The 144,179-nt window shown below is 41.9% G+C and overlaps 4 protein-coding genes across 8 annotated transcripts in view; 2 read left to right on the top strand and 2 right to left on the bottom strand.

Annotated features, from left to right (window-relative positions):
* Nucleotides 1–38,073, top strand: part of VMP1 (vacuole membrane protein 1) — a 120,818-nt gene extending 82,745 nt beyond the window's left edge. For all 3 annotated transcript variants that reach the window (XM_060756783.2, XM_060756784.2, XM_060756785.2), the window contains exons 9-12: nucleotides 2,093–2,209; nucleotides 5,134–5,195; nucleotides 31,482–31,581; nucleotides 37,045–38,073. In XM_060756783.2, the coding sequence (XP_060612766.1) occupies nucleotides 2,093–2,209; nucleotides 5,134–5,195; nucleotides 31,482–31,581; nucleotides 37,045–37,188 (423 nt within the window). In that variant the 3' untranslated portion in view covers nucleotides 37,189–38,073. The remainder of the gene's footprint in view (nucleotides 1–2,092; nucleotides 2,210–5,133; nucleotides 5,196–31,481; nucleotides 31,582–37,044) is intronic.
* Nucleotides 38,074–50,514: 12,441 nt separating this feature from the next.
* Nucleotides 50,515–64,629, bottom strand: TUBD1 (tubulin delta 1). Of its 3 annotated transcripts, none has more exons than XM_060756789.2 (9): nucleotides 64,524–64,629; nucleotides 61,822–62,012; nucleotides 61,569–61,716; nucleotides 58,768–58,984; nucleotides 56,470–56,704; nucleotides 54,817–54,981; nucleotides 53,742–53,882; nucleotides 52,427–52,613; nucleotides 50,515–50,773 (listed from the first exon to the last, which is right to left on the bottom strand). In XM_060756789.2, the coding sequence occupies exons 2-9, from the start codon at nucleotides 61,991–61,993 to the stop codon at nucleotides 50,671–50,673; spliced, it is 1,368 nt and encodes a 455-aa protein (XP_060612772.2). In that variant the 5' UTR covers nucleotides 61,994–62,012; nucleotides 64,524–64,629; the 3' UTR covers nucleotides 50,515–50,670. The 3 variants fall into 3 exon arrangements, with proteins under 3 accessions (XP_060612772.2, XP_067328249.1, XP_067328250.1); XM_067472148.1 differs by having other exon boundaries at nucleotides 64,560–64,583; XM_067472149.1 differs by lacking the exon at nucleotides 64,524–64,629 and adding an exon at nucleotides 64,479–64,501.
* Nucleotides 64,630–64,906: 277 nt separating this feature from the next.
* On the top strand, nucleotides 64,907–97,769 carry RPS6KB1 (ribosomal protein S6 kinase B1). The gene is made up of 15 exons (XM_060756790.2): nucleotides 64,907–65,094; nucleotides 72,002–72,051; nucleotides 74,337–74,454; nucleotides 74,892–74,960; nucleotides 76,297–76,444; nucleotides 77,851–77,908; nucleotides 78,649–78,749; nucleotides 79,834–79,924; nucleotides 81,997–82,087; nucleotides 82,570–82,677; nucleotides 84,783–84,845; nucleotides 86,625–86,702; nucleotides 86,838–86,945; nucleotides 89,595–89,707; nucleotides 92,712–97,769. The coding sequence occupies exons 1-15, from the start codon at nucleotides 65,023–65,025 to the stop codon at nucleotides 92,947–92,949; spliced, it is 1,506 nt and encodes a 501-aa protein (XP_060612773.2). The 5' UTR covers nucleotides 64,907–65,022; the 3' UTR covers nucleotides 92,950–97,769.
* A 5,806-nt stretch (nucleotides 97,770–103,575) lies between these two features.
* Nucleotides 103,576–131,996, bottom strand: RNFT1 (ring finger protein, transmembrane 1). Its single transcript, XM_060756792.2, has 9 exons — nucleotides 131,847–131,996; nucleotides 124,429–124,862; nucleotides 120,440–120,516; nucleotides 116,846–116,946; nucleotides 115,156–115,309; nucleotides 109,784–109,942; nucleotides 109,567–109,632; nucleotides 107,256–107,357; nucleotides 103,576–104,503 (listed from the first exon to the last, which is right to left on the bottom strand). The coding sequence occupies exons 1-9, from the start codon at nucleotides 131,870–131,872 to the stop codon at nucleotides 104,369–104,371; spliced, it is 1,254 nt and encodes a 417-aa protein (XP_060612775.2). The 5' UTR covers nucleotides 131,873–131,996; the 3' UTR covers nucleotides 103,576–104,368.
* Nucleotides 131,997–144,179: the final 12,183 nt, after the last annotated feature.

The raw sequence follows: 144,179 nt of genomic DNA, 5'->3' as shown, positions 1-144,179 counted from the left end.
TCTGGCCATAGGGAAGTGCTCCACCAGACCCTGGCCCAGGAACTGGATCAACATCCCCATTCCCATCATGAACATCAACACAAACATCATCCCCATTCCCATCATAAATATCAACATGAAGATCAGACCCAGGCTAATATAGGGTTAGTCAAAATGAATAGGCCAATTCGGGTACAATTAATTTTCTTATTGGCCTATTCATTTTGACTAACCCTGTATAACAGTGTCATAAGTTGCTGACAGGTCTGTGAAGACATCTCATGCAATCTGCAGCCTTTCAAAGCCATCTTCTATGTGCTGAGTCAGGTTCAGCCCTTGCGATGTGCAGCTTTTGCCTTTCCTGAAGCCAGCTAGCAGTGGGATCAGACATGGGTCTATTTTTTCCCTAATTCTATGCAAAATAAGTCTCTCCAGAACTCTGTAAAGATGGCACAACAAGGCGATTGCTCTATAGACAGTTCCACCTTGTCTCCTACATTGTGCTAATAATATAATATAATATAATATAATATAATATAATATAATATAATATAATATAATATAATGTATATACATATAGTATTGTTAATATTATAATGTAATACAATATAATAAGATAATATATATATAAAATATGTGTTTTGTGTGTGTATATTTGTGTATATGTGTGTGTATATATTTGTGTATATGTGTATGTTTGCTTATATATATATATATGTTTGTGTGTATATGTATGTATATATTTGTGTATATGTGTAAATGCATATTGTGTATATGTGTGCTTGCCTATATGCATATTTGTGTGTATATATGTATGTGTATATGTATATGTGCATATGTATAAGTATATATGTGTATGTATATGTATGTGTGTATATGTGTATATTTGTGTGTGTTTGTGCATATATATATGTGTGTATGTGTATGAATGTGTGCATGTGCATATGTATATGAGTGTATGCGTATATGTATATATGGTGTATTTTTGGGGGGTTTTAAGTCTGTTCTGCTGGGGTTTTGTGTGTGTGTGCGCATGTGTGTGTGCGCATGTGTGCATGTGTTTATGGGTGATGGACACTCGTTGGACTGTTAGGTGTATTATGTGTGTATATGTGTATATTTGTGTGTGTTTGTGCATATATATATGTGTGTATGTGTATGAATGTGTGCATGTGCATATGTATATGAGTGTATGCGTATATGTATATATGGTGTATTTTTGGGGGGTTTTAAGTCTGTTCTGCTGGGGTTTTGTGTGTGTGTGCGCATGTGTGTGTGCGCATGTGTGCATGTGTTTATGGGTGATGGACACTCGTTGGACTGTTAGGTGTATTATGTGTGTATATGTATATGTGTATATTTGTATATTTGTGTATTATGTGTGTATATGTATATGTGTATATTTGTATATTTGTGTGTGTTTGTGCATATATATACGTGTGTATGTGTATGAATGTGTGCATGTGCATATGTATGTGTATGTGTATATGTATATATGGTGTATTTTGGGGGTTTTAAAGTCTGTTCCGCTGGGGTTTTGTGTGTGTGTGTGTTTGTGTGTGTGCATGTGTTTATGGGTGATGGACACTCGTTGGACTGTTAGGTGTATTGTGTCCAAATTTCGTGTCAATTCGTCCAGTAGCTTTTGAGTTATGTTAATCCCACAAACGAACATTACATTTTTATTTATATCGATTGTGCTATGGTAATAATATATTGTATTTACATATTACTTGTAAGCCGCTCAGAGTCCTCTTTGGGGTGAGAAGGGCGGCATATAAAGGCCACAAATAAATAAGCATAAATAAATAAATAGCTTTTGGGGTCATTATGGTAGGCTGTTAGGAATTATGAGAGTTGAAGTCTAAGACACCTATGCCTGGTCTACACTGTCATATAATCCAGTTCAAAACACATCGTCTGGATTTTCTACGGCAGTGTAGATGTTGCCTCTGGAAAAAGCAGGTCACAGGAGCAACATCCCTCCCTCTTCCACTTCTGCCTACCAAACTGATCATTATGATTTTTCTTGTTTTATCATCCACTGCCTCAAAACAAACCGGCGTCTCATCCTCCTCCTCCTCCTCCTCTTCTTTTCCGTTTTCCTCCCCAGATTCCCAACCCTCTCTTCGACTTGGCCGGGATCACATGCGGACACTTCCTCGTCCCGTTTTGGACCTTCTTTGGTGCCACTTTGATCGGGAAAGCAATAATCAAGATGCATATCCAGGTAATTTGTCCTTGGCTCTCTCGTGCTTGCCTTCCCACACGTTTTGCGGTCGCACCACAGATTCACTTCAACAATGCTTTTCTCCTCCATGGATTTGGGACATATTCAGCACAGGAAGTTGGATAGCCATTCTAACCCGCCGGGCATGACCTTTGCATCAAAGCTACCTGTCGGGTGGCATTAGTCAGGTTAATGTTTGGCACTGATTGGAACGTATCCGTGACGTCACCCCCTGACCTGTCATTCTCCACTTCCCTTACCTCCTGGGGGTAGTGTAATGGCTCACAAACACAACATACACAGAGCAGGAAATTCCTGACTTCAATATTGACATTACGATGAAGTCACCGAAGGGTCACGAGGGTTACCCTTTCTTTGCCACCATATTCATGGCTGGAATATTTGTAAAGGAAGTACTTTGGGCAATGGCTTGATTGACCCAGAGCTTGTAAGACTGAAGCCCTGCTACTTCTTTTATTTTCAGAGTGAATAATAATAATAATAATAATAATAATAATACACTTAGTTTACATTCCTCTCTGTCTCCCCAAGAGGACTCAGAGCAGATTACAACACACACAATTAGGCAAACATTCAATGCCTTTTAATACAGTGAAATAACAAAGACACACAAAGACACCGAACAAAGGTAAAGGCTTCTCCTTTCAACTCCGGCCATGAGGAAGTGCTTTTGTTCCATTTCCAAACCGAGGAGCCTGTCGTCCATAGACACCTCCTGTTCTGGCATGGTTGCATAGGTACCGCTTCGGCGGGAAGGTAATAAAGGTGCCCATGCAGCCATACCGGAACTACTCACATTACATGTTTTGAACTGCTAGGTTGGCAGGAGCTAGGGGTAACAGCAGGACCTCATCCCGACCCATGGCTTCAAACTGCCAATCTTCAGCAGCACAAAGGTTTAACTCAGGCATGGGCAAATTGTCTAACTTGAGGGTCACGTGCTAGCACTTCTTGGTAAGAGAATGGCTGCCTGGTGATGGATGGAAGGAAGAAAGGGAAGGAGGAAGAAAAGAGAGAATGAAGGAAGGAGAAAGAGGGAGGTAAGGAAAGGAGAGGGGTAAAGAGGAAGGTAGGAGAGAAGGAAGGAAAGAAAAAGGAAAGGAAGGACAAAAGAGTAGAAGGGAAGGGTGGAAAGAAGGAAGAAGAGAAGGATGGAAGGAAGGAAGGGAAGGAGGAAGAAAAGAGAGAATAAAGGAAGGACAAAAGGGAGGTAAGGAAGGGAGGGTGGTAAAGAGAGAAGGAAGGAAGGACAAAGGGGTGGAAAGGAATGGAGGGAGGGAGGAAGGAAGGAAGGAAGGAAGGAAGGAAGGAAGGAAGGACGGAAGGACGGACGAAAGGGTGGAAGGTAAGGATGGAAGGAGAAAAAGCAAGGTAAGGAAGGGAGGGAGGTAAAGAGGAAGATTATAGAGAAGGAAGGAAAGACAAAAAGGTGGAAGGGAAGGATGGAAAGAAGGAAGGAAGGAGGAAGGAAGGAAGGAAGGAGGGAAGGAAGGAAGGGAAGGAGGAAGGAAAGAGAGAAGGAAGGAAGGACAAAAGGGTGGAAAGGAATGGAGGGAGAAAAGAAGGAAGGAAGGAAGGAAGGAAGGAAGGAGGGAAGGGCAAAAGGGTGGAAAAGAAGGAAGGAGGGAGGGAGGAAGAAGAAAATGAAGGGAAGGAGGGAGGGAGGAAGAGAAGGATGGAAGGAAGAAAAGGAAGGAAGAAGGAAAGAGAGAAGGAAGGAAGGACAAAAGGGTGGAAAGGAACAAAGGGAGGAAAGAGGGAAGGAAGGCCGAAAGGGTGGAAAGAAAGGAAAGAAGGAATCAAGGAAGGAAGGAGAAAGAGGGAGGTAAGGAAGGGAGGAGGTAAAGAGGAAGGTAAGAGAGAAGGAAGGAAAGACAAAAGGGAAGGAAGGACCAAAGAATGGAAGGGAAGGGTGGAAAGAAGGAAGGGAAGGAGGAAAGAAGGGAAGGGAAGGAAGGGAAGGAGGGAAGAAGAGAAGGATGGAAGGAAGAAAAGGAAGGAGGAAAGAAAGAGAGAAGGAAGGAAGGACAAAAGGGTGGAAAGGAATGGAGAGAGGAAAGAGAGAAGGAAGGAAGGAAGGAAGGAAGGAAGGAAGGAAGGAAGGAAGGAAGGAAGGAAGGAAGGAAGGAAGGCAAGGAAGGATGGCAAGGAAGGAAGGGGTGAGAGGGAAGGAGGGAGGAAAGACGAAAGGAAGGAAAGATGAAAGGGTGGAAGGTAAGGATGGAAGGAGAAAGAGGGAGGAAGGGAGGGAGGGAGGTAAAGAGGAAGGCAAGAGAGAAGAAAATACAAAAGGGAAGGAAGAACAAAAGGGTGCAAGGGAAGAGTGAAGAAGGAAGGAAAAACAAAAGGGAAGGAAGGACAAAAGAGTGGAAGGGAAGGATGGAAAGAAGGAAGGGAAGGATGGAAGTCAGAAAGGGAAGAAGGTAGGGCGAAAGGGTGGAAAGGGAAGGAAAGGAAGGAAGGAAGGAAGGAAGGAAGGAGAAAGAGGGAGGTAAGGAAGGGGGCAGGTAAAGAGGAAGGTAAGAGAGAAGGAAGGAAAGACAAAAGGGAAGGAAGGACCAAAGAGTGGAAGGGTGGAAAGTAGGAAGGGAAGGAGGAAGGAAGAAGAGAAGGAAGGGAAGGATGGAAGGAAGAAAGGGAAGGAGGAAGGAAAGAGAGATGGAAGGAAGGAAGGAAGGAAGGAGGAAGAGCTATTCTGATGAGTAGGGATATGGTGTTAGCTGAACGTTGTCATTTCCAGCAGTGGTCCCTTTTTAGGACAATGCCTGGAAGAACTCTCAAAGCCAACCCAAGAACAGAAGGGGTGTGATTTATTGCCTTGGATCGGAAGCTGAAATCCTGCATTGTTTTGGCTTCCCCTTCAATCGACTAATGCTTTCTTGTTTTTCTTGTTGTCCTTCCAGAAACTTTTTGTGATTATTACATTCAGCAAACACATAGTGGAACAGATGGTCTCCTTAATTGGGTGAGTAACTGGATAGCTTCGCCTTTGGTTTGGCCCTGAAGTTCTAATGTTGCTTCTGATCTGGCTGAGGCTCCTCTGCCCATGTCCAGAGAGCTTTGCCACTAAAAAAAGGAAAGAAAGCTGAGGCTCAACTGGATTTTTACGGGCATGCTTGGCCTTTTGCTCCTTTTTCAATACAAAACTGCTTTTAGTTCATTTCCAAGGCATTTCACACCTTTTTAATCATACATATGATTGTATTTATTGTGTCAGAAGTGAATTGAAGGTACATTTATCATGTATTTAAAACCAGAAACAAAGTTAAAAACTTAGTCTTATATTCAATTTCCTTTGACTTCTTGGACTTCTCTGGTGTGGCTGTAAGAAGGTCCTCCCTTGTGCATGTGACAACAGGGCTCAGGTTGCATTGTCATAGGTGGTCTGTGGTTTGCTGTTCTCCGCACTCGCATGTCGTGGCCCCATTTCTTGTGCGTGAGCCTGTTGAGCGCCTTCCAAGTTTTCTATATGGCCAGAATCTCTCATTCGGTCTCAGCTGCTGATTGAGGTTCTGAGTTTGAGCCTGCCACTTTTGGACTCTTGCTTGCTGAGGTGTTCCTGCGAGCGTCTCTGTAGATCTTAGGAAGCTATTTCTCGATTTAAGGTGTTGGTGTGCTGACTCTAATATTGTTGTTGTTGTTGTTATTATTTTAATGACACAAAAACACAATATATCACAGCAAATGAGATCTGTATGCTGGATTTCGTATCACAGAATCACAAGTCAAACACTTCCCAAGTGTCCAGGACTGTGTGATGTATTTTTGAATTATTATTATTATTATTATTATTATTATTATTATTTTAATGACACAAAAACACAGTATGCCACAGCAAACAAGATCTATATGCTGGATTTCGTATCACAAAATCACAAGTCAAACACTTCCCAAGCGTCTAGGACTGTGTGATGTATTTTTGAATTATTATTATTATTATTATTATTATTATTTTAATGACACAACAACACAATATGTCACAGCAAACGAGATCTATATGCTGGATTTCGTATCACAAAATCACAAGTGAAACACTTCCTAAGCGTCTAGGACTGTGTGATGTATTTTTAAATTATTATTATTATTATTATTATTATTTTAATGACACAAAAACACAGTATGTCACAGCAAATGAGATCTATATGCTGGATTTCGTATCACAAAATCACAAGTGAAACACTTCCTAAGTGTCTAGGACTGTGTGATGTATTTTTGAATTATTATTATTATTATTACTATTTTAATGACACAAAAACACAATATGTCACAGCAAATGAGATCTGTATGCTGGATTTTGTATCACAAAATCACAAACACTTCCCAAGCGTCTAGGACTGTGTGATGTATTTTTGAATTATTATTATTATTATTGTTGTTACTCTGCTGGCTGTTGTATTGGATCACACGTCAGACACTTCCCAAGTGTCTAGGACTATGTGATGTATCGGCAAATAATGTGTGCAGATCTGAGTAGGGTGGCCTTTTGTAGCTGACTGGTGGTAGTTTTGTCAGCGCCAATTGTGTTTAAGTGCAGGCCAAGGTCTTTAGGCGCTGCACCCAGTGTGCCGATCTCCACTGGGACCAACTTTACTGGCAGAGTCTTTGCATCATCATCATCATCATCATCATCATCATCATTATTATTATTATTATTTATACTCCATTTTATACCCCAAAGACGACTCTAAATACTATATCCACTGAACTTTATGTTAGCCTAACAACCAACTCTTGAAACCAATCCAACCCTTTCTAGATAGGACTGTGTGATGAATTATTATTATTATTATTATTACATTTATTATTTTACTCTCTTTATTTTTATTGGAAGGATAAGTAAGCAAATTGACCTTGAAGAAGATTAGAATAATGGTTTAATCAGAGTTGGGTAGTCTTATCTTAAATTACAGTTTTATGTACCATTCAAAAACATTTAACCTAGTGATGCCTCAATTTATGTATTGTTATCTTTTTATTTTGAGCTACTACATTTCCCACCCTCAGCTTATACTCGAGTCAATCCATTTTTCCAGTTTTTTTGTGGGTAAAATTAGATGCCTCGGCTTATATTCGGGTCAGCTTATACTCGAGTATATATGGTAATAATAATAATAATAATAATAATAATAATAATAATAATAGACACATAGCTGCTTTGAGTCCCCTCTGGGAGAGATAAAGCGGAATGCAAATAAACATAATAATAATATTAACTGTTGATTACAAAATATATGCAAGTATCCTAGCAGAAAGACTAAAAATGTTTTTAAAAATATGGATTAAAGAAGAACAAGCGGGATTCCTCCCACAACGCCAAATCAAAGATAATGTCAGAACTATTGTAAATATCATTTAATATTACGAAAAGAACAACGACAAAGAGTGCGCCCTGTTATCACTAGACGCCGAAAAGGCATTTGACAAAGTAAATTGGGAGTTCTTCTTAGCCTTAATGCAGGAAATGGACATGGGATACCACTTTATTAATTCGATAAGAGCAATTTACAGTACACAAGAAGCCGCAATATGTATTAACGGACAAACAACAGAAAATTAAATATACAGAAAGGAAAACTGCAAGGTTGCCCACTGTTATTGTTATTCATAATGACATTGGAAATATTTTTAAATAATAATAATAACAACAACAACAATTTATTAGTAACCCTTTAGCTGTTCAACAGTTGGCTGCTGCTTTTCTCAATCTTAGTTAAATGTTTGGACCAGAGCTTGCAAAAAATACCTTGGAGGACTACAGCTCCCAAATCTGGGAATTTCTGGGAATTGTCATCCAAAGAGTAGCCTCTGAGCTCTATTTTAGACTCCAGTCCAAATGACAGCTCTAATACATCCTCCTCCTATGGAGGCCATTCATTGCATGGTTTTGAATGTGTTCGAAAATCCCCAGCACGAAAGGGTTACCGAGATATCAAGGATCGTGGTGCCAAAAAGTATTTTTCCCAAACGGAGAGCGAAAGAGAGCGACGTTCCCCTCCCCACAAATGAGTTAGGAAGTGATTCAGACTTGTTTTAAAACTCAGAATTTATTGACTCGTACGAGCAGGAAATCGAGCAAGGCTGCAGATAACAAGCATGGAATTATTGTTCCTTTCAAATGTCTCGGGGTTCTGGATGTGCTGTCCCTCTTTCAAGGGAGACAATAGCATCGCATACACATACATTACTGTATATTTTGGGTGACTGAATGTTTACTTGTAAATGTGTAGAATGGGAAGCAGCTGAAACGACCCTCTCGAGAAACTATTTTAATGATGGACTTTAAACAATATGGTATACCACTGAGTATTTTTAGAGACTTGACATCGTAGTTAGGTTTCAGTATTTTGTCTGAATGTGGCTTGAATTTGGTTTATCTGGGGGCAAGGGCAATATAACCAGGTTAAGGACCATCAACTAAAACTGAGTGGAGATGGAACTGTGGAACTCACCATCACATGATGGAGTGACAGCTGTCAATCAACATTATACAATTATTATTATTATTATTATTATTATTATTATTATTATTTATTGTGTCAGAAGCGAATTGAGAATACATTTATAATGTATAGAAAAACCACAAAGTTAAAAACTTGGCATTATATTCAATTTCCTTTGACTACTTGGAGTGCCTCTGATGTTGCTGTGAGAAGGTCTTCCATTGTGCATGTGCCAGGGCTGAGGTTCCCTTGTAGTAAGTAGCTTGTGGTTTGCTCTTTTCCACACTTGCATTTCGTGGACTCCACTTTGTGGCCCCATTTCCTTAGGTTGGCTCTGCATCTCATGGTGCCAGAGTGCAACCTGTTCAGTGTCTTCCAGGTCACCCACTTCTCTGTGTGCCCAGAATTTAGTTTCTTATCTAGTCTCAGCCACTGATTGAGGTTCTGGGTTTTAGCCTGCCACTTTTGGACTCTTGCTTGCTGAGGTCTCTGTAGATATTAGGAAGCTATTTCTTGATTTAGGGCGGTGACATGCTGGCTGATATCTGAAGAGAGGATGGGCCGGAGATGTCACTACCTTAGTCCTTTCATTGCTGATGTCAGGTGGTGTGATACCGGCCAAACAATATAATTTCTCCAATAGTGTGGGGCATAGACATCCTGTGATAATGTGGCCTGTCTCATTAAGAGCCACGTCCACTATCTTAATGTGGTGAAATGCATTCCACACTGGGCATGCGTACTCGGCAGCAGAGTAGCAAAGCAAAATGGCAGATGTCTTCACTGTGTCTGGTTGTGATCCCCAGGTTGTGCCAGTCAGATGTTACTTCTAGCACCCACTTTTTGCTTGATATTCAAGCAGTGCTTCTTGTAAGTCAGAGCACGGTCCAGAGTGACTCCCAGGTATTTGGGTGTGCTGCAATGCTCCAGTGGGATGCCTTCCCAGGTCATCCTCAGAGCTTGAGATGCTTTTATACTCTTGAGATGAAAAGTCTGTGTTTTAGATGGATTAGGAATCAGCTGGTGTTCCCTGTAATAGGCAGTAAGAGCACCTAAAGCTTCAGAGAGCTTCTATTCAACTATTTCCAAGCTCCCTGCTTGAGCGGTGATGGCATGATCATCAGCATAGATGAAACTGTCCATTCCGGCAGTGGCTGGTCATTTGTGTAAATGTTAAACATTGATGGAGCAAGCACGCTCCCCTGAGGCAGGCCGTTCTTCTCTTTCCGCCATCTTCTTCTTTGGCTCTGGAACTCAACAAAAAAGCTCCTGTTTGGTAGCAGATTTCCTATGAAGCAGCAAGCACGCTCCCCTGAGGCAGGCCGTTCTGTTTCTGCCATCTACACTGTTGAATTGATGCAGTTTCGCTCAACGGCTCAATGTTGTGGGATTTTGGGAGTTGTAGTTTATTTATATTTATTTATTATTTATTTCAGATATTTGTATCCCACCCTTCTCAACTCCCGAGGTGGGTGTGGGGACTCAGGGCAGCTCTAATATGTCAGAGAAGGCAAAAAAGTGTAAAACTACAACTTGAGCAACTAAAGTGGCATCGAACTGCATGTATTAGACAGCGTGTAGTTGCATCCCTGCAAGCCTCTTGTAAGACGCACTCGTATGAACCTAGCACAAATCACAGACAGATGGTCGGAGGGTTGTCTTTCATTGTATAGCTCGATGGGATTAATACCCATGATTTATACTTTTGGTATTTTTCCGACGAGGGGGAAAAATTTGCCTTGAGGACACTTTTGGGGATCGGAATGTCTGGAAATAATTGCTCTCCAAGTATGTAAACTCGACATGGGCAGCGCTATACAACGGAGTCGGGAAGCGTCTGGAGTAACCTTCTGGAATGCCTCGGGGTTTTTTATAACTTCCGGAGCCTCAAAACAAACCTTTGTTATTGCATTTTTTGAAAAATGTCAATTAATGCACACTAATTAATGCCTGTTTTTGAGGCTAGTCGCATTTTCAGCTTGTCATTAGTCATTGGCTTTAGAGGCGAAAAGTGCCCACCCTCTTATCTTTGCAAAACCTTTATTAAATAGTTGATGTCAGTCCTGAAGTATGTTCTCCGACGATGGGAAGACTTTCGGAATGTCCTGATACCGTCTAACTTGTGCGTTTCCCCCGCTTTTCCTCTCCAAATGCGGTCTCTGACATTACTTCATCCATCTCTCTCCAGAGTCGTATATGAAACCATGTGCGCTCAAAATACAGGGTTAGTCAAAATGAATAGGCCAATTCGGGTACAATTAATTTTCTTATTGGCCTATTCATTTTGACTAACCCTGTATATTAGTCACTAACCAATGCAAATAGTTAATTTTAACTGAAGTCAGCTCCCTGTTTGACTTTATCTCAGGTTTAACTCTTAGCTGTTCACTCCCTAATCTTAAATTCAGTGTCTTTTTAAATAATAATAATAATAATAATCTATATAAATAATAATGTAATGTTCGTTTGTGGGATTAGCATAACTCAAAAACCACTGGATGAATTGACACCAAATTTGGACACAAGACACCTATCAGGCCAACGAGTGACCATCACTCATAAAAACACTGGAAAACATAGCAGAAGGGACTTTAAAAGCCAAAAAAAACCCCAAAAATTACAACTCATGTGCAAAACCACATATATATATACACAAACACACATATATACACACATATATGAATATACACACACAAAACACATACACAGAAAGGGAGAAGGAAGGAAGGAAGGAAGGAAGGAAGGAAGGAAGGAAGGAAGGAAAGAAGGAGAGAAGGAAGGAAAGAAAGGGTAGAAAACGAAGGAAGGAGAGAAGATGGGAGAGATAGAGGGAAAGAAGGAGGGAAGGAGAGGAAGAAGGGAAGAAGGAAGGGTAGAGAAGGAAGGAAGAAGAGAAGGTGGGAGAAGAGGGAGAGAAAGGGGGAAAGAAGGAAAGAAAGAAAGAGAAGGAAGGAAGGAGAGAAAGAAGGAGGGAAGGAAAGAAAGAAAGGTAGCGAAGGAAGGAAGGAGAGAAGCAAATAAAAAAGTGAAAGAGGGAAAGAAGGAGAGAAGGAACAAAAGAGGGAAGGAAGGAAGGAGACAAGGAAGGATGGAATCAAAGAGCAAAGGAAGCGAGAAAAGAAACAGGTAGAGAAGGAAGGAAGAAGAAGAGAAAGAAAAAGAGGGAAGGAAGGAAAGAGGAAGGGAGGGAAGGAAGGAGTGAAAAAAAGGAGGAGAAAGAGGAAGGTTTGCCACAGCAACGCGTGGTGGGTACATACACAGAAAGGGAGAAGGAAGGAAGGAAGGAAAGAAAGGGTAGAAAAGGAAGGAAGGAGAGAAGGTGGGAGAGATAGAGGGAAAGAAGGAGGGAAGGAGAGGAAGAAGGAAAGAAGGGTAGAGAAGGAAGAAAGAAGAGAAGGTGGGAGAAGAGGGAGAGAAAGGGGGAAAGAAGGAGAGAAAGAAGGAAAGAAAGAAAGAGAAGGAAGGAAGGAGAGAAAGAAGGAGGGAAGGAGAGAAGGAAAGAAAGAAAGGTAGCGAAGGAAGGAAGGAGAGAAGCAAATAAAAAAGTGAAAGAGGGAAAGAAGGAGAGAAGGAACAAAAGAGGGAAGGAAGGAAGGAGACAAGGAAGGATGGAATCAAAGAGCAAAGGAAGCGAGAAAAGAAACAGGTAGAGAAGGAAGAAAGAAGAAGAGAAAGAAAAAGAGGGAAGGAAGGAAAGCGGAAGGGAGGGAAGGAAGGAGTGAAAAAAAGAAGGAGGAGAAAGAGGAAGGTTTGCCACAGCAACGCGTGGTGGGTACAGCTAGTAGTAGTAGTAATGATAATAATAAGAGTAACAATAATAATGATGATGATGATGCCATCAAAGCCAGAATTGAAAGGTCGACGACAGATCCCAAATGTAGACTCTGCAAGGAAGCAGATGAAACAATCGATCCCATCCTCAGCTGCTGCAAGAAGATTGCGAACAGACTACAAGCAGAGGCTCAACACCCTTGCTCAGATGATTCATTGGAACTTGTGCCTGCGACAAAGAACTGGTGGAATCACAAGCCCGAAAAAGTTACGGAAAATGAACTTCTCTGGGACTTCCGAATTCAGACAGACAGAGTTTTGGAGCACAACACTCCCAACCTCACAATGGTGGTAAATAACAAAATATGGATTGTCGATGTCGCAATCCCAGGTGACGGCAGGATTACAGAGAAACAACTGGAAAAGCTGACACGATATGAGGATTTAAAGATTGAACTGCAAGAACTCTGGCACAAACCAGTCAAGGTGGTCCCAGTGGTGATCGGCACACTGGGTGCAGTGCCTAAAGACCTTGGCCTGCACTTAAACACAATTGGCAATGACAAGATTACCATCTGCCAGTTGCAGAAGGCCACCCTACTGGGATCTGCACACATTATTTGCTGATACATCCCACAGTCCTAGACACTTGGGAAGGGTGCCACGTTTGGTTCATTATTATTATTATTTGAACCACAACAAGATGAGTCCACAACAGACACTCTGCTTGGTGTTGTTTTGGATCACACGTCGGACACTTCCCTAGTGTCTAGGACTACGTGATGTATCTGTGAATAATGCGTGCATATCCCAGTAAGGTGGCCTTTTGCACCTGGCAGATGGTGATTTTGTCATTAAGTGCAGGCCAAGGTCTTTAGGCACTGCACCCAATGTGTCGATCACCACTGGGACCACCTTGACTGGCTTGTGCCAGAGTCTTTGCAATTTATTATTATTATTACTATTATTATTATTATTATTATTATTATTATTATTATTATTCCTTACCCGCCTCTCCTCATGGCTAAAAACACACCATCATCCTAAAATACACATATTAAAATGCTTTTCTACAAAATACCTATATGAAGATACACAAATGGAAATATAGTGAACATAAGACACAAATCACCTTAACACACACAATAAAGTGACTCTGACAAAAGGCACCGAGAGCCTTAAAACTAGACCGAATTGGAAGGAGGGATTGAAAAGAAGGCGAAGATGTCAAGGAAATCCTAGAATTGTAGGTCTTTCGATCCTTTCAAAACGCGGTTAATTGTGGGGTTGGGAAAAGAGGAAAAAGGCATTCGAGGAGTACCCGGGAATTAGCCGACGAGTGTTTGAAAGCCTTGTGGTTTTGCAAGCAGGCCTCTTTGAACCCTGGAAGAATTAGGGTTGAGCCGTAGAGATAACAGGCCAAATCCGGCACATCAAGGGCCACACTCTGCGGTCGAACACATCCTTTGCATAGGAAAATTCAAACCTTGGTATCTTTTATTAAACACTAGCCGTCCCCTGCCACACATTGCCGTGGCCCAGTCTGTGTATATGTGTTTTCTGTGTGTATATATTAGTGTATGTGTATATATCGGTGGTTTTGCACACGCATTGTAATGTATTTTTTGGCTTTTTACATCCCTTCTGCTGTGTTTTTCAGTGTTTTTCTGAGTGATGGTCACTCGTTGGCCTGAGAGGTGTCTTGTGTCCAAATTTGATGTCAATTCATGCAGTGGTTTTTGAGTTATGTTAATCCCACAAACGAACATTACATTCTTACTTATATAGACAAGCCGTCCCCTGCCACACATTGCTGTTTTGTGTGTGTATGTGTGTATATATATTTTGGCCCAGTGGTTTTTGAGTTGTGTTAATCCCACAAACGAACATTACATTCTTATTTATATAGACAAGCCGTCCCCTGCCACACATTGCTGCGGCCCAGTCTGTGTATAGGTGTTTTGTGTGTGTATGTGTGTATATATATATTTGTGTATGTGTGTATATGTGTTTGTGTGTGTGTGTGTGGTTTTGCACATGAGTTGTAATATATTCTTTGATTTTTTTTGGCTTTTTAAGTCTCCTCTACTGTGTTTTTTGGTGTTTTTATGAGTGACAGTCACTCATTGGCCTGAGAGGTGTCTTGTGTCCAAATTTGGTGTCAATTCGCCCAGTGGTTTTTGAGTTGTGTTAATCCAACAAACATTACATTCTTATTTATATAGACTAGCCGTCCCCTTCCACACATTGCTGTGGCCCAGTCTGTGTATATGTGTTTTGTGTATGTGCATATATATATGTGTGTGTGTGTGTGTATGTGTGTATATTTGTTTTTGGGTATATGTGTATGTGTGTGTGTGGTTTTGCACATGCGTTGTAATGTAATTTTTGTTTTTTGGCTTTTCAAGTCTCTTCTGCTGTGTTTTTCAGTGTTTTTCTGAGTGATGGTCACTCATTGGCCTGATAGGTGTATTGTGTCCAAATTTGGTGTCAATGCGTCCAGTGGTTTTAGTGTTATGTCACGAAAACTATTTATTATTATAGATAGATAGATAGATAGATAGATAATATATTATATATTATTCTTATTTATATAGACTAGCCGTCCCCTGCCACACGTTGTTGTGGCCCAGTCTGTGTATATGTGTTTTGTGTGTGTATATATGTGTATATATATTTGTGTATATGTGTATACATATATTTGCGTATATATACAATATGTAGTTTTGCGCATCTGTTGTAATTTTTGGTTTTTGGCTTTATAAGTCTCTTCTGCCGAGTTTTTCCGTGTTTTTCTGAGTGATGGTCACTCGTTGGCTTGATAGGTGTCCTGTGTCCAAATTTCGTGTCAATTAGTCCAGTGGTTTTTGAGTTATGTGAATCCCACAAATGGACATTACATTTTTATTTACTGCATATACTCAAGTATAAGCCTAATTTTTCAGCCCTTTTTTTAGGCTGAAAAAGTCTCCCTCGGCTTATACTCGAGTCAAGGTTATTTATTATTTTACGCTGTTGTTGTTGTTGTTGTTGTTGTTGTTGTTACATTTATTATTTTACACGATTATTACCGCTATTATTACATTTCCATTTATTATTATTATTATTATTATTATTATTATTATTATTATTACATTTATTATTTTACTCTTATTATTGGAAGGATACGTAAGCATATATGTGTGTGTGTATATATATGCATGTAGGTGTATATGTATGTGTATGTATATGTGTATATTTGTGTGTGCTTGCGTATATATATGTGTGTGTGTCTGTATGTATGTGTGCATGTGTATATGTATATTTCTGTGTTTATATGTGTATATGTATATTGTGCATATGTGTGTCCTTGGGCATATGCATATATGTGTGTGTGTGTATGTATGTGTATATGTATATGCATGTAGGTGTATATGTATGTGTATGTATATGTGTATATTTGTGTGTGCTTGCGTATATATATGTGTGTGTGTCTGTATGTATGTGTGCATGTGTATATGTATATTTCTGTGTTTATATGTGTATATGTATATGTGTGTCCTTGGGCATATGCATATATGTGTGTGTCCTTGGGTGTATATGTATGTATACATATATGTGTGTATATGTATGTATGTGTATATGTATATGCATGTAGGTGTATATGTATGTATAAGCACATTCACAATGAAGAAGGTCTGAATAATGGTTTAATCAGAATTGGGCAATCTTATCGTAAATTACAGTTTTATGTAAATATTCAAAAACATTTAACCTACTAATGCTTCAAGTGATGTAACTATATTGGTATTTATTTGTATTTTGAAATTTGGTATTTATTTGTATTGGTATTTATTTGTATTTTGAAATTTACCAGTAGCTGCTGCATTTCCCACCCTTGGCTTATAGTCGAGTCAATCCGTTTTCCCATATCTTTGTGGAAAAATTCGGTGCCTCAGCTTATATTCGGGTTGGCTTATACTCAAGAATATACGGTATATAGATTTACTAGAAAAGTGGGGGGACAAGGGTAGAAAAAAGGAAAAAATGGGGATAATAGATGAGTTATTGGTGAGTTGCAGCTTGACAAATGTCTAGTATTTATTTATTTATTAGCTTGGGTCCCTGGTGGTGCTTCCGAACAGTCTTCAAGGGCAGCCCCACGTAGAGTGCGTTGCAGTAGTCTATCCTAGATGTAACGAGAGCGTGGACTAGTCTGACTTCCCATATCAAGAGCGATGGAGGCATTACTTTTCGACCCACTCTGGTATTGTTTAACTAATTTTCTCGGCTCCTCGTGCTCCAAAAGTGGCAAACTTGGGGGGATAACTTCTGGTTTTGGATGGTGAGACGAAGCCATGCGTCTTCTGGATTGCGTCCAGCGTTGTCGACTGCAGCCGTAATCTTCTCAGAGTCCGTCTGGGAGATTCTGGATCCATTCTGAATCAGCATATGCTTTATGTCTTGCCCTGGCGTTGGTTGGGTGTTGGTTTCCCCCTCGTTCTTTTAAATGCTTTGAGAATCTTTTTATCACTACAGGAAATGGCAGCTCATTAAAATATATATACTGACCGTTAAAGCTGTTTGAATCACCGTCTGGAGGGGGAAGGAAACACTTTCGGAGCTCAGAAAGCAGGAGTGGGCTTGGTGTGTGCCTAGGTGTGCATTTGCACATGACTTTTTGTAAAATCCAAATTATTTCCATTGCTTTCGGAGCTCCGAAAGCCCAAGTTACATGCAATATAGTATATATGATCATTATGTTATTATATTGTATTATTATGAGTATTATATTGTTTTACAATATTATGCTCAATGTTATACGTACATACAAACTTGGCACACTGAGGCCCAATGGCCCACTTTACAACCTGGTGCAGTTCAGGGCAGGATGGGCCACAAATGATGGGATTTGCAATACCTTCACTCACTTGCTGAACCCACTGTAACCCTCATCCAATGACCAATAAAGACCAAACTTGGCACATAGAGCCCCCATGACCCACTCTACATTCTGCTGCAGTTCTAAGGGGGATGGACCATGGATGATGGGATTTGCAGTACCTTCACTCACTTGCTGAAACCACTGCAACCCTCATCCAATGACCAATAAAGACCAAACTTGGCACATAGAGCCCCCATGACCCACTCTACATCCTGATACAGTTCTAAGGGGGATGGACAATAGATGATGGGACTTGCAGTACCTTCACTCACTTGCTGAAACCATTGCGATCCTCATCCAATGACCAATAAAGACCAAACTTGGCACACAGAGCCCCCATGGCCCACTCTACATCCTGCTGCAGTTTGAAGGAGGATGTACCATGGATGATGGGACTTGCAGTACCTTCACTCACTTACTGAAACCACTGCGACCCTCATCCAATGACCGATAAAGACCAAACTTGGCACATAGAGCCCCCATGACCTGCTGCAGTTTGAATGTAGGTGTATATGTATGTGTATGTATATGTGTATATTTGTGTGTGCTTGAATATATATATGTGTGTCTGTATGTATGTGTGCTTGTGTATATGTATATATGGTTTATTTTGGGGGGTTTTAAAGTCCGTTCTGCTGTTTTTTGTGTGTGTGTTTTAGGGGTGATGGACACTCATTGACGTGATTGGTGTCTTGTGTCCAAAGGATCCTCAAAGAGACATTGTTGGAGGGTTTGGCTCCACGGGGCTGTTTTTCGTCTGGATGCGTTTTACAGAGTCTGATCCGGAGTCATAAAAACACCCCTGGGCAGTCGCCGGAATAGCATTGCAGCCTTTTAACACCCTGGAAACTTTGGGCCGCATTCGGATTGGTTTCCTGTGAGGCTGGTAAGCCATGGAACATCTGGAAGCAGATGTCATGGCAGATGTGAGGGAGGTGCCCACAACTATGCCACGGTCTCCCTGTTATGCGCCTGTGGTGCCCAGGTATGCTCAGCAGGACACGCGTGAAGAGTCCCAGAAGCAAGAGAAGACCACTCCTTGAATCCTTTGTCTGATGCCATTGAGGTTCCCAACCTTTGGGCCTTCGAGTGTTTTGGACTTCGACTCCCACCATTCCTAAAACAACTTGAAAGCACTGCAAGAGCCCCTGACCTCACAACCATAGATGCAGGCAAAACGTCAGGAGAGAATGCTTCTGGAACGTGGCCATACAGCCTGGAAAACACACAACTTATTAATATTATAACATTATTATTAATAATATATATATATAGTACAGTATATTATATAATTCCAATAGTATAATATACTGGTAGCGTATTATATATATTGTGGTATGATAATAGAGTACAGTATACTATATAATAATATAATTGTATATTATATGGTTATTAATATTATAACATTATTATTAATCATGTTGTAATATAATATATTATATATATATATAGTATATTATATAATACCAATAGTATAATATACTGGTAGTGTATTATATATATTATGGTATAATAATATACCAGCCCCTGATTTATTGCCAAAATCTCAATTTTCGCCTTTCTCCTTAGCACAGCGCAATATTAGTATTTTATATTACTACATTATACTATACCATTATACTGCAATATTATTAGTAATATTACATGTAATGTATAATATACAATTATTATATTGTATATTATTATATTGTACTATATTATTACAACACCACAATATATATAATACACTACCAATATATTACATTATTGGTATTATATAATATACTGTACTATATATATATATATATATATATATATTATTACAACATTATTAATTCATTTGTACTTACGTTATTACTGCAATAATAATAATGACGAAAATATTATTATTGTCATCATTATCCTCATCACCATCAGTTTTAGATGACATTTCTATTAAATATGCATTTTAAAGGATCCAGATTTGAAGTCTCCCCACTGACTGTTTTCTCAAAATACACATTTTCAAATCCTGATGCCTTCTTTTCCCCAAATTCTGTGTTGATGAAGGGATGGCACTTCAGCTTGTTAGTTTTTTGGTGCCATTTTGAATGACATGAATGAGAAATAATTGTCTAAGACACAGACCACAAATACAAATATTAATGCCAGGGATGGGTGCTTATTAAACTAACCGAGCCAAGGAAACAAAAGCACGAGGGTGAGTCAAAAAGTTTTGCCTCCTGTGTCATAAAAATGTTCTGGAGGAACCTAGAACAGCAGAAGTTGCTCCAGATCATACCCTGAACTGTCCTCGGCGCAAAACTACAATTCAACGTAGTCACCATCCTTTTGGACACATTTGTGCCATTGTTGAACCCAGGCATCCAAACCATTTGGGAAAAATTCTGGCTTTTGATTTTGCTGTTTGATTCAAGTCATTGAATCTGAAACTTTCAAACTTCTTGGGCAAAACCACATATATACACAAATACATTGAGAAATATATATACACATATATGCCGACACAAAACACATACACAGAAAGGGGAAAGGAGGGAGAGAAAGAAGGAGAGAAGGTAAGAAAGTAAGGTAGAGAAGGAAGGGAGGAGAGAACGAAATAAAAAAGTGAAAGAGGGAAGGAAGGAGAGAACGAAATAAAAAAGTGAAAGAGGGAAGGAAGGAGAGAACGAACGAAAGAGAAAGGGAAGGAGGGAAGGAAGGAAAGAGACAAGGAAGGATGGAACCAAAGAGCAAAGGAAGCGAGAAAAGAAACAGATAGAGAAGGAAGAAAGAAGAAGGGAAAGAAAAAGAGGGGAGGAAGGAGAGAAGGAACGAAAGAGAAAGGGAAGGAGGGCAGGAAGGAAAGAGACAAGGAAGGATGGAACCAAAGAGCAAAGGAAGAAAAGAAACAGATAGAGAAGGAAGGAATGAAAAAGAAGGGAAAGAAAAAGAGGGAAGGAGGGAGAGAAAGAAAGAAGGAGAGAAGGAAATAAAAAGTGAAAGAGGGAAGGAAGGAGAGAAGGAACGAAAGAGAAAGGGGAGGGAAGGAAGGGAAGCGACAAGGAAGGATGGAACCAAAGAGCAAAGGAAGAAAAGAAACAGATAGAAAAGAAAGAAAAAAGAAGGGAAAGGGGAAAAGAGGGAGAGAAAGAAGGAGAGAAGAAAAGAAAGAAAGGCAGAGAAGGAAGGAAGGAGAGAAGGAAATAAAAAAGTGAAAGAGGGAAAGAAGGAGAGAAAGAACTAAAGAGAAAGGGAAGGAAAGAGACAAGGAAGGAAGGATGGAACCAAAGAGCAAAGGAAGTGAGAAAAGAAACAGATAGAGAAGGAAGAAAGAAGAAGGGAAAGAAAAAGAGGGAAGGAAGGAGAGAAAGAAAGAGGGAGACAAAGAGGGAGGGAAGGTTGGCCACAGCAACGCGTGGCGCGTGCTGCTAGTATTATAATATATCTATTATATATTACAATATAATGCAATATAATATGATATTATTATATTATATTAATAGATATTGGTCAAAGGACATTTAATCAACTACCAAGCTTGCAAACTTTGTCTTTTGTCTGTTTGTTGTTTTGTTTTGTTAAAAATGTAATACAAATGTCTGGTTGCTCCTGACACGATAAATAAATAGATATAATATTATAATGTAATGCAATATAATACTAATAATAATAATACACTGTTATAATTATATATATTATATTACATGTAATATTACCAATAATATTACAATATAATTGTATAGTACAATACAGTAATATTTAATACTGATGCTAATAAAATAGTATATTGTATGTATATATATCTTGTAAGCCGCTCTGAGTCCTCTTCGGGATGAGAAGGGTGGCATATAAATGTCATAGATAGATAGATAGATAGATAGATAGATAGATAGATAGATAGATAGATAGTCAAGTGGCTGGGAAAGAAAGAAAAGTTAGAGCGATGGAGGCATTACTTTTTGACCCACCCAAATATTAAAATGCGGGCTGTTTGCACTTTGTATTAAAAACATCTGCAAGAGCAAATGAAGGAAAGAGGTAGAGAAGAAAGGAGAGAAAGAGGAAAGGAATAGGGATGGAAAGAAATGGGTAGAGAAAGAAGGAAGGAGAGAAGAAAAGAAAAAAAGAAAAGGAAGGAAAGAGGGAGCAAAGGAAGAAGAGAAAGAAAGAGAAAGAGGGAGGGAAGGAAAGGCAAAAGGAAGGATGGAAGCAAAAAGCTAAGGAAGGAAGGAAAGAGGCAGAGCATAAAGAAAGGGAAGGGGAAGGAAAAGAAAAGGAAGGAAGGAAGGAAGGAAAGAGGTAGAGAAGGAAGAAAGAGAAAGAGGAAAAGGAGAGGGATGGAAAGAAATGGGTAGAGAAAGATGGAAGGAGAGAAGGAAAGGAAAAAAGGAAAGGAAGGAAAGAGGGAGCAAAGGAAGAAGAGAAAGAAAGAGAAAGAGGGAGGGAAGGAAAGGCAAAAGGAAGGATGGAAGCAAAAAGCTAAGGAAGGAAGGAAAGAGGCAGAGCATAAAGAAAGGGAAGGGGAAGGAAAAGAAAAGGAAGGAAGGAAGGAAGGAAGGAAAGAGGTAGAGAAGGAAGAAAGAGGAAAAGGAGAGGGATGGAAAGAAATGGGTAGAGAAAGATGGAAGGAAAGGAAAAAAGGAAAGGAAGGAAAGAGGGAGCGAAGGAAGAAGAGAAAGAAAGAGGGAGGGAAGGAAAGACAAAAGGAAGGATGGAAGCAAAAAAGCTAAGGAAGGAAGGAAAGAGGCAGAGAATGAAGAAAGAGAAAGGGAAGGAAAAGAAAAGGAAGGAAGGAAGGAAGGAAAGAGGTAGAGAAGGAAGAAAGAGGAAAAGGAGAGGGATGGAAAGAAATGGGTAGAGAAAGATGGAAGGAGAGAAGGAAAGAAAAAAGGAAAGGAAGGAAAGAAGGAATGAAGGAAGAAGAGAAAGAAAGAGAAAGAAGAAGGGAAGGGAAGACAAAAGGAAGGATAGAAGCAAAAAGCTAAGGAAGGAAGGAAAGAGGCATGAAGAAAGAGAAAGGGAAGGAAAAGAAAAGGAAGGAAGGAAAGTGGTAGAGAAGGAAGAAAGGAGAGAAAGAGGAAAAGGAGAGGGATGGAAAGAAATGGGTAGAGAAAGATGGACGGAGAGAAGGAAAGAAAAAAAGGAAAGGAAGGAAAGGAAGGAAAGAGGGAGCGAAGGAGGAAGAGGGAAAAAAAGAGGGAGAGAAGGAAAGACAAAAGGAAGGATGGGAAGCAAAAAGCAAAGGAAGGAAGGAAAGAGGCAAAGAAGAAGAAAGAGAAAGGGGAGGAAAAGAAAAGGAGGAAGGAAAGGAAGGAAGGAAGGAGAGAAGGAAAGAAGAAAAGGGAAGGAGGAAAAGAAGGGGAGAAAGGGGGAGGAAAGGTTGGCCACAGCAACACGTAGTGGGTACAGCTAGTATATACTGTATATACTCGAGTATAAACTGACCCGAATATAAGCCGAGGCACCTAATTTTACCACAAAAAACTGAGAAAACGGATTGACTCGAGTATAAGCCGAGGGTGGGAAATGCAGCCGCTATGGTTAAATTGCAAAATAACAATAGATACCAATTAAATTACATTAATTGAGGAATCAGTAGGTTATATAGTTTTGAATATTTGCAAAAATGGTAATTTAAGATAAGACTGTCCAACTCTGATTAAATGATTATTTACCTTCTTCAATGTAAATGTGCTTACGTATCCTTCCAATAATAATAAGAAAGAGAGTAAAATAATAAAGGTAATAACAACAATAATAAAAAGAGTAAAAGAATGAATGTAGAAATAACAATTATGCAGTAAAATAACACATGTATAATAATAGAGTAAAATGATAAATGTAATAATAATAAATAGACTAAAATAATAAATGAAATAAAAATAATAATAATAACCTTGACTCAAGTATAAGCCGAGGGGGACTTTTTCAGCCTAAAAAAAGGGCTGAAAACTAGTATATATAGTAAATAAATAAATGTACTGTTTGTTTGTGGGATTAACAGAACTCAAAAACCACTGGATGAATTGACACCAAATTTGGACACAAGACACCTCTCAGGCCAATGAGTGACCATCAAAACAAAAATTACATTACAGCGCAAAAAAAGCCAAAAAACGAAAATTATATTACAACGCATGTGCAAAACCACATATATACATATATACGCAAACACACATATATATAAACATAGGTAAAGGTAAAGGTTTTCCCCTGACTTTAACTCCAGGGGTTGGTGCTCATTTCCATATGTGTATATACACATATACACAAATATATACACACACAAAACACATATACACAGACTAGTGGGCCACAGCAATGCGTGGCGAGGGGTGGCTAGTAAAATATAAAAATGTACAACCTGGAATAGGTTGTGATTCGGCACCGTTTTCGCTTACGGGAAGAATCCCATAAAGGAAGGGAGAAAACGAGCCGTTGGTGGCCCCCGACAACGAGCCCTTCCCAACCTTGAACGTGGTGAACTTTGTTCTGGTGGCAAACAAGATTCAGATCATCATGAATCATATTGCCAGTCATCACCGTCTCCGTATTTCGAATCAACGGCTTGATTCATCACCAGGAGTTTACCTTTGGAGAGCTCTCTTCCCCGTCGGCCTTCTGTGTCATTTGAAATCACCCGAAAGCGAGTCCACAGTTTTTCTGAAACCGGTGACTCGCTTTGCCGGGCGAGTCATTTTGGAGAATTGCTCTGAAGTGATGCATATTCCTCTCGAAAGGCGACGGACTTTCCTAAATGGTCATAACTCTCATCCGAGTCCCATTCCCAATCTATGTATTGTGGAAGGCTTTCATGGCTGGAATCACTGGGTTGTTGCAGGTTTTTCGGACTATATGGCCATATTCTAGTAGCATTCTCTCCTGACGTTTCGCCTGCATCTATGGCAAGCATCCTCAGAGGTTATGAAGATGCTGGCCATAGATGCAGGCGAAAGGTCAGGAGAGAATGCTTCTAGAACATGGCCATATAGCCCAAAAAAACTACAACAACCTCAAAAAAAATTCTTTCTTAGCAGGTCAAATTTCCCAATTGCAAAAGTTTAAATTATGCTCTCCTCTGGGTCTTTAATTTTATATTTACACTATATTTTACAACTATATTATATATATTACTAGCCGTCACCTGCCACACTTTGCTGTGGCCCAGTGTGTGTATATATGTTTTGTGTGTGTATATATGTGTGTACTAGCAATAATACTGCAGTATAGTAGTATAGTACAATATAATAGTAGTAGTACTAGTAATAATAGTAATAATAATAATAATAATAATAATAATAGTAATGTGCTATGCTAATAATATAATATACTAGCCATCTCCTGCCACACATTGCTGTGGCCGTCTGTGTATATGTGTTTTGTGTATGTATATATGTGTTTTAGCAATAATACTGCAGTATAGTGGTATAGTACAATATAGTAATAGTAATAATAATAATAATAATAATAATGTGCTATGCTAATAATATAATATACTAGCCATCCCCTGCCATGCGTTGCTGTGGCCCAGTCTGTGTATATGTGTCTTGTGTGTATATATATGTGTGTGTTTTAGCAATAATACTGCAGTATAGTGGTATAGTACAATATAGTAGTAGTAGTAGTAGTAGTAGTAATGTGCTATGCTACTGATATAATATACTAGCCATCTCCTGCCACGCGTTGCTGGGCCCAGTCTGTGTATATGTGTTTTGTGAATATGTGTGTGTGTTTTAGCAATAATGCTGCAGTATAGTGGTATAGTACAATATAATAATAATAATAATAATAATAATAATAATAATAATAATGTGCTATGCTAATAATATAATATACTAGCCATCCCCTGCCATGCATTGCTATGGCCCAGTCTGTGTATATGTGTTTTGTGTGTGTATATATGTGTATTAGCAATAATACTGCAGTATAGTGGTATAGTACAATATAGTAATAGTAATAGTAATAATAATAATAATAATAATAATGTGCTATGCTAATATACTAATATAATAGTAGGTTATATTATAATAGTATTATAATAGTAATATACTAGCCATCTCCTGCCAATGTGTTGCTGTGGCCCAGTCTGTGTATATGTGTTTTGTGTGTGTATTTTTGTGTTTTAGCAATAATACTGCAGTATAGTGGTATAGTACAATATTATAGTAGTAGTAGTAGTAGTAATAATAATAATAATAATGTGCTATGCTAATAATATCATGCGTTGCTGTGGCCCAGTCTGTGTATATGTGTTTTGTGTGTGTATATATGTGTATTAGCAACAATGCTGCAGTATAGTGATATAGTACAATATAGTAGTAGTAGTAGTAGTAGTAATGTGCTATGCTAATAATATAATATACTAGCCATCTCCTGCCATGCTTTGCTGTGTCCAGTTTGTGTATATGTGTTTTGTGTGTGTATATATGTGTATTAGCAATAATACTGCAGTATAGTGGTATAGTACAATATAATAATAATAATAATAATAATAATAATAATGTGCTATGCTAATAATATAATATACTAGCCATCCCCTGCCACGCATTGCTGTGGCCCAGTCTGTGTATATGTGTTTTGTGTGTATATATTTGTGTATATGTGTATATATGTGGTTTTGTGCATGTGTTGCAATGTATTTTTGTTGTTTTTTGGCTTTTTAAATCTCTTCTGCTGTGTTTTTCAATGTTTTTATGAGTGATGGACACTCGTTGGCCTGAGAGGTGTCTTGTATCCAAATTTGGTGTCAATTCGTCCAGTAGTTTTTGAGTTAAATTAATCCCACAAACGAACATTACATGTTTATTTATATAGATATTTTCATGGAGGATTTAGGGTCCGGTTTGTGGCTGGTCATTTCGGTTTCGTGCTCATTCTTTTGAGTTTCGAGAAGTATTTCTATTTGTGTATAAAGAGGTGCTCTAAATGGATCCGTGGCTCCATTCTGGATTTATGAGGGAGATAGGGAGCGCTTGCAATGCGAATGCTATCAGATATTTACATTTTTAGGTCCTTTATTTTAACCTCCCAAGGAAAACAACATTCCCCAACTTTGGAAAACAGCCTGTCAGCCATATTGTGTCTCAGGACAGCACTCCATGCCGTGATTATTATATTATTTAGGCCATATTTTTAATCATTCATTAAACGGGGTTGTTATGCATTTTCCAAGTTGTCTGACAAGGTTCCAGAAGCATTCTCTCCTGACGTTTTGCATGCATCTGTGGCAGGCATCCTCAAAGGTTGTGAAGTCTGTTGGAAACTAGGAAAATGGGGTTTATATATCTGTGGAGGGTGGCAAAAGAACTCTTGTCTGTTGGAGACAAGTGTGACTATTGCAAATGACCACCTTGATTAGCGTTTAATGGCCTAGGAGTTTCAAAGTGTGGCTTCTTACTTCCTGGGGAAATTCTATGTTGGAAGGTGATTAGTTGGCCTTGATTGTTTCTTGTCTGGAATTCCCCTTGTTCTTTATTTATTGTTATGATTTTAGAGTTTTTTTTAATAGTGCTAGCCAGATTTTGTTCATTTTCCACAAGCATGTGAACAATTTCGACAGAAAGGAAGAAAGCATGAAAATGAACCCAATCTGGCTAGCACTATTAAAAAAACTCTAAAATCATAACAATAAATAAAGAACAAGGGGAATTCCAGACAAGAAACAATCAAGGCCAACTAATCACCTTCCAACATAGAGCTCTTGTCTGTTGGAGGCAAGTGTGAATGATGCCATTGACCAGCTTGATTAGCATAGAATGGCTTTGCAGCTTCAAAGTCGATCTGGGAAGGTCTCTGCATAGAGGTAGCCTGGCCTTTGTTGCCTGGAGGCACCCTCTGTGGAATAATTTGTGTGTATTAGGTCTTGGTGGTCCCATGGATTGAGTGCATTGTGCCTCTACAACGGCACCTTTCTCTTTCCCCGTGGAAAATTTATTTATTTCCTTATTGCTCCAGAGTTCAAGGTGTGCAACGACAGCCTCTCCCCCTTACTTCCTGCCAAGTTACTGGTCTTAAAGCCCAAAACCTTTTAGAACAATGTTTCTCAACTTGGGGGTGGGTTGCGAGGGGGTGTCAGAGGGGTCGCCAAAGACCATCCGCAAACACAGTATTTTCTGTTGGTCATGAGGCATCTGTGTGGGAAGTTTGGCCCAATGCTGTCATTGGTGAGGTTCAGAATGCTCTTTGATTGCAGGTGAACTATAAATCCCACCAACTACAACTCCCAAATGTCAAGGCCTATTTTCCCCAAACTCCACCAGTGTTCTCATTTGGCCATATCGAGTATTTGTGCCAAGTTTGGTCCAGATCCGTTATTGTTTGAGTCCACAATATTCTCTGGATGTAGGTGAACTACAAATCCCAGACTCAAGATCAATCCCCATGAAACCCTTCCAGTATTTTCTGTTGGTCATGGGAATTCTGTGTGCCAAGTTTGGTTCAATTCCATCATTGGTGGAGATCGGAATGCTCTTTGATTGTAGGTGAACTATAAATCCCACCAACTACAACTCCCAAATGACAAGGTCTGTTTTCCCCAAACTCCACCAGTGTTCACATATGGCCATATTGAGCATTTGTGCCAAGTTTGGGCCAGATCCGTTATTGTTTGAGTCCACAATATTCTCTGGATGTAGGTGAACTACAAATCCCAGACTCAAGATCAATCCCCATGAAACCCTTCCAGTATTTTCTGTTGGTCATGGGAATTCTGTGTGCCAAGTTTGGTTCAATTTCATCATTGGTGGAGTTCCGAATGCGCTTTGGTTGTAGGTGAACTATAAATCCCAGCAACTACAACTCTCAAATGTCAAGGTCTATTTACCCTAAACTCCACCAGTGTTCATATTTAGCCATATTGAGCATTTGTGCCCAAGTTTGGTCCAGATTTATTATTGTTTGAGTCCACAGTGCTCTCCGGATGTAGATGAACTACAACTCCAAAAACCCAAAGTCAATCCCAACCAAACCCTTCCAGTATTTTTTTATTAGTCGTGGGAGTTCTGTGTACCAAGTTTGGCTAAATTCCATCATTGGTGGAGTTCAGAATGCTCTTTCATTGTGGGTGAACTATAAATCCCAGCAACTACAACTCCCAAATATCAAGGTCTATTTTTCCCAGACTCCACCAGTGTTCATATTTGGCCATATTGAGTATCTGTGCCAAGTTTGGTTCAATTCCACCATTGGTAGCATTCAGAATGCTCTTTGATTGTAAGTGAACTATAAATCCCAGCAACTACAACTCCCAAATGTCAAGGTCTATTTTCCGCAGACTCCAGCAGTATTCATATTTGGCTATATTGAGTATCTGTGCCAAGTTTGGTTCAATTCCATCATTGGTGGAATTCAGACTGCACATTGATGAACTATAAATCCCAGGAACTACAACTCCCAAATGGCAAAATGAATCCCTAACCCTAACCCCAAACCCCACCAGTATTCAGATTTGGGCATATCGGGTATTTGTGCCAAATGAATGAAAATACACCCTGCATATCAGATATTTACATGACGATTCAGAACAGTTACAAAGTAGCAACGAAAATAATATTGGGTTGTTGTAGGGGTTTTTTCGGGCTATATGGCCATGTTCTAGAGGCATTCTCTCCTGACGTTTCGCCTGCATCTTTGGCAAGCATCCTCAGAGTAGTGAGGTCTGTTGGAACTAGGAAAACTGGGTTTATATATCTGTGGGGCAAAGAACTCTTTGTCTAATGTATTGTCGAAGGCTTTCATGGCTGGAATCACTAGGTTCTTGTGGGTTTTTTCGGGCTATATGGCCATGTTCTAGAGGCATTCTCTCCTGACGTTTCACCTGCATCTTTGGCAAGCATCCTCAGAGTAGTGAGGTCTGTTGGAACTAGGAAAAAAGGGTTTATATATCTGTGGGGCAAAGAACTCTTTGTCTAATGTATTGTCGAAGGCTTTCATGGCTGGAATCACTAGGTTCTTGTGGGTTTTTTTGGGCTATATGGCCATGTTCTAGAGGCATTCTCTCCTGACGTTTCGCCTGCATCTTTGGCAAGCATCCTCAGAGGTAGTGAGGTCTGTTGGAACTAGGAAAATTGGGTTTATATATCTGTGGGGCAAAGAACTCTTTGTCTAATGTATTGTCGAAGGCTTTCATGGCTGGAATCATTAGGTTCTTGTGGGTTTTTTCGGGCTATATGGCCATGTTCTAGAGGCATTCTCTCCTGACGTTTCGCCTGCATCTTTGGCAAGCATCCTCAGAGGTAGTGAGGTCTGTTGGAACCAGGAAAACTGGGTTTATGTATCTTTGGGTGCGAAATGAATGAAAATACACCCTGCATATCAAATATTTACATGACAATTCGGAACAGTTACAAAGTAGCAACGGAAATAATATTGGGTTGTTGTAGGTTGTTTTTCGGGCTATATGGCCATGTTCTAGAGGCATTCTCTCCTGACGTTTCGCCTGCATCTTTGGCAAGCATCCTCAGAGGTAGTGAGGTCTGTTGGAACTAGGAAAATTGGGTTTATATATCTGTGGGGCAAAGAACTCTTTGTCTAATGTATTGTCGAAGGCTTTCATGGCTGGAATCATTAGGTTCTTGTGGGTTTTTTCGGGCTATATGGCCATGTTCTAGAGGCATTCTCTCCTGACGTTTCGCCTGCATCTTTGGCAAGCATCCTCAGAGGTAGTGAGGTCTGTTGGAACTAGGAAAATTGGGTTTATATATCTGTGGGGCAAAGAACTCTTTGTCTAATGTATTGTCGAAGGCTTTCATGGCTGGAATCATTAGGTTCTTGTGGGTTTTTTCGGGCTATATGGCCATGTTCTAGAGGCATTCTCTCCTGACGTTTCGCCTGCATCTTTGGCAAGCATCCTCAGAGGTAGTGAGGTCTGTTGGAACCAGGAAAACTGGGTTTATGTATCTTTGGGTGCGAAATGAATGAAAATACACCCTGCATATCAAATATTTACATGACAATTCGGAACAGTTACAAAGTAGCAACGGAAATAATATTGGGTTGTTGTAGGTTGTTTTTCGGGCTATATGGCCATGTTCTAGAGGCATTCTCTCCTGACGTTTCGCCTGCATCTTTGGCAAGCATCCTCAGAGGTAGTGAGGTCTGTTGGAACTAGGAAAATTGGGTTTATATATCGGTGGGGCAAAGAACTCTGTCTGTTGGAGCTAGGTGTGAATGTTTCAACTGACCATGTTGATTAGCATGGCAGTGCCTGGGGCAATCTTTTGTTGAGAGGTGATTAGATGTGCCTGATTGTTTAATATTTATGGTTGGGGGTCACCACAACATCAGGAACTGCATTAAGGGGTCTCGGCATTCAGAATCAGTGTTTGAGAAGCATCCTTGTGCTTTTCTCCCCCTTCTTTCCTTGCTTGCTCCTTTCCCCAATGGCTTCGCTTGGGCTGGGAGGTGCCTTCCTGGAGCTGGGCAAGGTGGGGATGGAGGGAAGGGGGAAAGGAAGGAAGGAAGGATGACGCGGGAAATGCCCTAATAAGGACTTGCTTGGGGATGGAGGGCCGGCCCCTTTTCTGGAATCGCATTGGGGGAAGTCACAGGAGGGGCCGGGCCCGGGGCGGGGAGATGGTGTTTAAAAACTGGGCCGAATGACACCAGCTTAAGTCATTTCCTCAATGCTGGTTTCCAACCAGTCCTTCCAGGAACCCTGGGGTGAGAAATGACTGGGACTTCTCAGAAGTCTTGAGCTCACTCACTTAAGCCTTAAAGCTGGCAGGAAAAGCAGCAGCACAGCCAGTATATATTGTCTCTCCATCCTCTTGCGATTGATCAAGCAAAAGCATTTCATCTTTTCCTTCTTCAGCTTTTCCTTTTTATTATTTTTTTCCATTTTTGCATTTTTTTTCCATTTTTGCATTTTTTTGCATTTTTGTATTTTTTTGCATTTTTGCATTTTTTCCCCCCGTTTTTGCATTTTTTCCCCGTTTTAGCATTTTTTCCGTTTTTCATTTTCCCCCCTCCGTTTTCCCATTTTTCGCCTCCCTTTTTTTGCATCACATTTCTGAGCACAGAGTTGGAATTTTGGTGGTAAGGTGTTGTCTTTTTCTTCCTTCTCTCTCTCTCTCTCTCTGTCTGTCTCTTTCCTCGAACTATGTTGTTTCCTCCTCCCTTTCCCGCACCCCGTCCCACGCTTTTGGGTCGCTCCCAGCGCCATCCCGACGGTCGGACCCTCCCTCCAGAAGCCCTTCCAAGAATACCTGGAAGCCCAACGGATGAAACTCCACCATCGGACGGAAGGCGCGCCCCAGGTAAGACGTTTCCGCATTTTTCCGCATGTCCTTAGTGTCACTCTTGTATTCATCTTCAGAATAGAAATCATGTCTTCCAAACCTGTCAAGGATATTTTCGAACTCTTTCATGTCCGGGATCACTGGGTTGTTGATGCCTGCCGTAGATGTGGGAGAAATGTCAGGAGAGAATGCTTCTGGGACATGCCAGACAGCCTGGAACACTCACAACAACCCTTGTATTTGTCTACAGAACAAAAATCAGGTCTTCCAAAACTGTCATTGTTGAATTTTTTCATGTCTGGGATCACTGGGTTGTTGATGCCTGCCGTAGATATGGGAGAAATGTCAGGAGAGAATGCTACTGGGACATGCCAGACAGCCTGGAACACTCACAACAACCCTGTCAAGGACTCAGAACCTCTGAGAATACCTGCCATAGATTTTCTCCAGGCAGCAAGCAGCCAGGCTTTGAAGCTGTAAGGCTATTCAATGCTAATCAAGGTGGCCAATTGCAAAATTCATATTTGCCTCCTACAGACAAAAGTTGTTTCTCCCACCCTGGCTATTCCACTTGCCTAGTTTCCAACAGACCTCACAACCTCTGAGAATGCCTGCCATAGATTTTCTCCAGGCAGCAAGCAGCCAGGCTTTGAAGCTGCAAGACTATTCAGTGCTAATCAAGGTGGCCAATTGCAAAATTCACATTTGCCTCCAAGAGACAAAGAGTTATTTCTCCCACTCTAGGCATTCCACAGATAGGTAAACCCCACTTGCCTGGTTTCCAACAGGCCTCACAACCTCTGAGGATTCCTACCATAGATGTAGGCAAAACGTCAGGAGAGAATGCTTCTAGAACATGGCCATATAGCCCGAAAAACCTACAACAACCCAGTGATTCCAGCTATGGAAGACTTCGACAATACCTGTCGAGATATCTTTGATGTTAAACGGGTTTATTGTGTGCTGGGCGAGGAATGTGGCGGGCGGCGCATGGCTGGAATGCCGGCCATGCGCTTCCCTTTGGCTCAGTGCTCACGGAGCATTTCCTGTTTCCTCCTGCCTACGAGCCGCCCAAATGAATTAAGGCGGGAGAGATAAGGTTGGGAAGGATTTGAATTGGAACTGATTTGTGGTTGCTTTTTTCCCCCCTGACAATTTGCATCCAGCATGGGCAAACTTTGTCCCTCCAGGCGTTTTGGACTCCAACTCCCACAATTCCTAACAACAGGGAACAGTTTGGGAATTCGAAAAGAGATAAGCGCTCAAAGGGACATTTGTCTTGTTTCAGGAAAACAAATTTAAGTATGTGTTGTCGAAGGCTTTGATGGCCATAATTGAGTAGCTGTGTTTTCTGGGCTGTTTGGCCATGTTCCAGAAGCATTCTCTCCTGACGTTATGCCTGCATCTATAGCAGGCATTCTCAGAGGTTGTGAGGTCTGTTGAAAACTAGGCAAGTGGGGTCTATCTACCTACCTAACTACCTTCCTTCCTTCCTATATATCTATCTTCCTATCTACCTACCTACCTACCTAGCTTCCTATATATCTATCTTCCTATCTTCCTATCTATCTATCTATCTATCTATCTATCTATCTATCTATCTATCTATCTATCTATCTATCTATCTATCTATCTATCTACTTACCTACCTAGCTTCCTATATATCTATCTTCCTATATATCTACCTATCTTCCTATCTATCTACCTACCTACCTACCTACCTACCTACCTTCCTATATATCTATCTTCCTATCTATCTATCTACCTATCTTCCTATCTACCTACCTACCTACCTATATATCTATCTTCCTATCTATCTATCTATCTATCTATCTATCTATCTATCTATCTATCTACCTACCTACCTACCTACCTATCTATCTATCTATCTATCTATCTATCTATCTATCTATCTATCTATCTTCCTATCTATCTATCTATCTATCTATCTATCTATCTATCTATCTATCTATCTATATCTCTGTTGAGTGATGTCCAGGGTGGGAGGAAGAACTCTTGTCAGTTGGAGGCAAGCATGAATGTTGCCATTGACCAGCTTCATTAGCACTAAATAACCTTGCAGCTGCAAAGTCCATTAGGGAGGGAGCCTGGCCTTTGTGGCCTGGAGGCAACCTCTGTGGAATGATGTCCAGGGTGGGAGGCAAGTGTGAATACTGAAAATGGCCACGTTGATTAGCATTTAATTGCCTTGTAGCTTCAAGCCTGGCTACTTCCTGCCTGGGAGGAATCCTTTGTTGGGAGGTATAAGCTGGCCCTGATTGATTCCTGTCTGGAATTCCCCTGGTTTTGGTTTTTTTTTTTTTAGTGTTGCTCTTTATTTACTGCATGTCTACAAGCTCTGTGAACAATTTCAACAGAAAAGAGGAAGCCATGGAAATATCTGGCGACCACTAAAACAAAATCCCTAAAAGCATAACAGTAAATAAAGAACAACACTCAAAAACAGGGGAATTCCAGACAGGAAACAATCAGGGCCAGCTAATCAACTCCGAACAAAGGATTCCCCCAGGCAGGAAGCAACCAGGATTTGAAGCTGCAAGGCTATTCAATGGGAATCAAGGTGGCCAGTTGCAACACTCACACTTGCCTCCAACAGACAAGAGTTCTTTCTCCCACCCTGGAAATCATTCCACAGATACGTAAACCCCATTTTCCTAGTTTCCAACAGACCTCACAACCTCTGAGGATGCCTGCCATAGATGTGGGCGAAACGTCAGGAGAGAATGCTTCTGGAACATGGCCAGACAGCTACTCGGTGATTACGGCCATGTAATGTCTTTGACAACACATACTTAAATTTTGGACACTTATCTCTTTTCATCACCTGAAGGAGAATGGCCAAACTGTTCCCTGTTGTTAGGAATTGTGGGAGTTGGAGTCCAGAATGCCTGGAGGGACGAAGTTTGCCCATTGTCAGGAAAAAAAGAGCAACCCTAAATCAATTCTAATTAAAATCCTTCCCACCCTTATCTCTCCCGCCTTAATTCATTTGGGCGGCTCGTAGGCAGGAGGAAAGGGGAAATGCTCCGTGAGCATTGAGCCAAAGGGAAGCGGGTGGCCGGCATTCCAGCCATGCGCCGCTCTCCACATTCCTTTCCCAGCCAACGCTACTCCTTGCCATTTCCCACTGCGTCATTTGCGGGTTGCACAACTCCATGCCAGCCGGAAGAGTCCCAAAGAGAGATCCCCTTTCGCAACCGCTCCTCCGCCCGCCAAAAACCGCCTTCATTTGGCTGTTGATTCGCTCTCGTTTGGCTATTGTGAGGGCTCACAACTTCTGAGGATGCCTGCCATAGATGCAGGCGAAACGTCAGGAGAGAATGCTACTGAAACAGGGCCAGACAGCTCGGAACACTCACAACCACCCAGTGATTCGGGCCGTGAAAGCCTTCGACAACACATTACCACGAGACTCTCCGATCATAGGATAAATCATCCAATATTTTCTATTGGTCACAGGAATCCTGTGTGCCAAGATTGGTTCAATTCCATTGTTGGTGGGTTCAGAATGCTCTTTGATTGTAGGTGAACTATAAATCCCTGCAACTCCAACTCCCAAATGTCAAGGTATATTTTCCCCAAACTACACCAGTGTTCACATTTGGCCATATTGAGTACTTGTCCCAAGTTTGATCCAGATCCATCCTTGTTTGAGTCCACAGTGCTATCTTTATATAGGTAAACTACAACTCCAAAACTCAAGGTCAATTCCCACCAAACCCTTCAAGTATTTTCTATTGGTCATGGGAGTTCTGCATGCCAAGATTGGCTCAATTCCATCATTGGTGGGGTTCAGAATGCTCTTTGATTAAAGGTGAACTATAAATCCCAGAAACTCCAACTCCCAAATGTCAAGGTCTATTTTCCTCAAACTCCACCAGTGTTCACATTTGGGCATATTGAGTATTCATGCCTTTTTGGTCGAGATCCATCCTTGTTTGAGTCCACAGTGTTCCCTGTATATAGGTGAACTACAACTCCCAAACTCAAGGTCAATGCCCACCAAACACTTTCAGTATTTTCTATTAGTCATGGGAGTTCTGCATGCCAAGATTGGTTCAATTCCTTCATTGGAGTTCAGAATGCTCTTTGGTTGTAGTTGAACTATAAATCCCAGCAACTACAACTCCCAAATGTCAAGGTCTATTTCCCCAAACTACACCAGTGTTCACATTTGGGCATACTGAGTATCCGTGCCAATACTCAATATGCCCAAATGGACTCAAACAATGATGGATCTGGACCAAACCTGGCACGAATACTCAATATGGCCAGATGTGAACACTGGCAGAGTTTGGGGAAAATAGACCTCGAAATTTGGGAGTTGTAGTTGCTGGGATTGATAGTTCACCTCCAATCAAAGAGCATTCTGAACCCCACCAACGATGGAATTGAACCAAACTTGATACACAGCACTCCTATAACTAGTAGAAAATACTGGAAGGGTTTTGTAGGCATTGACCTTGATTTTTGGGAGTTGTAGTTCACCTACATCCAGAGGGCAGTATGGACTCAAACAATGATGGATCTGGACCAAACCTGGCACAAATACTCAATATGGCCAAATGTGAACACTGGCGAAGTTTGGGGAAAATAGACCTCGACATTTGGGAGTTGTAGTTGCTGGGATTTCTAGTTCACCTCCAATCAAAGAGCATTCTGAACCCCACCAACGATGGAATTGAACCAAACTTGATACACAGCACTCCTATGACCAGTAGAAAATACTAGAAGGGTTTGGTAGACATTGACCTTGAGTTTTGGGAGTTGTAGTTCACCTACATCCAGAGAGCAGTATGGACTCAAACGGTGATGGATCTGGACCAAACCTGGCACGAATACTCAATATGGCCAAATGTGAACACTGGCGAAGTTTGGGGAAAATAGACCTCGACATTTGGGAGTTGTAGTTGCTGGGATTTCTAGTTCACTTCCAATCAAAGAGCATTCTGAACCCCACCAACGATGGAATTGAACCAAACTTGATACACAGCACTCCTATAACTAGTAGAAAATACTGGAAGGGTTTTGTAGGCATTGACCTTGATTTTTGGGAGTTGTAGTTCACCTACATCCAGAGAGCAGTATGGACTCAAACGGTGATGGATCTGGACCAAACCTGGCACAAATACTCAATATGGCCAAATGTAAACAATGGCGAAGTTTGGGGAAAATAGACCTCGACATTTGGGAGTTGTAGTTGCTGGGATTTCTAATTTACCCCAATCAAAGAGCATTTTGAACCCCACCAACGATAGAATTGGGCCAAACTTCTCACACAGAATCCCTATGACAAACAGAAAATACTGTGTTTTCTGGTGGTCTTTGGTGACCCCTCTGACACCCCCAAAAATGCAGAATTGTTTATCTCCGAAACCCATTGAGAAGTCCTGGGAATGGAAGAGTTGAGGAAGGAGTGCTAACCGTTCCCTTTTGGTTTCTCTCTCTTTGGTATTCTAGGGTGAAAACTGGCTGTCCTGGACTTTTGAAAAGTTGGTGATTGTCATGGTGTGTTATTTCATCCTGTCCATCATCAACTCCATGGCTCAGAGTTACGCCAAGCGCCTCCAACAGACCTCGTCTTGGGAGGAGAAAACCAAATGAGACCCCCGCGGAGGGGAGCGGAAGGGGGAGCGGAGTCGGGACGTCCCGTTTGCATTCAAAACAAAACACAACACGGCATTATTTGGGGGAAAAAATAGCGGGGAGGGGAAGGAAGGGAGGGAGGGCGGTGTGGTCTTTCCCGTTGGATTACTACGGTTAATTTTTTGAAATAGCCATTGTTCGTAAACGATTCTCATTGACTGCCGTTTGTACGTTCCAAGGTAATGTCCATGCTCTTGGTCTCAACTCCATCCAGGGTGAACACAACAGGGGTGTCAGGCTTCTGGTTTAACATCGGTGCTTTCCATTCAAGGTCCTTCCATGTATAGATAATACACACACACACATATACGAGGATTGAATGCCTTCGTAACTCCTCAACAGATGGCAGTACTGGTATGCGGCAGGTACTGGCTTGTTCAGTAGACTCTCCTCTACCGTTCCATTTTGGTGGGAAGCCTTAGCATTGAACGGTTGTGTTGTTAAAGTGAAAAGTAATCCCTCCACCTTCTTAACTACTCAACAGATGGCAGTACTGGTAGGAAGCTGGTCCTGGCTTGTTCAGTAGACTCTCCTCTACCGTTCCATTTTGGCCGGAAGCCTTAGCATTGAACAGTTGTGTTGTTAAAGTGAAAAGTACTGCCTCCACCTTCGTAACTCCTCAACAGATGGCAGTACTGTTATGCGGCAGGTACTGGCTTGTTCAGTAGACTCTCCTCTACAGTTCCATTTTGGCCGGCAGCCTTAGCATTGAATGGTTATGTTGTTAAAGTGAAAAGTAATGCCTCCATCTTTGTAACTCCTCAACAGATGGCAGTACTGGTAGGAAGCAGGGATTGGTTTGTTCAGTAGACTCTCCTCTACAGTTCCATTTTGGAGGGAAGCTTTAGCATTGAACGGTGTGTTGTTAAAGTGAAAAGTAATGCCTCCACCTTCGTAACACCTCAACAGAGGGCAGTACTGGTATGTGGCAGGTACTGGCTTGTTCAGTAGACTCTCCTCTACCGTTCTATTTTGGTGGGAAGCCTTAGCATCAAACGGTTGTGTTGTTAAAGGGTGAAGTATGGAACCCTGCACAGACAGTCCGTCAATGCGACTTAAGCAACGTGCAGTCATTGAATTCTATGCAGCAGGTACTGGCTTGTTCAGTAGCCTTTCCTCTGTAGTTCCATTTTGGAAAAAAGCCTTAGCATCAAACGGTTGTGTTGTTAAAGGGTGAAGTATGGAACCTTGCGCAGATGGTCGTTCAATGCGACTTAAGCAACATGCAGTCATTTAATTCTATGCGGCAGGTACTGGCTTGTTCAGTAGACTCTCCTCTACAGTTCCATTTTGGCAAAAAGGCCTTAGCATTGAATGGTTGTGTTGTTAAAGTGCAAATTATGGAACCCTGCACAGATAGTCAGTCAACGTCTAGTCATTGAATTCTTGACAGCAGAAGGTGATTAATCAGAGAATGCAAGCTGTTTGTGGTGTTTGTGTTGATGTGAGTACTGTGCGTCGTTGGGTAAGTTTAAAGATGTTTAGGTGACACCTTCTGCTGTCAAGAATTCAATGATTGCACGTTTCTTAAGTCGCATTGACCGACCGTCTGCACAGGGTTCCATACTTCACACTTTAACAACACAACCCTTCAATGCTAAGGCTTCCCACCAAAATGGAACTGTAGGGAAGAGTCTACTGAACAAGCCAGTACCTGCCGCATACCAGTACTGCCATCTGTTGAGGAGTTACGAAGGTGGAGGCATTACTTTTCACTTTAACAACACAACCATTCAATGCTAAGGCTTCCCGCCAAAATTGAACTGTAGAGGAGAATCTACTGAACAAGCCAGTACCTGCCGCCTACCAGTACTGCCATCTGTTGAGGAGTTACGAAGGTGGAGGCATTACTTTTCACTTTAACAACACAACCATTCAATGCTAAGGCTTCCCGCCAAAATTGAACTGTAGAGGAGAATCTACTGAACAAGCCAGTACCTGCTGCCTACCAGTACTGCCATCTGTTGAGGAGTTACGAAGGTGGAGGCATTACTTTTCATTCAATCCTCGTATGCATGTGTGTGTGTGTATTTCCAGTTAGAACAGCTTCCAAGTTTACTTCGTAAACATACGAGCCCGGTTGCCACTGGTTTAATATTCAAGAGTGGCGTGGGCCGCTTTCTCTCCATCTTAAGTCCAGCCAGGAGAGAGACGCATGGCTCCCATGTTGACATCTGAATACTTGAAAATCCTCAATTTCACCCGAAGGTGGAAAGGTACATAGATATAGATATTTTCATAATGGTTGAGAGCAGAGAGACAAGGTTTTCTCTCAACTGCTCATCCATCTCGTTTTCGATGTGTATATTTACAACGACGGTAAGCTGATAAACACATCTATATAGAGTAGAGTCTCGCTTATCCGACCTTCGCTTATCCGACATTTTGTCTTATCCGACGCTCCCCTTTTCCTCCAGCATTTCCCCTTCAATTGAAGGAACGCTCCCCAACTTTCTCTCCAATCCCAATAAGTGAAAAAGAGCAATACAGCAAGAATCCCAATAAGTGAAAAGGGAAAGACAAGGAGGAGGAAAGAAAGGAGGAAAAGAGGCAGGACCGGAAGCGGAAGCATCCTCCTTCCTTCCCTCTGTGATTTCCACGCTCGTCTTCCGCATCCGGGCACTTCCTGCTGGGCCCATCAGGTCCCGGGGCATCGCCTTGCCTTAACTCTTTAACTCTTTGATTCTAGGTGTCGGACAGGTAACCGTTGGAGTAGGACATATTTGTTGGTCCGATTTTCCGTCGACCCATTTACGTCGGATAAGTGAGACTCTACTGTATATATCATTCATATATATATAATATATATCACCTTGGATCATTCCACATCTTCTCGCTCGGGTCTTTTCAAGCAGTTCCCACTCCTCTCCTCATCTCCACCCTTCCGTCTTCTCCTTATTTCCATTTCTTCTTACTGTTTCCCCCCCTTTGCCATGTTTTCCCCCCTCTGTTGTGATTGAATGCTTTGCTGTCATCCTTCGGGAGGGTTTTCTCCTTGGATTTTTGCCGGAAACGACATGTGCCCCCCCCCCTTCCCGAAGGAGACGGAAAACTGGGGCCTGGAAATCGTTTGGGTTAGTGTTATTTATTTAACTGACAAGTCACTCTGATCTGTGGGACGCCGTTTTTTGCGGGAGGGAGGGAGGGAGGGGTCGAGGGAGGGAGGGAGGGGCTCTCGTGTTTTTTAACCCTTAACTCTTGCGATGTCGGAGCGCATCGTTGGGAAATGCACAAGGAGATGTTTTGTAAGCCGCAGGAAAGGTAACTGGAATAAACAACGTTCAAATAGATGGTTAAGATGCCTTTTTGTGAAACGTCTCTCTCGGGTTCTGCTTTCACTCCTAGAGCACAGCCAGCGTTCATTGGTAGAGTGCACACTTGGCATGAAAACAGCCATAGCGGTCATTGCCAGGTAAGGACACCTACCTGTCCAAAACCTTGGAGAGGTTTCGAAGCAGGGTAAATATGACTTGCTAATGTTTAGGTAAAGGGAAAGGTTTTCCCCTGACGTTAAGTCCAGTTGCGTCCAACTCTGGGGGGTGGTGCTCATCTCCATTTCTAAGCCGACGAGCCGGCATTGTCCATAGACACCTCCAAGGTGATGTGGCCGGCATGACTGCATGGAGCCTAATGTTTAGACTCACCATTACCTAATGTTTCTCTGAGTCTACAGATGTTTCCTCTATTATAATAATGGTTAACCCTTTCAAAAGAACTGAACTAGATTGGCATTAGAAGGTGGATTCTGTCTGGTACAGGCTCATTCTTTGGAATCTGGATGGCCATCTGTCGGGGGTGTTTTGAATGCAATTTTCCTGCTTCTTGGCAGAATGGGGTTGGACTGGATGGCCCACAAGGCCCCTTCCAACTCTGTGATTCTATGATTTAAGGCAGTTTTCAGTAGAAAGACGGAGGCAATGCTGCTTTTCCACCATATACAATAGGGTTACCTTTCACAGGTACTATGAGAGTGAGTCAAAAAGTATTGCCTCCTGGATCATAAAAACGTGACAGATGAACCTAGAACAGCAGAAGTTGCTCCAGATCCTAGCCTGAACTGTCCTCTACGCAAAACCATCATTCAACATAGTCACCATCAACTTGGACACATTTGCGCCAGTCAAAACGTTTGTATTACCCAGGAGGCAAAACTTTTTGACCCACCTACGTGTTTTGGAGAGCCAACACCCTTGATGTCTTTTCTCTCCTACTGTTCTCCTTTTGGAGCTAGCTGACCAGGCACTTTCCATATGGGTTGTTGTAGGTTTTTCAGGTTGTATGGCTATGTTCTAGAACAGTGGTTCTCAACCTGGGGTCTCCAGACGTTTTTTGCTTTCAACTCCCAGAAATCCTAACAAGTGGTAAACTGGCAGGGATTTCTGGGAGTTGTAGGCCAGAAAAAACCGGGGACCCCAGGTTGAGAACCACTGTTATAGAAGCATTCTCTCCTGATGTTTCACCAGAGGTTGTGAAAGCCTGCATCTGTGGCAATCTCACTACCTCTGGCAAACCGTCAGGAGAGAATGCTTCTAGAACATGGCCATACAACCTGAAGAACCTACAACAACGTAGTGATTCTGGCCATGAAAGCCTTTGACAATACACTTTCCAGATGCCTTGGACTACAAAGCCCATGCTCTGCTACTCAATATGTTAGTGGGGAAGATGGGAGGTGTTGGAGGAGCGCTAACTTGTGGTAAGTCGTGTTGTAATTCGAATTTTGGGCATCCTGTGTTGTCTTGGAATACAATGTCTTGAATGCATTCAACGGTTTTGTCCTACTGTACGTGCGTTGCGTGTATTGTGTTCTCACCCGCTTGTGTTGCCCGCCCGCCTACCTACCTACCTACCGTTGTGACACCTCCATGGCTTGTACCTTTCTGTCGGATAGCTTATCAGACTGATGTTGACTGTTGGATGTCATGGCAACAACAGTCGGTAGGCTGTCTGACATTTTGGTGTCTTTCATCTTGGCTGTTCTTGTCTCTCCACCATCCGAACTCCGGCCACTGTCTTGTGAGGATGGGTTTTGCGTCTTGCCAGGATCGTGTCTTTTGGGGCAAGGTCCTTTCTCCAGGTAGGTTTCCAAACCAAACCCTGGTGGGTCCAAAAATGGTGGAGATGATCGCTTTTGGAGAGAAGGGAAAATAATCCTACGACTCAGAGTCATGGGAGACGTTCCCGTTTGACTCAATCGACCACAAAGCTTCCACTGGTTGAGATCATCTCCGTTTTCCATCCCGCGAATGGAAGGGGACTTTCCTCCTTCCATCTCTTTGCAGCCTCAAAGCAGAAGCCAAAATACTCGACTTTCTCAGGATGCATCTGCTGGCCCTCGAGGATACTTTGGGAAATTCAGAAGTACAGTACGACGTTCCAGGACCGCCCGCGAAAAGTAAAAATCCGCAAAGTAGGGACACTATATTTATTTTCATATTTATAGATGATTTTAGTAGTTATACACTATTTTGCACACTTATGCACCACATAACCCTCCTTGAACATGTTTCCAAATGTGGTTGGTCAAATAATAAAGAATTATCCATTGCACACTGGTTGCAAATTCTTCTCCATCGGTCTCTTGCTGGTTTGGATTCTCACAAAATGTTTTATTTACTGGAATTGTGGCTCTTTCCCCCCCTTTTTGAGGCAAACAGTGATACACAAATCCTGTACAAAACGAAACAACAAATGTCAGTAAATTAAAACATTCTGCTTCGCTTTTTGAAGATGGATAAACTCAGGCTTTGGCCAAAAAATCGTTCTAAATTTAGATAGTGGTCAGTGGAAAAAAAATGCTTTCTATGAATTATTCAGGATTTTGAACATCGTTGGGAAAATCCCTGAGCAGCCTGGATCATTGAGGTCGAAGGTATCGTTTAGTCATTTAAAATTTGTCATCAGCAATATGGATTTTCTTGGAAGGACATACGAGAGTGGGTCAAAAAGTTTTGCCTCCTGGGTCAAAAAGTTTTGCCTCCTGGGTCAAAAAGTTTTGCCTCCTGGGTCATAAAAATGTTCTGAATGAGCCTAGAACACCAGAAGTTGTTCCAAATCCTTGCCTGAAATGTCCTCTACTCAAAACTACTGTTCCACATAATCACCATCAACACATTTGGCCTGTCGTTGAACCCAAGCATCCAAACCATTTTGGAAAAATCCAGGGTTTTGCTTCGTGACCCATGATTTTAAAGCTGTTTGAAAGTCTCAAATCATAACAGTATGTAAAGAACCAACACTCAAACACAGGGGAATTCCAGACAAAAAACAATCAGGGCTAACTCATCCCCTCCCAACAAAGGATTCCCCTGGGCAGTAAGAAACCACACCTTGAAACTGCAAGGCCATTAAATGCTAATCAAGGTGGCCAATTGAAATAGTCATACATACCCCCCAACAGACAAGAGTTCTTTCTCCCGCCCTGGACACTATACCAAAGATAATGACAGTAAGCAGCCAGACCTTGAAGCTGCAAAGCTATTACATGCTAATCAAGGTGGCCAATTGAAACATTCACAGCTACCTCCAACAGACTTCTTTCTCCCACCCTGAACATTATTCCAAAGATAATGGCAGTAAGCAGCGAGACCTTGAAGCTGCAAAGCTATTAAGTGCTGATCAAGGTGGCCAAATTAAACATTCTCACCGACCTCCAACAGACAAGAGTTCTTTCTCCCACCCTGGACATTATTCCAAAGATGATGGCAGTAAGCAGCCAGACCTTGAAGCTGCAAAGCCATTAAATGCTAATCAGGGTGACCAGTTGAAACATTCACAGCTACCTCCAACAGACAAGAGTTCTTTTTTCCACCCTGGACATTATTCCAAAGATAATGGCAGTAAGCAGCCAGACCTTGAAGCTGCAAAGCTATTAAATGCTAATCAAGGTGGCCAATTGCAACATTCATGCCTACCTCCAACAGACAAAGAGTTCTTTCTCCCACCCTGGACATTATTCCAAAGATGATGGCAGTAAGCAGCCAGACCTTGAAGCTGCAAAGCTATTAAATGCTAATCAAGGTGACCAATTAAAACATTCCCAGCTACCTCTAACAGACAAGAGTTCTTTCTCCCACCCTGGACATTATTCCAAAGATGATGGCAGTAAGCAGCCAGACCTTGAAGCTGCAAAGCTATTAAATGCTAATCAAGGTGACCTATTAAAACATTCCCAGCTACCTCTAACAGACAAGAGTTCTTTCTCCCACCCTGGACATTATTCCAAAGATAATAGCAGTAAGCAGCCAGAGCTTGAAGCTGCAAAGCTACTAAATTCTAATCAAGGTGGCCAATTGCAACATTCACAGCTACCTTCAACAGACAAGAGTTCTTTCTCCCACCATGGACATTATTCCAAAGATAATGGCAGTAAGCAGCCAGACCTTGAAGCTGCAAAGCTATTGAATGCTAAAGGTGACACAGAGTGTAAATAAAAAGGGATTTTTTTTCCTTCTCTGAAACGAGAGCGACTAATCTGTCCATCAACATCTAAAGACCGATAACATTCCAGGAACTTTCGATGGGTGAGGACACCAGGGTTGAAAGACATCATAAACCCGGGGAAGAAATAGATAGTGCGCGTTTGTGTTACGTGCCTTTCCCCACATTTGTCCACCACCACATTTCTCCCCCCACTTTCCTTAGCCGTTGCAGTGAGTCCAGTTGTGTGCCGGACAAACCACATTCTTTATCACAATCGTGGGGCAAATGCATCTCAAATGAACACCCTTCATTTATCTCTCCTTTCGCATACAGTCGGCCCTCTGCATGGACTCCCTTGGTCTCACATATATATATTTAATTCATTAACTTAAGTAATCAACCAGGGAGCTTTGAAACGCAGACATGTGCTTTAAGAACAGACAAGCATAGAAACGATATATGCTGATGATCATGCCATCACTGCTCAAGCAAGGTGCTTTGAAATGGTTGGACAGAATCTCTCCAAAGCTTTAGGTGCTCTTGGTGCCGATTACAGGGGAAAGCAGCTGATTCCTAGTCCATCTTAAACCCAGACGTGTACTTTCCACCTTAAGAACAGACAAGTATAGAAACAATCTATGCTGATGATCATGCCATCACCGCTCAAGCAAGGAGCTTTGAAATGGTTGAACAGAAGCCCTCCGAAGCTTTAGGTGCTCTTGGTGCTGATTACATGGAAAACCAGCTTATTCCTAATCCATCTAAAACCCAGACATGTGCTTTCCACCTTAAGAACAGACAAGCATAGAAACTATCTATGCTAACGATCATGCCATCACTGCTCATGCAAGGTGCTTTGAAATGGTTGAACAGAAGCTCTCTGAAACTTTAGGTGCTCTTGGTGCCAATTACAGGGAAAACCAGCTGATTCCAAATCCATCTAAAACACAGGCATGTGCTTTCCACCTTAAGAACAGACAAGCATAGAAATTATCTATGCTGACGATCATGCCATCACTGCTCAAGCAGAGAGCTTTGAAATGGTTGAACAGAAGCTCTCTGAAGCTTTAGGAGCTCTTCCTGTTTATTACATGGAAATCCAGCTGATTCCTAATCCATCTAAAATGCAGATGTGTGCTTTCCATCTCAAGAACAGACAAGCATATAAATGATCCATGCTGACGATCGTGCCATCACTGCCCAAGCAAAGAGCTTTGAAATGGTTGAACAGAAGCTCTCCAAAGCTTTAGAGCTCTTACTGTTTATTACAGGGGAAACCAGCGGATTCTTAATCCATCTAGAACAGAGCTCCGAAGAAATGATCTATGCTGACAATTGTGCCATCACCACTCAAGCAGGGAGCTTTGTGACACCGAATCCTTTTGATGGACTACTTCCTCATTCTTTTGCACGCTTCTGGAAGATTTTATGGCATCGTAAATTTATTAAATTAGTCTCGCCACATAAAGCGGTACCTAAATTCCCTACTTGACAGATGCAACTGTCTTTCAAGCTGCAAAGGTCGACAGCAAGCTAGATTAATCATCTAGCTTGGGCTGGCTTCAAACGTATGACCTCTCGGTCAGTTGTGATTTAATGCAGCTGGCTACAAACTAGCTGCGCCACAGCTAGTTAGTATACAGAGATACTTGCAGGAAAACCTCAGCAAGCGAGAGTCCAAAAGTGGCAGGCTTAAAACCCAGAACCTCAAGCCATGGCCTGGCTTCAAACATATGACCTCTCGGTCAGTAGTGATTTAATGCAGTTGGCTACCAACTAGCTGCGCCACAGCTAGTTAGTATACAGAGATTCTCTCAGGAAAGCCTCAGCAAGCAAGAGTCCAAAAGTGGCAGGCTTAAAACCCAGAACCTCAAGCCATGGCCTGGCTTCAAACATATGACCTCTCGGTCAGTAGTGATTTAATGCAGTTGGCTACCAACTAGCTGCGCTACAGCTAGTTAGTATACAGAATTTCTCGCAGGAAAACCTCAGCAAGCAAGAGTCCAAAAGTGGCAGGCCCAAACCCGGAACCTTAATCAATGGCTGATACCGAATGAGGGACTCCACCCTGGGCACACCAAAAGACTATTAGGAAGGCATTGAGAAGGAGTCACACTCCCCCAACGTAAACAAGGATCTTTTAATGTAGCAACCGAGAGCTTCCAGTTGAGTCGATGTGTATTTTATTTCCCCTTCCATTGTCCTCTTTGCAGAACCAAGCTGACCGGGATGAAGCCGCACCCAAAGAGCTGCACCTTCCTTTTCTGGGAAAGGGCTTACCTGCCTTCTGCTGAGTCACGGATCCTCGTGAATCACAGATTTGATGCCGTCAGAGAAGTCACCGGAGGCGGTGACGGACAGGTTGGGAAGCCAGGTTGCAGCCAGTGGGTGGATGAGAGGTCTCAGGTAGGAATGCAGGCCGAGAGCCTTTGAGACAACAAAGACACACAAACGAAGAGGGGAGAGACACACAGGTGTGTTGCTACACATTTGGATCAGTTCAGTTGACACTTGAAGTTGCTCCAGATCCTAGCCTGAACTGTCCTCGACACAAAACTCCCGTTCCACATCGTCACCATCCATTTGGACGCATCGGCGGCATCGTTGAACCCGGGCATCCAAACCATTTGGGAAAAAATCAGGATTTTGCTTCGTGACCCAGGGTTTTAAAGTCTAAAATCATAACCGTACATAAAGAACAATCCTCAAAAAACAGGGGAAATCTAGACAAAAAAAAAATCAGGGCCAACTCACCCCTACCCAACAAAGGATTCCCCTAGGCAGTAAGAAGCCACACCTTGAAACTGCTAGGCCATTAAGGTGGACAATTGAAACATCCAACAGACAAGAGTTCTTTCTCCCACCTTGGACATTATTTCAAAGATGATGGCAGTAAGCAGCCAGAGCTTGAAGCTGCAAAGCTACTAAATTCTAATCAAGGTGGCCAATTGAAACATTCACAGCAAAGCTACTAAATTCTAATCAAGGTGGCCAACTGAAACATTCATGCTTACCTCCAACAGAAAAGAGTTCTTTCTTCCACCCTGGACATTATTCCAAAGATCATGGCAGCAAGCAGGCAGACCTTGAAGCTGCAAAGCTATTAAATGCTAATCAAGGTGGCCAATTGAAACATTCACACCGACCTCCAACAGGCAAGAGTTTTTTCTCCCACCCTGGACATTATTCCAAAGATGATGGCAGTAAGCAGCCAGAGCTTGAAGCTGCAAAGTTATTAAATGCTAATAAAGGTGGCCAATTGAAACATTCACAGCTACCTCCAACAGACAAGAGTTCTTTCTCCCACCTGGACATTATTCCAAAGATGATGGCAGTAAGCAGCCAGAGCTTGAAGCTGCAAAGCTATTAAATGCTAATCAAGGTGGCCAATTGCAATATTCATAGCTACCTACAACAGACAAGAGTTCTTTCTCCCGCCCTGGACATTATTTCAATGATAATGGCAGTAAGCAGTCAGATCTTGAAGCTGCAAAGCTATTAAATGCTAATCAAGGTGGCCAATTGAACCATTCACAGCTACCTCCAACAGACAAGAGTTTTTTTCTCCCACCCTGGACATTATTCCAAAGATGATGGCAGTAAGCAGCCAGACCTTGAAGCTGCAAAACTATTAAATGTGATACCTAAATATCCTACTTGACAGATTCAACTGCCTTTCAGACCGCTGCTTCACCATCCACTTGTGGCACCAAGTCCTTGATGGAGCACTTCCTCATTCTTATGCATGCTGTTGGGAGGTTTTATGATGTTATAAATAAGTTAAATTAGCCTCTCTGCATAAAGCGGTACCTAAATTTCCTACTTCACAGAAGCAACTGCCTTTTGGGCTGCATAGGTCAACAGCAAGCTAGACTACTAATAGTCGGGAGCTCACTCCATAATGTTTTTATGACCCAAGAGGCAAAACTTATTGACCCACCCTCGTCTATCCTATCTTTTAATTACGTAATCAATAGTTTCAACTTGGTGAGTTGTTGAAATGCTTTCCAACACTATAAACACAACCACAACAATATGAAAGTATCAGTTTGTGGATATTGGATCCTATGCTGAAGGAGGAAGAGGCATTGAGCAATCGAATGCCGTGCTCCCAAAAGAATTGCCGAAAAATTCCGGTTCTTTCGTAAGGGAACAGCTTTGGGAATCTAAACAGGGCCAGAAGCAGTGACGTCCTCAGGACGTTGTGAACTTTGGGTCAGTTGGCCCACGTCACTGGAGGGATTTGCAGAGCGACAACAGTGCAAAGTTTCCTCCCATTGCAGGAAAAGCAAGTGAATACGCAGCCGGCCCAACTACATTTGTCAACTCTTTTCTTTCCTGCAAAGTGCTTGAGACTTTCAAGCACTTGGAAGTTGTAGTTGCAGGGATTTATAGTTCACCCACAATCCAAGAGTATTCCGAACTCCACCAAGGATGGAATTGAACCAAACTTGGCATACTGAACTCCCAACAGAAAATACTGGAAGGGTTTAGTGGGCATTGACCTTGAGTTTTGGGAGTTGTAATTCACCTACATCCAGAGAGTGGTATGGACTCAAGCAATGATAGATCTGGACCAAACTTGGCATGGATACTCAATATGGCCAAATGTAAACACTGGTGGAGTTTGGGGGAAATATACATTGACATTTGGGAATTGTAGTTCCTGGGATTTATAGTTCACCTACAATCAAAGAGCATTCTGAACCCCACCAATGATGGAATTGAACCAAACTTGGTACAGGGAAGTCCTATGACCAACAGGAAATACTGGAAGAGTTTCGTAGGCATTGACCTTGGGTTTTGGGAGCTGTAGTTCACCTAAATCCAGAGAGCAGTATGGACTCAAACGATGGATCTTGGCACGGATACTCAATATGCCCAAATGTGAACACTAGTGGAATTTGGGGAAAATAGACCTTGGGATTTATAGTTGATGGAATTGAACCGAACTTGGCACACTGAACTCCCATGACAAATAGAAAATACTGGAAGGATTTGATGGCTGGTCAAGACATTGACCTTGAGTTTTGGGAGTTGCAGTTCACCTACATCCAGAGAACACTGTGGACTCAAACAATGATAGATCTGGACCAAACTCAATATGCCCAAATATGAATACTGGTGGATTCGGGAGGGGGGGGGGGAGACCTCGACATTTGGGAGTTATAGTTGCTGGGATTTATAGTCCACCTACAATCAGAGCGCATTCTGAACTCCACCAACAATGGAATTGAACCGAACTTGGCACACCGAACTCCCATGACCAATAGAAAATACTGGGAGAGTTTGGTAGACATTGACCTTGAGTTTTGGGAGCTGTAGTTCACCTACATCCAGAGAGCAGTATGGACTCAAACGATGATGGATCTTGGCACGGATACTCAATATGCCCAAATGTGGACACTGGTGGATTTGGTGGGGAATAGACCTTGACATTTGGGAGTTGTAGTTGTTGGGATTGATAGTCCACCTAAAATCAGAGCACATTCTGAACTGCACCAATGATAGACTTGAACCAAACTTGGCACACAGTACTCCCATGAGCAACAGAAAAGACTAGAATGGTTTGGTGGGCATTGACCTTGAGTTTGGGAGTTGTAGTTCACTTACATCAAGAGAGCACTGTAGCCTCAATGATGGATCTGGACCAAAGTTGGCACGAATACTCAATTGGCCTAAATGTGAGCACTGGTGGAGTTTGGGGGAAATAGATGTTGACATTTGGGAGTTGTAGTTGCTGGGATTGATAGTTCACCTACAATCGAAGAGCATTCTGAACCCTACCACTGACTTAGGATGTCCTTTATTCTGTGGAGGTCAAGCAAATAGGCAGGAGAAGCAGGAACACAGACCCAACCATCAGAAAAATAGATTGATTTTATATCCAAAAATACATACAATACTTCTGTTGAGGGTAGCTTTAGTCAAGACTCGCACACACTCACAAACACACAAACACATACACACTTTATAGAAAAACCTTGGGCCGGAGTCTGGTTATATATGGTTTGGGAATCAGAGGCTGCCATAGCTGGCAATAACTTGCTCCAGAGTTGTGAAGCAGTCCAGGAAGTCGTCTTCATCCAACCCAAACTTGGTATACTGGTGAATGTACGCCCTATGTGGACAGAAAAACCAGAACGTTTACATTAGAACAGTGGTTCTCAACCTTCCCAATGCTGCAACCCCTTAATACAGTTCTTCATGTTGTGGTTTGGGAGTTGTAGTTCACCTACATCAAGAGAACACTGTGGCCTCAAACAATGATGGATCTGGACCAAACTTGGCACGAATACTCAATAGGCCCAAATGTAAACACTGGTGGAGTTTGGGGAAAATAGAATCTTGACATTTGGGAGTTGTAGTTGCTGGGATTTGTAGTTCATCTACAATCAAAGAGCATTCTGAGTTCCATCAACAATGGAATTGAACCAAACCTGGCACACACAACTCCCATGACAAACTGAAAACACTAGAAGAGTTTGATGGGCATTGACCTTGAGTTTTGGGAGTTGTAGTTCACCTACATCAAGGGAGCACTGTGGCCTCAAACAATGATGGATCTGGACCAAACTTGGCACGAATACTCAATAGGCCCAAATGTAAACACTGGTGAAGTTTGGGGGAAATAGACCTTGACATTTGGGAGTTGTAGTTGGTGGGATTTGTAGTTCACCTACAATCAAAGAGCATTCTGAGTTCCACCAACAATGGAATTGAACCAAACTTGGCAAACTCCCATGATCAACAGAAAAGTACTGGAAGTGTTTTGTGGGCATTGACCTTGAATTTGGGAGTTGTAGTTCACCTACATCCAAAGAGCACTGTGGCCTCAAACTATGATGGATCTGGACCAAACTTGGCACGAATACTCAATAGGCCCAAATGTAAACACTGGTGGAGTGTGGGGGAAATAGACCTTGACATTTGGGAGTGGTGGTTGCTGGGATTTATAGTTCACCTACAATCAAAGAGCAGTCTTTGATTGACCTTGAGTTTAGGAGTTGTAGTTCACCTACTCCCAGAGAGCACTGCGGACTCAAACAATAATGGATCTGGACCAAACTTGGCACGAATACTCAATAGGCCCAAATGTGAACACTAGTGGGCTTTGGAGAAAATAGAGCTTGAGATTTATAGTTCACCTATAGTCAAAGACATTTGAACTCCACCAATGATGAAATTGAACCAAACTTGGCACACAGAACTCCCATGACCAACAGAAAACACTGGAAGGGTTCGGTGGGCACTGACCTTGAGTTTTGGAGTTGTAGTTCACCTACATCAACAGAGCACTGTGTACTCAAAACAGTGACGGATCTGGACCAGAATTGGCATGAATACTCAATATGCCCAAGTGTAAACACTGGTGGAGTTTGGGGGAAATAGACCTTGACATTTGGGAGTTGCAGTTGCTGGGATTTATAGTTCACCTACAACCAGAGAGCAATCTGAATCCCACCAACGATGGAATTGAACCAAACTAGGGGCACAGAACTCCTATGACCGATAGATAATACTAGAAGAGTTTGGTAGGCATTGACCTTGAGTTTTGGGAGTTGTAGTTCACCTACATAAAGAGGGCACTGTGGCCTCAAACAATGATGGATCTGGACCAAACTTGGCATGGATACTCAGTATGCCCAGATGTAAACACTGGTGGATTTTGGGGAAAATAGACCTTGCCTTTGGGAGTTGTAGCTCCTTCTCATTTCGTCCCGCCAAAGAACCTGAGACAGTGGCATGCCAACCATTACTTTTTCCCACTTACTTGGAGGCGAACATTTTCCACGCCTTCCCCACTATGTTGTCGAGGGGCTTGAGCAAGAACTGGCTGTTGCTCACCAGGGATGCCGATTTCTCGTATCTGTTAAAGGCTCTCGGAGTTTGCCAGACCGCCAGGGTGTCCTCTGGAGCGTTGAGCCAAGAGGTGTAGAGGGCAGGGTCTCGGAAGCCTCCTGCAGGAAGCAACATCCCACCAACGATGGAATTGAACCAAACTTGGCACACACAACTCCCATGACCAACAGAAAATACTGGAAGGGTTTGGTGGGCATTGACCTTGAGTTTGGGAGTTGTAGTTCACCTACATCCAGAGATCGCTGTGGACTCCAACAATGATGGATCTGAACCAAACTCTACACGAATACTCAATATGCCCAAATGTGAACACTGGTGAAGTTTGGGGGAAATAGACCTTGACATTTGGGAGTTGTAGTTGCTGGGATTTATAGTTTACCAATAATCAGAGAACGTTCTGAGCTCCACCAACAATGGAATTGAACCAAACTTGGCACACACAACTCCCATGACCAACAGAAAACACTAGAAGAGTTTGGTGGGCATTGACCTTGAGTTTTGGGAGCTCTAGTTCACCTACATCCAGAGAGCAGTATGGACTCAAACGATGATGGATCTTGGCACGGATACTCAATATGCCCAAATGTGGACACTGGTGCATTTGGTGGGGAATAGACCTTGACATTTGGGAGTTGTAGTTGTTGGGATTGATAGTCCACCTAAAATCAGAGCACATTCTGAACTGCACCAATGATAGACTTGAACCAAACTTGGCACACAGTACTCCCATGAGCAACAGAAAAGACTAGAATGGTTTGGTGGGCATTGACCTTGAGTTTGGGAGTTGTAGTTCACCTACATCAAGAGAGCTTGTGTCAGACTGACGTAGTTTGGCTCATCCCATGAACCTCTGCCACATTTTCTGTTATTTTTCTTTTATGGCATCCTAAAATACCGCCCCTGCTTGTACCCAATTTCTCTAAGCTGTTTTCGAACTGCTTAGGTCAACAGTGAGCTGGACTGACAGTCGGGCGCTCACCCCAACCCGGGCTTTGAACTGGCAACCTTTCAGTTGGTAGATCTTATGGCTGGTAGTGGTGATTTACCCGCTGTACTATAGCCCGGTCCAAATGTGCTATAATAAAATAATTATTATTTTATAATAAAATGAAACAAGAGATAATGTTAATTTCCGGTCAGCAGATCTTCTGCAGCTAGCAGTTTAACCCGCCGCGGTTGGTTGGTTGATTGTATGCATACATTGCAAACTCCAACAGGTTTCTCACCCAGGTCTGCGCTCTGGATGTCTTTTCCTCGCAAGGTGACCAGGTTGGCGATGGAGGTGTTGAAACGGCCCGTCTGCTTTGGAGACTCTTTCCGAGAGGCAGGGAGCCCAGGGACAGGTGGACGCACCTGCCAGTCAATACCTGGAAAGGGAAACGGGAGATAAGCATTTCAATAGTAGGGTCCTCTTTGATTTTAATCAGCCTTGCTCCATCATAGCGATTCTTTGGATTGTTGTTGTTTATTCATTCGGTCACTTCAAATCTCCATTTCTAAGTCGAAGAGCCGGCGTTGTCCATAGACACCTCCAAGGTCATGTAGCCAGCATGACTGCCTGGAGCGCTGTTACCTTCCCACCAGAGCGGTACCTATTGATCTATGCATGTTTGCGAACTGCTAGGTTGCCACAAGCTGGGGCTGACAGCAGGAGCTCACCCCGCTCTCCGGATTCGAACCTGCGACCTTTCGGTCTGCAAGATCAGCAGCTCAGCGCTTTAACCCACTGCACCACTCATATCAAAATGCTATTGTGAAAGGCACATAGGAATCTCCCCAACCCAGGATGGAGATCTTTAAGACTGCTCAATTCGGAAAAATCCGAAGCGTGTAGAAATGGCTCCTCCTATTGGCACAAAGCGTCAAGTACATGCTCTAGTTATTATTACAGCACTTCAATCCCACTTTCACTGGGATGGTTCTGTCTTGTGGACTCTTTAAGACCATTATGTACACACCTAATGTGAGCTCCCGACCATCAATAGTCTAGCTTGCTGTTGACCTATGCAGCCTGGAAGAGGAGCCCCTGGTGGCGCAACACACACACACGGGTAGGTCAAAAAGTAATGCCTCCATCGCTCTAACCTTTCTTTCCCAGTTACTAGACTTTTTTAAAGACCATTATGTACACAAACAATGTGAGCTCCTGACCATCAATAGTCTAGCTTACTGTTGACCTATGCAGCCTGAAAGAGGAGCCCCTGGTGGCACAACACACACACACACGCAAGGGTGGGTCCAAAAGTAATGCCTCCATCGCTCTAACTTTTTTTTCTTCCCCAGTTACTAGACTATTTATACCTTCTTCCATCTTTGCGTTTGCGATCAGCATCTGCCGCAAGTGTTTCAGGAGCCCGGGCCACGCAAACGTGGTGTAAGGGAGGGAGTTTTCAGACATTTGAGGAATGTTACGGATACCCAACATCTTGAACTCGGGGTGGGGAACAAGGGCTTCCATGAGATCCCCTGCGGAGGAGAGATGGGCATTACAATTTCATCTAATATAATAATAATAATAATAATGTATATTCCGCTCTATCTCCCCAAGGAGGGGACTCAGAACGGAGTACAACATACACAGACAAACATACAGTGCATTTAATACAGTGGAATAACAATAACATACAATACACAAACAAAGGTAAAGGCTTCCCCTTTCATTTCCGGCTTCTGGAGGTGGTACTCAACTTCGGCCATGGGGAGGTGCTCTTGTTCCATTTCCAAGTCAACCCTGTTATCCATAGACACCTCCTGGTCACATTGCCAGCATGGGCACCTTTATTACCTTCCCACTGAAGTGGTACCTATTGAACTACTCACATCTGCATGTTTTCGAACTGCTAGGTTGGCAGGAGCTGGGGCTAACTATGGGATGTCACTTTATTTATATTCTGCTCTATCTCCCTGAGGGGACTCTGAATGGATTACAACATACACAGATAGGCAAACATTCAATGCGTTTAATACAGTGGGATAACAATGACATACAATACACAAACAAAGGTAGATGCTTCCCCTTTCATTTCCGGCTTCTGGAGGTGGTACTCAACTTTGGCCATGGGGAGGTGCTCTTGTTCCATTTCCAAGACAAGGAGTCTATTGTCCATAGACACCTCCTGGTCGCATTGCCAGCATGGGCACCTTTATTACCTTTCCACTGAAGTGGTACCTATTAATCTACTCACATTTGCATGTTTTCAAACTGCTAGGTTGGCAGGAGCTGGGGCTAACAGTGGGAGGTCACTTTATTTATATTCCGCTCTATCTCCCTGAGGGGACTCAGAGTGCATTACAACATACACCGATAGGCAAACATTCAGTGCCTTTAATACATTGGAATAACAATGCCATACAATACACAAACAAAGGTAAAGGCTTCCTCTTTCATTTCCGGCTTCTGGAGGTGGTACTCAACTTTGACCATGGGGAGGTGCTCTTGTTCCATTTCCAAGTCGAGGAGCCTGTTGTCCGTAGACACCTCCTGGTCGCATTGCCAGCATGGGTGCCTTTATTACCTTCCCACCGAAACAGTACCTATTGATCTAGTCACATCTGCATGTTTTCGAACTGCTAGGTTGGCAGGAGCTAGGGCTAACAGCGGACGCTCACCCCAACCCGTGGCTTCAAATTGATCAGCAGAGTCAGCATTATTACCTTTATTATCTTCCCACCTATTGATCTACTCACGTTTGCATGTTTTCGAACTGCTAGGTTGGCAGGAGCTAGGGCTAACAGCGGGAGCTTACCCTGACCTGCGGCTTCAAACCGATCAGCAGAGTCAGCATTATTACCTTTATTATCTTCCCACCTATTCATTTACTCACATTTGCATGTTTTCGAACTGATAGGTTGGCAGGAGCTAGGGCTAACAGCAGGAGCTCACCCCAACCTGTGGCTTCGAACTGCCAACATTTAGGTCTGCAGATTCAGCAGCAGAAGGGTTTAACCACGTACCTAAGGGGCTCCTGCTGTACTGCGTAGCTCCTTCGGAGGAGGCGCGAGCCGGCTGGAAGACGCTCCCCAACTGATGCGCGATGACTCGGTTGACGTCCCGGAAAGAGATCTGCTTGATGTTCATGAGCTGCGCGCAGATCTTGTGGACGGCGTCGTTTTCGTGAACCAGGAGGGCGTCGGAGGACTGGTAAAGGTGCGAGAGAGTCAGCACCGCATTGTAGTTTTGCACAATCACCTGGAACGGGGAGGGAGTGGGAAAGAAGATGGCAACAGCTCAGATAGCAAGGCGACGAGTTCACCAAAGAGTTTCCCAAGAGGGGATAAACGACGACGACGACGTCACTTATGCTCTTAGCACGAACCGAATCCCTATCTCCAGTATAGACCATATATACTGATATATTTATTTATTTACGACATTTATATGCTGCCCTTCTCACCTTGAAGGAGACTCAGAGCGGCTTACTATATATATATATATATCTCACACATATACATACACACACACACACACACACATATATATATACACACACATACACACACACTAGCCGCCCCCTGCCACGCATTGCTGTGGCCCACATGGGGGTTCTGTGTGGGAGGTTTGGCCCAATTCTATCATTGGTGGGGTTCAGAATGCTCTGTGATTATAGGTGAACTATAAATCCCAGCAACTACAACTCCCAAATGTCAAGATTCTATTTTCCCCAAACTCCACCAGTGTTCATATTTGGGCATATTGAGTCTTCATGTAGAGTTTGGTCCAGATCCATCATTGTTTGAGTCCACAGTGATCTCTGGATGTAGGTGAACTACAACTCCCAAACTCAAGGTCAATGCCCACCAAACCCTTCTAGTATTTTCTGTTGGTCTTGGGAGTTCTGTGTGCCAAGTTTGGTTCAATCCCATCATTGGTGGAGTTCAGAATGCTGTTTGATTGCGGGTGAACTATAAATCCCAGCAACTGCCACTCCCAAATGACAAAATCAATTTTTTGAGTGAAGGACATACATTGGGTTGTTAGGCGTCTTGTGTCCAAATTTGGTGTCAATTCGTCCAGTGGTTTTTGAGTTCTGTTAATCCCATAAATGAACATTACATTTTTATTTACATACACATACACACAATATATTATATTATTAGCATAGTACAATATTAGTATTATAGTATAATATATACTATATTGTACTATACCATTATATTGTAATATTATTATTAATATTACATCTAATATAAAATTTATAATTATAATATTAGTATTATATTGCATTACATTATAATATTTTAAATATCATATGTATATACAATATATTATGTTATTAGCATTATATGTATATACAATATATTACATTACATTATAAGTATATAATATGGTATATAGTAAATAATATTATTATATAGACCATATATACCAGATATATTTTTATCTGGGTTGTTGTAGGTTTTTTCGGGCTATATGGCTATGGTCTAGACGCATTCTCTCCTGACGTTTCGCCTGCATCTGTGGCAAGCATCCTCAGAGGCAGTGAGGTCTATTGGAACTAGGAAAATGGGTTTATATATCTGTGGAATGACCAGGGTGAGACAAAGGACTCTTGTCTGCTGGAGCTAGGTGGGAATGTTTCACCTGACCACTTTGATTAGCATATAATGGCCTGACAGTGCCTGGAGCAAACTGTTGTTGAGAGGTAATTAGATGTCCTTGTTTGTTTCCTCTCTGTTGTTGTGTATATTTATTTATTTATTTACGACATTTATATGCCTCCCTTCTCACCCCGAAGGGGACTCAGAGTGGCTTGCAAAATATACGGTATATACATACAATATATTATATTATTAGCATACCACAATATCAGTATATGTTACTATATTGTACTATACCATTATATTGTAACATTATTAGTAATATAAAATATATAATTATAATATCGTATTATTAGTAGTAGTATTATATTGTATTACATTATATTATAAATATTTTATGCATATACAATATATTATATATTATAATGTATTACATTATAATATAAATATTCTATGTATGCACAATATATCACATTACATTGTATTATATTATTAGCATAGCACATATATATGCACTCTCTCTGTGTGTGTGTATATATATATATATGATATAGACCATATATACCAGATATATTACAATCACGAAGGCTATGCGTGACTGCCTGCATTAGAAGCAACACATTGAAGAGATGCCCAACTGGGAATATTTAGCATTTAGCTCAGAACCAAATGCCAACTCCCATGTGGTAGAGGGATCTTAGCGGCAACATTCACCTCCCCAGTTCCATAGGGCCAGACGACATGGTTGAGCAGGAATGAGGTCGGGTACGCATCTTTCAAGCCTGCCGTCACAAAGGCGCCCAGGCCGGATCCTGTCCCGCCGGCCATGCTCATGACGGTCAGAAATCCACTCAGCCGGTCGCATTTCTCGGCCTCTTTCTGCACCAGGTTCATGATGGCTTCTTTGTGTTTGGGCCCATGGACACAATAACTAGAACACAAACGGATACGGGTTAGAAAGGGGAAGGTGGGAAGAAGACTTGGAGATATTTATTTATTTGTCGTGTCAGAGCAACCAGTCCATTATATTACATTTCTAACAGAACAAAGCAAACAAACAGACAAAATACAAAACTTGTGAGTTTGGTAGTTGGTTAAATGTCCTTTGACCAGTAGCTGGCCACTTGGAGTGCTTCTGGTGTTGCTGCAAAAAGGTCCTCCATTGTTCATGTGGCAGGGTTCAGGTTGCATTGCAGCAGGTGGTCAGTGGTTTGCTCTTCTCCACACTCGCATGTTGTGGATTCCACTTTGTGGCCCCATTTCTGAAGGTTGGCTCTGCATCTCGTGGTGCCAGAGCGCAGTCTGTTCAGCGCCTTCAAAGTCGCCCAGTCTTCTGTGTGCCCAGGGGGGAGTCTCTCATTTGGTATCAGCCATTGGTTGAGGTTCTGGGTTTGAGCCTGCCACTTTTGGACTCTCGCTTGCTGAGGTGTTCCAGCGAGTGTCTCTGTAGATCTTAGAAAACTATTTCTAGATTTAAGTTGTTGATGTGCTGGCTGATACCCAAACAGGGGATGAGCTGGAGATGTCTCTGCCTTGGTCCTTTCACTATTGGCTGCTACTCCCCGGCGGATGTCAGGTGGTGCAATACCGGCTAAACTGTAGTTTCTCCAGTGGTGTAGGGTGCAGACACCCTGTGATAATGCGGCATGTCTCATTAAGAGCCACATCCACTGTTTTAGTGTGGTGAGATGTGTTCCACACTGGGCATGCATACTCAGCAGCAGAGTAGCATAGCGCAAGGGCAGATGTCTTCACTGTGTCTGGTTGTGATCCCCAGGTTGTGCCAGTCAGCTTTAGTATGATATTGTTTCTAGCACTCACTTTTTGCTTGATGTTCAGGCAGTGCTTCGTGTAGGTAAGAGCACAATCCAGAGTGACTCCCAGGTATTTGGGTGCGCTGCAATGCTCCAGTGGGATTCCTTCCCAGGTGATCTTCAGAGCTTGGGATGCTTGTCTGTTCTTGAGATGAAAGGCGCATGTCTGTGTTTTAGATGGATTAGGGATCAGCTGGTTTTCCCTGTAATAGGCAGTAAGGGCACCTAGAGCTCCGGAGAGCTTCTGTTCTACCATCTCAAAGCTCCCTGCTTGAGTGGTAATGGCACGATCATCAGCATAGATGAAATTCTCTGTCCCTTCTGGCAGTGGCTGGTCATTTGTGTAAATGTTGAACAGAAGCAACTTGGGGATTAAAATAAGCAATATGGAATAGACACAACTATGGGAACAAAGACATTAAAATGTATCAATATGTGTTAAAGAAAACTATTATAAATTAATATGGAAATAATAATAATAATAATAATAGTAATAATGCAAAGACTCTGACACAAGCCAGTATAGATGGTCCCTGTACTGGTATGGCTGTACCAGGAGCACCAACTTCTTTTCCTTTCTATTGAGTGTTTGCATGTATTCCAAAGTTCCATGCATTTTGCAATAAGGTGGCTTCCCTTGGTTTGCAATCATAGGGCCAATGACCCATCAATTATCATTATGTTCTTTAGTTCTGCCCCTTTTTCTGGGTTAAGGAGGGGAAAAGGGGACATCTAGTTCAGTTCGCACAGAGAAGCCTTTCGTACAGGACGTGAATCAGTTCCACCTGTAGAAAGCTTCGTCTTTTACAGCTTTGCTGGGGGGATCCAGTCCCACAGCTCTACAGAGAACTATAGCATAGCCTTTGTTGGGGAATTTAGTTCCACAACTCTACAGCCAGCTCTTTGCTGGAGAAATACAGCTCCACGGTTTTACAGCCAGCCTTTGCTGGGAATTGAAAGCCTTCTTTCCTCTTGGAAATCTACTAAAGGATTCTGTTTGGTAAGGGCCACTTGCAGCAGCCATAATGCAATTTGGACCGGGTGTAGGGGCCCACGCCAGCAGAGCTTAAGCCAGTCATGGATTTCCCTTGTAGAAGAAAGAAACAGTTTATGAAGAAAGTTGCCTGTCCCTTTTGGACAAGATTTAAGCAAGCCACCAGTTGATTCAAACCCTTGTTTGATTTATTGAAGATTTAAGCAACAATAAAAACTTTCTAAGTCTTTAAAAGAACTTTGTGTGGGGAAATCCGAAAGGCCTCTCAGCCGAGGCACCCCGGCGTCCCGTTAGGCATTCAGAAAACACATCCTGTCTACAGACTCTTTCACAGGCCCAGCGCATGACAGCACAATCCCAGTGGTGATCGGCACACTGGGTGCAGTGCCTAAAGACCTTGGCCTGCACTTAAACACAATCGGCGCTGACAAAATTACCATCTGCCAGCTGCAAAAGAGATCTGCACACATTATTCGCCGATACATCACACAGTCCTAGACACTTGGGACCTCACAACCTCTGAGGATGCCTGCAGGCGAAACGTCAGGAGAGAATGCTTCTGGAACATGGCCAGACAGCCCGGAAAACACACAACAACCCAAACTTTGGGAGACTTCCAAGGTTTACAAAATGAATATTGCATCGTAAGGACAAATTTAACGAATTTGATACAACTTACGAAAACATTGCACAGGCCTAATACATACCCATTTGCCCAATTATTCCCCGATCCTTGCTTTTGACAGAAATGTGATTTATGGTCGTATGTCCAGCCGCCGGACTTGGAAGCCACGGATAAAGTCTGGCCAATTACTTTGGGTTCCATGTCCACCAAAACAGCGCGAGCAGCAAGAGCTGAATGGAAAGAAAATAGAAAATGGAACGTTTCAGTGGTATCGTGTTCCTCCTTCTTAGAAGCGGTCTCGAGTCTCATGTGGTGGGCAAAAGAAATAAATGTACCTCCAGGTTTGTCTTCGCTGAAAAACCGTTCCCTGCCGGCGGCCAGGTAGGACTCATTTTCCTTTTTGGAGCACAATCCGTGGCTGCTGTGCAAATCGGTGCAGATGGTGTCAAACACTTCGCGGCCGACTTGGTTTCCACACTGACCCAGCTGGATGGTGATGATGGACATCCCTTTTTGGCTCGAGTCTCTTTGGGGGAGATAATATTGATTTATTTAAGACATTGATATGCCGCCCTTCTCACCCCAAAGGGGACTCAGAGCAGCTTACAAGTTACACATACATACAATAGAACTCTTGCCTGCTTGAGGCAAGTGTGAATGTTGTCATTGATTTGCATGGAATGGCAGCAATCAGCCAGGCTCTGAAGCTACAAGGCCATTCAATGTTACAATTGGCCACTTTGATTACCATTGAATGGCCTTGTAGCGCCAAACCCTGGCTGATTGCTGCCATTACATGCTAATCAAGCCGGTCAATTGCAACATTCACACTTGCCTCAAGTAGGCAAGATGTTGCATCCCAGATCATGAAACGAGACCATAAGATTAAATTCACCACTCTGGACTGTAGGAAAAACAATCCTTTTTTATTGATGAAAAATTGGTTACAAAAGAAAGGCAAATGCAAAGTCAAAAAGCCACAATAGAAACACAGCAGTCAGGAAAATCTCTGAGCTTGAGCAAAATTCCAAAAACCATAATACAAAAACCAGGAACCTGCTAGCACCTCACTAACCATGTACTTGATAACTAGAAGCCTCTGGGATTACCGGCCATGGAACACAGGAATTCTGCCAAGGTACAGCCGCAGTCCAAAACGATGCTTGATCTAACGAGACACCGGGAAGGAGGCCCCTTAAACCAAAGAAACTATTCCTTGAAATGCCCCTTGACTTTGAAGCATGGGCCTGTCTCTCCTGTAATCTATTTGACCTTCGTAGAAACTGTGAATCACTCCTGTTTCTAGTTATCTGTTCCCTTCGGTCCTCATTAAAAACCCAGGTTTGATTTCCTCTGGAGAGCTATCACAGCTGGATTCCAAAACATTTTCATCAGGCTGTTCAGTTTCAGTTTCCTCGCCACTGACCTCAGCAACAGCTTCAACACTATCAGGGAGAGATACATGTTCAGTGGCTTGCTCAGTTGGAAATACAATCAGAGAATCAGGTTCACACAGAGCAGGCTGAACCCCAACACAAGAGTTATTTCTCCCACAGATATATAAACACCACTTGCCTGGTTTCCAACACACCTCCCAACCTCTGAGAATGCTTGCCACAGATGTGGGTGAAACATCAGGAGAGAATGCTTCTGGAACATGGCCAGACAGCCCGGAGAACTCACAGCAAACCCAAATCAGAGTTATATAAGGCAGTAAAGTATGATAAAACTGGATGCTAATATTGTGCTACACTAATAATATAACATATTATATCTATATATCTACATATATCAATATTATACTGTAATACAATATAATACTAATAATAATACCATATGATAATATATACTATTTAATATATACTATATACATAATATATCTACTAATAATATTGTGATATACTATAATATGCATAGTATATAAATATTATGTACACTATTATATATATTATATAATTTTATTCATATAATAAATATAATACCATATTTCCCTTATGTATAATATACTATATGTATATTATAGTAATATAATATAAATTATATATATATATATATATATAAAATAATATAATACTCATATAATAAATATATTACCATATTTCCCTTATGTATAATATATTATAATATATGTATATTATAGTAATATAATATAAATAATATATATATAATACTCATGTAATAATTATAATACCATATTTCTCTTATGTATAATATAATATATAGTATAATAATATAATTATATTCATATAATAAATATATTCCCATATTTCCCTTATGTATAATATAAATAATAATAATATAACAATACTCTTATAACAAATATAATACCCTATTTCCCTTAGGTATAATATAGTATAATATATGTATATTATAGTAATATATAATATAAATAATATATATATATATATATAAATATAAAATAATATACTCATATAATAATTATAATACCATATGTCCCTTATGTATATATGTATATACATTATATAATAATAAGAATAATCATATAATAAATATCATACCCTATTTTCCTTATGTATAATATAATATATATTATATAAATATAATATAAATTATATATATATAAAATAATATACTCATATAATAATTATAATACCGTATGTCCCTTATGTATACATGTATATACATTATATAATAATAATAATATAATATCATACCCTATTTCCCTTATGTATAATGTATTATAATATATGTATATTATAGTAATATAATATAAATAATATATATATTATAATACTCACATAATAATTATAATACAATATGTCCCTTATGTATATTATATATAATATAATAATAATAATATAATAATACTCATATAATTATAGTACCATATGTCCCTTATGTATATTATTATATTATAATATATATATATATATTATAATATATATATATATATATTATAATATATATTATATTATAATAATAATACTCATATAATGAATGTAATACCATATTTCCCTATACTACAACTCACCCTGATTATCATCATCATTATCATCCCTGTACTAAACTTATTCACCTTAAGCAGAGCCCTGAAACTCAGAAGTTGCCATACTTGAGAGTAGATCTGGGTTGTGCCCAGTGCGCATGCGCTCCAATTTCGCGAGGACCGCCTCCCAATGTAAACAACACAACTGCGCATGCGCCTTTCTCTAGCGCTGACTCGCGCGGGGAAATTGGAGGGAGCTGGTTATGGGTAACCCTTTGAGCGCATGCGCACTGGAGTCAAAGCAGGAAAGGCGCGAAGTATGTCTTGATTATTTGAGAGGGGAAAGTGGGTGGAGTTGCGCCCACTGCGCCTGCGCGCTCGACTCAGCCCCTCCCACCCTCGCGGCCTTCGGCGCCTGCGCAGTGGGCGCCGCGAGGCTTTGCGCAGGCGCAGTCAGCTCGGGCGAGGGCGGCTGTCATGGCGGCGCTGGGGCTCGGCGCGGAGGGCCCATGAGGCGGCGCTCCGGCCTCACGAAGCCCGTCCTTCTCCCGGAGAGTCAGCAGCGGCCCTTCTCGGCGCCCCCGAGGCCATGGCGGGCGTCTTTGACATCGACCTGGACCAGCCCGAGGAGGCCGCGTCGGACGAGGAACTGGAGGAAGGGGTGAGTGAGGGAGAGAGGCCTAGCCGGGCCTGCCCTGGAGGGCCCGGCACAAAGCACCTACAGGCCGCTACAGAGCCTTTCCAGGCAATGTTGGGGTCGGGAAACTCTCAACACGTGTATTTACATACGAATAACACTGAGGAAGTCTGAGGTAAAAATTTACACTAGCAGAATCCTCTCAGGCGATTGCTGCGGCCTAGAAAATGGCCACTTTGGACACTATTTAAGTTAGGGAAGTGTTTACAAGGCTCCTTACGTTGAGAAGGAAGCAAACAAGGCTCCTTAGGAAGGAAAGCCAATCTATATATAAATAAAAATGTAATGCTCGTTTGTGGGATTAACAGAACTCAGGAAAGTGGCCACTTTGGACACTTATTTAAGTTAGGAAAGTGCTTACAAGGCTCCTTACGTTGAGAAGGAAGCAAACAAGGTCCCTTAGGAAGGACAGCCAATCTTCTATATCAATAAAAATGTAATGCTCGTTTGTGGGATTAACAGAACTCAGGAAAGTGGCCACTTTGGACATAATTTAAGTTAAGGAAGTGTTTACAAGGCTCCTTACGTTGAGAAGGAAGCAAACAAGGCTCCTCAGGAAGGAAAGCCAATCTTGTATATCAATAAAAATTTAATGCTCCTTTGTGGGATTAACATAACTCAAAAACCACTGGACGAATTGACACCAAATTTGGACACAAGACACCTCTCAGGCCAACGAGTGACCATCACTCATAAAAACACGGCAAAACACAGCAGAAGAGACTTAAAAAGCCAAAAAGAAAAACCATTACAACGCATGCGCAAAACCACATATACACAAACACATATATGCGTATATACACACACAAAATACATATACACAGAAAGGGGAAAGGGAGGAAGGAGGGATAGAAAGAGGGAAAGAAGGAGGGAATTGTGGGATTAACAGAACTCAGGAAAGTGGCCACTTTGGACACTATTTAAGTTAGGGAAGTGTTTACAAGGTTCCTTACGTTAAGAGGGAAGCAAACAAGGCTCCTTAGGAAGGACAGCCAATCTTCTATATCAATAAAAATGTAATGCTCGTTTGTGGGATTAACAGAACTCAGGAAAGTGGCCACTTTGGACACAATTTAAGTTAGGGAAGTGTTTACAAGGTTCCTTAGAGAAGGAAACAAACAAGGCTCCTTAAGAAGGGCAGCCAATCTATATGTATGAAAAATGTAATGTTCGTTTGTGGGATTAACAGAACTCAAAAACCACTGGACGAATTGGCACCACATTTGGATACAAGACACCTAACAACCCAATGTATGTCCTTCACTAAAAAAAAATGATTTTGTCATTTGGGAGTTATACTTGCTGGGATTAATAGTTCACCTACAATCACAGAGCATTCTGAACCCCACCAACGATGGGATTGAACCAAACTTGGCACACAAAACCAACAGAAAATACTGGAAGGGTTTGGTGGGCAGTGTCCTTTGGTTTTGGAGTTGTAGTTCACCTACATCCAGAGAGCACTGTGGACTCAAACAATGATGGATCTGGACCAAACTCTACACTGACTTAATATGCCCAAATGTGAACACTGGTGGAGTTTGGAGAAAATAGAATCCTGACATTTGAGAGTTGTAGTTGCTGGGATTTATAGTTCACCTACAGTCACAGAGAATTCTGAACCCCACCAATGATAGAATTGGGCCAAACCTCCCACACAGAACCCCCATGTGGGCCACAGCAACGCGTGGCAATGGACAGCTAGTTATCTCTTAAGAAGAAAAGCCAACATCTGTCTGGAACTGGTAGAGGCCCCTTCTACACAGCCATATAATCCAGATTATTTTCTTGAGTCGGGTTATGTTATTATTATTACTAGCCTTCCCCCACCACGCATTGCTGTGGCCCAGTCTGTGTATATGTGTTTTCTCTGTGTATATATATTTGTGTATATGTATATTTATGTGGTTATGCACATGTGTTGTAACATAATTTTTATTTTTTGGCTTTTTAAGTCTCTTCTACTGTGTTTTTCGGTGTTTTTATGAGTAACTAGCTGTCCACTGCCACGCGTTGCTGTGGCCCAGTCTTTGTATATGTGTTTTCTAACTTCATTTTGTTAGTTTTGGCCCATCTCCCTAATCCAGTGGTTCTCAACCTTCCTAATGCCGTGACCCCTTAATACAGTCCCTCGTGTTGTGGTGACCCCCTACCATAACATTGTTTTTGTTGCTACTTCATAGCAGTTATTTTACTACTGTTATAAATCATAATGTAAATCTCAGATATGCAAGATGTATTTTCATTCACTAGACCAAACTGGGCACAAATACCCAATGCACCCACATGTAAATGCTACTGGGGTTAGGGGAGGGTTGATTTTGTAATTTGGGAGTTGTAGTTGCTGGGATTTATAGTTCGCCTATAATCAAAGAGCATTTCGAACTCTACCAGCGATGGATTTGAACCTAATTAGCCACACAACTCCCATGACTAACGGAAAACACTGGAAGGGTTTGGTGGGTTTGAGTTTGGGAGTTGTAGTTCACCTATATCCAGAGAGCACTGTGGACTCACGCAATGGTGGATCTGGACCAAACTTGGCACAAATACTCAATATGCGCAAATGTGAACACTGGTGGAGCCTGGGGAAAATAGACCTTGACTTTTGGGAGTTGTAGTAGCTGGGATTTATAGTTCACTACAATCAAAGAACATTCGGAACTCTACCAACAATAAAATTGGCTCAAACTTCCTACATGGAATCCCCATGACCATCAGAAAATACTGTGTTTTCTGATGATCTTTGGCGACCCCTCTGACACCCCTTCGCGACCCCCTCAGGGGTCCCGACCCCCAGGTTGAGAAACACTGCCCTAATCTGTTAAAATCATTCTGAATTTTGCTCCTATTCTCTGTAGGAAGTTTGGAGTTTATGGCAGTGTGAAAGTAAATAAAGTTTAATCTGAACATTAAGAAGAACTTCCTGACTCTGAGAGCCGTTCAGCAGTGGAACTCTCTGCCCCCAGTGTGGTGGAGGCTTCTTCTTTGGAAGCTTTTAAACAGAGGCTGGATGGTCATCTGTCGGGGATGCTTTGAATGCAATTTTCCTGCTTCTTGGCAGGAGGTCAAACTGGATGGCCCATGAGGTCGCTTTCAACTCTATGATTCTATGATTGAATCAGGGACAGCTAATCACCTTTTAACAAAAGATTCCCGCAGGCACTAATAAGCCACACCAGACAACTGCCAGGCCATCAGTGCTAATCAAGGTTGGCCAATTGAAACATTCACACCTAGCTCCAACAGACAAGAGCGCAAACAATGATGGATGTGCACCAAATTCGGCACGCATAACCAATTTGTCAAAATTTGAATACTGGTGGGCTTGGGGTGGTATTGACCTTGGCATCTGTTAGTTGTAGGTAATGGTATTTATACTTCACCTACAATCAAAGAACACTCCGCACCCCACTGAGTATAGACCTGGACCTAACTTGGCACACAGAACCCCCATTTTATAATAATGTAATACAATGTAATACTAATAATAAAATATAGTAATTGTATATTACGTATTGCACATCATATTACTAATAATATTGCAGTATAGGCGTATAGTACAATATAGTAATATGTAATACTAATACTGTGCTATGCTAATAATATAACATATTGTATCTACATATATTAATATTATAATGTAATTAATATAATACTAATAATAATACCATATGATTATACTAATAATATTGGGATTATAATAATACTTATATAATAGATTTAATACCCTATTTCCCTACACTACAATGGTGTATAGCATTGTTTATTGTTACTGTTGCCTATATCATTGGAAGTCCCCCATAGGCCCCTGGCTATTATTTTTTGCTATTGTTGTTACTTTATTTTATAATTTTGCTTGTTGCATTGGTGTTGATTATTGCTGTGCTTATTATAACAGCAGCATTGAGAGCCTTGTTCCTTATTTTCACTATTAGGAATAGTTTTGTACTTCTGACATTTTAAATTTGGCGATTGCTAGACTGCTGGAGATGTGTGTGCGCGGCTACAATTATATCAGCTTCACGTCATGTTAACTACTATGGTTCTACTTGGGATTTATAGTTCAGCGAACTCTTTGGAACAGTGCTGCTGAAAGTGATGGACTGTGTACCCTGCCCTGGTCTAGGAGCTATTGGCTGCCAGTCTGCAACAAGTTTCTGGGAAATAAAACTGTAGTAATCAGTAGGAGCAAACATAGTATATGTTCCTGGCACGTTGAGAAGGAGCCCTGCCAGTTTCCCACATCAGTTTGTTTAAGAATCATTGCCTTAGAATACTCTATAGATGGCTGCTAGAGCTTTCTATTGGGGAGATCTGTTTCCAAACTACAAATCCCAAGATTCCATAATAATCCACAACTTGACCTCCAAGTTGAGAAATACTGCTCTACCGAATCACAGAACCCTCCTAGATTGATTCAGGGTTCAATCCAGTCCATTAGTCTGCCTGCTGCATTGAATACAAGGGCATGCAGAGTTGCAAACTACATATTGAATTTAAATAGACTTTCCTGGTGCCTTTTAAAGTCATCTAAATTAGCTGTCACTTACACCTTGCCTCTGTTTAAAAACTGCTTAATAAAATGCAGCAACACCTTTGAAACAGCTGCACTATCAGCTTGGGTGGGTCTTGAACGACTTCCTTGAGTTTTATCTTCTGCTTGATAACTTCCAATGATGAATTAGGCTATGGTTCATGGAAGCTGAAGCAGCAGATCTTTAGCCTGGGATGTGACCACAGGATTTTCGCTGCAACACAGCCTCCTTCAGAATGTATTATTAATGATTAGAGTAAGTGGACCTCTGATATCCTGTGCATCTTACTGATATTAATACTGGGGGGTGTCAACATGTTCCGTATTTGTGTGTTGTCCACATGAGGAGGCACTTACGCAAGCCAGAGGAATTTATTCTGAGGAGGCAGCTAACTTGGGTTGCATTAGTCCCATAGAACATAGTGGAAAATTCATTTATTTATTTACGACATTTCTATGCTGTCCTTCTCACCCCGAAAGGGGACTCAGAGCAGCTTACAAGATATATATACATACAATACATTATATAATTAGTATAGTACAATATCACTATTATATATTACTATATTGTACTATATACTATATCATTATATTGTAATATTATTAGTAATATTACTAGTATTATTATAATATAATTATAAATATATATTATAAATATATATAATTATAATATCATATTATTAGTATGAGTATTATATTGTACTAGCTGTACCCGCCACGCGTTGCTGTGGCCAACCTTCCTTCTTTCCCTCCTTCCTTCTCTGTCTCTTTCCTTCCTGCTTTCCAATCTTTCCTTTTCTTCCTTCCTTCTCTGTCTCTTTCCTTCCTCCCCCCTTTTTCTTTCTCTTCTGCTATCTCTTTTCCTCCTTCTCTTTCCTTCGCTCCCTCTTTCTCTACATCTTCCCCTCTTCCTTCGCTCCCTCTTTCTTTCCTTATTTTCCTTTTTTCTTTCCCTCCCTCTTCCTCTCCTTTCTTCCTTCTCTACCTCCTTCCTTCCTTCCTTCCTTCCTTCCTTCTCTCTTTGCTTCCATGCTTCCTTTTCCTTCTTTCTTTCTTTCTTTCTTTCCCTCCCTTTCTTTTCGTTCTTTTCTCCTCTTCCTTCCCTCTTTCTTCCCTTTTTTCTGTATTGTCATTTAGCTTTCCGTCATTTAGCTTTTTGGGGCTTTTTAAGTACATTCTGCTGCGTTTTGCTGTGTTTTTATGAGTGAAGGACATACATTGGGTTGTTAGGTATATTGTGTCCATATTTGGTGTCAATTCCCCCAGTGGTTTTTGAGATATGTTAATCCCACAAACGAACATTACATTTTTATTTATATAGATTACATTATAATATTATAAATATTATATGTATATGCAATATTATAAAATTTATTTATTCCATAAAGGTTTAGTATCTGCTAATCCCCAAAATAGAAATGCCTTATTTCCTATATGCTGTGTTTGTAATATATATTTTATATATTACTATATATTGTATTGCTACTTCCTCCTAAAAAAAAAAAAGGAAAAGACCTCAGGAAGCAAAAATAAAACAAAATCAAAAATAAAACAAAATCTCTATTGTTTTATTTTTGCATCACTAGCATAGTTTTATCTACTTATTTACTTTGGCCGCTCTAAGTAATTTCATTTCTGACTTTTTTTCCCTTTGTCTCTTTCTTTTCATATACACGTTACTTTCTTAGAAGCCAGATATTATTTTATCGACTCACTTTTTTTTGTCGTTTTGTTTTTAATTATAAATTCTAATCAAGATTATATATTTTAAAAAAAGAACATAGTAGAGAACATGTATGCAGTCACTGGGTTGTTGTAAGTATTTTGGGCTGTCTGGCTGTGTTCCAGAAGCATTATCTCCTGATGTTTCGCTTGCATCTATGGCAGACATCCTTAGAAATTGTGAAGTCCTCACAGTACCAGCCTTTGTGTGAATATGATGTGAATTTCACAACTTACAGAGAAGCAGAATCTTTTATTACATAGAGAGAGAGATTGCGAGTGGCTATAGGCTGGAAAAGTTCAGCTTCTAGAGCTCAATTTCTGGCTAGGCTTTGTGCAAAATTGGGCCATAGTACAGCTGATGAAAGAGTGCTGAGTCCCTGTGCTGCTGTTTGAGGGTTTTGGCATGTCTCCCGTCGAATGCTGTGGATATTGCACAGAAGCTCAGCATAGGAATTATCATATCCCAGTGCTGACAGTGCTTATGTAAGATCCCTTTGCAGCATTTTGGTGCGGCGAAGTCTCAAAAGCTTAGGTTAATGTTTAAGCTTTACTTTCTAAACCGCTCTTGTACACAGTGATGCTAATTTCTTTTTTCCCCTAATCTTTTAGGGTCACTTAAGCGAAAGCATGGACCACGGTGGAGTTGGCACATATGACCTGTAAGTTCTTAAAGTAAAAAAAAAAAAAGATCCACGGGATGGGAAGAGTGTCAGGGAATTGCATAGCAATTTGGCTGAGTCGATTCTTGAAACCAAGTAGCAGCGATGATTTGTAGTAAGAGCTGTTTTACTGCCTTGAACAACTTGGGAAGACAGGCTTGGCTGTGGTTACATCCCAAATAGACTACTGCAACGCACTCTATGTGGGGCTGCCTTTGAAGACTGTTTGGAAGCTACACATGGTCCAACGGGCAGCAGCCAGATTGCTCACTGGAGCGGCATACAGGGAGCATACAACCCCCATGTTACGTCAACTCTACTGACTGCCAATCTGCTACCCAGCACAATTCAGACTGCTGGCTTTAGCCTATAAAGCCATAAACAGCTTATCTGTCCGCATGTATCTCCCTCTATGAACCACCGCAGAATTTAAGGTCATCTGGGGGGGGCCCTGCTCTCGGTCCCACCTCCCTCATAGGCGTGATTGGCAGAGATGAGAGACAGGGCCTTCTCAGTGGTGGCCCCCCACCTGTGGAGCTCACTCCTTAGCAATGTTAGATCAGCCTCCTTCTGACTTTCCGCAAGAGAGTGAAAACGTGGCTTTGTGTCTAAGCCTTTAGAGAAGTTGTGCAATAGATAGACTTGGAACAATGTGCAATTACCATTGGAACGGCTCGGATTACGCTTGTGGATTACGTGTTTAACTCTGAATGTATTGTTTTTAAATGTTTTAATTGTCTTAATGTACTTTGTAATTCTATTTTAATATTTACTTAAGCGTACATTGTGTTTTAGGGCATCAAATTGTTGCCTGTGTGTAAAGCCACCTTGAATCCCCTCCCGGGTGAGGAAGGCGGGGTAGAAATGCCATAAATAAACAGTGAGGTCTCTGGTTTGCTGTAGGTTGTGTCGTCTGGTCTTGAAGTGCAGATCCAATATTCAGTTGGATGACCTCGCAGACACCTTCAACTCGCTGAACCTCATGCCAGCAAACTACCCCTGTTGGAGAAACTGCTTGCTTAGAGGCAAGCATTAGCTGTGGGATATCGAGCTCAGCAGATTTCAGTCTGGAGTAGTCTTAATTTACTTTCCGTGCATGTATTCCATTGGGTGCAATCCCATCTCAGGAGCATCTTCTGTCAATGGGCCGCTTTGCAGAATGAGTGGAGGGGGCCTGGATCTGAGTTGGCAACTCGATCACCAAGGGATCTTTCACACAGCCCTATATCCCAGAATATCAAGGCAGGAAAACCCACATTATCTGCTTTGAGCTGGGTTGTCTGAGTCCACACATAATATAATGCAATATATTACATTATATAGGTAAAGGTTGTCCCCTGACAGTAAGTCCAGTCATGTCCGACTCTGGGGGTTGGTGCTCATCTCCATTTCTAAGCCAAAGAGCCGGCGTTGTCCGTAGACTCCTCCTAGGTTATGTGGCCAGCGTGACTGCATGGAGCGCTGTTACCTTCCCGCCAGAGCGGTACCTATTGATCAGTGGCGCAGTGGGTTAAAGCACTGAGATGCTGAGCTTGTGGACCGAAAGGTCACAGGTTTGAATTTGGGGAGCAGTGTGAGCTTCGCTGTCATCTCCAGCTTCTGCCAACCTAGCAGTTCGAAAACAATTATATTATATATACATATAATATTTCTAATATTGTAATGTAATACAATATAATACTAATAATATGATATTATAATTATATATTTTATATTACGTGTAATATTACTGATAATATTACAATATAATTGCATAGTACAACACAGTAATATTTAATACTGATATTGTACAATGCTAATAATAAAATATATTGTATGTATATATATCTTGTAAGCCACTCTGAGTCCCCTTTGGGGTGAAAAGGGTGGCATATAAATGTTGTAAATAAATAAATAATGTGGAATTTTCTACCTTGTTATTCTGGGATACAGAGCTGTGTCAAAGGGTCTCAAAGTGAGCTATTTCTGTGTATTGTCGAAGGCTTTCATGGCTGGAATCACTGGGTTGTTGTAGTTTTTCAGGTTATATGGCCATTTTCTAGAAGCATTCTCTCCTGATGTTTTGCCTGCATCTATGGCAAGCAACCCCTGAGGATGCTTGTCATAGATGCAGGTGAAACGTCAGGAGAGAATGCTTCTAGAACATGGCCATATAGCCCAAAAAACCTACAACAACCCTGAGCTCTTTCTACCTGAGGAGTCTGAATTCTACCATTTACCTGACACTGTTAGTTTGTTTTTTTTTAAGACCATTGTAACTGTGTGTTTCTTCTTCTTTTCTTAAGCATGGAGCATTGCGAGAAATTTGAGATTTCAGAAACCAGTGTGAATAGAGGTCCTGAAAAGATACGCCCAGAATGCTTTGAACTGCTGCGTGTTCTTGGGAAAGGTGGCTATGGAAAGGTGAGGCAGCTTTGTGTATATTCCTGACATAATCTCATTCCTCATGCTTTGTGGCTGCATTTAAAAAGCCTTCGATTTAGTTCCTGGCATCTTCAGGCAGTATTGGAAACAATCCATGCACAAAGTTTAAAAACTTGGCATTATACTAAATGTCCTTTGCCCAGTAGCTGGCCCCTTGGAGTGCCTCTGGGGTTGCTATAGAAGGTCCTCCATTGTGCACGTGGCAAGGTTCAGGTTGCATTGTAATAGGTGGTCTGTGGTTTCCTCCTCTCCACACTTTGGTTTGTTTTCGTTCTTAATCAACTCAATATCTACAGACTGTTTTTGTTAGGCCCCAACAGTGGAATTTAAAAACAGACCACTACAGTGGCTGATAATCTTTTTTTAAAAAAACATATTTAATAATTTTCATATATTTGAACACATGTTTTTGGCAGGTATTTCAAGTTCGGAAAGTGACAGGGGCAAACACCAGTAAGATTTTTGCCATGAAGGTGCTTAAAAAGGTAAGTGGATTCTTGCATTCAGCTACAAAAAGTGGGGTTGTCTTTGAGGGAATGGTGGTAGCACAGCAGAAGAAGCCTGTCTTGCATGTGGATCAGTGTTACTCAACCTTCCTAATGCCACGACCCCTTAACACAGTTCCTCATGTTGTGGTGACCCCCAACCATAACCTTTTTGTTGCTACTACAGAACTGTAGTTTTATTATTGTAATGAATCACGATATAAATATTGGATATGTAGGGTGGATTTTCATTCACTGGACTAAATTTGGAACAGGTCCCCGCTACGCTCAAATTTGAATACTGATGGGGGTTTGTAGGGATTGATTTTGTCATTTGGGAGTTGTAGTTGCTGGGATTTATAGTTCACCTACAATCAAAGAGCATTCTGAACTCCACCAGCAATGAAATTAAACTGAACTTGGCACACAGAACTCCCACGACCAACAGAAAATAGTGGAAGGGTTTGGTGGGCATTGACCTTGAGTTTGGGAGTTGTAGTTCACCTACCTCCAGGGAGCACTGTGGACTCAAGCAATGACTGATCCGGACCAAATTTGGCATGGGTACTCAATATGCCCAAATATGAACCCTGGTGGACTTTGGGTAAAATAGACCTTGACATTTCGAAGTTGTAGTTGCTGGGATTTATAGTTCACCTATAATCAAAGAGCATTCTAAACTCCACCAACAATGGAATCGAACCAAACTTGGCACACAGAACTCCCATGACCAACAGAAAATACTGAAAGGGTTTTGGTGGGCATTGACTTTGAGCTTGGGAGTTGTAGTTCTCCTACACCCAGAGATCACTGCAGACTCAAACAGTGATGGATCGGGATCACACTTGGAACGGATACTCAAATTCTCCAAATGTGAACTGTGGTGAAGTTTGGGGAAGATAGGCCTTGAAATTTGGGAGTTGTAGTTGCTGGGATTTATAGTTCACTTACAACCATTCTGAAGCCCACCAACAATAAAATTAGGCAAGACTTCCCACACAGAACCCCGATGACCAAGGGAAAATACTGTGTTTTCTGATGGTATTTGGCGACCCCTCTGATGCCCCCTTGTAACCCCCCCAGGGGTCCCAACCCCTGGCTTGAGAAGCACTGATGTAGATGTTCCCTGATTCAGTCCCTGGCCTCTCTAGTGTTTGGGGAAAAACAGAGAAGAGGTGAATAGACAGGGTTTCACAATCCAGTTTGTTTTGTTTGTCACTGATACTTGTAAACATTGATGGCTCAATTCTGTGGGTTACTAGAGTTTCTTTTGCCAACTTCAATCATGGTACAGTGTTTGGAATAGAACTTTACTATTGATTTTATGGTTTTGTAGGCAATGATTGTTAGAAATGCGAAAGATACAGCACACACGAAAGCCGAGCGGAACATCTTGGAGGAAGTCAAGCATCCGTTCATTGTTGACTTGATTTATGCCTTTCAGACGGGTGGAAAACTCTACCTCATTCTTGAGTATCTCAGTGGTAAGGAGGCCCTTAATGTTGGATACTTGTTGTTGTTGTTGTTTTGTTGTTGGAAAATATACTATGCCTAGAACTGAGTTGTTTACAAACATTAATTGGCAACATAATGAACACAATAGAGGTGATACTAGACAACTGGGAGAGACATGAAAATAAAATTAATTTTAAAAAATGAACTACTCCTCTGATACGTCAGCTCCACTGGCTGCCAGTTTGCTATCGTGCCCAATTCAAAGTGCTGGTGTTGGCCTAAACGGTTTTGGTCCAACTTACCTGTCAGAACGCAACCGGTGCTTTAAGATTGGCTAGGGAGGCCCTGCTCTTGGTCCCGCCCCCTTTGCAAGCACGATGCAAGGCTGACGAGAGGCAGGGCCTTCTCTGTGGTGGCCCCTCGGCTGTAGAATTTCCTCCCAAGCGACATCTGGCAGGTCTAATCTCTTCTGGTTTTGAGAAAAAAAGTTTTAAAGACTTGGCTCTGGACTCCAGTGTTCGAAGAGTAAGCTACTATGATTTCGACCCAGTCTGAATAAGGATTATGGATGAATGATACCATGCACTTTATATGTTTTTACTCTGTTATTCTATGCGTTTATTTGCTTGTATTAATTGTTTTAGTTGATGGGACACGTTTTATGGTTATGTTTTGAATGGCATTGAATCTTGCCGCCTTGAGTCCCCCTTATTTATTGTATCAGAAGCAAACCAAGGGTACAGTTGTAATGTATTTAAAAAACACAAAGTTTTAAAACTTGGCATTCTATTAAATGTCCTTTGGCCAGTATCTGGCCACTTGGACGCCTCTGGTATTGCTGTAAGTAGGTCCTCCATTGTGCATGTGGCAGGGCTCAGGTTGCATTGCAGTAGTTGATCAGTGGTTTGCTCTTCTCCACACTTCTGTGGTCGCATTTCGTAAGGTTGGCTCTGCATCTCGTGGTACCAGAGCGCAGTCTGTTCACCACCTTCCAAGTCGCCCAGTTTTCTGTGTTCCCAGGGGGGAGTTTCTCATTTGGTATCAGCCATGGATTGAGGTTCCAGGTTTAAGCCTGCCACTTTTGGACTCTCGCTTGCTGGGGTGTTCCTGCGAGTATCTCTATAGATCTTAGAAAACTATTTCTTGATTTAAGGCATTGGCATGCCATAAATAAATAAATGCTGGGAATACCTTTGTTAGGACCAATGAAAATGTTCATTCTTTTTGTCATGTGGACTTGGCCTGTCTACTTCTTTTAAAAATGACTTCCTAAGTAAGCCTTATAAATGAAATAAAGACGGTTACTGTAAATCAGCAGGTGATTCAGAGGTGCAAGGATACACATATACACACCCACCCATCAGTTCATACTGGATTTTTTGTCATAGAAAAAGAAACTGGCCGTATTTCTGATTTCTTTCTTCTCCCGCTATAGGAGGAGAACTGTTCATGCAGTTGGAGAGAGAGGGGATATTTATGGAAGACACAGCTTGGTAAGAGAAAATTGGTCTACTTTCAGTGAGTGGGTTGAGATGGGCCTCGCGTTTGTTGCATGACCTCTTTGGCCTGAGTCTTCTTGCCCTGGAAGGACATACTTTTGTCATTATGCTTCCAAATTCATGCATCTGTGTTTTGCTTGTGGGTTTAGAAAGGAGAGTGTTTGTCCCTTATTTTGATTGGACTACTGTAATGCACTCCATGTGGGGCTGCCCTTGAAAATGGCCCGGAAATTCCAGTTGGTTCAATGGGCGGCGGCCAGGTTGTTAACTGGTGCTCCTTACAGGGAGAGGTCAACCCTCCTGTTTAAGGAGCTCCATTGGCTGCCGTTCATTTTCCGGTCCCAATTGAAGGTGCAGGTGCTTACCTACAAAGCCCTAAACGGTTTGGGACCCTCCTACCTGCGTGACCGCATTTCCGTATACGAACCCACACAATCTCTTTGTTCATCTGGAGAGGCCCTGCTCACGATCCCACCTGCATCGCAAGCGCGATTGGTAGGAACGAGGGACAGGGCCTTCTCAGTGGTGGCCCCACGACTCTGGAACTCCCTCCCCAAGGACATCAGGCATGCCCCAACACTGGCAGTCTTTAGAAGGAGCTTGAAAACATGGATGTTTCAGTGTGCCTTCCCAGATTAAGGTATCCCAAGCAATCTGTCCCAAATGCACTTTACAAGAGAGTTAGAATTGTCTGCACACCCACTTATCCCTAAAATCTACTTTTTGCTTTGCAGCTTCTACTTGGCTGAAATCTCAATGGCTTTGGGGCATCTACACCAGAAGGGGATCATTTATCGAGATCTCAAGCCAGAAAACATCATGCTGAATCATCAAGGTGAGAAACACACGTTATTATTCTGCTGTAATGTATGATACTGATATTGTACTATGCTAATCTATATAAATACAAATGTGATGTTCGTTTGTGGGATTAACAGAACTCAAAAACCACTGGACGAATTGACACCAAATTTGGACACAAGACACCTAACAACCCAATGTATGTCCTTCACTAAAAAAAAAATAAATGATTTTGTCATTTGGGAGTTGTAGTTGCTGGGATTTATAGTTCACCTACAATCAAAGAGCATTCTGAACCCCACCAACGATGGAATTGGACCAAACTTGGCACTTGTTCTCTCATGACCAAGAGAAAATACTGGAAGGGTTTGGTGGGCATTGACCTTGAGTTTGGGAGTTGTAGTTCACCTACATCTAGAGATCGTTGTGGACTCAAACAATGATGGATCTGGACCAAACTCTACACGAATACTCAATATGCCCAAATGTGAACACTGGTGGAGTTTGGGGAAAATAGAATCTTGACATTTGGGAGTTGTAGTTGCTGGGATTTATAGTTCAGCTACAATCACAGAGCATTCTGAACCCCACCAAAGATGGAATTGAACCGAACTTGGCACACAGTTCTCCCATGACCAACAGAAAATACTGGCAGGGTTTGGTGGGCAGTGTCCTTTGGTTTTGGAGTTGTAGTTCACCTACATCCAGAGATCGCTGTGGACTCAAACAATGATGGATATGAACCAAACTCTACACGAATACTCAGTATGCCCAAATGTGAACACTGGTGGAGTTTGGGGAAAATAGAATCTTGACATTTTGGGAGTTGTAGTTGCTGGGATTTATAGTTCAGCTACAATCACAGATCATTCTGAATCCCACTAACGATAGAATTGGGCCAAAGCTCCCACACAGAACCCCCATGTTGGCCACAGCAACGTGTGGCAGGGGATGGCTAGTAATATAATATATTGCATGTGTATATATCTTGTCAGCCACTCTGAGTCCCCTTTGGGGTGAGAAAGGCGGCACATAAATGCCGTAAATAAATAAATGCTTCTCTCTGTCATGAAAACCAAACTGTATTTTCTTTCCCACCCTTTTTTGTTCCCTTTTAGGTCATGTTAAGCTTACAGATTTTGGACTATGTAAGGAATCCATTCACGACGGAACCGTCACGCACACGTTCTGTGGAACAATAGAATACATGTGAGCCCGCATGATGAAACAGAAAAGTATTACTCTGGTCTGGGGGTAATGGCTAAACTTTACCTTTCTTAAAAAACAAAACAAAAAACTTGTCTCTTTATTTGGGTGTGGGGTTGTTGCCTAACCTCTCCATAGGTCTCAGAGCAAGTTTCCTTCAGATTCGTGCATTTCGAATGTATTTATCGCAGTCCTATGGCACCATCCCAATCTGGGCTGGATGTGATAGAGACTATAATCCAGCATATCCAAAGGGCAAGAAAGGTTAAGAAAGTCCACAATTGGGTTTGGGCAAACTTGGGCCCTCCGGGTGTTTTGGATTCCAACTCCCACAATTCCTAACAGCCGGTAGGCTGTTAGGAATTGTGGGAGTTGGAGTCCAAAACACCCGGAGGGCCCAAGTTTGCCCAAGCCTTATCTGGAATCTTAGAAAGAGCCGGGGAAAACATTGTGCCATTGCTTTTACTTAATGTTTCCTTTAATGTTTGCTTGCAGGTGCTTGTATTAACCATTTTGTGCCATATTGATAGTTTAATGACCAGTGAAAACCAGTTACTTGGTCAGGATCTCAGAATCCCGACTATAAGAATCTCAATATATGGTAAACAGCTTCAGCAATCTGGTGGAATATCACTGAACATTAGGAAGAACTTCCTGACTGTGAGAGCTGTTCAGCAGTGGGACTCTCTGCCCCAGAGTGTGGTGGAGGTTCCTTCTTTGGAGGCTTTGATGCAGAGGCTGGGTGGCCATCTGTTGGGAGTGCTTTGAAGTCAATTTTCCTGCTTCTTGGGAGAATGGGGTTCAACTGGATGGCCTCCTCCAACTCTAGGAGTCTATCATACTATAAACTAACAGATGTGTAGCTCAAGACTTGCAGATTGAGACTTGCAGATTGAGTTGAATGCCCCCTCCCAAACAAAATTTGGCATAACTTAAACAGTCTTAACTTGGTTTGATGGTGTGATATTTCAAAATGTCATTTTTGGTCATATTATTTATTTACGACATTTATATGTCGCCCTTCTGATGACATCAGTCCCTAAATGATGACATATGCAGGAGACAAGATATTATGAGCATGGCAGCTTCGTGGTTTCGGACAGTTCGATTTGAAACATATAGTGCTGTCAGGAAAATAATCCCTTCAACTTGTGCCATAACTTTTACTTTACTTTAACTTTTACTTAATGTCTCCGTAACAAGTAAGGGTCTGTGTGTGTGTGTGTGTGTCAGGAGCGACTTGAGAAACTGCAAGTCGCTTCTGGTGTGAGAGAATTGGCCGTCTGCAAGGACGTTGCCTAGGGGTCATTGCCCGGATGTTTTGATGTTCTACCATCCTTGTGGGAGACTTCTCTCATGTCTCACATTTTGAATGACGTCTAAACAGCTTGAAAATCACGGGTCGCAAAGCAAAACCCTGAATTTTTCAAAAGTGTTTGGATGCCTGGGTTCAACGATGGCACCACTTTGTCCAAAGTGATGATGACAATGTTGAACGGTAGTTTTGAATAAAGGGCAGTTCAGGCTCGGATCCCGAGCAACTTCTGCTCTTCTAGGTTCATTCATCACGTATTCATGGTCCAGGAGGCAAAACTTTTTGATCCATTCTCATATGATTATACATGAAAAATAATAATTTTTTCGTGTCAGGAGTGACTTGAGAAACTGCAAGTCGCTTCTGGTGTGAGAGAATTGGCTGTCTGCAAGGACGTTGCTCAGGGGATATTGCCCGGATGTTTTGATGTTCTACCATTCTTGTGGGAGGCTTCTCTCACGTCCCCGCATGGGAAGCTGGAGCTGACAGTGGGAGCTCATCCGTGTTCTCCCCAGATTCAAACCTTGGACCTCTCAGTCTTTAGTCCTGTTGGCACAAGGGTTTAATCCATTGTGCCACCACGGGATTTAATGAGCAAGTGTATATTTGCAAGTCTGCTATTGTGAGAAAAAATATGCTATCATTTCAGCTTTATTGTTTTCTTTGCATTATTGTTAGATGTCTTAATCTTGACTGTTCACCTGTTACAGAAGATGCTACCATTTTTTGTGTGTTTGGTTTATTTTTTTGCCACTTCCAGGGCCCCTGAGATCCTGATGAGGAGCGGACACAACCGGGCCGTGGACTGGTGGAGTTTGGGGGCGTTAATGTATGACATGCTGACTGGAGCAGTAGGTGCACCCTTATAAACTGCATGCCTTTGGGGGCAACGGCTGTTCAGTTCCTTGCCTTTAGCACTTGTCTTGTTGACCATATGGGACGCTGTGGCCAAGTGCTGACAGAGGGAGCTCAACCCGCTCTCCCCGGATTCAAACTGCTGACCTATCAGCAGTACTGCCAGCACAAGGGTTTACCCCATTGCGCCACCACAAGGATGATAGGACTTGTTGTCCCAAGACATTTGACAAAGATCTCCAAATCCTCCTTGACATTGAAAAGTGTGTTTTTCAGTTCCATTGAAGCATCTACATGGTATCCAAACTGCTTTAGGCCTTTTGCTGTAAACATTGTTTTAGGAGTGCTTTGTGGGGTGGGAGAGAGGGAAGAGAGGTGAAAGCAATATCAATTTTTGTGACTCTTATATTTTATTTCCTCGCGGCTCACGTTCCCATCCTTCCCCCCTGTCTTGCTCCATTGCTGTCTTTTTCTCCAGCCCCCGTTCACTGGGGAGAACCGAAAGAAAACGATTGACAAGATTCTCAAGTGTAAACTCAACTTGCCTCCCTACCTCACACAAGAAGCCAGAGATCTGCTGAAAAAGGTGGGCAAACCTCACAAGTGAATACAGATATGCTGAGGGCAGCTTTTTATTACATATATAAGTCTAGTCTAATAAAGCACTCCCTGGTGGTGCAGTGGGTTAAACTGCTGAGCTGCTAAACTTGCTGACTGAAAGGTTGTCGGTTCAAATTCAGGGAGTGGGGTGAGCTCCTTCTATTAGCCCCAGCTTCTGCCATCATAGCAGTTCCAAAATATGCAAATGTGAGATCAATAGGTAGGAGGCGTCTATAGACAAGGCCAGCTCGTCAGCTTAGAAATGGAGATGAGCAGCAACCCCCAGAGTCGGAGACGACTAGACTGAATATCAAAGGGAAACCTTTACCTTATAAGCTTAGAACAGGCATGGGCAATTTTTTTTAACCTGGGGCCACCTTGTGAGCAGGGCCACAAGGGCCGGGCCAGGAGGGAGTGCGGGCAGGGCCACAAGAGGAGGGAGAGAGGGTGAGGCTGGGCAGGAAGGGGCAGGGTTGTGGTGGAAGGGTGTGGGGTGGGAGGAGGAGGAGGAGACACACATCACTGATGAAAACATTCTCACCACATTTCTCCCCTCGGTCTCCTCTGAGTCGAAGGCTGGTCACCTATCCAAGGCTCAGAGGAGAAGGAGAAACACGCTGCTGGTGAGAGTGCTCTCGCCAGTGGTGTGTATCTCTCCCTGGTTCTCAGAGTCTGGGAAAGAGGTGCTGCCTTCCAAGGCTCAAAGGAGAAGGAGAAACATGCTGCTGGTGGGAGTGCTCTCGCCAGCGGTGTGTATATCCCCCCTGGTTCTCTGAGTCTGGGAAAGGCGTGCTGCCTTCCAAGACTCAGAGGAGTAGGAGAAACACATCACTCGTAAGTGTGATCTCGCCAGCGGTGTGTATCTCTCCCTGGTTCTCTGACTCTGGGAAAGGGGTGCTGCCTTCCAAGGCTCAGAGGAAATGGAGATACACACCGCTGGCTAGAGCACTCGCCAGCGTGTTTCTCCTTCTCTGAGCCTTGGGTAGGCAGCCTGCCTTCCCCAGACTCAGAGATCCGGGGGTGAAACGTTGAGAGCACTCGGCGATGGTGTGTCTCTGCCTCGGCCCTCCGCTCAGCCGCTATATCTGGATGCTGAAGTGCGGACCGAGGCAGATGGGGGCCGAAAGGAAGAGGCCGGGAGAATGGGGAGCACCAGCTGGAATGACTTTACCGCTGTTCCTGCTGCTCTCTCACTTCCTCGGGCTGTTCTCTTGGCCAAAGGACAGAGCCTTGCCCGTGCTCTGGCCAAGAGAAAGGAAAGGAAGCGAGGGAGCTTTGCCACCACTCCTGTTGAGGCCTCCCTTCCTCAGACGTTCTTAGGCTGGGAGGAGGACCACGTGGCGATGGAGAGGGCTCTGGACAACTCCCATCTGCCACGTGCCTTTCTCCCCTGTCGCTTCACCTTTCCAGAGGACGGGAAAATATGGGGGTTGGATATGAGCACCCAAAGTCCTTAGTTTGCCCATGCCTGGTCTAGAACCACAACTCAGTGTGCCCAATCTTTCAACAGTGCTGAGGAAATAACCCGCTACAAGTAACATGCAGGTGACAAATTAACTTCCCGATCTACTTTTTCTTAAAGTGATATTTATCACATTACTCATACTTTGTAACATGTTTATCTTCCAAGTAACTTTTTAACTATTGTGGAGACCTTATTAGCATCACGGCCAAATAGCATCTGTTTTTCATTGGCAGGAGAAAGCTAATTTGTATTAGTGACCTGGTTGGATACGTCCTACCTTTGCTTCATAGTTTAAGGCTAGGAAAAAAAAAACTGTAAAGGCTGAAAACCATCGGGAAGAGTGAGTTCTTTTCTTTTTTGCTAACCTGCCTGTACAGTTACCATAACTGTTGGGAGGAGATAGGTCACACAGCATACTTTGATTCTGAGCTATGTAACCTTCCCATCTTCCAGTGGCCTTGGCTAGGGTTGTTCCATATCAACCCAAAGGCTCTCTCTTTAATACAACTGAGCCTATTATTTCTGCAAATTAACCTGAAAAAGAATGTTTCCCCATTTTCGTTTATGATGATCAGTAGAACTGAATTTTTCAAAAATACGCATATATTTTCCCCCTTTTCCTATAGCTGCTAAAGAGAAATGCTGCCTCACGTCTAGGAGCTGGTTCTGGAGATGCTGGAGAAGTTCAGGTACGTTGTCCCTTAAGTGTTCCCGTGTAATTGAAAGGGCGAGACACCCCCCCCCCCCAAGTGATGTTATAGCCTATGGCTGTTTGGATTCTGATAACATAATTGAGATGCAGAGCAAGGGGAACACTGGTCACACCTACGTTTTTCCTTCTAAGCTCCACTTGCTTTTGAACCTGGTTTCCTCTCCTTGTATCCTTCAGGAAACTGAGGAGCTCTTAATATGTAATCTATATAAATAAAAATGTAATGTTCGTTTGTGGGATTAACATAACTCAAAAACCACTGGAAAATTGACACCAAATTTGGACACAACACACCTATCAGGTCAACAATTGACCATCTGGTAAACACAACAGAAAAAAGCCAAAAAAATACATTAGAAAGAATGCACAAAACCACATATATAAACAAATATATACACACACATATATATACACACACAAAACATATACAGAGACTGGGCCACAGCAATGCGAGGCAGAGGACGGGTAGTAGTAGTAGTAATAATAATAATAATAATAATAATTAGAATTGCAAAGAAACAACTGGAAAAGCTGACATGATATGAAGATTTAAAAATCGAACAGCAAAGACTCTGGCACAAACCAGCAAAGGTGGTCCCACTGGGTGCAGTGCCTAAAGTCCTTGGCCTGTACTTAAACACAATTGGCACTGACAAAATTATCACCTGCCAGCTGCAGAAGGCCATCTTACTGGGATCTGCACGCATTATTTGCCGATACATCACACAGTCCTAGATACTTGGGAAGTGTCTGACATGTGATCCAATTTAACAGTCAGCAGAGTGTCTGCTGTGGACTCATCTTTTTGTGTTTCAAATAATAATAATACTTTATTTTTAGACCACCCTCTCTCCCCCCAGAGGGACTCAGGGCAGTTGACACTTAAAAAGGCAAACACTCAATGCCTCAAAATAGGTGGAAACACATCAAGTAATACAAAATAATGAAGAGTAACAACAGAAAATGTACAACAAGGAATTAAGCATCACAATAAAATAAAAACGAGCAATCCCATTAAGGCATAAAAACTAAAACTTAAATAAACATTACAGTATATACCTTACAAACAAATTATGAAGTTAAAGGTAAAGGTTTCCCCTGACATTAAGTCTAGTCATGTCCGACTCTAAGCGGTGGTGCTCATCTCCATTTCCAGACCAAAGCGTCGGCGTTGTGCATAGACACCTCCAAGGTCACATGGCCAGCATGACTGCATGGAGCGCCGTTACCTTCCCGCAGAGGCCGTACCTATGGATCTACTCACATTCGCATTTTTTCCCGAATGGCTAGTTTGGCAGAAGCTGGGGCTAACACCAGGAGCTCATCCCACTCCCTGAATTCGAACTAGCGACCTTTCAGTCAGGAAGTTTGACAGCCCAGGCACAACTAGAGTTAATGTCAAGGGGAAACCTTTACTATACTATCAACCAGACGTTGATTTAAAATGTAGCTATATTCAGAAATGATTGCATAATATTCGTTTCACTAAATGGTCTCCTTAAAGAGATGAGATCCAAAATGGTCACATAAACCTTTTGGGAGGTGGGCGTATTGAGCCTCACACAGGAGTCCTCTTCTTAAAGGTATTGCAAGATTCTTTGCTCTTTCTGTCGCTTTCTCTGGACTTTGTAGCCTTCAGAATGTCAAAATGACCAAAAAAATCCACATTTGCTTTGGTTTGTGTTCTAGTAAAGGGTGTTTTATGTCTTTGTGAGCCTGCCTTGGTTGGGTTCTGACTTGCCCTCCTGTCCTCCAGGCTCACCCTTTCTTCAGACACATTAACTGGGAAGAGCTACTGGCTCGGAAGGTGGAGCCCCCCTTTAAACCATTATTGGTACGTATCGACTTCCTGTGGCTTCAAATCATCAACACAAGGATTCCACCTTTAACATATTTCATCTTAACCTCAAAACCCTCTATTTATTTGTTTGCTTGTTTATCTCTGTGCGTGGTTTCTTCTTTCTCCAAGCAATCCGAAGAGGACGTGAGCCAGTTTGACGCAAAATTTACTCGTCAGACTCCTGTCGATAGTCCTGATGACTCAGCCCTCAGTGAAAGTGCCAACCAGGTCTTCCTGGTAAGTCAGGATCACATTCAGTCCTCGTTGCAGGATATTTAGGAAGCCTTTGGCTTGATGTACAACCACCCAAGGCAAGGCCACTGGGAGAGGGGTTATATTGAAGATAATATGATAATTTAACACAACATGATAATTATCTATTTTATATAACATGCAATATTATTAATAATATTACAGTATAGTAGTATAGTACAATATAGTAATATATAATACTAATAATATGCTGTGCTAATAATATAATATGTTCTAAACACATATAATATTGATAATAATATGATAATGCAATATGATAATTATATATTTTATATTACATGTAATATTAATATTACGGTATAGTGGTATAATACAATACAGTAATATATAATGCTAATATTATGCTGTGCTAATAATATAATATATTCTATACACATATAATATTGATAATAATATGATAATGTAATACAATATAATAATTACAAATTTTATATTACATGTAATATTATCAATAATATTATTAATTGCATTGTGTCATTATCATATTGTTTTGCTTTGTTATGAGTTATTTATTGTTGTATTATTGTTGTTATGTTTTATGATGTATTTGGGCTCGGCCTCTTGTAAGCCGCACCGAGTCCTGTGGGAGATGGTAGCGGGGTATAAAGGTTTATTATTATTATTATTATTATTATTATTACAGTATTGTGCTATAGTACAATATAGTAATATATAATACCAATATTATGCTGTGCTAATAATATATATTCTATACACATATAATATTGATAATAATATGATTATGTATTACAATATAATACTAATAATACAGTATAATAATTATATATTTATATTACATGTATTAATACTAATATGCTGTGTTAATAATATAATGCATTGTGCGTACATATAATATTTATAATAATAATATAATGTAATATAATACTAATAATAATGCAATATAATAATTATGTATTTTATATTACATGTGATATTACTAATAATATTACAGTATAGTGGTATAATACAATATATTAATACATAATACTAACATTGTGCTGTGCTAATATAATACATTGTATGTGCATATAATATTTATAATAATATTATAATGTAATATGATACTAATAATATTACAGTACAGTGGTATAATACAATATAGTAGTATATAATACTAATATTATGCTGTGCTAATAATATAACACATTGTATGTACATATAATATTTATAATAATATTATAATCTAATATAATACTAATAATAATACAACATAATTATATATTTTATATTACATGTGATATTACTAAAATATTACAGTATAATGGTACAATACAATATATTAATATATAATACTAATATTGTGCTGTGCTAATAATATAATACATTGTGCATACATATAATATTTATAATAATATTATAATCTAATATAATACTACTAATAATACAATATAATAATTATATATTTTATATTACATGTGATATTACTGATAATATTGCAGTATAGTAGTTTAATATAATATAGTAATATATAATACTAATATTATGCTGTGCTAATAATATAACACATTGTATGTACACATAATATTTATAATATTATAATCTAATACTAAGAATACTATATAATAATTATATATTTTATATTACATGTGATATTACTAATAATATTACAGTATAGTGGTATAATAGCACTACTGGTATTATAACACTAATATTGTGCTATGCTAATAATATAATATATTGTATGTACATATAACTTGAAAGCTGCTCTGAGTCCCCTTCGGGATGAGAAGGGCGGCATATAAATGTCATAAGTAAATAAGTAAGTAAATAAATAAATAAGGCTCAGAACTCAAGTAAATCACCTCCCAATAGCTATGGAAAGTTAGCAAAAGAGAAAAAAGAGCTTGCACTCCCAGTCGGTTCTTGGCCTTCATTTAAACTGCGTAGTAAGTAAACGTAGGAAATATCCAATCAGGTCACTAATACAAGTTAGCTCATTCCTGCTAATGAGAAACAGCTACTGTCTGGCCATGATGCTAATAACAATAATAACTTGACTCTTGTATCCTGCTACTATCTCCCCAAAGGGACTCAGGGCAGGTTACGGACAGCACAAGGTCCTAAAAACAGAACATAAAATAGAGCATAGTAAAAAATACAATTAAATAACAACATATAGGTATATAAAACAACAACTCAAGACTCAACCAACCAGTGGTGGTCAGCTACTGTGATCATGGCTAGGCTGTAAACAATAGGACAAGGGAATGGGAAAAGTGCGTAGCTGTAACCATGGAACGAGGGCATGGGATGAAGTGCAAGGCTGCATAACGACTCTAAAACCCATCTGCCTTGAGACAAAAGCCCAGTTCTCTACACTTGGGTTATGTCCCTTGTGTACCAGAGTTCCGCTTTGGGCTGCAGGCTGTAGTAAGTGTCAGAAACAAGTAAGGAATGAGTTATATTTCAAGGATTGCAATTATAATAGCCACCAATTGCAATTAATAGTTTTTTGGAAGTAAATGTGCTCTGATTTTGGGTGGACATGTGGTGGATGGGGGCAATGGGGTTGGATCTGGGCTTTCAGGACTGACTTTGCTCTTAATGCAAGGCATTGCTTCTGGCTCTTTTGGGGGGAATGTTTGTCAACCGTGCTTCCCCATCATCATCTAGGGCTTTACGTACGTGGCTCCCTCTGTACTTGAAAGCGTGAAAGAGAAGTTTTCCTTTGAACCAAAAATCCGATCACCTCGCAGATTCATTGGCAGCCCACGGACGCCCGTCAGGTAATTATCGTCTCCCTTATCTTTTGGCCTTAGCGTGTAGTAACTGGGAAAGGTGTGTGCCTCATTTTTGATTCTATAAGTACTTTGAATGATTCATTGGGAAACGGGAGTCCTCTGTGAATGATATATAGAATGTCTCATTTTCAGTTTTGGTGTTGAGCAAATGGGCTTATTAACAAAAGACCCTCCCCATGAATGCACAGTAGAGTAACTTAGCAGCAGCAGAGTGGCCCAGCACCAGTAGGCCAAAACACACAAACCCATGTTTTCTATTTCTTAGGTGACTTTTCTTTATAGCAAAATAATGTGGTTGCACTATTTACAAGAACAAGGTTTCCATAACACAAATCAAGTTCTTTATACTTCCTTCTTTGCTTCCACGCTGGGCTTCTTTCTCATGTAGACAGCTTCACTCCCACAGAGCCTCTTCTCACACCGAAGTTACATAAGAGCTTCACGTAGTAGCTTTTTACATACAGCCTTCACACACGATGGCCTTCAACTTGGGGCGTCTCTTACTGAAGCTTCTCACAGACCAGGCCTACTCACACTGAGGCCTTCTCTCCCTGACTGAGACCTTTCTCACACTTGAGGGCTGTCTCAGACTGAGGCGCACTAACACTGAGGCGTTCTCATACTGAGGCCTACTAACACACTGGGGCCCTTCTCCCACAGAGACCTCTCACAAACTGAGGGAAACCTCAGATGGAGGCCTCTCTCACTGATGTCTGCTAACACTGAAGGCTACTAAGGTACAGGCATACCTGCTTATATTGAACTGTAGCTTTTGCTGGGTTATTGTATCCATTTAGCCCTTTCACGTAGTAGCTTTTTACACACAGCCTTCACACACAACGGCCTTCAACTTTAGGCATCTCTCACCGAAGTTTCTTACACCAGGACTAGTCACACCAAGACCTACCTCATACTGAGACCTTTCTCCCCCTGAGGCGCTTTCTCCCACTGAGGGCTGTCTCAGACTGAGACAAACTTACACTGAGGCGTTCTCAGACTGAGGCCTACTAACACACTGAGGCCCTTCTCCCACAGAGTTCTCTCACAGACTGAGAGCTACCTCAGACTGAGGCCTCTCTCACTAAGGTCTGCTAACACTGAGGGCTTCTAAGCTACAGACACACCTGCTTATATTGAACTGTAGCTTTTTCTGGGTTATTGTATCCATTTAGCCCTTTCACATAGTAGATTTTTACACACAGCCTTCACACACAATGACCTTCAACTTGGGACATCTCTTACCGAAGTTTCTCACAGGCCTATTCACACCAAGACCTACCTCATACTGAAACCTTTCTCCCACTGAGGGCTGTCTCAGACTGAGACGAACTAACACTGAGGCGTTTTCAGACTGAGGCCTACTAACACACCGAGGCCCTTCTCCCACAGACATCTCTCACAGACTGAGGGCTACCTCAGAGGCCTCTCTCACTGAGGTCTGCTAACACTGAGGGCGACTAAGCTACAGACACACCTGCTTATATTGAACTGTAGCTTTTGTTGATTTCTTTCACTGACTAGGGGCTACCTCAGACTGAGGCCTCTCTCACTGAGGTCTGCTAACCCTGAGGGCTACTAAGCTACAGACACACCTGCTTATATTGAACTGCAGCTTTTGTTGAGTCTTCTCACAGACTGAGAACTTCCTCGGACCGAGGCTTATCATACTTCTCACACCCAGGCTTCCCTTTAACACTCTCTCACAGACTAAGGCCTACCTCACACTTTAAGGCCTTCTCTTACAGATTGAGACCTTTCTTCCACTGAGGCCCGTCTCAGACTGAGGCAAACTAACACAGAGGCCTACTAAGCTACAGGCACACCTGATTATATAGAACTGCTACGAACTGCTAATAATTTGCTATGACATTTAAAAATGCTTGACTTGCATTTTTGTAATTAAAAATACCTAGTTAATTTTTAATATTTCTGACATTGCTGCCTCCAGTTAAGCGATTTAAATAATCTTGGAAAGGAGGGTTGACAGTAGTCATGGGCCCGGATCAGTTTGACCGAAAGTGATTTGTAATATTAGTGTAATCTCCCAAAAGTGTCCATTTCTTTTGGGAAAATTCCTTAGACCGAACCCCGCTGCTCTCCTTCTTGGGCTCCTCCCTTACAGATACACTTTCTTTATTTCCTATCTCACCCAGGGTTTTAAAGTTTCAACATTTTATCTTGCACATTTGGCCCACCCTTTGTGTTTGATTTTTATTATGTTATTTTGCACTTTCTATTTTATTTTGTTACATTATGCATTTTGTTGTCTTTAATTTTCTGTTGTTTTTATCTTATTTTGCTGTATTATTTTTGGGCTTGGCCTCATGTTAGCCGCCCCGAGTCCCCTTTAGGGAGATGGTGGCGGGGTATAAATAGTATTATTATTGTCGAAGGCTTTCATGGCCGGAATCACTGGGTTGTTGTAGGTTTTTTCGGGCTATATGGCCAAGGTCTAGAGGCATTTTCTCCTGACGTTTCGCCTGCATCTATGGCAAGCATCCTCAGAGGTAGTGACTCTCTACCTCACTACCTCTGAGGATGCTTGCCATAGATGCAGGCGAAACGTCAGGAGAAAATGCCTCTAGACCATGGCCATATAGCCTGAAAAAACCTACAACAACCCAGTATTATTACTATTATTATTATTAGGCTCCTCCTCCAGAGAGCACCCAGATGGGAGCTCACTTTCCCAGCAGCACTTGTGTGGGGCGGGCATTGAAGTCTCTTGAGATCCTCTCGGAGCATGATGGGAGTTGAAGTTTCTCTCTCTCTCTCTGTTTCTCAGCCCTGGTTGTGTCCGTGCTCTGATTGGCTGAGAATGGACACAACCAGCAACTACAATTCCCAAAACCCTCTCTTGTGGATTGTCTTGTTTTTAAATGGATAGTTTAGAAGACAAGAAGAGGAACCAGAACTTCAGTGCTTGAGGGCTTGACTCGTGACCCGTTGTTATTGCCAAACATTGATGCTTCTTATCTTTCTCTTAAAGCCCTGTTAAGTTCTGTCCCGGGGATTTCTGGGGACGAGGCAGTTCCTCCGGCGTGACCAATGCTCAGGCGCCTGTGGAGTACCCCATGGAGACCAGCGGGATCGAGCAAATGGACGTGACGGTGTGCGGAGAGGCCTCGGCGCCGCTCCCCATCCGGCAAACCAACACCGGCCCCTACAAAAAGCAGGCCTTCCCCATGATCTCCAAAAGGCCGGAGCATTTGCGCATGAACCTATGACGAAATCAACAGCAATCATTTCCTCCCCTTCCCCACGTGGAAAAGAAAATCTATATATATACACCTTAATTGGGTGGCGACAGGACATGAGGCCAAAACCTCACTGAGGGCAGCAGCCCTGCCATTCCCATCACGCTGAAATATTGAGGGCTCTTGAAGCTGACTTCTTCACTTTCTTATCTCTAGTATCAGAATGGGTCATTGCACAGAATAACGGACTGGGAAAGAACATGAAAACCATGGATCGCTCCCGGTCTCCACTTCCGGTTTTGAATCAGTGGTGCATCAAATAATACTGTGTTCGGAAGTACAGAAGCGAGCGACATGGATGCGTCGGTAGTCTTTCTCCTCGAGGATTTTTCTGCATTTCTGTCCAGAGCTGTGACAGTATTGAGAGTGGGAAAAGACGCCCACAAAGTCCTGCTTTTGTCTCTCGAATCCGGGGATTCGCCCACTTTGTCGGCTGCTTCGGTTGCATCCTCCGAAGGAGCGAAGCTGGAGTTTCAAGGCGTCGACGTCCCTTACAGAATCTACATATATATATTTTTGCAAATAGGTTTTCCCCTCTTTTTTTGTTGTTGTTTTCTTTCAACTATCCTAACTTGGGAAAGAAACCAAGTTCAAAATAATGAAAATAATGGTTTTGTGTTTGGAAAAAGAAAAAAAGAGAAAGAAATCATTGCTAATTACGTTAGTAGGATTGGAAGTGGATAAGGCATCCCTCAGCCAATCGTCTTATTATGGAATTGGGTTAGGCGAGAAGTCCTGCCCGCTGTGGAGTTCTCTTACTTTCCCTGCTTTTCTCTGCCCCAAATCCTGTCTAGAATCGATCATTCTGTGCAGAATACTTCCCTTCTGGCCTCGTCATTTCTTCAAAAGCTGGAAAACATGTTCACGTACAGCCATCGCAAAGAGTAAACCAAAAAGGGAGGCGCGGAAGGGGTATCGTATAAGCAGTCGTGATCAAAAGGGGGGGAAATGTTTCCTATTTTTTTATTATGTTTCCGATTATTGCTGGGAAAGAGGTGGCTTTATCCCGTCTCGGCCCCATTACTTGCCTTTTTCCGTTTCCCTCGCAAACTATTTGATTTCCTCGGCCGGGGATATGGGTGGAGGGAGTCGATCCATCCATCCGCTGATTGTATTTGAAACTAAACCACAAAAAAAAAAAGTATTAACGATGGCCTTTGACGAATGTCTTCCAGAGAACTTTTGCGAATTTGATTTTAGGCAAGGTTTACTATTTATGTTTTCTGCGATTGTTATTGAAGACGAAAGAAAGAGAGAGAGAGAAAAAAAATAAACAATCTGTACAAAATGGACTTTTAATAGGTACAAAGAAATAAATAAAGGTATCTTTTACCTTAACTTAAATACTTCCTGCCTTAAAGAAAGCATTTCCATGGACGTAGCTTAAGCGAAGAGGGTTCACAAAAGCCTAGGGCAGAGCGTGTGCATGAGTGGGAGTGGTGTGTTTGTGTTGGCCTTTGCATAACTGTGCGGCGGCGGCGACAACGTTCGCGTCCGGGTGCTTCATTCTCTGGCGTCCATTTCTCTCTCCGTCTCTCTCTGTGCGGACTCTGCCACTGAGGAATATATATCTGCGTGTGTATATATTCCTGTTGCTTCTTTGTGTTGATTCTCTTTGTGAGCCATAGGATCCAAGCCATAAGTCTTTCAATAGTAAACATACTTTGTTTTGAATCCCATTGCAGCGTCGCAGTGAGTGAGACATTAGCCCCGTTGGGTTGGATCCCGCTTTGGACCTCCGTGGTCTTCCCCATCAATTGAATTGTAATCTGAGACGCTGATAGGGCTGTTTTTTGGGGTGGGGGGACCCCGAATGAGAAGAACTGAACTGACAGCTCTCTGCTGTTGTTGGGGCTCAAGCCATAGAGTATTTTCTGCCTCTTTTGGGCACCCTCTGGATCCTTTCGAACTCTTGTCCTCCACATACTTTGGACCTCAACTTCCAGAAGCTTCAGCTAGCATGGCCAACGCTTGAGGATTTTGGGAGCTGATGTTGAGGACAAAAGGGTGTCCAACTTGAATTCCCATCGCCCCTAAGTGAGGTACGGGGCGCATTGTTCATTGATATCTGAAGGGCGAAAGGTTCTAGATTCAGCATCCCTCTCTTCTCCTCCCTCTTGTTCCTCATAGCAGCCATTTAGGGGACAAGTGAGCAAAAGGTAGTCCCGTGGAAACCAGTGACCTGCAGTTTTGACATTTCTGGAGTGTGTGCCTGTGTGGGGTTGGATTCCCCATTGATTGCCCATTCTGGCTTTCCTTTGGTGGTGGAATCAAGTGTGTGCTCACTTGTCCGTGAGCTCCTACGAAAGAGTGGGCGTTCTCCACCGAGGAGAAATCACACCATTGGAATAAGAAGTGCTCCAAATCAAGGCTGTCTGAAGGTCATGGTTTCCACCTTCCTTTGATGTGGTCCAGAGCTTGGGAAAATTACTAGTGTGAACGGTTAAGTTCCAGAATCCCGAAACAAGGGGTGATAGGAGGTAAACATACAATACGTTGGATCCAGATCTAGTTCTGCTTTAGGTTGACTTATTGAAATCAGTGGATTTTTGTTGGGCGAGTGAGTTTATTAACAAAAGACCCTTCTCATAAATGTACAGCAGAGTAACATATTAGCAGCAGCGTGACCCAGCATCAGTAGCCCAAAGTAATAGAAAGAATAAAAAAACACAGACCAATGTTATCTCTTCCATAGGCTTTTCTTTATAGCAAAATAATATGGTTGCAGTATTTACAAAAACGAGGTTGCCATAATACGAACAAAGTTAGTTATACTTCCTTCTTTGCTTCCCCGCTAGGTTTCTTTCTCATGTAGACAAACAGCTTCACTCCCACAGAGCCTCTTCTCACACCGAAGTTGCATAAAAGCTTCACACAGTAGCTTTTTACACAAAGCCTTCACACACAATGGCCTTCAATTTGGGGCGTCTCTTACCGAAGTTTCTCACAGACCAGGCCTACTCACACTGAGGCCTACCTTTCTCCCACTGAGGCCCTTTCACACTGAGGGCTGTCTCAGTCTAAGGCGAACTAACACTGAGGCGTTCTCATAGTGAGGTCTACTAACACATTGAGGCCCTTCTCTCACAGACTGAGGGTTTCCTCAGACTGAGGCTTATCACACCCAGGCCTTCCTTTAACACTGAGGCGTTCTCTCACACAGACTAAGGCCTACCTCATACTCTGAGGCCTTCTCTCCCTGACTGAGACCTTTCTCACACTGAGGGTTGTCTCCGACTGAGGCAAACTAACACTGAGGCATTCTCATACTGAGGCCTACTAATACACTGAGGCCCTTCTCCCACAGAGACCTCTCACAGACTTGAGAGTTTCCCCAAACTGAGGTTTATCATACTTCTCACACCCATGCCTTCCTTTAACATGGAGGTGTTCTCTCACACAGACTAAGGCCCACCTCACACTCAGAGGCCTTCTCTCCCTGACTGAGACCTTTCTCAGACTGAGGGACGTCTCAGACTAAAGCAGTGGTTCTCAACCTCTGGGTCCCCAGATGTTTTGGCCTTGCAACTCCCAGAAATCCTAACAGCTGGTAAACTCGCTGGGATTTCTGGGAGTTGTAGGCCAAAACACCTGGGGACCCACAGGTTGAGAATCACTGGACTAAAGTGAACTAACACTGAGGCATTCTCATACTGGGGCCTACTAATACACTGAGGCCCTTCTCCCACAGAGACCTCTCACAGACGGAGAGTTTCCCCAGACTGAGGTTTATCATACTTCTCACACCCAGGCCTTCCTTTAACACGGAGGCGTTCTCTCACACAAACTGAGGCCTATCTCATACTCTGATGCCTTCTCTCTCAGACTTAAGACCTTTTTCCCACTGAGGCCCTTTCACACTGAGAGCTGTCTCAGACTAAGGTGAACTAACACTGAGGCATTCTCATTCTGAGGCCTACTAACACACTGAGGCCCTTCTCCCACAGAGACCTCTCACAGACTGAGAGTTTCCCCAGACTGAGGTTTATCATACTTCTCACACCCAGGCCTTACTTTAACACGGAGGCATTCTCTCACACAGACTAAGGTCTACATCACACTCTTAGGCCTTCTCTCCCAGATTGAGAGCTTTCAAACTGAGAGATGTCTCAGACTAAGTTGAACTAACACTGAGGTGTTCTCATACTGAGGCCTACTAACACACTGAGGCCCTTCTCCCACAGAGACCTCTCACAGATTAGGACTATCATACTGAGGTTTGCTAACACTGAGGGTGACTAAGTGTATTAAACTGCAGCTTAATATTTCCAACAGTTTTCACCAATTTGAGCTCTTAATTTCACTGGGCCAACTCAAGATGGGATTAATCCTGGCAGAGGAGAACCAACTTTCCTACAACGTTGAGGGTCAAACGTGGAGATGTTTCTTGGTCAGGAAATTCTGGAAGACGTAGTCCTCCCACAAAGTAAATTTCCCAAGCTTTGGATGGTTGTGTCGCTTGATAATGGGACGCAACCTCTTTTGCTCTAGGGTTGAATTTGAATACCGTCTCTTACGATCGTGCGTATTGATGATCTTCTTTTGGATGCATGTGTGACCTTCCGCAGGAGAGTATCCGCTATATGGCTGGCAGAAGGTGGCAGAGTATTTTGCCTGCTTTTCTTCCCCCCGTTAGATCGTTTTGCTGTAGACGTCAACCTCGCTTTTCCTTTTTCATCCTCTCTTAACTGTGAAAACTTTGGAATCGCAACTTGGGACAGCAAGCACACACTATGCAATATGTGTTACTCTGTATTTATTTGTACAAAAAATAAATATCCAAACCTTGACGATTATTATTTTTCTTCCTCCCTCGCCCTCCCCTCTGTATATATATCGCTTATTAGTAATGTCAGTTTTAACGGGAGTGGAATTGTATCTCTTGTACAACTTCGGAGAGAATGGCTAGGATATGAAATGCGGTGGCTATATCGAGAACTTAAGTGCTTTCTTTTCAAAAAGAGAAATGTCTTAAAAAGTGTTCATTAGAGGTATAGTAATTAAGATTTATTTTGTACGAGCTGTGCTTTTTTAATTATAATCTCGGGACTTTTGCTATCATTTGATTTTTTATAGATTTTTGTACCATTATATTAAAAAAAAAGATGATGATAATAATAATAATAATAATAACTGGGATTAATACCTGCTGAGGCTAACGACATATTTTAAGTATTAAATCTTGATAACTTGAACCATGTTTTATTTTCATTAGACTTGGTGGTATTGAAATGAAAGCTGTGCTCATTGTATTCTGCAGCTCACTTTGAGGCAAAAAGGAAAGCCCAAAAGCTTAGAGTCAGAGCCCTCCTGCCCTGTGAGGTGCCTTCAGGTAAGGAGGAGGTGTTGAAAAGGCCTGGGTGCTCTACCATTCCCTGTAGATCTGGTGGGGAGCCTGTGGCTGTCCTGGCGTCGGCCTACGTCTCCTGTCCGTCCTGACAAGGATGGGAGGCGTAGTCCAACAACTGGCAGCGGAGCCACAGTTTCCCCATGGCGGCTGTAGAATGTGATGCAGTTTGGCCCCAATAAATAGTAGTCATCTATGTGGACTTGAGTTGGGATCTGTCTCAAACCGCCTTGAGTACCAGCTCACATCTAGCTATATCAGGCATAGGCAAGCTTTGCCTTCCTGCGTTAAGAGATTAAGTTCATCTCATTCATTTCCCATTCTCTATACCAGGTGTGGGGAAACTTTGGTAAGGTGTTAGGAATTGTGAGGACTTGAGCTGGGATCTGTCTCAAACCACCTGGAGTACCAGCTCACATCTAGCTATATCAGGCATGGGCAAGCTTTGCCTTCCTGCGTTAAGAGATTAAGTTCATCTCATTCATTTCCCATTCTCTATACCAGGCATGGGGAAACTTCAGTCAGGTGTTAGGAATTGGGGGAGCTCAAGTCCAAAACACCTGGCGAGTTGTAGAATGTGATGCAGATTGGCCCCAATAAATAGTAGTCATCTATGAGGACTTGAGCTGGGATCTCTCTCAAACCACCTTGAGTACCAGCTCACATCTAGCTATATCAGGCATGGGCAAGCTTTGCCTTCCTGCGTTAAGAGATTAAGTTCATCTCATTCATTTCCCATTCTCTATACCAGGCATGGGGAAACTTCAGTCAGGTGTTAGGAATTGGGGGAGCTGAAGTCCAAAACACCTGGAGGGTTGTAGAATGTGATACAGATTGGCCCCAGTAAACAGTAGTCATCTATGTGGACTTGAGCTGGGATCTCTCTCAAACCACCTTGAGTACCAGCTCACATCTAGCTATATCAGGCATGGGAAAACGTTGCCTTGCCTGCATTAAAAGTTTAAGTTCATCTCATTCATTTCCCATTCTCTATACCAGGCATGGTGAAAATTTGGTAAGGTGTTAGGAATTGTGGGAACTGAAGTCCAAACACTTGAAGGGCCCACCTGGAGGGTTGTAGAATGGGATGCAGATTGGCCCCAACAAATTGTAGTCATCTATGGGGACTTGAGCTGGGATCTGTCTCAAACCGCCTTGAGTACTAGCTGCTGTTTAAAATGGATTTGATAGCTCCTTTTACTAGCAGTTGAGGTAAATAAACTATGCCTGCAGATCAGCAGACTAGCTGAATGCTAGACATGGCCACTAGCTTCACATCTAGCTATATCAGGCATGGGCAAACTTTGCCTTCCTGCGTTAAGAGTTTAAGGTCATCTCATTCATTTCCTATTCTCTATACCAGGCATAGGGGAACTTCAATAGGCTGTTAGGAATTGTGGGAGCTGGTCCAAAACACCTGGAGGGCCTAAGTTTGCCCATGCCTGCGATACAAGAACCAGTTCCTAACTAATTGGGGTATGATCTGAGGCCTAAAATACACATTAAGTTAAACCGTGCAGTGTGCAGCTAGTTGAAGGTCCTCTTTGTGAGTATAGCCCTGATCCACATGAGGAAGCTTAAACCATTCTTTCCATCCATCAGTTTGGGCTGTGGTTAAAGGACGGCGGCGGGACTGCTTGTTTGTTTAGATCAGGTATGGGCAAACCCAGGCCCTTCTCTTTTTCCTTCCTCCTTCCCTTTCATCCTTCCCTTTTGTCTCATCTTCCTTCCCCTTTTCCTCTCCCCTTCCCTCTTTCTCCTTCCATCCTTCCCTTCCTCGCTTTCATCTTCCCTATCTCCCTTTCTCCTTCCCTTCCCTTTTGTTTGTCCTTCCTTCCTTCCTTTATCCCTCCCTTCCTTCCATCCATCCTTCTCTTCTTCCCTTCCTTGCTTTTTTCCCCTTCCTCCTTCCCTTTCATACTTCCTTCCCTTTTCTCTTCCCTTCCTTCCCTCTTTCCTCCCTCCTTCCCTCTTTCTCCTTCCATCCTTCTTTCATCCTTCCTTCCCTCTCTCTTACTGCTTCTTCTCTTCCCTTTTGTTTGTCCTTCCTTCTCTTTCCTTTATCTTTGCCTTTCTTCCTTCCATCCTTCTCTACCTCCCTCCCTTTTCCCTTCCTCATTCCCTTTCATTCTTCCTACCCTTTTGTCTTCCTTTCCTTCCCTCTTTCCTCCCTCCTTCCCTCTTTTTTCCTTTCATCCTTCCTTCCCTCTCTCCCTCTTTCTCCTTCTTTCCTTCCCTTTTGTCTTTCCTTCCTTCTTTTTCCTTTATCCTTCCCTTTCCTCCCTTCTCTTTTTCTTCCTACTTCCCTTTTATCTTCCCTTCCTTCCCCTTCTCTTTCTCCTTCCCTTTTGTCTCTCCTTCCTTCTCTTTTCTTTATCCTTCCCTTTCTTCCTTCCCTCCTTCTCTTCCTCCCTCCCTTCTTTTTCCTTTCCCCTTCCCTTTCATCCTTCCTTCCCTTTGGCCTTCTCTTCCTTCCCTCTTTCCTCCCTCCTTCCCTCTTTTTCCTTCTGTCCTTCCTTTCATACTTCCTTCTCTTTCTCCTTCTTTCCTTCCCTTTTGTCTTTCCTTCCTTCCCTTTCCATTAACATTGCCTTTCTTCCTCCCTTCTCTTTTTCCTTCCTCCTTCCCTTTTGTCTTCCCTTCTTCCCCTTTCATCCTTCCTTCCCCTTCTCTCTCTCCTTCCCTTCCCTTCCTTCCATCTGTTCGTGCTGTTGTTAAAGTAGGGCGGTGGGGCTGCTTGTTTGTTTAGATCAAGTATGGGCAAACCCAGGCCCTTCTCTTTTTCCTTCCTCCTTCCCTTTTTCGTTCCTTCTCTTTCCTTTTTCCTTCCCTTCCTTCCATCCTTCTCTTTTTCCTTCCTCCTTCCTTTTTTTGTTCCTTCTCTTTCTTTTTTCCTTCCATCCTTTTCTTCCTTTCTTTCTTCTCTTATTCCTTCCTCCTTCCTTCCATTTTGTCTTCCCTTTGCTCTGCCCCTCTTTCTCCTTCCATCCTTCCTCCTTTCCGTCCTTCCTTCTCTCTTTCCTTCCTTCGTTTCCTAGCAGGGAGAGCTAGAGTGTGGCCCCCAAGTTAGAAAGTTTGCCCGGGCCTGGTTTCCATCAGCCCAGCCTATGTCGGAGAGCAGCAGAACTGCATTGGGAACTGTCTTGGGATGCATCTCCAAAGCAGATTAGTTGATTCACGTAGTAGCATCTCAAAGGGAAACGGTTCTAGACCAGGAACCAAGTGCAAACTACCCACTGATAGGAGTGGAGATTGGGCTGGGGGAGTCCTCCTCGGAATAGCTGGCCGTGCCCCCCTCCGCATTGAGGACCCCCTTCTACAGCTGCCTTACTAGGAATGGTATGAGGGTCAACATCCTTCCTGCATTTCATTCTGTACTGTTTACTGTAATAAAAAAATATACTTGATTTCAAAACCACACACAAATGGATGTAAATAGCAATTAAATGCAACTTTGAACAAACACAAATGGTGATGGTTTTTGTTTGCTGTTTTGTCCTCTTTCAGAGAGAATGTGCCTTTCTAGCGATAAAAGAGTCTTTGTGACGCAGCTGAAAAATCCCTTAAAAAAGGAGTTAGCTCCGTTTATTGACCATTACAATTGAATGGCAGCTATAGGGAAAGTTTTAGCAAGGTAAGCACAGACGTGGGGCTTCCCATGATACTTAAGGCTGGGATGGGGACCCAGTGGCCCTGCAGAGGTTGAACTACGTCTCCCATCAGTTCTTACTGTTTGTGACTGATGGAAGAGTCTGAGGACACCAAAAGAGCCCTTGTGCAAATGTAGGAGAGGTCTTCATTGTTTGGAGAGCTCCTGACATGTCATGGCGCTTAAGTGTTAGCTGGAAACCGCTCCGAGTCGCTTTCGGGCTGAGAGGGGCGGTATATAAATATAGTAAATAATAATAATAATAATAATAATAATTGTGTGATGTTATCTAACTCCTATTTCAGTTCTTTTATTTTTAATGAGTATATAAGCCCTCCCTGCTGGGTTAAACCGCTGAGCTGCTGAACTTGCTGACCGAAATGTTGGAATCCGGGGAGCGAGGTGAGCTCCCACAGTTAGCCTCAGCTTCTGCCAACCTAGCAGTCCTAAAATATGCAAATGTGAGTAGATCAATAGGTACCGCTCCGGCGAGAAGGTAATAGGTACTAGGCATGTGCATTCAGGGTAAGCCTTGATTCCTTTCATGTCCCAGCTTTCAGCGGTGTCCTCGAACTGTTTCTACTCAGCCTCCCGAAATTGAGAGGGCAGATATTTGTTTTCAGTGCTGAAAGATTTGTTTTCTTTTGGCCTATTATTGGGATGGGGAGGGGACTTCCCACCCAGGCTCCCCTTCCCAGTGTGATCTTTTGGGCAGGGTTTACCTCGCCTGAGGACTGAGAAGGGCGGTATACAAATACAGTAAATAAATAAGTACATCTTCTTCATCTTCACCTGGTTGGGGCTGAAGACCCATTGTGTTTGCTGCCTGTATCCGCTCTGTACAATCCAACAGGTCCAGAGTGCCCAGGCCTGCACCTGAGCGCCAAGTAAGCAGCATTCCTTACTCGGTGCTCGGCTGCAGGCCCTGGCAATCAATCCGAAAAGCAGGCTTGAAGCCGGTACCCACTCCTGCCTGCCTTTCGTATTGAGTTTATTTTTGTTCTAGGAGGGGCATTCCTGTTCTGTGCTATCCAAATGGATGGAATGAAACAAAAACATGAATCAAACAGATGATACAGATACCGGGCCCATGACTAATACACACTGCTTCTGCAGAAGGTAATGGCACTCCATGCAGTCATGCTGGCCATATGATTTTGGATGTGTCTATGGAGAACTCTGGCTCTTTTGGCTTAGAAATTGAGACGAGTACCAACCCCCAGTCAGACACAACTGGACAATGTCAAGGGGTAACCTTTATCTTACTACTACATTACAATATTATTATGCCGGCCACATGACCTTGGAGGTGTCTACGGACAATGCTGGTTCTTTGGCTTAGAAAAGGATATGAGCACCCTCCCCCAGAGTCAGACACAACCGGACTTAATGTCAAGGGGAAACCTGTATCTTATTGTTACATTACAATATTATTATATATTATTATGCCGGCCACATGACCTTGGAGGGGTCTATGGACAACGCCAGCTCTTTGGCTTAGAAATAGAGATGATAGTTGGACACAACTAGATTTAACATTGGGGAAAACTTTACCTACATACTGGCTTCCATAAAAGGTATCAATGACAGTCCAGACCAACCACTTTCAAATGTTTATTCTTTTTCATATATTGATTCGTATACTACAGGCTGCTTTTTAAAAAGGTTCAATAAAATAGATCTTTCCCCCTTTAGTAAAATGTAGGTGGTATCACAAAAATACAGTACTTTTCCTTTTTTTTACAAATTCAGGCTTACAAAAGTAGAAAAAAAAGCTTTCTTTCCAGGAGTACATAATTAAAATATAGATTGGAGAGCAAAGTTCCTTCCGTGCTGCTTACGAAATATGCGCGAGTGCAATAATGGCATCGAGAGGAGAAGGAAAAAAAAGTCGTTTTGCTTCAACCAAGAGCAAAGTGCTGCGGAGAAAAGTTGCTTTTTGCAGGTGAGAGATCACCTCGAAAGTGCTGCGATCCTATTGGTAGGTGGAATGAACCAATGGAATTCACATAATTGCTGAAAAGTTGCTCAATTATCAATCCAGTGGGTTTCTCTTTAGCGCCCCTTCGTACTACTCAATTTTGGAATAATTAAAATGTGGGATTTAGACCAAGATACTCTATTATTACTACTGCAATGGCGGCTCCCTTTCAGACTGAATGGATGGAAATAGTATATAAAGCTTGCAAAAAAATCCTCAAAATTACACACAGAAAAGCATTTCGAAATTGACAAGCAAATCCATGAAAACTCATTTTGAAGACTGAAATCCTGTATGGCAATTGAGAAAAGAGGAGAGACAGAAAGCCCTGAGTACGTCGCCCCTTCCACCTTCCACCAAGGAGTAAGGGCATCACACCGAGAAGCGTGGCTCTGGCAGGATGGCTCTCCTTTTAATAGACCTGTAGATGTGCTGAGGTGGCCCCGTCTTTCCACTTGTTGACGTGGTCGCTGATGACCGTCCGGCAGAGCGGGCACGTCTTCTCTCGGTTGAACCATAGCGCGATGCATTCGTCACAAAATATGTGCTGGAATGAGAGGGAAGGCAGAGGTTCACGGGATCAGCCAAAATACGTCAACACTTGCTAATGATGGCACTGTAAGCAAGGAGTAGCGGTTGTTTAACTACTTTAGATCTACAAAAACTTCAGGTGGCTCCTCAGGGTGCTGGGCCGGGTTTTAGCACAGTTGGTAAATCACCAGCAATGATAAGATCTACCAACCGAAAGGTTGCCAGTTCGAAGCCCCGGGTTGGCGTGAGCTGCCGACTGTCAGCCCAGCTTACTGTTGACCTAAGCAGTTCAAAAACAGCTTGAGCTGTAATTAGGTACTGCTAAAACTAGTGGGAGAGGAATTTTACGATGCTATAAAGAAAAAAGATCAGAAAATATCCGGTGACCAAAAGGAAGGAGGAAGTCCTGATGGCGTTTCGTCATAGAGGATGGAGTGACAGCACCCCCCTGCAGGTCGGCGTGAGCTGCCAACTGTCAGCCCAGCTTACTGTTGACCTAAGCAGTTTGAAAATAGCTTGAGCTGTAATTAGGAACTGCTAAAACTAGTGGGAGAGGAATTTTATGATACCATAAAGAAAAAAAGATCTGAAAATGTCCGGCGACCAAAAGGAAGGAGGAAGTCCTGATGGCATTTCGTCATAGAGGATGGAGCGACAGCACCCCCTGCAGGTTGGCGTGAGCTGCTGACTGTCAGCCCAGCGTACTGTTGGCCCAAGCAGTTTGAAAACAGCTTGAGCTGTAATTAGGTACTGCTAAAACTAGTGGGAGAGGTATTTTAATGCTATAAAGAAAAAACATCAGAAAATATCCGGTGACCAAAAGGAAGGAGGAAGTCCTGATGGCGTTTCATCATAGAGGATGGAGCGACAGCACCTCCCTGCAGGTTGGTGTGAGCTGCCGACTGTCAGCCCAGCTTACTGTTGACCCAAGCAGTTAGAAAACAGCTTGAGCTATAATTAGAGAAATTAGGTATTGCTAAAACAAGTGGGGGAGGTATTTTACGATACCATAAAGAAAAAAGATCAGAAAATGTCCGGCGACCAAAAGGAAGAAGTCCTGATGGCGCTTCATTATAGTGGATGGAGTGACAGCACCCCTCCCCCCACTCCCCCGTGGCAGGATTCAAGAACAAACTTCCAAGGCTCCAAAAAGTCAGACTCAGGCAAAAAAATACCTCCTTTCTGTTCTGTCTCTCTATTGTTTATCCAGTTTGCTGTGTATGTGTACTATGATCCGCCCTGAGTCCCCTTGGGGCAGATAGGGTGGAATATAAATAAATTTATTATTATTATTATTATTATTATTATTATTATTTTACTGACACAAAAACACAGTATGTCACAGCAAACGAGATATATATGCTGGATTTTGTATTATTATTATTATTATTATTATTATTATTTACCTTACTTATATACCGCTGTTCTCAGCCCGAAGGCGACTCACAGTGGTTCACAACAAATAAGAACAGCAAAAATTCAATGCTACAGTATAAAAAACAGTTAATAACCTACCACATTACATAATTAATAACAATTACTATAATAACCATTCATTATCGTCTCATCATCAAACACATGTTCCAGATTCGTCATCCATTGTTCCATTCCAGTGTTCATTAACCAATCATTGCACTAATTATTCAAACTCCTGCTCAAACAGCCAGTTCTTCACTTTTTTGCGGAATACCATTAGAGATGGTGCTAGTCTAATGTCCGTAGGAAGGGCGTTCCACAGCCGAGGAGCCACCACCGAGAAGGCCCTATCTCTCGTCCCCGCCAGACGTGCTTGAGAAGCAGGCAGGATCGAGAGCAAGGCCTCCCCGTATTATTTGTGTCAGTATTATTTTACTGACACAAAAACACAGTATGACACAGCAAAAGAGATCTATATGCTGGATTTTGTATATTATTATTATTATTATTATTATTTTACTGACACAAAAACACAGTATGACACAGCAAATGAGATCTCTATGCTGGATTTTGTATTATATTTATTATTATTACTTTACTGACACAAAACACAGTATGACACAGCAAATTAGATCAATATGCTGTATTTTGTATTATATTTATTATTATTATTGTTATTATTATTATTATTATTATTATTATTATTATCCGGTGGCGCAGTGGGTTAAACCCTTGTGCCAGCAGGACTGAAGACTGACAGGTTGGAGGTTCAAATTCGGGGAGGGTGCGGATGAGCTCCCTCTGTCAGCTCCAGCTCTCCATGCAGGGTCATGAGAAAAGCTTCCCACAAGGGTGGTAAAACATCAAAACATCTGGGCAATGTCCCCAAATCTGGGGAGAGTGTGGATGAGCTCCGTCTGTCAGCTCCAGCTCTCCATGCAGGGACATGAGAGAAGCCTCCCACAAGGGTGGTAAAACATCAAAACATCTGGGCAATGTCCTTGGAGATGGCTAATTCTCTCACACCCGAAACAACTTGCGGTTTCTCAAGTCGCTCCTGACACGGAAAAAAAATCTATGCTGACGATTGTGCCACCACCACCCAAGCAGGGAGCTTTGAAATGGTTGAACAAAAGCTCTCCAAAGCTTTAGGTACTCTTACTTATTTATTTACTACATTTCTACCCTATATTTATGCACTGAAATGTTTTAAGAGCCAAGCAATAACTTTACCCGAAAGATTCAGCTCATACTCTTATTTTACAGCTCACTTAGTACAAGGCCTGCCACTGTCGTTGAGGAATCTTTGTCAGAAAGCCTCCCTCATCCGCTGAAAGTCAGCACAAGGTTACCTGGCAAATGAGGAGGACAGGTTTCCGGAATTCCGCTTGGCAAATGGCGCAAATGTCCTCCGCCTCCGCACATTGCCGCTTGCTGGCTGCTGTGCCATAGCTCTGCAAAGGGAGAGAAGGGAGTAAAGGTCACAAAGGAAGAGTCTGTGTCATGTTTGGGATTTTGGAGAACTTCAGAAAGGATCCCAGTACCGCCGGAATGTTTGGATTTGACAAGTAACAGGAATGGATGTGACACCACTTTCCTTCTGAAAGGAAGGAAACCAATATTTCAGTGTCCTGTGATAAATAGAAGTGGGTCAGGGGACATCTTTAATGAACACCCCTATACAAGGGGTGTTCATTAAATATGTCCCCTGACCCACTTCTGTTTATCACAGGACACTGAAATTGCACATGTGTAATGATACAAGTCTCTATAGGTTACGTGCCAATTGACAACCCAGAACTGAGAACGGTCTTGATTTGACGGGTGCGGAAGTGGAGTGAGGTTTGGGAGTGGAATACAGAGCATAGAGTTGGAAGAGACCTCATGGGCCATCCAGTCCAACCCCATTCCGCCAAAAAGCAGGAAAATTGCATTCAAAGCACCTCCGACAGATAGCCATCCAGCCTCTGTTTCAAAGCCTCCAAAGAAGGAGCCTCCACCACACTCCGGAGCAGAGAGTTCCACTTCTGAACAGCTCTCACAATCAGGAAGTTCTTCCTCATGTTCAGATGGCAGCAATGTGGCAGTCATCACGTTGCGTGACTCGAAAGGCAACACACCAAAGGAAATGTTTGATGAGATGAAAGAGGTTGAGAGTGAGGATTCCCCATCATAGGATGGAGTCAAGAACTGGCATCGTCAATTCAAATGTGGCTGGACTTTCCAGGGCAAACACACCATCCAACAAATGGAGGTCACCATTTCGAAAAATCGCCACGTAACCATTCTCCACCAAGCCCAAAATGTCAATATAAGTGTGAGATCCACGGGAAAAAAATCACCCAGGACCATCTTCAACTGCATAAGGTATCCACTTGCTGGGTCCCCTGGCTGCTCTTGACAATGACATGCCATGGAAAGCAGGAGGACTTTTTCCACAGACTGATCACACAGATGGGTCCATCACTCTGATCCTGAGACTCAAGTCCAGTCGATGACATGGAAGCATTCTGACTCACCGCCTCCAAAGAAGGCACGTGCCCAACTCTCAGCAGGCAAGCTCATGCTCATAGTATATTGGGACCAGCATGGAGTGGTGCTGATGGATTTCCGAGGAAAGGGGACCATGCTCACTGGGTCAGACTAGGCTTCACTGCTGCGGACATTGCTGGAGGCCATCGCAACCAAGAGATGTGGCATGCTCGCCAAAGGTGTCCACCTTCTGCAAGACAATGAACCTGTTTACAACTCACCTATTGCCCGAATGGAAGAAGCATGGTCCTGTGATTTGGAAATTCGACCGCATCCACGATTCACCCAACCTCACACCATTGGACTTCCACCTCTTTCCAACAAGGAAGTTATTTTTGAAGGGCAAGCCTTTTTCAGGTGATGAGACTCTGATAACACCGCCTGAGCTCTGCGAGTGCAGCATTTTTCCGAATAAAGCAGAGAGTGTTTGAGGACCGGGACATCCGTAGGGAGACCAAGGGGCTTGTCTATAAAGCTATTGTCCTCCCAACCCTGCTATACGCCTGTGAGACGTGGACTGTCTACAGACATCACATGCAACTCCTGGAACGATTCAATCAGCATTGCTTCTGAAAAATCCTGCAAATCTCTTGGGAAGTCAAGCGGACAAACGTCAGCGTGCTGGAAGAAGCAAAGACCACCAGCATTGAAGTGATAGTCCTCCAACATCAACTCCGCTGGACCAGCCACACCGTCCCAAAGCAGTTGCTCTACTCCAAACTGTATGCATGGGCAAGTGTATGTTTTGCATGTTTTGATATGGTCAAAATTGACTAATCACTAAAGAATTGTTGTTGTTGTACTCCAAACTCAAGAAAGGAAAATGGAACGTTGGTGGGCAGGAAAAGAGATTTAAAGAAGAGCTCAAAGCCAACCTTAAAAACTCTGGCATAGACACTGAGAACTGGGAAGCCCTGGCCTGTGAGCATTCCAGCTGGAGGTCAGCTGTGACCAGCAGTGCTGCAGAATTTGAAGAGGCACGAATGGAGGGCGAAAGAGAGAAATGTGCCAAGAGAAAGGTGCATCAAACTGAAGTTGGTATGTTAAATTGTGACAGCAATGACAACGTGGGAGAAAATGACAGGAGCAGTTTATCTCTTTTTCGTTTGCCGAGGACATAACAATACTCACTGGTTGTGTGCAGAACGCCCTGAGGACCCGCCTGAGGTTTTTCAGGTTTCCAAAAAAGCCCAGAAGCTGGAAAATAAAAATAAGAGTGGGCTGTTTTACAATGGCATTCTTTGTCAACACAGTTTTATACATTTCCCCAGAATACATAATGTAATGCAGCCGTAAGGTGGGCTTGCGCTTGTGTCTGACGTCAACAGGGAAGTGAATCAGTGTTTACCTTGAGGACAAGATACAGCAACGCGAGCAGGACTCCGAAGCACCATCCCAGCGTACTGTCATGCTCCCGCAAGCCAACAAGGTACTGGAACCAGACTGGGACAGGGACAACGGTGCGGTAGAACTGGCAGAATTCTTCTAAGAGCATATAACAGTAACCCTGAAGGAAAGTTACAAAAAAAGAAGGGGTAGAACTACAGGGAAGGGTGATGTTTACACACTGTGGCTTTACATTAAAATAGGTTCAAATTACACGCTCAGAAACAATACAGGACATAGTCTTCTTCTAGCTTTTCTCTTTCAAAATATACGAGGGTTGAATGAAAAGTAATGCCTCCACCTTCATAACTCCTCAACAGATGGCAGTACTGGTATGCGGCAGGGACTGGCTTGTTCAGTAGACTCTTCTCTACAGTTCCATTTTGTTGGGAAGCCTTAGCTTTGAACGGTTGTGTTGTTAAAGTGAAAAGTAATGCCTCCACCTTTGTAACTGCTCAACAGATGGCAGTACTGGTATGTGGCAGGTACTGGCTTGTTTAGTAGACTCTCCTCTACAGTCCCATTTTGGCAGAACGGATGTGTTGTTAAAGTGCGAAGTGTGGAACCCTGCACAGACGGTCGGTCAATGCGACTTAAACTACGTGAAGTCATTGAATTCTTGACAGCAGAAGATTCACCAAGGGAGATTCATCAGAGAATGCAATTTGTTTATGGTGATTATGTTGATGTGAGTACTGTGTCTCGTTGGGTGAGAAAGTTTAAAAATGTTGAGGTGGGAACATCTGACTTGCATGACAAACAAAGAGTTGGATGTCCTGTGACAGCAACCACCGAGTTTCACAAGCAAAAGTTTCCCAGATTGATTCAGGACGATTGTCGTATCACTCAGAGAGAAAATTCAAGCATAATCATAGAGTTGGAAGAGACCTCATGGGCCATCCAGTCCAACCCCCTTCTGCCAAGAAGCAGGAAAATTGCATTCAAAGCACCCTTGACAAATGGCCATCCAGCCTCCGTTTAAAAGCTTTCAAAGAAGGGGCCTTCAGCACACTCCGGGGCAGAGAGTTCCACTGCTGAACAGCTCTCACAGTCAGGAAGTTCTTCCTCATGTTCAGATGGAATCTCCTTTCTTGTAATTTGAAGCCATTGCTCCATTGCGTCCTAGTCTCCAGGGCAGCAGAAAACAAACTTGCTCCCTCCTCCCTGTGGCTTCCTCTCACATAGTTATACATGGCTCTCATGTCTCCTCTCAGCCTTCTCTTCTTCAGACTAAACATGCCCAGCTTTTTAAGCCGCTCCTCATAGGGCTTGTTCCCCAGACCCTTGATTATTTTAGTCCCCTTCCTCTGGGCACATTCCAGTTTGTCAACATCTCCCATCAACTGTGGTGCCCAGAATTGGACACAATATTCCAGGTGTGGTCTAACCAAAGCGGAATAGAGCATGGGGAGCATGACTTTTAGTCGCCCTCCTCTGGACACATTCCAGCTTGTCAATATCTCTCTTCAGAACATGTGGGTCACATTATTACTTTGCTTGGCTATCGGAAGATCTGTGCACGATGGGTACCCAGGATGAGAGAACAGTGAGACGCTGGTTGCGGAAACAAAGTGTCGACTTCTTCTATGACAGCTTCAGAAAACTTTTTCATCATTGGCAGAAATGTATCCAATTGTCTGGTGATTATGTGCAAAAGTGATTAGTGGTAGTTAAAGAGCACATTCTAAAGATTATTTCTGTGTTTGATTTATTCAAATATTCCCATCCAAAGCCAAGTAACGAAGGTGGAGGCATTACTTTTCATTCAACCCTTGTAGTTGGAGAAAGAATGTCTGAGAAAAACACATCTCTGTCCACAAAAAAGAATGACATGTCCAAAGGTGATTAAGATAGAAACTTGCCAGACATTGCGGCCAGCATGTTCCATTTCCCAAACGGAGAGTTTTTGGCACCGAGCCGTGTGTGAACGGCCAACTTTTCTCTCGCAGCCTGAATAGATACAACCCAGGCCGGGCTGCATGACGCAGTTTCGGCTTTGTTTTGTACTGGGAACCAGTCCCAGTACCATTTGAGAGAGAGCTCATTCCTGTCACTGAAGAAGCGCAGGGGGAAACCCTCACAGAGCTGGCTCATTTCTCTCGTATTGTTACGAATCTCTTTGGAGTAACAAAGCTGCACAATATTGGCAGTTCTTCCACATCTGGGTCAGAGGCATGTGTTTGACAGGGCCTGGAACCAACAAAACAGGAGAAATCCAGACAATAATCAATCAGGGCCAGCTAACACTTCCCAACGAAGGATCCCTCAGGCAGCAACCAGCTAAGCTTTGAAGCTGCAAGTACACTCAATGCTAACCAAGGTGGACAATTGTAATAACAGTAAATAAAACTTTGGGTTGTTGGAGGTTTTTAGGACTATATGGCCATGTTCTAGAAGCATTCTCTCCTGACGTTTTGCCTGCATCTATGGATGAAGTACTTTGGCCACATCATGAGAAGAAAGGAAAGCTTAGAGAAGACAGTGATGCTGGGGAAAAGGAAGAGAGGCCGACCAAGGGCAAGATGAATGGATGATATTCTTGAAGTGACTGGCTTGACCTTGAAGGAGCTGGGGGTGGTGACGGCCAACAGGGAGCTCTGGCGTGGGCTGGTCCATGAAGTCACGAAGAGTCGGAAACTACTGATGCTGGGGAAAATGGAAGGAAGAAGGAAGAGGGGCCGACCAAGAGCAAGATGGATGGATGGGATCCTTGAAGCGACTGGATTGACCTTGAAGGAGCTGGGGTGGTGATGACCGAAAGGGAGCTCTGGCGTGGGCTGGTCCATGAAGTCACGAAGAGTCGGAAACAACTGAACGAATGAACAACATGGCAAGCATCCTCAGAAGTTGTGAGGTCTCTGAAGATGCTTACCATAGATGCAGGCAAAACGTCAGAAGAGAATGCTGCTAGAACATGGCCATAGAGCTCGAAAAACCTAAAACAACCCAGGCAAGAGTTCTTTCTCCCATCCTGGACATTACTCCACAGATATATATACCCCATTTTGCTAGTTTCCAACAAACCTCACCACCTCTGAGGAGGCCTCCCATAGATGTGGATGAAACTTTAGGAGAGAATGCTTCTGGGACATGGCTAGACAGGAATGAACTCAACTGAACGAATGAACAACAGGGACAACTGAATAAATGAACAACAATATGGCAAGCATCCTCAGAGGTTATGAGGTCTCTGAGAATGCTTACCATAGATGCAGGTGAAATGCCAGGAGAGAATGCTGCTTGAACATGGCGATATAGCCCGAAAAACCTACAACAACTCAGTCAATAGTTCTTTCTCCCACCCTGGACATTACTCCACAGATATATAAACCGCATTTTGCTAGTTTCCAACAGACCTCACAACCTCTGAGGAGGCCTCTCATAGATGTGGGTGAAACTTCAGGAGAGAATGCTTCTGGGACATGGCTAGACAGGAGTGAACTCGACTGAACGAATGAACAACAGGAACAACTGAACAAATGAACAACAACTTGGCAAGCATCCTCAGAGATTGTGATATCTCTGAGGATCTGAGGATGCTTACCATAGATGCAGTCAAAACGTCAGGAGAGAATGCTGCTAGAACATGGCCATATAGCCCGAAAAACCTACAACAACCCAGTCAATAGTTCTTTCTCCCACCCTGGACATTACTCCACAGATATATCAACCGCATTTTGCTAGTTTCCAACAGACCTCACAACCCCTGAGGAGGCCTCCCATAGATGTGGGTGAAACGTCAGGAGAGAATGCTTCTGGGGCATGGCCATATCTACAACAACCCAGGCAAGAGTTCTTTCTCCCATCCTGGAATTATTCCACAGATATATAAACACCATTTTGCTAGTTTCCAACAGACCACACAACCTCTGAGGATGCTTCCCATCGATGTGGGTGAAACTTCAGAAGAGAATGCTTCTAGGACATCGTGGAAAGCTCACAGCAACCCAAACAAGACTATGTAATTTTTCTCGTTGCAAATAATTTCTTGATGGGCGCATCTTATGGACACACTTCCCAAGTATCAGACTAGGATATATAGCACCATATATAATATATATAATAAATAATATCGCCGCAACGCCTACGTTCTCCATCTGGCGGTGCTTTCAGACATCCTTTCACCTAATCAATAACTGGGATATCTGCTGATCGGGCAAGATTTTCATGATTCGCTTCTACCAAGATAATACAGAGTGATTTATTTTTGCTCTTCTGCCCCCGCCTGAAAGCCAGGCAGATTTTATCCCGGCATTAAACCTTTCTCCTTTCACCTAAATGGTTGGAGACGGATGAAATCGTCGCCGTTCTTCAATCACACGTCAAAAGTGTTATGAAGAGTCAGCAGGAACGTTGAACTGTCATTACTTTGTCAAATACTTTCCACGGCTAATAACTAAGTGTATTTAACAGCCGCATATTTATCTTTCAGCATCAAAAAATGTAACTTCTTGGCCAGTGGTCGCTGAAGACTGCTTTAGCTGCCATGTATTGTATTGTCGAAGGCTTCCATGGCCAGAATCACTGGGTTGTGAGTTTTTTGGGATGACTGGCCATATTCCAGCAGCATTCTCTCCTGACGTTTTGCCCACATCTATGGCAAGCATCCTCAGAGGTAATGAGGTCTGTTGGAAGTAGGAAAAATGGGTTTATATATCTGTGGAATGACCAGGGTGAGACAAAGGACGTTTGTTTGCTGGATCTAGGTGTGAATGTTTCAGCTGATCACCTTGATTTGCATTCAATGGCTTGGAAGCGCCTGGGGGGAATCTTTTGTTGAGAGGCTACCAGTATTAAAAAACTCAAAAATTACAGCAGCAAAACAACAGAGGGGAAACAAACAGGCACATGAAATCACTCTCAACAAAAGATTTCCCCCCAGGCGCTTCCAAGCCATTGAATGCAAATCAAGGTGATCAGCTGAAACATTCACAGCTAGCCCCAGCAAACAAAAGTAGGCAGCCAGACCTTGAAGCTGCAAAGCTATTAAATACTAATACTAATGGCCAATTGAAACATTCATATCTACCTCCAACAGAGAAGTGTTCTTTCTCCCACCCTGGACATTATTCCAAAGATAATGGCAGTAAGCAGCCAGACCTTGAAGCCCCACGAGGAACAAATGCTAATCAAGGTGGCCAATGGAAACACTCACATCTACCTCCAACAGAGAAGAGTTTTTCATCCCATATTACTTACAACAACCCACTAGATTGTTCTGGCCTATCTGCTATAGCACACAAAATAATGCATTTTAGTCTCAGTTTTCAGGTAAGCAACTTGCAGTATAACAAGGGTTAGTAAGCTTATTTTTTAGGAAATGGGTTCTCTTACTTTGGATTTAGAAGACACGAGAAGAGAAGGCAGCAGGAGAACAACACACTTGAAGCTCATGAACAGGAACTTCAGAATGAAGTCGGTGATGCCCACAATCCACAGCACCTCCCAGAAGCTCATAAAATCCACCTTCGGACTCAAAAAGATCAAGCTGGGAAACAAGAACAAGCATTTCAGGGAGTGGTTTTGGTTTTATTTTTGTTTATCTGCAGAGGCCTTTCTGAGTCCCCTTCAGAGTGAGAAGGGCGGCATATAATATAATATATTGTATATTATATTATATATAATATATATTGTATTATATATTATGTATTCTATATACATATATTTATAATATTATAATGTAATACAATATAATACTACTAATAATGATATTATTATTATATACTTTATATTACATGTAATATGACTAATAATATTAAAATGTAATAGTACAATATGGTAATTTATAATACTGATATTGTACTGTGCTAATAATATATATCTTGTAAGCTGCTCTGAGTCCCCTTCAGGGTGAGAAGGGCGGCATATAATATCATATATTGTAAATATAATATAATATTATATTATACATATTATATATATATATATATATATATATATATATATATAGTATATACATATAATATTTATAATATAATGTAATACAATATAATACTAATAATGATATTATATATTTTATATTACATGTAATATTACTAATAATATTACAATATAATGGTATAGTACAATATAGTAATATATAATACTGGTATGGTACTGTGTTAATAATATATATCTTGTAAGCCGCTCTGAGTCCCCTTCAGAGAGAAGGGCGGCATATAATATAATATATTGTATATTATATTATATATAATATATTGTATATTATATTATATATAATATATAATATAATATATTATATATAATATATAATATATAATATAATATGTAATATATAATATAATATATTATATATTATATATAATATAATATATTATATATAATATAATATACAATATATTATATTATATGCCGCCCTTCTATTATATATTGTATATACATATAATATTTATAATATTATAATGTAATACAATATAATAATATTATTATTATATATTTTATATTACATGTAATATTACTAATAATATTACAATATAATGGTATAGTACAATATAGTAATATATAATACGGATATTGTACTATGCTAATAATATATATCTTGACTCCCCTTCACAGTGAGAAGGGCGGCATATAATATTATATATATATATATAATATAATATTGTATATACATATAATATTTATAATATTATAATGTAATACAATATAATACTAATAATGGTATTATATATGTTATATTACATGTATTATTAGCAATAATATTACAATATAATAGTGCAATATAGTAATATATAATACTGATATTATACTGTGCTAATAATATATATCTTGTAAGCCACTCTGAGTCCCCTTCAGGGTGAGAAGGACAGCATATAAATGCCGTACATAAATAAAAAATAAATAAATCAGCACCGCAAATCACTAAACCGAATCTCAAGTTAACCAAACACTGATTCGTAACCCTTTTGGTACTAATGTTGGAGAGTGGTCCCTGGTCAAAGAGATTTTGTACAACCCTCTTATAGTGCCGAGGCTTCTTAAATGTGGTTATCTTGCAAGTAGCGCACCCAGGGCCAATCCTTACCTGTAATGAAGGCGTTGGGAGTAAAAGGTGTAATAGATGAGGAGGGAAGACCCCACGAGGAACACCAGTAACCACACACATTGCAATCGGGAATGCCTCTCCTGCAAGATGAAAGAGAGGGAAATTGGTGCCGTTTGCCCAGCGGGTTCAGACTGCTCAGTTGTTTTGGTAGAGACAAAACGTGAGGCTACGATCCTCTCAAGTTTAACTAGAGTGCTGAACTCAGATGTTAAGAGAATTTTACACCACACATATGCAGTGCTTTGATTCCATTTCAGCTGCCATGGCAACATCTGATAGAATCTAGGATTACATGGTTTGGTGAAATACAGGGTTAGTCAAAATGAATAGGCCAATAAGAAAATTAATTGTACCCGAATGTATGTTTACTGTAACCAAACCACAGCTCTGAACATCTCTGAAGGTGAGACAAAACTTTGATAATTTATCTGTCGATACGTAGCTGTAGTTTGGTTACAATAAACATACATTCGTCTAAAATTAATTTTCTTATTGGCCTATTCATTTTGACTAACCCTGTAGTTTGATTTCTCTGCCAAAGAGTGAGATAGGAAACTACAAATCAAGAGTATATTGGCCAGGGCAATTTGAGTAGAACTGTATTATTACGAGGGTTGAATGAAAAGTAATGCCTCCACCTTCGTAACTCAACAGACGGCAGGTACTGGTATGTGGCAGGTACTGACTTGTTCAGTAGACTCTCTTCTACAGTTCCATTTCGGCGGGAAGCCTTAGCATTGAACGGTTGTGTTGTTAAATTGAAAAGTAATGGCTCCACCTTTGTAACTCCTCAACAGATGGCAGTACTGGTATGTGGTAGGTACTGGCTTGTTCTCTAGACTCTCCTCTACAGTTCCATTTTGGCAGGAAGCCTTAGCATTGAACGGTTATGTTGTTAAAGTGAAAAGTAATGCCTTCACCTTCGTAACTCCTCAACAGATGGCAGTACTGGTATGCAGCAGGTACTGGCTTGTTCAGTAGACTCTCCTCTACAATTCCATTTTGGCGGGAAGCCTTAGTATTGAACCGTTGTGGTGTTAAAGTAGAGGACAGTCTACTGAACAAGCCAGTACCTGCCGCATACCAGTACTGCCATCTGTTGAGGAGTTACGAAGGTGAAGGCATTATTTTTCATTGAACCCTCGTATAATACAAAGAAGCTTCTCTGTTAGTCTCTTGCAGAATAAAAAATAAAAGAAGGAGAAAGGATGGAAAAAAGAAATGTGGCAATAATTGTAAGGCAAACTGTTTTTACTTTGATGGGAGTTTTTGTGAAAAGGGCCGGGCTGTAGCACAGCTGGTTAATAACCAGGTGCAATAGATCACTGACCACTGGAAAGTGGCAAGTCTGAAGCCCAAGTCAGATTGAGCACCCAACTGTTGGTCTAAGTTCACTGTCCACCTAAGCCACTGGTTCTCAATATGTGGGCCCTCTGCTGTTTTGGCCTTCAATTTGGGGTGGAAGCAAGAGAAAACACTCCTATACCATGCCCTAAAAGATAAAATATGCTAAATGAGTTTTCTTGATCCTGGATAAAATCTTAAAAGTAGCCTAAACACATTGAATATTCATGCCCCCAACACTGAAATCTGTATAACAAAGGGATATGTTTTCATTTAACAGTATTAAAGGCTGTTTGAGCTCATTATTAATAGGCAGCCTTTCCAGGAAATCTGAAAAAGGTACAGCTTGTAAAAAAAAAACCCAATAAAAGCAATAAAACATTTCAGGAGATGAAAATAAAAACTAAAATAAAGTGGGAGAGCAAAAAGAAAAGCCAAGGTGCTAATAGTGAACTCATTCTCTGAGTACGGAGGCAACTGCAGCCAAAATGGCATAGCTAGCTACTTCATTAATTTCTTAATGAAAGAGTAATCATTAAGTACCGTACACACTTGAGTATAAGCCGAGTTTTACATCCCGTTTATAAGGCTGAAAAAGCCACCCCCCAGCTTATACTTATTAATTATTTTACTCTATTATTATTATTTTTATTACATTTATTATGTTACTCTATTATTATTACATTGACATTATTTGCTCTATAATTATTAATTTTATTACATTTATTATTTTATTCTATTATTATATTTATTATTTTAATCTATTATTACATTCATTATTTCACTCCATTATTATTACATTTATTGTTTTGTCGAAGGCTTTCATGGCCAGAATCACTGGGTTGTTGTAGGTTTTTTCGGGCTATATGGCCATGTTCTAGAGGCATTCCCTCCTGACGTTTTGCCTGCGTCTATGGCAAGCATCCTCAGAGGTAGTGAGGTCCTACCATAGATGCAGGCGAAATGTCAGGAGAAAATGCCTCTATAACATGGCCATATAGCCCGGAAAACCTACGACAACCCATTACATTTATTATTTTACTCTATTATTATGATTGCATTCATTATTTCACTCTATTATTATTACATTTATTATTTCACTCTATTATTATTACATTTGTTATTTTACTCTATTATTGTTATTATTACATTTATTTTTACTCCATTATTATTATATTTATTATTTTACTCATTATTACATTTATTATTTTACTCTATTACCAATGGCGCAGTGGGATAAACCGCTGACCTGCTGAACTTGCTGAAAGGTCACAGGATCGAATATGGGGAGCAGAGTGAGCTCCCGCTGTTAGCCCCAGCTTCCACCAACCTAGCAGTTTGAAAACATGCAAGTGTGAGTAGATCAATAGGTACTGCTCCGGCGGGAAGGTAAGGGCACTCCATGCAGTCATGCCGGCCACATGATCTAGGAGGTGTCTATGGACAACGCTGGCTCTTTGGTTTAGAAATGGAGATTAACACCAACTGCTAGAGTCGGGCACAACTGGACTTAATGTCAGGGGAAAACTTTTACCTTTACCTACTATTATTCATTATTTTACTCTATTTATTATTATTACATTTATTATATTTCTCTATTATTATTATTATTATTATTATTTATTACATTATTATTCTACTCTATTTATTATTGTTATTATTACATTTATTATTTTACTCTATTATTATTTTACTCTTACTATTGTTACATTTATTATTTTACTCTATTATTACTGTTATTAATACATTTCCATTATGTTACTCTATTATTATTTTTTATTTATTTATTATTTTATTATATTTATTAATATTGGAAGGGTACGTAAGCACATTTTCATTGAAGAATATTAGAATAATGGTTTAATGGTTTAGTCAGAGTTGGACAGCCTTATCTTAAATTACAGTTTTATGTAAACATTCAAAAACGTGTAACTTACTGATGCCTCAATTAATGTAATTGTATTGGTATCTATTTTTATTTTGAGCTGTTGCATTTCCCACCCTGGGCTTATACTTGAGTCAATACGTTTTCCCAGTTTTTGGTGGTAAAATTAGGTGCCTGGCCTTATATTTGGGTCGGCTTATACTTGAGTATATACGGTAAGACCTTGACGTTTTGTCTCATGATACAATGGAAACTGACCCTGCATTCCCCTTTTCGACCCATCTCGTGGTGTATATAAAGTTTTGAAAATACTTACAACCTCAACTGGAGAGGTCAATACTTACTCTGAGGAAAACCTGATTTACAATGCTTTTGTTTGCATACATAAAGGTTGTTAGCAGCCCAATTCCCAGAGAAATGCCTATTGGGAAAAAAGGGTCAATTATAAAAGCAAAAAAGGGGGAAAAGAAGAACAAAATAATGCAAATAATGTAATCTTTACAAAGAAGGCGAAAATTAAGAGGGACGCATGCAGAAATATTAATAACGCCCATATATTTTAGACAGGACAAAAATTAGTATATAATAAGGAGCGGTATTGCACCACAAATATATCTGATGAAGAAGGCTCTGAAAGCATCTCAATTAATATTCAAGGAATATAAGCATTGGACAACGAGATCCAGGGAAGTCATGCTCTATTCTGCCTTGGTTAGACCACATCTGGAATACTATGTCCAATTCTGGGCACCACAATTGAAGGGAGATGTTAACAAGCTGGAATGTGTCCAGAGGAGGGCGACTAAAATGAAGAGTGGTCTGGAGAACAAGTCCTATGAGGAGCGGCTGAAAGAGCTGGGCATGTTTAGCCTGCAGAAGAGAAGGCTGAGAGGAGACATGATAGCCATGTATAAGTATGTGAGAGGAAGTCATAGGAAGGAGGGAGCTGCCCTGGAGATTAGGACGCAATAGAGCAGTGGTTCTCAACCTTGCTAATGCCGTGACCCCTTAATGCACTTCCATATGTTGTGGTGACCCCCAACCATAATATTGTTTTCTTTGCTACTTGATACCTGTCATTTTACTAATATTATATATCCTAATGTAAATATCCAATATGCAGGATATATTTTCATTCACTGGACTAAATTGAGCACAAATACCCAATATGCCTAAATGTGAATGCTAGTGGGGTTGGGGGGAGGATTGATTTTGTAATTTGGGAGTTGTAGTTGCTGGGATTTATAGTTCACCTATAATCAAAGAGCATTCCAAACTCCACCAGCGATGGATTAAAACCGAACTTGGCACACAGAACTCCCATGACTATTAGAAAGCACTGGAAGGGTTTGGTGGGCATTGACTTTGAGTTTGGGAGTTGTAGTTCACCTATATCCAGAGGAGTGCTGTGGATTTATGCAATGATGGATCTGGACCAAACTTGGCACGAATACCCACTATGCCCAAATGTGAGCACTGGTGGAGTCTGGGGAAAATAGACCTTGACATTTGGGAGTTGTAGTTGTTGGGATTTATAGTTCACCTACAATCAAAGAGCCTTCTGAACTCGACCAACAATAGAATTGGATCAAACTTCCCACACAGAATCCCAATGACCAATAGAAAATACTGTGTTTTCCAATGGTCTTTGGCAACCCCTTTGACACCCCCTCAGGGGTCCCGACCCCCAGGTTGAGAAACACTGCAATAGAGCCATGGCTTCAAATTACAACAAAGAAGATTCCATCTGAACATTAGGAAGAACTTCCTGACTGTGAGAGCCGTTCAGCAGTGGAACTCTCTGCCCAGAGTGTAGTGGAGGCTCCTTCTTTGGAGGCTTTGAAACAGAGGCTGGATGGCCATCTGTCGGGGGTGATTTGAGTGCAATTTTCCTGCTTCTTGACAGAATGGGGTTGGACTGGATGGCCCACCAGGTCTCTTCCAACTCTATGATTCTAAGGAAAACATACATTGAATATGCATTTTTTTCCATATTTAAAAAACAACAACCAACGAGGAATATATTTTATTTTGCTATAATTTATTGCGGGGCTTGGCCTCATGTAAGCCACTCCGAGTCCCCTTTGGAGAGATGGTGGCAGGGTATAAATAATAATAATAATAATAATAATAATTATTATTATTATTATTATTATTATTAGAAACATAACAAGATAAGTCCACAGCAGACACTCTGCTGTCTGTTGAATTGGATCACATGTTGGACTCTTCCTATTATTATTATTATTATTATTATTATTATTATTATTATATATCTTGTTGTGACACAATCTGAATTAATGACATGCCTCGCCTGGATCAGAGATGAATTTTCATTGCAATTTCAATTTATTTCACTTGCAGCGGAGAGACAGAAACTATTAATTAGCTTGTAAACAAGTTAAATTCGGTTTCTGCTCATGCCTCCATTCTGGAAGGAGGAGACACAGGAAGTGGTACTGAGACCGACATTTAACCACCTGGGTTAATTTGTTTTAAAAATACGTTTCTAGTCCTCAAGGAGGTGAGAACAGGTTGGAATGCCTGTAGGAAATGCCTGGTGACATCTCAGAAACCGGAAATATGGGTAAACAAGATCTGAAGAAATCAGATGTTTCGGCACTAGGTACAACCTCTCGTTCAAAAATTCAGCTCTATTCAATTTGGTGAATCTGCAGGTCACGAGTGAAGTTTAGCTTTGCACCGTTTTGGCTCTCAAGCCCTCTAGGACTGTGAGTTCCTTTTCTATCATCCTTAATCAATATAAATAAAAATGTAATATTCGTTTGTGGGATTAACACAACTCAAAAACCACTGGACGAATTGACACCAATTTTGGACACAAGACACCTAACAACCCAATGTATGTCCTTCACTCAAAACAATTGATTTTGTCATTTGGGAGTTGTAGTTGCTGGGATTTATAGTTCATCTACAATCAAAGAGCATTCTGAACCCCACCAACGATGGAATTGAACCAAACTTGGCACACAGTTCTCCCATGACCAACAGAGAATACTGGAAGGGTTTGGTGCGCAGTGTCCTTTGGTTTTGGAGTTGTAGTTCACCTACATCCAGAGATCACTGTGGACTCAAACAATGATGGATCTGGACCAAACTCTACACAAATACTCAATATGCCCAAATGTGAACACTGGTGGAGTTTGGGGAAAATAGAATCTTGACATTTGGGAGTTGTAGTTGCTGGGATTTATAGTTCACCTACAATCACAGAGCATTCTGAACCCCACCAATGATAGAAATGAGCCAAACCTCCCACACAGAACCCCCATGTGGGCCACAGCAAGGCGTGGCAGGGGACAGCTAGTCTATATAAATAAAAATGTAATGTTCGTTTGTGGGATTAACATAACTCAAAAACCACTGGACAATTTGACACGAAATTTGGACACAATACACATAACAGTCCAACAAGTGTCCATCACCCCTGAAAACACATACACATATAAAACCCCAGCGGAATAGACTTAAAACCCCCAAAATATATCATGTATACAGATACATATACACACATATACATATACACATGCACACATTCATACACACACACGTGTGTGTCACAAACACACATATATACACATATACATGCATACATATACATACACACATATATACATATTCACATGCACACACATATATACAATATGCATGTACACATATAAAAACACAAATACACAAATATATACACACACATATACACACACATATGCAAACACACATATATACACAAATATATATGCAATTATATTTATTTTTAGGTATTTATATAACAAAATATAAAAAGCCTAGATTTATGGAGTTCCCTGGATTTGCTCTATATATATAATTATATTGAATATATATATGTGTGTGTGTGTGTGTATATATATATAAAGTTATATCAGAATATTGTCTTAAACACACACATAAACACATATATACACACACAAAACACATGTACACAGACAGGGCTACAGCAACGCATGGCAGGGGACGGCTAGTCTATATATATATAAAAATGTAATGTTCATTTGTGGGATTAACATAATTCAAAAACCACTGGACAAATTGACACGAAATTTAGACACAACACACCTCTCAGGCCAACAAGTGACCATCACTTATAAAAACACTGAAAAACACAGCAGAAGAGACTTAAAAAGTCAAAAAACAAAAATTACAACACATGTGCAAAACTATATATATATATGCAAACACACATATACACATGCAAAACACATAAACACAGACTGGGCCACAGCAAAGGGTGACGGGATGGCTAGCAAATCATAAATGCAATGTATCCCATGCCCTGTAAAACCATGTACTCTACCAGTTAAGTGCTGCGTGAGAAGTTTGATGGACAGGATCAAGAGGTACGGGAGGCTCTTATACAACCACTGGAGGAGATATCGGAATTCCGAGAATGAGCTGCCGTTTTGCTCCTCCAAATCCGGGCCGCCATCTTGGGTTCCCCGGACCTCGCTGTGAGAATGGGAGTGTGGACGGCTTTGAGTCCCCAGCCGCGGGTGATGCCTGGAGCCCGCATTTTCTCCAGTCTCTCCATGAACCGACCCCAGCTGGATATGAACGTCCCCTACGTGTTGGCAAGAACCTTCTCCTGGCAATGCTGCGGCATGCGTGCACTGGGGGGATGTGCTACCATCGCCGTTTGCAGGCGTGCCGTGCCGATTATTAGCATTGGGCTGCATGGCATCCAGCTGGTGACGACTTGCTCCAAATTCCTGAGTTTTGGTGTGCTGATCCCTAAAAGGAATGATGCATGTTTAGAATGATGGACTGAGCTCAGCTGAATGAAGCTCTCTCAGGTGTCACAAAAACATAGGAAATTGAGATGAGCACCAACTCCCTGAGTCGGACACGACTGGACTTAATCTCATGGGAAAACCTTTACCTCTGTCAATCTAGTAGTTCAAAAACACGCAAATGTAAGTAGATTGATAGGTACTGCTCCAGCAGGAAGCTAACGGCGCTCCATGCAGTCATGCTGGCCACACGACCTTGGAGGTGTCTACGAACAACACTGACTCTTTGACTTAGAAATGGAGATAAGCACCAACCTCCAGAGTTGGACATGACTGGACTTAATATCAGAGGAAAACCTTTACCTTTACCTCTGCCAACCTAGCAGTTCAAAAACATGCAAATGTGAGTAGATTAATAGGTACTGCTCCGGTGGGAAGCTAGCCACATGACCTTGGAGGTGTCTATGGACAACGCCGACTCTTTGGCTTATAAATGGAGATGAACACCAACCTCCAGAGTTGGACATAGCTGGACTTAACATCAAGGGAAAACCTTTACCTTTACCTCTGCCAACCTAGCAGTTCGAAAACATGCAAATGTGAGTAAATCAATAGGGACCGCTCCAACGGGAAGCTGGCCACATGACCTTGGAGGTGTCTATGGAGGTGTCTTTGACTAAGAAATGGAGATGAACACCAACCTCCAGAGTTGGACATGACTGGACTTAATGTCAAGGGAAAACCTTTACCTTTACCTCTGCCAACGTAGCAGTTCAAAAACATGGAAATGTGAGTAAATAAATAGGTACCGCTCCAGTGGGAAGCTGGCCACATGACTGGTGGTGTCTACGGACAACGCCAGCTCTTTGGCTTAGAAATGCAGATGAGCACTAACTCCCAGAGAGTCGGACATGACTGGACTTAATGTCAAGGGAAAACCTTTACCTTATTACTATATTACGATATTGTTATACATTATTATGCTGGCCACATGACCTTGGAGGTGTCTACGAACAACACTGACTCTTTGACTTAGAAATGGAGATAAGCACCAACCCCCAGAGTTGGACATGACTGGACTTAATATCAGAGGAAAACCTTTACCTTTACCTCTGCCAACCTAGCAGTTCAAAAACATGCAAATGTGAGTAAATCAATAGGTACCGCTCCGGTGGGAAGCTGGCCACATGACCTTGGAGGTGTCTATGGACAACGCCGACTCTTTGGCTTAGAAATGGAGATGAGCACCAACCTCCAGAGTTGGACATAGCTGGACTTAACATCAAGGGAAAACCTTTACCTTTACCTCTGCTAGCCTAGCAGTTCGAAAACATGCAAATATGAGTAGATTGATAGGTACTGCTTCAGCAAGAAGATAAATGGCACTCTATACAGTCATGCTGGCCACATGACCTTGGAGGTGTCTACGAACAACACTGACTCTTTGACTTAGAAATGGAGATAAGCACCAACCTCCAGAGTTGGACATAGCTGGACTTAATATCAGAGGAAAACCTTTACCTTTACCTCTGCCAACCTAGCAGTTCAAAAACATGCAAATGTGAGTAGATCAATAGGTACCGCTCCGGTGGGAAGCTGGCCACATGACCTTGGAGGTGTCTATGGATAACGCCGGCTCTTTGGTTAAGAAATGGAGATGAACACCAACCTCCAGAGTTGGACATGACTGGGCTTAATGTCAAGGGAAAACCTTTACCTTTACCTCTGCCAACGTAGCAGTTCAAAAACATGGGAATGTGAGTAAATAAATAGGTACCGCTCCAGTGGGAAGCTGGCCACATGACTGGAGGTGTCTACGGACAACGCCAGCTCTTTGGCTTAGAAATGCAGATGAGCACTAACTCCCAGAGAGTCGGACATGACTGGACTTAATGTCAAGGGAAAACCTTTACCTTATTACTATATTACGATATTGCTATACATTATTATGCCGGCCACATGACCTTGGAGGTGTCTATGGACAATGCTGGCTCTTCGGCTTAGAAATGGAGATAAGCACCAACCCCCAGAGTTGGACATGACTGGACTTAATATCAGAGGAAAACCTTTACCTTTACCTCTGCCAACCTAGCAGTTCAAAAACATGCAAATGTGAGTAAATCAATAGGTACTGCTCCGGTGCGAAACTGGCCACATGACCTTGGAGGTGTCTATGGACAACGCCGACTCTTTGGCTTAGAAATGGAGATGAGCACCAACCTCCAGAGTTGGACATAGCTGGACTTAACATCAAGGGAAAACCTTTACCTTTACCTCTGCTAGCCTAGCAGTTCGAAAACATGCAAATATGAGTAGATTGATAGGTACTGCTTCAGCAGGAAGGTAAATGGCATTCCATGCAGTCATGCTGGCCACATGACCTGGGAGGTGTCTACGGACAATGCCGACTCTTTGGCTTAAAATGGAGATAAGCACCAACCTCCAGAGTTGGACATGACTGGACTTAACGTCAGGGGAAAACCTTTACCTTTACCTCTGCCAACCTAGCAGTTCAAAAACATGCAAATGTGAGTAGATCAATAGGTACTGCTCCGGTGGGAAGCTGGCCACATGACCTTGGAGGTGTCTATGGATAACGCTGGCTCTTTAGCTAAGAAATGGAGATGAACACCAACCTCCAGAGTTGGACATGACTGGACTTAACATCAGGGGAAAACCTTTACCTTTACCTCTGCTAGCCTAGCAGTTCGAAAACATGCAAATATTAGTAGATTGATAGGTACTGCTTCAGCAAGAAGATAAATGGCACTCCATACAGTCATGCTGGCCACATGACCTTGGAGGTGTCTACAAACAACAATGACTCTTTGACTTAGAAATGGAGATAAGCAATAACCTCCAGAGTTGGACATGACTGGACTTAATATTAGAGGAAAACCTTTACCTTTACCTCTGCCAACCTAGCAGTTCAAAAACATGCAAATGTGAGTAAATAAATAGGTACCGCTCCAGTGGGAAGCTGGCCACATGACTGGAGGTGTCTACGGACAACGCCAGCTCTTTGGCTTAGAAATGCAGATGAGCACTAACTCCCAGAGAGTCGGACATGACTGGACTTAATGTCAAGGGAAAACCTTTACCTTATTACTATATTACGATATTGCTATACATTATTATGCCGGCCACATGACCTTGGAGGTGTCTATGGACAATGCCGGCTCTTCGGCTTAGAAATGGAGATAACCACCAACCCCCAGAGTTGAACACACTGGACTTAATATCAGGGGAAAACCTTTACCTTTACCTCTGCCAACCTAGCAGTTCAAAAACATGCAAATATGAGTAGATCAATAGGTACTGCTTCAGCAGGAGGGTAACGGCGCTCCATGCAGTCATGCTGGCCACATGACCTTGGAGGTGTCTATGGACAACGCCAACTCTTCGACTTAGAAATGGAGATGAGCACCAAAGAATTGTCCTCTGTATAAACAGCTATGGACCCTATGAACAGATGTGTTAAACATTAATCTCAGTAGACGATTCAGCTTCCAAAATGTTCAGAAGACAGATGGTGGCTTCACAAGGAAGGTGGTGGAAAACATTCCACTTCTTCATGAACAGTTGGATGGAGAGAGAGCGCTCTTGGTGAATCCTCCCGCTCAAAATGCGACCAAATAAATATCTATTATTAAAAACATCCCACCAACCGGGGCAGGAAGCGGCAGATGGCATGTTTCGCCAAGAGAATCCTTTTAATTCTCTCCTTTGAGTTCTCACCAGGGACTGGCTTGTTACGGCCTCTGAATCTTAACTATTCGTTTGGAGATGAAATTCTGGAAAGTGACTCCCAGATTTGAAAGGCCAATTAAATGAAACGTAGTTTCCTGTCACTTATCTGAGAATTGATGGGAACCTGCTGTTAGAGGCACAGAGATCTCGATATTGCCAAGGAGAGCCAGAATACTGTGGGGATCCCAACAAGGAGAGGGCCAATGTATTGTCAGGCTGTCTAGCCATGTTCCAGAAGCATTCTCTCCTGACGTTTCACCTTCATCTATGACAGGCATCCTCAGAGGTTGAGAGGTCTCTAGGAAACTAGGAAAATTGGGTTTATATATCTGTGGAATGATGTCCAGGGTGGGAGAAAGAAATCAGATAGGTGTGAATGTTGCAATTAGCCACCTTGATTAACATCTAACAGCTTTGCAGCTTCAAGATCTAGCTGCTTACTGCCATTATCTTTGGAATGATGTCCAGGGTGGGAGAAAGAAATCAGATAGGTATGAATGTTGCAATTAGCCACCTTGATTAGCATTTAACAGCTTTGCAGCTTCAAGGTCTGGCTGCTTACTGCCATTATCTTTGGAATTATGTCCAGGGTGGGAGAAAGAACTCTTGTCTGTTGGAGGTAGGTGTGAATGTTTCAATTGGCCACCTTGATTAGCATTTAATGGCCTAGCAGTTTCAAGGTGTCGCTTCTTACTGTCTGGGGGAATCCTTTGTTGGGAGGTCATTAGCTGTCCCTGATTGTTTCTTGTCTGGGGTTCCCCTGTTTTTGATAATTGGATACCCCCCCCCCCCCCTGTATAACAATAGACTACAATACCCACAAATCTTTTGTTGGGAGATGATTAGCTGTCCCTGATTGTTTCTTGTCTGGGCTTCCCCTGTTTTTGATAGTTGGATAGCCCCCCCCCTCCCCCCCGGTATAACAATAGACTAAAATACCCACAAATCTTTTTTTGGGAGATGATTAGCTGTCCCTGATTGTTTCTTGTCTGAGGTTCCCCTGTTTTTGATAGTTGGATACCCCCCCCCCCTCGGTATAACAACAGACTACAATACCCACAAATCTTTTGTTGGGAGATGATTAGCTGTCCCTGATTGTTTCTTGTCTGGGCTTCCCCTGTTTTTAAAAACTAGATAGGGCCCTCCCTATAACAACAGACTACAATAGCCACAATTCTTGCCATTGCCTAAGCTTAGCAGCAGCGATGGGGATTGTAAACCAAAGCATTGGAAGAGCTGAATGACTTCTCAGAGAGTTGAGAGGTGTAAACAGATTGCAGCTGCAAAGCTTGTCCTGCCAAGTTAATCTAATATTGCCTCCTTTGCAGGATTGTTGTGAGGGTCAAAACAGAAGCAAAAGAGAACCTGACCTTGCTTTTCTTGAAGCTCTTCTTCTGGTTTTGAAAGAGAGGCGGAAACCGGTTGTGTGTGTTTGCCTATAAACACCGAGAAGAAAGCCGAAAGCCATAATTTAAGTGTGTCGGTGCACTTCCAAATCCCTGTCATTTCTGTCCTTCAATTATTACGAGTCGAGTATTGCATCTTATACTCCAAAAGTTCATGCTGTGGCTGAGAGAGTGACGCCTTTGCGTTCTGAGGGCAACTTAGCACTGCTTTGTGCGTAAATCTATACAAAAAGACTGCATTATAAAATGCCTCTAAGGCAGGCATGGGCAAACTAGGCAAGTGGGGTTCATATCCCTGTGGAATAATGTCCAGGGTGGGAGAAAGAACTCTCGTCTGCTTGAGGCAAGTGTGAATGTTGCCAATTAATAGCCTGGCAGCTACAAAGCCTGGCTGCTTCCTGCCTGGGGGAATCCTTTGTTGGGAGGTGTTAGCTGGCCCTGATTGTTTTGTGTCTGGAACTCCCCTGTTTTCTGAGTGTTCCTCTTTGTTTACTGTGCTGATTTTAGAGTTTTTAAATAATGGCAGCCAAATTTTATTTATGTTCATGGTTTCTTCCTTTCCGTTGAAATTGCTTCTTGTGGATTTCAGTGGCTTCTCTGTGTAATCTGACACGGTGGTTGTGAGAGTGGTCCAGCATTTCTGTGTTCTCCAATAAACCAGTTTAGAGCCCAATCACATCTGCAGGAGTCCACCATACACAGCTGTGGTATATGGTATATAACTGCTATGCATCTATTCATCTATCCAAGGCCGGCTTAGACCTTCCAAGAAAGGATTCACTAAGGCAGGAAGCAGCCAAGCTTTGCAGCTGCAAGCCCGTTCAGTGCTAATCAAACTGGTCAATGACAACATTCACACTTGCCTCCAACAGACCAGAGTTCTACATCGTATATGGTAGACAGATGCTATCCATCTACCCAAGGCCAGCTAAGACCTCCCAAGAAAGGATTCACTAAGGCAGGAAGCAGCCAGGCTTTGCAGCTGCAAGGCCATTCAATGCTAACCAAGCTGGCCAATGACAACATTCACATTTGCCTCCAACAGACCAGAGTTCTACATCGTATATGGTAGACAGATGCTATCCATCTATCCCTGGCCAGCTAAGACCTCCCAAGAAAGGATTCACTAAGTCAGGAAGCAGCCAGGCTTCGCAGCTGCAAGGCCATTCGGTGCTAATCAAGCTGGTCAATGACAACATTCACGCTTGCCTCCAACAGACCAGAGTTCTACATCGTATCTGGTAGAGAGATGCTATCCATCTATTCCAGGCCAGCTAAGGCCTCCCAAGAAAGGATTCACTAAGGCAGGAAGCAGCCAAGCTTTGAAGCTGCAAGGCCATTCAGTGCTAACCAAGCTGGCCAATGACAACATTCACACTTGTCCCAAACAGACTAGAGTTCTACGTGGTATATGGTATAGATAGATGCTATGCATATATCCCAAGTCAGCTAAGCCCTCCCAAGAAAGGACTCACTAAGGCAGGAAGCAGCCAGGCTTTGCACCTGCAAGGCCATTCAGTGCTAATCAAGCTGGCCAGTGACAACATTCACACTTGCCTCCAACAGACCAGAGTAGATAGATGCTATTCATCTATCCATCTATCCCAGGCCAGCTAAGACCTCCCAAGAAAGGATTCACTAAGGCAGGAAGCAGCCAGGCTTCACAGCTGCAAGGCCATTCAGTGAAAATCAAGCTGGGCAATGGCAATGAGGAATGAGCAGGCCCTTCCTTCCTTCCTTCTTTTGAGGCCTTGACAGCCAAGCGAGGCGTTTGCCTGGGCCTAGTCCTGGCGAGTCTCCTGGGAAGGAGTAGGACCCCCTGTCCGTACCTGTCATGGCGCGGGCGGCACTTCATGGCGAGGCCGTCCTGCGGGGCCCGACCTCGGCCTCCATTCCTCCTCCTCCTCCTCCTTCCCCAGGTCGACGCCGCTCCGAAGGGAGGGAAGGAAGAGGCGAGGCCGCGGACGGGCCCAGAGGAGGAGGAGCCAGGCTAGGCCTCAGGCAGGCCTCGAGTAGCTCTCCGCGTTGCCATGGCGACGGGAAGCAGCAGCCGCAGCAGCCCCGACTAGGCCCAAGCCAGACCTGGAGTTGTTCTGTCGCCATGACAACGAAGAGGCCTACTCCAGCCTCTGAGGAAAAATGGAGAAACACATGAGAAGGTTGTGAGCAGGCTTCGTTTATTAGAGTGAATTATGGCTAGCATTATATTGTATTACATTATAATATTATCAATATTATGTGTATGTATAATCTATATCAATAAAAAGGTAATGTTTGTTTGTGGGATTGACATAACTCAAAAACGACTGGATGAATTGACACCAAATTTGGACACAAGACACCTCTCAGGCCAATGAGTGACCATCACCCCTAAAAAACCTCACACAAACACACACAAAACCCCAGCAGAACAGACTTAAACCCCCCCAAAATACACCTTATATACATATACACATAACACTCATATACATATGCACATGCACACATTCACACACACACACACGTATATATATATATATGCACAAACACACACAAATATACACATACACACACATACATATACCTACACACTTATATACAGATACACATATATATATACATACAAATATGCATATAGACACACATACACAATCTGCATGTACTCATATAAATAGAAATATATATATATATATACACACACAGACACAAAACACATATATACAGACTGGGCCACAGCAACGCGTGGCAGGGGACAGCTCGTATATAAATAAAAATGTAATGTTCGTTTGTGGGATTAACACAACTCAAAAACCACTGGATGAATTGACACCAAATTTGGACACAAGACACCTCTCAGGCCAATGAGTGACCATCACCCCTAAAAAACCTCACACAAACACACACAAAACCCCAGCAGAACTGACTTAAAAACCTCCAAAATACACCTTATATACATATACACATAACACTCATATACATATGCACACATTCACACACACACACGTATTTATATATATATATATATTTATATATGCACAAACACACACAAATATACACATACACACACATACATATACCTACACACTTATATACAGATACACATACATATATACATACAAATATGCATATAGACACACATACACAATCTGCATGTACACATATAAATAGAAATAGAAATATATATATATATATATATACACGCACACAAAACACATATACACAGACAGGGCCACAGCAACTCGTGGCAGGGGACAGCTCGTATATAAATAAAAATGTAATGTTCATTTGTGGGATTAACACAACTCAAAAACCACTGGACAAATTGACACGAAATTTGGACACAAGACACCTCTCAGGCCAATGAGTGACCATTACTCAGGGAAACACTGAAAAACACAACAGAAAAAAACTTTAAAAGTAAAAAAAAATACATTTGAAAGCATGCACAAAACCACATATATAAACAAATATATATACACACACACAAAACATATACAGAGACTGGGCTACAGCAATGCGTGGCAGAGGACAGCTAGTAGTAGTAATAATAATAATTAGAAATATTATGTGTATGTACAATCTATATGAATAAAAAGGTAATGTTTGTTTGTGGAATTGGCATAACTCAAAAACCACTGGACGAATTGACACCAAATTTGGACACAAGACATCTCTCAGGCCAACGAGTGACCATCACTCAGGGAAACACTGAAAAACACAGAGGAAGAGACTTAAAAAACCAAAAATACATTACAATGCATGTGCATAACCACACAAATACACATATACACAAATATATACACACATATTATACACATATATGCAAACACAAAACACATATACACAGACTGGGCCACAGCAATGCATGGCAGGGGATGGCTAGTATATAAATAAAAACGTCATGTTCGTTTGTGGGATTAACATAACTCAAAAATGACTAGACAAATTGATACCAAGTTTGGACACAATACATATATACACACAAACACAAGTATATACACATATACACAAATATATACACACACATATACACACACAAAGCAGATATACACAGACTGGGCCACTGCAACGCGTGGCAGTGGACAACTTATCTATATATATAATGTGTGTGTGTGGGTGTGTGTAATGTTCGTGGGATTAACATAACTCAACAGCCACTGGACAAATTGACACCAAATTTGGACACAAGACACCTCTCAGGCCAACGAGTGACCATCACTCATAAAAACACTGAGAAACACTGAGAAACACAGAAGAGACTTAAAAAGCAAAAAACAAAACAAAACCCCACATATATATTTATGCAAACACAACTATATATATACACACACACACATATATATATATACACACACACACAAAACACAAAGCAGATTGGGCCACAGTAACGCATTGCAGGGGACAGCTAGTATATTATATTATTAGCATAGCACATTATTATTATTATTATTATTATTATTATTATTATTATAATACACAGACTGGGCCACAGCAACACGTGGCAGGGGACAGCTAGTATATTATATTATTAGCATAGTACATTATTATTATTATTATTATTATTATATTGTACTACACCACTATACTGCAGTATTCTTACTAATATTATATGTAATGTATAATATACAATTATTCTATTTTATTACTAGTATTGTATTATGTTATAATATTATGATCAACATTATATGTTTCTATCTATATACATAAAATGTAATGTTCGTTTGTGGGATTAACATAACTAAAAAACCATTGGGCCAATTGACACCAAATTTGGGCACAATACAGTCCAAAGAGTGTCCATCACTCATAAAAACACTGAAAAACACAGCAGAAGGGACCTAAAAAAAAAGAAAAAAGAATGCATTACAATGCATGAGCAAAACCACATGTATATACGCAAACACACATATATACATATATACAAAAATATATACCACATACACACACAAAACACATATACACAGACTGGGCCACAACAACATGTGGCAGGGGACAGCTAGTATACAATATATTATATTATTAGCATAACACAATATTAGTACCAGACATTCCCATATTGTACTATATCACTATACTGTAATATTATTAGTAATATTACATGTAATATAAAATATATAATTATTATTCCTGGATGTAGTAGGTGAACTACAACTCCAAAACTCAAGGTCAGTGCCCACCAGTAATTTCTGTTGGTCATGGGAGTTCTGTGTGCCAAGTTTGGTTCAATTCCATTGTTGGTGGAGTTCAGAATGCTCTTTGATTGTAGGTGGACTATAAATCCCAGCAGCTACAACTCCCAAGGGACAAAATCAACCCTCCCAACCACACCAGTATTCAAATTTGGGTGTATTGGCTATTTGTGACAAATGTGGTCCAGTGAATGAAAATACATCCTGCATATCAGATATTTACATGACGATTCACAGGTAATGGTAAAGGTTTTCCCCTTGACATTAAGTCCAGTCGTGTCTGACTCTGGGGGATGGTGCTCATCTCCATTTCTAAGCCGAAGAATCGGCGTTGTCCATAGACACCTCCAAGGTCATGTGGCCAGCATAATAATATATAATAATATTGTAATGTAGTAATAAGATAAGGTTTCCCCTTGACATCAAGTCCAGTTGCGTCCAACTTTGAGGGTTGGTGCTCATCTCCATTTCTAAGCCAAAGAGCCGGCGTTCTCCATAGACTCCTCCAAGGTCATGTGGCCGGCATAATTATACATAATAATATTGTAATATAGTAATAAGGTAAAGCTTTCCCCTTGACATTAAGTCCAGTTGTGTCCAACGTTGGGGTGTGGTGCTCATCTCCATTTCTAAGTCGAAGAGCCAACATTGTCCGTAGACACCTCCAAGGTCATGTGGCCGGCATAATAATATATAATAATATTGCAATGTAGTAATAAGATAAGGTCTCCCCTTGCCATTAAGTCCAGTTGTGTCCAACTCTGCGGGTGGTGCTCATCTCCATTTCTAAGCCGAAGAGCAGGCGTTGTCCGTAGACACCTCCAAGGTCATGTGGCCGGCATGACTGCATGGAGCGACGTTACCTTCCCGCCGGAGTGGTACCTACTGATCTACTCACATTTTCATGTTTTTCGAATTGCTAGGTTGGCAGAAGCTGGGGTTGACAGCAGAATCTCATGCCACTCCCTGGAGTCAAACCTACGACCTTTCAGTCAGCAAGTTCAGCAACTCAGCGCTTTAACCGGAGGGCCCATGATGATTCATAACAGTAGCAAAATTACAATTACAAAGTAATAACTAAAATAATGTTATGGTTGGGGGTTAGCACAACATGAACTGTATCAAGGAGTCACGTCATTGGGAAGGTTGAGAAACTTACTTAGGCAATCCCTCGTTGGCCGAGTAGAATAGTCTTCCAAGTTTGGTGTACGGGTGGTGGGTCTTGACGCGCCTTCCTCTTGGCACATTTCTCTCTTTCGCCCTCCATTCGTGCCTGTGAAGTCGAACATGACCCGCCCCCCCCCCAAATAAAAGATAGTAACTTATAGTTTTGCTAAGGACAAGGACACCAGATTGGATAATAAGGGTTAAGACTTGGTCAATTTGCCAAGACACTAACAACAACAAGCACCCTTCCCATGTTAGATAGTGTGTACATTTAATCAAGGTTTTATGCCCTATGCTTCATATATAGCAGAAGGTAGCACATTTATTACTGAGAAACCACCTCCCTTTACACTTATGCGCTCTCTTGAACTTCTCTGGGACTCTGGTGGGAGGGATAAGTAGGTATGTTTTCTATATCATGATTTCTATATTTCTATATTCCTCCCTGTGTATCTGACTTTTTCCTGACCCTTTTGCCCAATTCCCCTTTATTGAAAAATGGATAAAAAATACAAGGAAGCCACCCCTCCCTGGTCTTGGAAAGGAGGAAATCTTCAGTTGAAAAAGACCCTTATCAAAGACACAATTGCATGGACAATAGAAAGGGATCGTGACCTTTGGGCTCGGAGTTGGTCCCCCAGAAGAAGTGGTCATTTGGCAATTATGATCATATCTCAATAGGATGGAGGGGGGCCTTCGGAAAGCCGCACCTCATCCTAATCTGTCACCCATTCAACTTTTCTTTAAAGACTTCAGCCCAAATTCCCCATTGTTCCCATGTCTCCGCACTGGAAAAATCCAGATCTTGGCATGATCGCCAAACATCAATGTTTATTGCAGCCACTCAATGACAATAGGAATGGCTGGCTCGGAGGCCCCAGGACTCGCTGGTCACTTGGACATTTCCTAACCTCCATAATCCTCTCAAGAATCCATTGTTTCCCTCTCGTCCCGCCTCCCTCTCTCCTGATTCGTCAGGATGCCGAGGCGACAGAATTGTAGCGAGCCCTTTTTGGTGGGTCCACAGGGTCTCTCCTTCAGGGCCACACCCTTTTAAATTCCTCCATGATTTCACCTCTTCACATTCTATTATTTATTTATTTTATTTATTTACAGTTTTTATATTCTGTCCTTCTCACCCTGCAGGGGACTCAGGGCGGATTACACTGTACACATATATGGCAAACATTCAATGCCAATTTTTGACATACAGACATACACAGAGGCTATTTAACTTTTTCTGGCCGCCAGGGGAGCGGTCGCTTTCATCGTCCATCTGCGACGCTGATGAAGCACTTCCGCATTCCCGCATGCTTCCCCGCTGGAATGTTTTGCTGGAGTCTTCTTTATGGCCTCATAAATCACTTAATTTAGCCTCCCTACATTTTAAGATGGTACCTTATTTTCCTACTTGACAGATGCAACTGTTTTTCGGGTTGCAAAGCAATTCTATAGCACTGCTGGTCACAGCTGACCTCCAGCTGAAGCGCTCAAGGGCTTGGACTAATACCCGGGTAGTCCAAGAGGGATAGTCCAAGATTTAGCTCTGGTTCTTATCCAGTTTAATATTTTTTGCTGAGTGGGGATTTTAAATTTGTGGTCTCGAGATTGCTGCATTCATGTTGATGGTTTCTCCTGAGTGTGTGTGTGTTAATTTCAACAAGTGGGCATCAGATACATTGGGGAAGGGGGATGGACAGGGAAATAATCTGTTTGACTTGTAATAACCCTGCTGCGTGAGCGTGGAAGTAATTAAAGTTTGTCTCAGGAAACGTCCCGCTGTTTCCAAATTGCCTTTGCATTGTGGGAAACCTGAAAAATATTGTGCCGTGTTGCTCTACCAAGGAGAAAAGGAGGGGGGTTTTCTGGGGGGGGGGGGAAGAGATGGATGATTGCAGCTCCTCATCCCTTTTAAACATCTTTTCCCAGCAGATTATTTTGCATCTGAAAAAGACATCTGTTTTCTTTCATGTTAATAATATCACGGTTTCACAAGAGGCTGGGGGGGAATATGCTCCAACAAAAAGAGATGGCTAAAAAGAGACCGGTTCTGTATTCCTGACACACCAGGAACTCAACATCGGTCTTTTTGAGAGTTTGAAGAGGAGATTTCCCCCCCACCCCACCCCCCTTAAGTGAAGTGGGGAGGGTTGGCAAATCAGTACCAGCAATTTTACATTTATGTTTAGTACTCCTAAAAGCTGTAAAAAATGTTCAAGCTTGTTATTTTGGGATAATTTATTTATTTATTATTATTTATTTACCCACCCTTCTCAACCCCGGGTTGGGGGGGGGGGGGGTTGTTCTCAGAGGGGATAACAAAGGCTGCAATTCGATGCCACAAATCAATAACACAGCATAAAACCATAAATACATACAGAGTTAAAACAATAGCAATTAATTATAATCAAATTATCATGTTGTGTATGATGCTTAGTATATATTAGGGATGTGCAATCCATTCAGAATGGTTCAAAAGTCATTAGGTAAAGGTTTTCCCCTGACATTAAGTCCAGTTGTGTCCGACTCCGGGGGTTGGTGCTCATCTCTGTTTCTAAGCCGAAGAGCCAGCGCTGTCCATAGACACCTCCAAGGTCATGTGGCCAGCATGACTGCAAGGAGCACCTTTACTTTCCTGCCGGAGCGGTACCTTGTAGTAGGTAATGCTAAGGATACAAGGTGGAACCAAAGCAAAATGGTCAATTTTATTGTTACGGAATATGTTGTCAAGTCATTTTTGACTTATGGTGACCTTAAGGGCATTTTCTAAGGCTGTGACCCATTTAAGGTCATCCAGTGGGTTTCCATGGCTGAGCAGGGGGTGGAACCCTCATCTCTAGAGTTTAATAATAATGTTCATTCGTTCAGTCGTCTCCGACTCTTCGTGACCTCATGGACCAGCCCACGCCAGAGCTCCCTGTCGGCCGTCACCACCCCCAGCTCCTTCAAGGTCAGTCCAGTCACTTCAAGGATGCCATCCATCCATCTTGCCCTTGGTCGGCCCCTCTTCCTTTTGCCTTCCACTTTCCCCAGCATCATTGTCTTCTCTAGGCTTTCCTGTCTCCTCATGATGTGGCCAAAGGACTTCCACTTTGTCTCTAGTCTCCTTCCCTCCAATGAGCAGTTGGGCTTTATTTCCTGGAGGATGGACTGGTTGGATCTTCTCGCAGTCCAAGGCACTCTCAGCACTTTCCTCCAACACCACAGCTCCAAAGCATCGATCTTCCTTCGCTCAGCCTTCCCTAAGGTCCAGCTCTCACATCCGTAGATGTGACTACAGGGAATACCATGGCTTTGACTAGACGATGGATCTTTGATGCCAGTGTGATGTCTCTACTCTTTACTATTTTATCGAGACTGGACACTGCTCTCCTCCCAAGAAGGAAGCGTCTTCTGATTTCCTGGCCACAGTCTGCATCTGCAGTCATCTTTGCGCCTAGAAATACAAACCCTGTCACGGCCTCCACATTTTCTCCCTCTATTTCCCAGTTGTCAATCATTCTTGTTGCCATAATCTTGGTTTTTTTTATGTTTAGCTGCAACCCGGCTTTTGCGCTTTCTTCTTTCACCTTGATTAGAATAATAATAATAATAATAATAATTATTATTATTATTATTATTATTTATACCCTGCTTTATCTCTCCGGAAGGGGACTCATAGCAACCCTTTCTACACTTCACTATATCCCAGGATCTGATCCCAGATTACCTGCTTTAAAGAACAACACCCAAAAACAGTGGAATTCCATTGAAAACAGTTGACACCACTGAGGTTAAACACCATTCAGAGTCAAGTTATATTAATCCAGCCTCCCTTTGGGTGTTGTTGATACCAGAGTGCTATAGAAAAGTGAGCTCTCTCTCTCTCTCTCTATATATATATATATATACACACACACACACACACACATATATATATAGAGAGAGAGAGCGCATGACAGTGTGTCGTAGCTAGAAACAGTGATGATGGATGGAAATTCAATCAGTCAAAACTTTATTTGAAGCGGTACCCATTGATCTACTCACATTTGCATGTTTTCGAACTGCTAGGTTAGCAGAAGCTGGGGCTAACAGCAGGAGCTCACCCCGCTCCATGCATCAACTCCAAAAGCACCACGCAATGGGTTAAAGGCTAAGTGTGATTTTCGATGTGTGCCTTCGAGCAGCAGGGGAATAAATAAGAGTCTGCGAAAGAAAACATAGGTACCGTATATACTCGAGTATAAGCCGACCCGAATATAAGCCAAGGCACCTAATTTTACCACAAAAAACTGGGAAAATGGATTGACTCGAATATAAGCCGAGGGTGGGAAATGCAGCAGCTACTGGTAAATTTCAAAATAAAAATAGATACCAAATTATATTAATTTAGGCATCAGTAGGTTAAACGTTTTTGAATATTTACATAAAACTGTAATTCAAGATAAGACTGTCCAACTCTGATTAAACCATTATTCTAACCTTCTTCAATGTAAATATGATTACATATCCTTCCAATAATAATAAATAGAGTAAAAGAATAATAATAACAATAGAGTAAAATAATAAATGTAATAACAGTAGAGTAAAATAATAAATGTAACAATAACAATAATAGAGTAAAATAATAAATGTAATAATAACAACAACAATAAAATAATGTAATAATAGCAACAACAGTCAATATTGTATTAATCTTAATATTGTATTAATATTAATATTGTATTAATTAATAGGGAACCCTCGGTGTCACAGTGGGTTAAACTGCTGAGCTGCTAAACTGCAAACTGAAAGGTTGCAGGTTCGAATCCAGGGAGCATTGTGAGCTTCTGTTGTCAGCCCCAACTTCTGTCAAGCTAGCAGTTTGAAAACATGCAAATGTGAGTAGATCAATAAGTACAAACCAAGTCAGGAGCTTTGGACATCAGTGCACAGAGTAAACAGGACATGGGGCTAACAATTCTGCAGTAGCATTTTGTGAGGGCACAGCAGGTTAAACCGCTGAACTGATGAACTTGCTGAGTGACGGGTTGGTGGTCCAGATCTGGGGAGCCGAGTGAGCTCCCGCTGTTAGCCCCAGCTTCTGCCAGCCTAGCAGTTCAAAAACATGCAAATGTGAGTAGATCAATAGGTACTGCTTCAGTGAGAAGGTAACGACGCTCCTTGCAGTCATGCCGGCCACATGACTTTGGAGGTGTCTACGGACAACGCCGGCTCTTCAGCTTAGAAATGGAGATGAGCACCACCATCCCAGAGTTGGACACGACTGGACTTAATGTCAGGGAAAAACCTTTACCTTTACTATTGCATTAATAATTATCAATATTGTATTGACCTATTGTAATAACCTATCAAAATCATTACAAATGTATTTCGTTTCTGAAATGTTACTTAAAGTATAGTTTGTGAAAAATTAGTATATATTAGGGATGTGCAGTCCATTCAAAATCCGGATTGACCATTTGCAGCAGAAAATGTTACTGGGGCGATCCTGAGGCGCTCATAATGCTATTAATTAGAACCCACTGAATTGTTATGGAGAAAATCTTAGATAAATATTTGACATGGTGGTGAAATATTGCCCTGCTATTGCACAGTAGAGCCACAAGGGGGCAGCCCTGCAGCCACACACTTGTGTTGTACATGTTTTAAAGGATATACAGTACATTCCACAGCGCTCCATGCAGTCATGCCGGCCACATGACCTTGGAGGTGTCTACGGACAACGCTGGCTCTTCGGCTTAGAAATGGAGATGAGCACCACACCCCAGAGACAGACATGACTGGACTTAATGTCAGGGGACTACCTTTACCTTTACCTTTTTACATTCCACAGAATTGCTGTCTTTCACATTGTTTTGTTTGTAAATGCAGTTTTGTTATGAGACACCTTGAGTTCTGCATTTGGGAGTCAGGTGACTGTTTTGAAAATTTGTCCAGATAGACATTTTAACTCCAAAAAAGAAAAGAAAAATGTCAGGGGAATTGGATTTTAGCTCTGAAGAAGATGTATAATAAACCAGTGACTACATAGCACTTCCAATATAATATTAATTTATTATTATTTATTTACGACATTTGTATCCCACCTTTCTCACCCCGAAGAGGACTCAGAGCGGCTTACAAGATATATATACATGTAATATATTATATTATTAGCATAGTACAATATCATTAAATATTACTTTATTGTACTATACCAGTGTTTCTCAACCTGGAGGTCGGGACCCCTGGAGGGGTCGCCAGGGGGTGCCAGAGGGGTCACCAAAGACCATCAGAAAACACAGTATTTTCTGTTGGTCATGGGGGTTCTGTGTGGGAAGTTTGGCCCAATTCTATCATTGGTAGGGTTCAAAATGCTTTTCGATTGTAGGTTTACTATACATCCCAGCAACTACAACTCCCAAATGTCAAGGCCTATTTTCCCCAAACTCAACCAGTGTTTACATTTAGCAGACTGAGTATTCGTGCCAAGTTTGGTCCAGATCCATCATTGTTTGAGTCCATAGTGCTCTCTGTAGGTGAACTACAACTCCCAAACTCAAGGTCAATGCCCACCAAACCCTTCCAGTGTTTTCTGTTGGTCGTGGGCATTCTTTGTGCCAAGTTTGGTTCAATTCCATCGTTGGTGGAGTTCAGAATACTCTTTGATTGTAGGTGAACCATAAATCCCAACAACTACAACTCCCAAATTATGTTTCATAACAGGAGCAAAATTACAGTTATGAAGTAGCAAAAGAATGTTATTGTTGGGGGTCACCACAACATGGGGAACTGTATTAAGGGGTCGCGGCATTAGAAAGGTTGAGAAACACTGTACTATACCATAATATTGTAATATTATTAGTAATATTACATGTAGTATAAATATATAATTATAATCATATATATGTATCTATATAAATAAAAATGTAATGTTCGTTTGCGGGATTAACAGAACTCAATAACCACCTGATGAATTGACACCAAATTTGGACACAAGACACCGAACAACCCAATGTATGTCCTTCACTCAAAAAAAAATGTTTTTTGTCATTTGGGAGTTGTAGTTGCTGGGATTTATAGTTCACCTACAATCAAAGAGCATTCTGAACCCCACCAATGTGGGGGTTAGCCTAATTTCTCTGGGAAGCGAATTCCAGAGCCGGGGGGCCACCACAGAGAAAGCCCTGTCCCTCCTTCCTACAAGTCACACTCACGATGGAGGTGGAAGCGCGAGAAGGGCCTCTGGAAAATCGATCGTGTAGGTTCATAAAGGGAAATGTGGTCACAAAGGTAGGCGGGTCCCAAAACGTTCATGTAAAGAAGTGTAAAGGAGTGGGAGATGTCTTTGCGGCTATGCCTCGCGTATATACAGAATATTGAACCAGAGAGGCCTTTGGTCAGCTCCAATGCGGCTCTTCCTATGTTCTTATGTTTTTATGTATCTCATTTGACTTATAAATTACGGAGAGCAATTTGAAATCCTTTGGCGGCCTTGAATATTTTATATGGGGAAATTATGTTTGCCTTTCTGTGCTGTGTGCAGAAACCGTTGTTGCCTGTTGCCCGCCCCTCTGGACCCCCTGCGCCTCTGAGCCCTGAAAAAGGAGGAACAACATTAGAAAAACCCACTAATTAGCGCTGTTTGCATGTACAAGCGCATAGTGTATCTCTCCCCTCTGAGGCTGAGCTCGACGAAAGGTATGGAACTTTTCCCAACCCACCCACCCCCCTTGTTTTCTAGGTTGATGCTAATCTTGAAAAGCATCAAGAAGAGAGCGTAAAGGTTAGGCATCCCTATGGGACACAACAGTCAGGTTGTCTCTGGAGCATGTTCAAGTACTATGGAAAACATGGCATGCTAAG

This window comes from Anolis sagrei, chromosome 11, assembly GCF_037176765.1.
Source record: "Anolis sagrei isolate rAnoSag1 chromosome 11, rAnoSag1.mat, whole genome shotgun sequence".
Taxonomy (NCBI): Eukaryota; Metazoa; Chordata; class Lepidosauria; order Squamata; family Dactyloidae; genus Anolis; species Anolis sagrei.
The sequence above is the reverse complement of the archived record's forward strand: the minus strand, read 5'-3'. Positions and strand labels throughout refer to the sequence as shown.

Bases quoted from the DNA above. Each gene is read 5' to 3' on its own strand.
- TUBD1 (XM_060756789.2), bottom strand. From the start codon at position 61,993: ATGTCCATCATCACCATCCAGCTGGGTCAGTGTGGAAACCAAGTCGGC. The intron at 61,717-61,821 runs GTACATTTATTT...CTTTCCATTCAG, and splicing joins CAGCGAAGACAAACCTGGAG to CTCTTGCTGCTCGCGCTGTT. The intron at 58,985-61,568 runs GTATGTATTAGG...TTTGTGTTCTAG, and splicing joins GGGAATAATTGGGCAAATGG to TTATTGTGTCCATGGGCCCA.
- RNFT1 (XM_060756792.2), bottom strand. From the start codon at position 131,872: ATGAAGTGCCGCCCGCGCCATGACAG. The intron at 120,517-124,428 runs GTAGAGTACATG...TTTTCCCAATAG, and splicing joins TCTCACGCAGCACTTAACTG to GCATTTCTCTGGGAATTGGG. The intron at 104,504-107,255 runs GTAACCTTGTGC...CTCTCATTCCAG, and splicing joins CTGTCCTCCTCATTTGCCAG to CACATATTTTGTGACGAATG.
- RPS6KB1 (XM_060756790.2), top strand. From the start codon at position 65,023: ATGGCGGGCGTCTTTGACATCGACCTGGACCAGCCCGAGGAGGCCGCG. The intron at 74,455-74,891 runs GTGAGGCAGCTT...TGTTTTTGGCAG, and splicing joins GGAAAGGTGGCTATGGAAAG to GTATTTCAAGTTCGGAAAGT. The intron at 84,846-86,624 runs GTACGTTGTCCC...CCTGTCCTCCAG, and splicing joins GAGATGCTGGAGAAGTTCAG to GCTCACCCTTTCTTCAGACA.